The following is a 144179-nucleotide window of genomic DNA, read 5'->3' on the forward strand; positions in this document are numbered from 1 at the left end:
AAACAGAACGATCACACAGTTAATACTCGCAACACAGACACTTGGTTTGTTCCCCATTTTCGCACTGACTGTAAGTTCCAAGCATTACAGCACAATCTTCCAGTAATTTTAAATAGATATAAAAACATAAATAACCCTACTAAGAAAGCATTGCGTGAATTATTTCTTCAAAAATAATTCCTGACGTATAATTCGCGCCCAAGTACAGCTGCTCATCCCTTGTATCTTATGCAAAGATGTTTTCTGTATTTCCCTATCGTAATTTATTGATGATTTTGTGCTTTCTGGATGTCCTGTTTTTGTGAAAACTGTAACCTGACTATGTGTTCGTTTTTATTTTTTTGTGTGTATGTCAATGTTCTCAACAAAGTCTGCTCCTATGCCTTGTAACGGCTGCCTGGGCCTCGTCAAGCTGTATACCTACAGCTTTTAGTCCAGGCAGCCGCCAGAATTTTCTGGAAAATAAATGAAATTGAATTGAATTGAACGTTGGGCTTGCTTCACGAGCGTTTGGATAATTCGATGCGCAGAATTTCTTTGTAAAATGAATAAAAAATTATGTAATTCAGTTGATAGAGCGCCACCTCACTTATCAACTGTCGCTTCAAAGAGAAAACGTTCCCAAACATTTATTCTTGCAGCGTTCACCTACGCTTTACGTTCTAGTGTAGAACTATACATCGAAGGCGTAGTTTAGATCGGTTTAATATCAACGCATAAACTCAGTTTGTTTTGGACACGGACGTCAAAGGCCGCATGTGAACAAGCAGACCCACGTTTGAGCTGCTTTAATCCGGTGAATACATCTTGTAGGTATGGTAGACGCTTGCCAGTATAGAGATCTGCAAACCAGAGAGCGCATGAACATTTGAATGACACGCTTTGAAACATCGCTGCACAGACACTGGGTAAAAACGGTTATGTACAAGTAACACTGAGAACAAACTTATGTAGGCCTATACCAAATGATTATCGCGTTCTGTTGCTAAATAAGCTACTTTCACTGTAAAAGGAGCTTTGTAAGCTCCTAAAAAAATACAGCTGTAAAAAAAATACAGGGATCACCCCCTACAGCACATTTTGACAAGCATACTACGATGGCGTCGGCACATTGAAGTATAAAGCGCTCGCATCTGCCGCCCTCTGCAAAACTCAAGGCGAAAATAGTCCCAAGCTGAAGAAAAACATCGAGCAGAACCTGAAAGAAAACTTAGGGGCGATGAATTGGATTGACGCAAAGAAAATACGATAGCAATGCTCTTTCACTCTCTAATGTATTCCAACTGTGATTCTATTCCAAAGCTGATTATATTGTCTTTCACTCACCAATCTATTAAAATCCCGAGTCGGTCCCGATTCCGATTCGGTTCCAATTTTGATTCCAGGCTTATTCTATTTAAATTAGTAATCTGTTCTTTTATTCATTTCATCGAGTCATCCTTAGTTCGGCGGCTCCCTGCCCTCTTCTACAAGTGGAGACAAGTGAGGGGAGAGGGATACGAATGGTAGGTGGACAGAGGGAAAGCCGTGCAACCTGCCGTGGTTGGAAAGTAGAGGCTTCACACAGACGCAGCCGCAGTCGATGCCGGACAGTTTTTGCTCTCATGCACCTCCTAAACACAACCTGTCACCTTTCACCTGCCCACCGCGGCAAGTGAAAGGTGGCAGGGACCATGGCACGTGGAGGTTCTCGTGCTGGTGAACTAAATTAACTCCACCTACACGCAGCGCTGAGAGGGTTCGAAACCACTGCCAGCGCAAACCACGCTCTGCGAACCAGTCACACATTATCACGACACCATCGCGCTGTCAATGCCTTACCGCAATCACCTCTCTGTAACAATTTAAAACAAGATAAACGTTTTTCACCACCACCCGCACATCAACGTTCCGTCGCGCACACAAATCCATCAAGAAAGGCCAGCCAGTGAGGGGAAGCGGCCACCCCTCACTCCACGTGTTTTAAATGGCAGCCACACGAGGTGCGCGTTAAAAAGCCTCGTTTTCTTAATCTTTCGTATCTTTCATCCTGTCGCTGTGCGCTGGTAAATGCGCCTTTCCAGGCTTTTCAGGCTTCCTGCCCATCCAATTTCCGTGGCCGCGCAATCGAGCAACTTGAGTCGGAAGGTAGGAAGAATCGACTATGTCGCCTGCGTAGAGCATATGTAGGCAGAGACGAAATTAGCAACGCTGCCAAGCGCGTCTCTCAGGCCGATGAAGAGCGGGCGAGCCCTGTGGGGCGTTGAATACCGGAATCAGCGAGAGGCCCTGAGCGGCCTGCCGAGCACGGAAAACAGAAGCGGTGGGAAGCGGCAGCACGCAAAGCACCGAAAGCGGCAAAGGGAGGCAAGTGCGCTGTCCAGCTAAGAACAGCGGCTCATCGGGAGGCTCCTCAAGCCGTGAAGGCCGCCAGGGAGGCCAAGCATGCACTCTGCCTAGCTCTTAGAAGCACGTGCAGTAGCCCATAAGTGTGGTCAATACCCGAAGGCGTCTACCAGCATTTATGCGTGGTCTTAAAGTGTTCTGTGCATCTCCAGCTAGGAATAGACGATATGCGAAATTGCTTGGCGGTCTGGCAACACCGCGCCCACAACTTCCGGTTTCCATCTTGGCGCGGTCGAGCTCGTCGAGCTGGTGCATCGTTTGCTATGCGTGCTTTCTTCTTGCAAGTGGAATTTCAACTGGCAAGCTTCAGCTGCTGCGTTGTTTTCACAGCTGATCTTCGACCAAATGTAGGTGCTTTCAATAAGCGCCAGCTTACTCCTACCGCATCCTCAGCTTCGCTTGAAGTCTGGCGCTGACGATCACAATAATCCGCACTCGAAAGTGGGTTGGAAAGTCGAACCGTGACCGTGTGCTGTTGTCGTTTTAATGCTCGCATTAAAGCACCAGTTCAAGCATCACGCATTATCATGGCTATTTGATTCCCAGGTGGACGCGAATTCATCTGGTAGGGTAGCGAGCGGTTATTTTGCGGTGAGTGCGCACGTGTGTTGACAAACTTCTGTGACAGCGCGAACTTTCGTTCGCGCTGACCAGCTGCGTAATTCGATTCCTTTACTGTAATGTGCAATGCGCATCCGCGGTTTTCAACGTCACCGTTTCAGAGCCCGGCGTCGGTTGATTTTCGCCACAATTCGTTGAAACCGCATCCTGCTTAAGACGCAGTCAGTCGACATTAACAAGAGGAAAGTGGCCATGCACATATAATTCAAAATATTGTAAGCAAAGACGCAGCTTTTTTTTTTCAGATAAGCACTGAGCCACCGCGGCGGCTTGGTTAGAGAAAGATGTTACAGCTGTAGGTGTATGCACGGACTCGATCGATACGCTGGTCAAGCTGTGTGTGCAGGGGCTAAATTAGCATGTTCGGTTGCTTCCGAAACTTAATTAGCTTACTCCCAAACTTGGACAAATGGCTTTGTTGCGAAGCAAGCTGTTGGAGCTTGCCACAACGATAATAAAATCTGATGGCCTGAAGCGTTTTCAGAACACTGTTGCACGTACTTTCTAGCTTAGTTATGTTAAACCTGGAAAGCGCATAAAAACAACGGACAACAGAAAGAGACAGACACACGAGCGCTTACTTCCAACTGATTTTTATTTTCATGCGAGAGCAGAATATATGTACACTTCAGATCACCTGCGCATGCGAAGAAAACTCAAACAAGATAAAATATTATCTGGCTGCACATGCAAAAGAAGAAAGATATGCAATCTCTTTCTCAGACAGCAAAATCGACGCACCACTTACACATTCATCGCCAGATCGTGCTATCTCACTTGCCTCAACAATTTCACGCGTTGTTTTACACTTACTTACTTGTCCGTTGTTTTTATGCGCTTTCCAGGTTTAACATGTCTAACCAACTCGCCCAAATGCAGCCATTATTGTATTATTCTAGCTTAGACATGCGTCCCTCCTTCATAATAAAGTAGCTATATTATTCGATTCTTTTTTTTTTAGATTTTCGTCGCCGCAGATATCGAAGGTATAGGAATCCTCAAGAAATAAACCATTCGCACCTCAGTTTTTATACGTAGGGTGTATTGCTTCACAAAGACTCCTTAACGCGCATAACATATGCGTATATGGTCCAGAGAGTTTGCTCGCCCTTCTAAAACTAATTGAACACGGGAAAAACTTAACTGAACACGTAGCAAACTAAGCAGTAATCGGCATACGGTTCTTCGAGTGAACATTCCGCCACGGCACAAGCGATTGGCCCGCTCAAAAAAATTACCTTCTCTATTACGTTGTTCAAGTATGCGTCTATATATATTCACGCCCGACCGGAGAGTTGATAAACGCACGAAATCGGCTTCTAATTTTGATCAGAGACAACAAAGGCTGTGGTCCTTATCTTAATTTAAACGCAAATCACCTCGAGAGATTTGTCAAAAATCAGCGCAGAAAGCGAAAGCTGCGCACTGATCCGCGTGCTGACACATGATACCTCGCATGGCGTTTTGTGTTACTAAAACGTTGGGACGGAGTAAAGAAAAAAGAAATAGAAAAGTGAAAAGCTTGAACGCACCTAGTTCTGTCACGCATCGTAGTGTCTTTTCACAGTGGAGAGGGTAGCGCAACACTGCATCGGCATTTTTTTTTTTTTTTTTTTACAAATACTGCTATCCCAGTTGGGACATTGCATTTTACTTTTCAAACGAAGCGCAGCCGTTTTAACCCAACGCTGGGCAGCGGTTTCGTTTTCTGTACCGTGCCAACATGGAGGACTTAGTTCTCGGAGCGCCGAGAGATGGCGCTGCGCATTTCGCATATCGTCTATTGCACGCTGGTACCTGCTCGAGACGACGAGATAAGCTGCAAATATTTGTGCAGATCACCAAGGTTATCGGGCATTGGTGGGAAACTTTCATATATACTATTGTGCAGCAATTCCAGACGTCCGCGCCAATTTCAGCCGTAGCGGTTGGAGGAAAGCTGGTTTGAACGTCGCATCGTTTCCGCGGCAAAGGTGTCCAGCTGAAAAAATTTCATCCCTGAGCAGCATTCGATCCACCGTCTGCGATAACAAGGCAGCTGCTTTTCTTGATGACTCAGACAATTCGGCGACCGCCGCACTCTGGCGCGCTGCGTGCATCTCAGCGATTTATTTTTTTTTTGAACATCGTGTCTCCTTCGGTCACCAGGTGCGCTGAAGTAGTTGAAACCGAAACTAACTAGAGTTTCCTACCTCTCGCTAGGCCACTTCGTCATTTACTTCTGGAGAGCGATGGTGGAGTTTAGTTTAAGATCTCGTCATCAGCATCTCGAGCTTGAATCAAATGGGGGGAAGAACACATTCCATACTTAACTCTAAATTTCTCAGTAATAAATACGTCCTTTGCTGCTAACAACAAAAAAGGACTGACCTGTCCTCACTGTCTATTTAAAGACGGGATTCATGATCAGGTCATTCATGCAGTTTTGCGTTAGTCTGAGATGGATGCGAGCGCTGCGCCCACACCTAACATGTTCCAGTGTTGACACCACACCCCGATTTCAGCGGAGGCTGCTGGGGCACCTCTTCGTCGAGTTCAGTTTGAGATGTTTTGTCTCCACACCGAAAAAACGCGCTCCAGGAAAGGTTTTGACCAACAAAACTTTCTTCAGCGCAGTAAAGGTGTTTCCAAATTATTTTAATAAGCGTGCGCCTGAAGAGTACACCAATAAGAAGCCCACAATTCAGAGGCGCGCGGGTACCTGCGTGAGCGGCGACCCTCAGTGTCGCGGCCTTTTGACTCCTCCTGGAGTTACCTTCGAGCATTGTTAACAGCAGTCATGCGACTATCGTGGGGGCCGCAGTCACCACTCTGGTGCCTCTGCGCCTCACTGCGTACGACTCAGCACGCGTTTCTCCGTTCCTGTGTCCATGCCATCATGCCTGGGAAGGCGATGCTAATCAAATGCAGTGAAATCAATATTCGGCATAAGATGCTGGGACATAGGTGATAGATATAGAGCAAAGTCATCACAAAACTAACGCCACTACCATAACACTTTGTATACATATATAAGCGCCCTCCTAATTGTCTCTCCTTGTACTTCGTGCACTTCCGTTGTCCAGACCGCTGGAACACTAACTTACGCATTGAACGGAAGGCTGATATATCTTTGTGCTAATACACCCTGCTGTGTGCGCGCCAGGCGGGAGCTGCTTCAGTACTCGCTCGTGTACCTTGCTAGCTATGTCAGCTTTAGACATTACTTCTTTCCTGTACGCATACTCAAGAGCTGCAGTTCGTAACGCTCGCGTACAGTGAGCTCTGCAAACTGAATTCCCATGGTTGCGACCACCTGGGAGCATGCTTATAGTGCTTTAATTATGCACTTTCTGTAAAATACTCGAGTAAAACTAAATACAGCAAGTAAAATTGTATCTAGCTGCCGGCGTGACAAAGGCAGCATTTCTTTACTAGCTGCTTTGTAGGCACTTTGCAGCTGCTTTGCAGACATGACACAAAATCAGCGGTTGCTTTTGCACCTTCTCTTCCAGAAGCTTGTGGCTAGGGTGAGAACTGAACGCGTGCTCGGAGTAAGCCGCTCATAAGCATATAGCGCACATAGCGTGACCACTGTCTTGTGCACATGCTACTAAAGCTTTGCAGCTTAGACTAGATGCTTACCATTGCGCGCACTTTACTACTCGCCAAGCTACCGCGTGTACACTTGATGGTGCTTCTTTTCCCAACTCTATATTCTGCCTGCTCTGTACGCCTGTTGAGTTTTGTGAAGTGCGATTTCGTAAGGCACGCTGACGCCTGACGTCCACCAACACGCTTGCTGTCCTAGGAAACACTCTGCTTCGCATCTATTGAACCTCCTCTCACTGCCACTTGCTTCTATTGCACCAGAGCTGAATTTAATCTCATTTTCCTGAATTGTCTGCAGAAACCCAAGCCCCCGCTGCAATACGGACCCTTAGCAAAAACTAATGCGTTTGGAATATACGGTGGGCTATTTAAATTGTATTTTGAACATATTTTGTATTCGTGAATGCACTAAAGATATGTAGGAAATACGTTCCTGAAATTTCAAGCTTGGTATTCGAAATATATTTTTAAAATGTGCCAAAAATACCTGACTTGAAGCATACTTCGAGCACTTTTCAAATACGTGAAAAAATATGTATGCAGTTTTATCATCTTGTCAGTGTATTAAAAGTGTATTTTCGGAAATATGAAATTAATTCATCCAAAGTATACTTCAATTCTAAAAAACGGGCAGTCCTTGTAAACGTATATGTATGCAGTTTTAGCATCTTGTCAATGTATTAAAAGTGTACTTTCGTAAATATGAAATTAATTCATCCGATGTATACTTCAATTCTAACAGTTTGTTTTAACGTATTTGCACCACACTTCTAGCTGCCGTTGAACAGTCGAGTTCTCTAAATCGCATTTCGGGAAATGGCATTTGCGTGCTGTCAATGTATTTGAAGTGTACTTCCGTAAATACCCAATTAATTCGTCGAAAGAATACTGAAATTCTAGCAAATTGCAGTCCGCATTAGCATGTTTGCAGCGCACTACAAGCTGTCGTTGAACAATCTAATGCTCGAAATCGAGTTTCGGGAAATCGCATTTTGGTGTTCGCCATGTATTTAAAGCGTACTTTCGTAAATACGCAATCAATCCGTCTGAAGTATACTTAAATTCTAACAAATGCGTAGCCCGCGTAAACATATTTGCATTACATTTCAAGCTACCGTGGAAGTATCTGGGGCTCGAAATGACGTTTCAGCGAAGAGTGAAAACTTTCCCTTTCTTGTCATCCTTTCGTTTATGGTAACCTCTAGCAGGAAGTTGATCACCACTTATACCTCTGCTACACGGGCGCTTCGAATGCCTTCCAACCGAATGTCATCTAACGCTGCTACACGTGTTCTGTCTAAGGGAGTGCTTGAAGATAATATTACGCCAATGAATATTAACCGCGCAAGCATGAAAATTCCCCACGAGTGCGCCGATGAGGACGACTGCACTCATACTGTTGTTTACATCGCTGCGTAAGAACAGCTAGTGCTCTTTTCATAACATAAAACGCAATCTGCGATTTACTTCTATTAAACAATCTGGTTTCTTTTTCACTGGTTGTACTCGTGCTTGTTCACGCAGTGCGACAATATGTGGGAAGCGATGATGCGATCGCACGCCTGAGAAACACTTGGCAGCCGGGTTGTTGGCATCGCGCAGGATCGGCGCTTCTCGCTTCTTGTCCCGGATTTCTCCGACGTGACCAGTACTTTTTTTAAACTACTTTATCCAGAAGTATGTTTGGCGACTGTTCGCTTTAACTGAAACGGCCTAACTTGTTATCCACAAGCTAGCGACAGCGACGACTGCTGCTGGCCGTGAAGGAAGGCTCGGCAGTCTGGGTCACACCGGCGTTTCCCGTTCATCGTACGCGTGCCCTGCGATGTAAGCAATAGTTTATTTCAGGTCACTGTTGCCAAAACTACACCCGGTGACCATTTGCATTCGCTAAAGCTTGTGATTCGCTCTTCACAACCGCCGCAATCACTGATCCAACCCTGCGGACTCGCTGGGCCTAGTCGTCGCGGAAGGGAAGAGAGCCGTCGTCGACTGAAATTGATTTGGCAAGCGCTTATCGCTCATGAGTGTTCAGGTGTGCACATGTGAAATATAGCCGTTCGTTTCGCCCATTTAGAAGCGCGAGCATATTCACACCGCCGCCTCATCACCGTGCTCTCGCTCAGCCGCCAACGGTTCGCTCAGCGCTTCCAGTCTAAAGACTGGAACCGCCTTCCCTCTTCCGTTGCAACAATTAAAAAATTTTGGTTATTTCAGTCTGCCGTGCGCAATATAGACCATGCGAGTTCTTCTTAACATTGTATAAAACCTACCTCTTTCCTGTGTGTTCATATATTATTTAATTTCACCACTGTGTACACTCAAACGATTTTCATTGTGTTATATTAAGTGTTATGGGACTTTGTTTAGATCATTTTTAACCAAACTTAACTGTCACTTACAGTATTACTTGTATGTTTTTGTTGCCGTGCATATCTTTTGTTTGTTTATTGATTAAAACCCACTCCCCTCTGTAATGTTTATACCCTGAGGGTAACAATAAACAATAAATAAAGGCTGACGGTCCGCCGACCGGATTCGTCGGGGTCGTTGGCCTGAAAAACATGTCCCTCTACAATCACATTATAGCAAACTAGATATTTCACTATAATCACATGCTGTTGTTGAGCATGATATATACTGCCGTAGTCGGACTAGTGTGACCGCCGCCGTCGTCGTCGCTGTACACTGTTATGCCGGGAAACCCGCCCGGATTCCAAATCTGCAGGCCGCCAACTTTCTGCTGCGAACGTCCCTTTGACAAGCCCTGATGCTGCGCCGTAAGTCAGCGGGGTCTCAAGGAGAAGCATCGGCGAGCAGCGTGCCTGGACACGTCGCTGGGTGCCAGACTACGAGGCGCCGGTTTCCCTTTCCCCGGGGCGTCACCGCGCGCGGCAAAATTTGAAGCGGGTGGCCGGCGCGGTCGCTGGTTGGTCCTTTCGGACTGCCGTCGAGTGCTGCCTTTGGATTGGCCAGTTCTGAGGGGCCACCGTTCCTCAGGCTATAAAAGCCCCACCGCTGCAGCTTGGGAAGTGTGTAAGAGAGTGACCGAGTGACCGACCCACCGTGAGTCGAGTGCTGCTCACGAGTGGAGTCGGATGGTGTGACGTGCTTGTGTCTCGCTGATCGTCGCTGTGCGAGAACAGTCGCGTCGTGTAGCTCTCGGCCCCCGTGCCGTTTTTGAACTATATTATGCCCTGTACATAATGTATAAAGCGTTTTCTTAGTCTCACCGACGCCTGAATCGGAGTCTTCGCTACCGCTAAGAGAGCTGGCAACGCTCAGTCACGAAACGGGTGGCGAGCGCAACGGGACCAACTCTATGGCACAACATTGGTGGCAGCGGTGGGGTGTGTTAGCAAGAAGTGGCCGGATTCTTTTCGAATTAAGAAAACAGGTTTATTTTAAAACTTAAGGATACAAGAATGAGATAACTGGATTATTGATACGTAGGAGGTTCGGCGGATCTGCAGAGTTGGGAGGGCCTCGCCGACGCGTCTCGTATCGTCGGCGCCTCTCGGTCATCTCTCCTCCCCAGGCTGCAGCGGTGGGGCTTTTATAGCCTGAGGAACGGCGGCCCCTCCGAACTGGCCAATCCAAAGGCGGCGCTCGACGGCAGTCCGAAAGGACCAACCAGCGACCGCGCGGCCAACCGCTTCAAATCTTGCCGCGCGCGCTGGCGTCCGGGGGAGGAGGAAACGGCGCCTCGCTGTCTGGCCTCTTGCGACAAGTCCAGGCGTGTTGGTTGAAGATACTTCTCCTTAGGACTCCGCTGCCGTAAGGCGCAGCATCGTGGCTTGTCAAGGGGGACGCTCGTAGGAGAAAGTTAGGATGCGGGGCGCCTCGTGGTCGCTGAGCAGGAGCGTTAAATGTCCTGTGCTGGCGTGTTGGGACCGCGTGGCTCGTAAGAAATGTGAATGCTGACAGGTGCCTAAGTCACAACATTGGATGGCAGCTATGGGATCGACCGACATCAGCTACCTCGGCGCGGTGAGTGCCTGAAGTTTTCCTCAAACGCCAGACTTTCTCTAACACAGGTTATGGTAGCTTAGAGAATTTTGGTGTAGCATTGTGTTAACCTTGTATGTTTCAAGCCTAGGAAGAGTGTTTTGAAAACCAAGGGATGCTGAAGGGGAAAATAAGGCAGTGTGTAAAATGCTTGCGCGTGGCTAACTAGTAGTGATATAGTAGTGTACGGCAAGTATTTTCTAAAAGGGCAAACAGCAAGAGGCCATTGTGAACGATGGAGGGTTACAAGGTCAAAGAAATTCTCCAAATTTGTGAGGAGTTGGGCATTGATTTGGGCCCAGCAAAAAGAAAGAAAGCGATCCTTGAGGTCATGAGAACCGAGGACGTGACGGCTGAGGAAGCCGAAGAGGCCTGGGCTGATGTCATTGAACGGCGTGAGCGGGAGGAAAAGAGGGAAAAGGAACGTCGCGAGGAGGAAAGGGAAGAAGAGGAGAGGCGGGAGCGCCAGGCGCTTAGAGAGCACGAGGTAAGAATGATGGAGCTGGACCTCCTCGAAACCTCGCCAACGCCTATTCTTGCCTCCACGACAGTTCCCTCTAACGGTCCAAGAATAAGCGACCAACTGCCGCCCATGGTTGTCGGCGAGGATATGGATAGATACCTCGAGAAAGTTGAGCTTGTGTGCGAGGGTAATCACATTGAGGCTCTAATCTGCGGCCCAGAGCCTGGCTGTGAGTCACATGACGGTGACGCTGAAGCGCCAAGCCAGAGCGCGGCGTTCGTTGTAAAGTGCGATGCTACAGAGATTACCGCTGCGATCCTGGAAGATGAAGGCGTAGCGCCAAGATGTAGACCACAGGAGAGCGAGCAGCTGTTCTCTGCGGAAATTGAGACAGGTCGCTCTGAGTTCGCGACGGGCAGTGGCGCACCGATAGCGCCAACTGAGAGTTCGATCGTCCGCTCAGCGCTGCATCGAGACAAAGATCAGCTTAGTGAAGGTCAAACTCCAGCGTCTTGTGATAGACTGCCGGAAAACGAGCTATTGTGCTCAAAGGAAATAGCACCGAACGGTTCGTCAGGTGAACCGTCGCCTGGCACTGCTAGAAAAGCGCAGGTTTTGTGGCTGCGCGAGCAAAGTCTTGCTGGGGACGAGTGCATGGATTCTTCAAGACCAGATTTTGCTGGTCAGACGAAGGCTGGTAGCTTGAAGGATGAGGGCACCGAAATAACCGGATAATCGCACAACAGATCCGCTAGGGCAGTTCCCAAAAAGCGGCGGCGTAGAAGAAAAACCAATGTGAATGGTTGCGCTAAAAAGGGAAAAGTGCGGAAGAAGTTTGTACGATCGAGGGCCGGCAATGTGCGTAAGAGCCCGAAATTGTCACTTTGGAGCCCAAGAGTTCGCAGGGGTCGCGTAAACGGAAAGCCGACTCACCAGGCGCAGCCTGGTCTAAAGCGTACTACGCCGCTGTGGAAGCACCGCAGTAGAATTCCTAGGATTCGGGACGGGTGTGATGGACTCCAGAGAAGGGTGCGCGGTCGCCACACAAAAGAGCGCCACAGTGCACGCGCTAGTCAGAAAGGGGAACGACATGACTGGGACCGAGAAAGGAGGAAGCGCCCCTCTCGCTTTCGGCCAGGGTTGCCAGGTTTGGCTACTTTGCGCCAAATTGGCTACTTTTAGAACCGCTTGGCGACAAAAATTTGAACTTGGCTACTTGGCTACTTTTTGGCTACTTTTGAAATCGAAGTTAGGCCTGTAATGGACCTCTTTTTCTGCCAATGGTCCATGCATCTTTGCTTGTCAGAATGCCATACGTGAACACCATTATTCTGCGGTGCCAGTCTTTTTGTTGAAATTTTGCCTGTAATCATGTCCCAGACTTAAAATACTTCTCGCTCCTGTGTTCTCCCAGGCGAGATTCCGCCTCTGTAGGTTTCCTTAGAACCAGCAATAAGAAATGTCCCATCCCCATTCACTAAATGCGCTTCAGCTAAATAAGGATGTGAATTACTACTTAGCTGATATACCTTGTTTGCTCAGTTGGATACTGGTTCAAAGCGCGTTGATCGGTCGCACATGCTAGCCCGACATCCAATTGGATGATGCTGAGAATTGCAGTCTAGGGTAAAATTTTTCAAGGCAAATACGGTTTCCTTTTAGCCGATTACTGGGGAACGGGGAAGAGCAAAAGGCCTTGAAACGCGATGACGAAGGCTCTTTGTATCGTACAGCGATATCCCGACAGCCATGAGTTCACCAGTATACGGCTGAAAAGGAAGCCATGTGACCTGAAAAAATTTGACCAAGACTATGGTTTCTATGCCTTTAGAACATATGAACTGCATGTGGCGATCAGTCTGTTTTTGCAATATAAAGCTGAAAAGAAGATCCCAGGACAGAAACGGAAAAAGAAATAGGCATATCAAATCAAACCCTTCTTTATGGAGCAGTGAAGAAATTTCATGCAAAAATCAATGCCAGGCATGCCATATATATATATATATATATATATATATATATATATATATATATATATATATATATATATATATATATATATATAAGGGAATTAAAATTGCCATGGCTGTGGCTTAGGAACACCAATTATTTCTCCTCTGAAAAGAAGAAAAACTTTTCTGATTACTTTTCCCACACTCTCTTTCCCTTCAGAAATTCATCGCGCGTTTCCGTGCTTCTGTCCTATGGTGTTAATGTATTTCCTTTCATTTGATTTGCGATGATTTTGTAGCTCAGAGTTATTCGTATTCACAATTACCCTGCGTCCTGCAAGAATTATATACAGGGTGTTTAACCTAAGACTTTCTGCAATTTTTAAAAATAAGCTATTTGAATTAGATGAGTGCTTTTTCTGGCATAGCATTGTCAGTGGTGTAGTACATCATAATGCAGCTAAGACGTGCTAACTAGCAGGCTTGTTAACCAATATTTAATAGTTAACTTTTAAACTATTACCGTTGGGCTCCTTAGTTATTGAGAGGCATGCAGCCCACCATAAGTAATGTCCATATCCGTTTTTAGAATTTCGAGAACGCGATTATCCTCGGCGCTGTGGCCCAACAAATTTCGCCTACATCGCGCCAAAATACATGCGGTTTGAGAAGCTTGCAGGCAAAGCAACCTCTCCAGTGCACGTAACTCGTCGAAATAGCCAAAATTTGTTGGGCCACAGCGCCGAGGATAATCGCGTTCTCGAAATTCTAAAAACGGATATGGACATCACTTACGGTGGGCTACATGCCTCTCAATAATTAAGGAGCCCAACGGTAATAGTTTAAAAGTTAACTATTAAATATTGGTTAACAAGCCTGCTAGTTAGCACGTCTTAGCTGCATTCTCATGTACTACACCACTGACAATGCTATGCCAGAAAAAGCGCGCATCTAATTCAAATAGCTTATTTTTAAAAATTGCAGAAAGTCTTAGGTGAAACACCCTGTAATTCTTGCGCCCTTTATGCTCCTGGTGACGCTTTTCTGCAACCTTGGCGCTATTTTTGGCTACTTTTGACACTTCGGCAGCTGGTTGGCTACTTTTTTGGCTACTTTTCTGCTTTTTGTGGCTCCTTTTAAAATTTCGGACCTGGCAACCCTGCTTTCGGCCTTCCAAGCGCTGCCTAGGCTTTGGACGCATGCCGCGGAGAGGCGTGACTAATCAGCCCCTCAGCTTCTGTGAAGCATCAGCTGGTCGAGCGGCCGTCCGACCCCGACCGCGCAGGGCGCGGCTGAAGTTTGTGGATTCTAAGAATACATCTTCCTTGTATTTAGTGTTTGTTATTGTGGTCATTCACTCAGCTGTAAAAAGAAAGATGGAGGCAAACCAAAATTTGAGCTTCGGACTTAGAAACGGGCCGTATTGTTTCTCTAGCCTGATGGGCAGATTGATTCATGGTTTCGGCGGGTTCGCATTGCCATACCTCGACGATGTTGCCATCTTTTCGGACACTTGGGAAGAACATCTCGAGCACTTGCGAATCGTATTGTGCAGGTTGAAAGAGACAGGCCGTAATGTGACACCAGCTAAATGTCACCTAGGTTGCGGTGAAGTGACTTATTTGGGCCATGTGGTGGGGCGCGGCCGGCGTAGAGCTTCCGACATCAAGGTAGCCGTTATTGTAAACTATCCCCAGCCAACCAGTTTAGCTGGATATTACCAACACTATGTGAGAGACTACTCTGACCTTGCCAACCCGCTGACAGACGCGCTTCGAAAATCAAAGCCCGTTAAGGTGACGTGGAACTCGAAGAAAGAGAATGCGTTCCAAATATTGAAACAAGCCTTGAGCCATAAGCCGGTTCTAACGGCACCAGACTTTCCGAAAGGTTTCATCTTTGAATGTTACGCAAGCGATCGCGGAATGGGAGCGGTGCTATGCCAAGAAGATGCTAGTGGTCATGAAAGACCAATTTTGTATTTGAGTTGCAAACTAAGTTGTAGGGAAGAGGCAGAGGAGAGATGGTGCGCCTGCCTTGTGTGGGCAGTTCAGAAGCTGGCTTGTTATGCCTCCGGTTCTGAGTTTGTTGTGGGAACGGACCATTTCCCTCTAACCTGGTTAAGTAACATGTCGTCTAAAAGCGGCCGTTTGCTGAGGTGGAGAACGATCCTCCAGCAGCGCAATCTCGTTGTCCGCTATAAGGGAAGGTTGAACGCGAACGCCGATGCTCTTAAGTCGTGCATTTTAGGCCTCGCTTCTTTCAGTGACCTCCTCGTTACTTACCTTCTCTCGCTTTGCGACAGACTATCATGTTCAAAGGAAGAAAGGGGCAAAAATGAATGACCTCATTTGCTTCCTCAGTAGTGTGTTTCGGTCCAAATGATTTCAAGGGGACCAATATGATTTTCATTATTACTGCTGATTATTAAGTTCTCCTCCTATTTTGATGTGTTGATACTTTGCAAAATGGTTGTTTGAACCTTGTGTACCAGATCGTACACATGCCTCTTGCTGCAGCGGGAGAAAAAGGGTCCACCAATTTAGTTAAGTTGATTTGGATTATGGCTTTGTCTGGTGTTTGACGGGAGACAGAGGGCACTTGCTCGTTTTGGGTGTTGCCTTTTGCCGGTCGGTTTTGTAGTCTGCCGAACAACCAACCATGACCGGTGGCGAGAAGCAAGGGGATCGGAACGAGAGCAGCGAAGCTGGTCGAGGTGCCTTGGCGACAACGAGGTGAACAGAGCTCCTGGCCTGCGAGTGGGACCTGGTGCTCGTGAAGTTACCAGGACGGGAACTTGGAAGAGCCTGAGAAGATGCGCGCCAGGCATCCGAGCCACGTGGAAGCAGCTCGTCTTCCCGGCGCCTTATCTGATGGCGGGGGTGCTGTTATGCCGGGAAACCCGCCCGGATTCCAAATCTGCAGGCCGCAAACTTTCTGCTGCGAACGTCCCTTTGACAAGCCCTGGTGCTGCGCCGCAAGGCAACGCGCCCTAACGCTCCCTTGACAAGCCACGATGCTGCGCCGTAAGTCAGCGGGGTCTCAAGGAGAAGCATCGGCGAGCAGCGTGCCTGGACACGTCGCTGGGTGCCAGACTACGAGGCGCCGGTTTCCCTTCCCCCGGGGCGTCACCGCGCGCGGCAAAATTTGAAGCGGGTGGCCGGCGCGGTCGCTGGTTGGTCCTTTCGGACTGCCGTCGAGTGCTGCCTTTGGATTGGCCAGTTCTGAGGGGCCACCGTTCCTCAGGCTATAAAAGCCCCACCGCTGCAGCTTGGGAAGTGTGTGAGAGAGTGACCGAGTGACCGACCCACCGTGAGTCGAGTGCTGCTCGCGAGTGGAGTCGGATGGTGTGACGTGCTTGTGTCTCGCTGATCGTCGCTGTGCGAGAACAGTCGCGTTGTGTAGCTCTCGGCCCCCGTGCCGTTGTTGAACTATATTATGCCCTGTACATAATGTATAAAGCGTTTTCTTAGTCTCACCGACGCCTGAATCGGAGTCTTCGCTACCGCTAAGAGAGCTGGCAACGCTCAGTCACGAAACGGGTGGCGAGCGCAACGGGACCAACTCTATGGCACAACAACACTGAAAACGAGCTGAGGCTTTCGGATGCGTTTGGTAAGTGTCGTGTAGCAACACGGGAGTCCGTCCATTCCGAATGTCATTCCAATTCTCGAATGACATTAGACTCAGATGTCATTTGAACATTTCCGTGTGAGAACGTGTTAGCATTATACCAGCAAAAGCGCCTTGTGTACTTCTGGGCCCGAATACGCCAGCGGAACGGACCCCGACTGGCAAGGCCGACCGGCTCCTTAGACGCGCATGTATCTTTTGGTTGACAGTTCGACTCCTGACCTATGCCTGACACAAGTTTCAACTAGCAATCCCGTTCCCGATTAGTCGCCGATTCGAACGCAATCATTAGGGTACTTCTGCGATAATTTGGCAGCCCACAGTCTTTGCGCAAATAAAGGCCTGATGAACTGCTTTAATTCACGGAAAATAGCATGCCAGGGTGTTGTGTTCCATTGTGTGCCGGCTCGGCGAAGAAAGGAGCGCGGTGTTTTCGTTTTCCGCGGGATGAGGGACAGAGAAAAATATGGGAGGTGAAAGTGAAGCGTGAGAACTGGAAGGCGAATGACAACGCGAAGATCTGCGAGGGAAACCACAATGTCTGTGCTGTTTTTATGCATCATTAAAACTTCTTTTTTTGGCTAGTTTGTTCATACAGATAATGTAAAAAAATTTAGCGCGAACAGACACAGACCACGAGGAAGATGAGACACACACATACACAAGCGCTTGTGTTTGTGTACCGTCTTTCTCGTGGTCGTTGTCTGCGCTAAACCTTTTAGATCTTTTTCTAAATGTCGCTCACAGTTATGTGCTTTCAGTAGGAATAACATTATACTACACCGCTTCGCCCATCCGCTTGTAAGCACTGACTTTGTGCGGTTTGAATATATGTTTTTGCCTTGTTCACCAATCTCGCACTGTGCGCAACAGGAATTTTTGTGTGCCTTCAAAGCTGCAGCTCGAAGCCTAGTTAGAAACGTGAGTACAGCACGTGTTGCATCGCACTGCCTGGCATTGGAAGTAGCGCGCTTTGTTTTTGAGGCGGAACATTTTGAATTACCAGTTATGTGAAGGCTTACAAGCTAAATATATGAATCATTGCGTCTTTTAAATTTCAGTGAGCCACACTCAACTTCCGTGTCATTCACGGAGTGCCTCACGATTATCTTTACTCTCTCGCGATGCACACTTTTTTTTTGTTCAGAGCCACGGTGAAAACACGTGAAGCAGCTGGAGCCCGGTATTTATCGAAGGAATGCGCCATTGCACTCTTTCAACAGCTGCCCTTTACACTCGATCTTGAAAGCTGGTAGCAGCCGTCGAGGCTTCCAGTTCACGCAGATTAAGGAGCATTCCCCTCTCTCCTTTTCAAAAAAGAATATAATAGAGGCTGACGGGTGAACCTCCCACGTGCTACCTACCCACTTTTGTGGCCAGAGTAGGAAGTGAAAATGCAGTCTATGAACAGGGGAGTTTTGGTTGCAAAAACCTGCCTACGAGTCAGCCGTCCTGGAATTTTGCAAGTGGTCTTTTCGCAAATGCTAAATTCTGCGCAGCACAAATAATAGGCCCCTCCACCTTCATTTTCTCAAATTATTCACGGGAATAATTTTTCGAGGTGTTTGCGATTCGCAACGAACGCAAAAGTTAGGCCCTCGCGAAAATTAAGTTGTTTACAGTATATGGCTGGCAATACGACTAGTCGCGAAGAAACTTCTATTGTGAACTGGCCGTCGCTTTAAGAAAGCGGTCGCGAGGCACCAAGGTTCCTGCGCAGTACAGAAGTTCATCCCGAATACAGCTCTTTCTTCTCCATGTAAGGACACATCGCGAGGCGAATTGCACCGTTGTCAAACGCGCAAATACCGGTCCAAAGTTAAGCCAAATTTAAGTGAAGTTAAATTTGCCTGTCCGAAACCCGAATTAGTGCTGTCGCTTGGTTGGCGTCCACAGAAATACTTCGTGATCCTGTGCTTGTAATATCGCACCGCTTCCTTAACGCTTTTTTATTATCTCATTTGTTTGCGCACACACGACCACAGGCGCGAAATGACAGTTTCATCGTCTCTCTCATTTTAGCGCCACTTCGAGGAAGATCAGTTTGAGGGCAACAGAATGGATGGACGGCAGCTCCTCAAGTCAACGGCGGTCCCGACGTTTGGGTGTTCCGACGCGGAACACCCAAATCTTGTGAACAGACTGTTAGAGCGGTTTGTGACGATGCGCCTGCGCATTTACTTGAGTTGGCTAAGCCAGCCAGAAGAATCGGATGATGGGTACGGCAGCAAAACTGTCGCTGGCACAAACCTTGAATAAACTGTTAAGAGATGTCTCCTCCTAGGCATGCAGCCAGAGGCAGCTTCAAGCGGTTGATGATTTTTTTGAAATAAAATGCTGTGTACATCATCGTGTGGCAGGAGTCAGTTTGGTCTACTCATCACGGATAATCTTTTTCTGCTGTGTCTATTTTACTGTCTACAATAGACGACTGCGATGCAAAATATTTTTGATATGCGCGGCTGACTAAAACGTCAACTAGTTGTTCATCTGCATCAACAGACGCAGTTAAAGCCTTTTGCATGTCATGCACCTTATAAACTCCGTCATGTTCTGGCAGTACAAAAGGCATTGCTCTATAAAGCAGTCACTGCAGTTAAAATAACCGCTTTGAGCATGTGAGAAGGCCAAAAAGTAAGTGCTGTCCTAGCTGCACAGTGGTCATTTGCTCTAAAAGCTGCGCTTGTAAGCAAACGCTAGCTCTTTTCTCATTTATATCACTAAGCAAAAAGTGCTCAGAACTGTGAGCATATATGCAGAAACCTTATACAGCTCAGCCTGCTAGCGAAACCGCGTTCTAAAGAAGGATACCGGCCGACGCTCCGTAGCCCCGCATTTCATCGCTTGCCCCAAGATGGCGCCCACGAAGGTCGTGTCTCCACCCTGTACGGCGCAGTGCTGGCATCGAGGCACCCTACTTCGCGATTTCGCGACTACTTAAGCTTACTAAAGGCGCGCTATCACACGCTGCTACGCCAGTCATCGCGTGCGGCATCCCGAGCATTAGCACGGGGCAGACCCGTGTCCGACCCCACCGTACTACGCCAGGTACGGGCAGGTAACCTCGATGTATCGCGGCAGGTTCGCGTCGACGAGGTGGTTTTGCCAGACGGGACCAGGAGCAGCAGCGCGTCTGTCATCCGTGACGCATTTACGCGCCACTTTTCGCTGCTCTTTGCTTCTGGGACCGAAAGGCGAGCCACCAGCCCTTTCACGGACGCCCTCCGTAGCTTTTGCTCCACTCTACCACAAGTTCCGGACGATTTAGGCGCGCAGCTTAGCGCCCCGCTCACCCCCGACGAGCTGTTCGCCACGGTGAAAGGCATGAACACCGCCTCAGCTCCAGGCCCTGACGGCATAGCCACCAGCTTCTACGCGAGGTTCTACACCGTCTTGGAGTCCCACCTTCTCCAGATGGTGAACGCCTTTGTCAGGGACGGCGAGAGGCCGGAGTCTTTTAGAGAGAGCCGTGTCGTGCTCATCCTGAAGCGTGGCGGGTGCCCATCTGACCCGCAGGCGTGGCACCCGATCACTCTGCTTAACGCAGATTACAAGATCGTGGCGTCACTGCTGGCCAAAAGGTCGAGCAAGGTTTTAGCGGTGCTTGTAACCCCTGCGCAGACCTGCAGTGTGCCCGGACGCTCGGTTTTCTCGTCTCTCGCACTAACGCGTGACTTGTTCACGTTCACCTCGAGAACGGGAATCCCGGGTTGTTTCGTCTCGTTCGATCAGGCTAAAGCCTTTGATCGTGTCTAGCACCGCTACCTATTCGGCGTCCTCGGGGCTTTCGGCTTTCCGCCAGAGTTCGTGGAGCGTTTAGAGCAGCTGTATTCGGGCCTCACAGCCCGTTTGCTTTTTAACGGCTCGTTAAGCGACCCGTTTAGTATAGAACGCGGCATTAGACAGGGCTGTCCCCTGTCGCCAATGATGTTCGTCCTATGCTTGGACCCATTCCTGCGCCGCATAGCAGCGAGTCCATCGGTGCGCGGATTCCCCCTACCAGGTCAAGGTCAGGTCAAGGTTTCCGCATACGCCGACGACGTGTCCCTGTTTCTGCGGGACGAGGACAGCTACGTAGCGTGTTTACGGCTTTTCTCGAGTTATAGCGAGCTGTCTGGTGCCCTGCTTAACAGGAGCAAGAGCAAAGCTTTGCGCTTTGGCTCCTTTTCGTCGGACCTGCTGGGCGACGTAGAGTGGGTATCGGCAGTAAAGGTGTTAGGTGTCGTGTTCCTCTCCTCAGGGGAGGTGGCCCGAGAAACGTGGTCCGAGCTGAGAGAGACCGCAGAGCGACGTCTGGCAGTGGCAGCGAATTTCCATCTCTCGCTGTCAGAGCGCGCGTTCGTGATAAGATCGTCCGTGTGCGCGTTGCTCTTTTACATCGCCCGCGTCGCTTGCCCGCCGCGCACTTTTACGCGTCGTTTGGCCACACTATGTGGCAGTTTTTTCTGGGCGGGAAAGACGGAGTCCGTCGCTCGCGCGCTCCTCCGTCTTCCCACGAGCATGGGCGGGTTTAGCCTTCCGAACCTGCGCACTATGTGCAGCGTCCTTGCTGTTCGAGGCGTCCGCGACCTAGTCAACGCCACCGACTACCCGGGGAGAGGGCTCCTCGCCTACCTTCTCGGGACTTCGCGGCGCCTCTTTTTTGGTAATTGCACAGGTCCTTCAGCCGAACAGCAGCCGGGGTTCTTCCGGTATGTCTGCCGGACGGCCGAGTCCCTCACCGCCACCCTGCCCGAGGTCGACGTCTCTGAGACGCAGGCCTCCCGCGTTTGCGAGCTCCTGGCAATTCAGGAGGCTACACCCGACCAGCTACAGCGAAGCAGGCGGGTACGGTGGCGGAACTTGACGTCACACACGTTACCACCAGACGTCCGCGACTTCGGCTGGCTGCGAGGCTGGAGTGTCCTTCCGACGGGGGTCCGCATCGCCGCGTGGGGTATCGCTCCTTCTTCGCGGTGTCCCCAGTGCGGTGCGACCGAGACCCTCAAGCACGCCATGTTCGAGTGCGTCGTGGCGCGCACTTTTTGGAGACTTTTGTCCCGCATGTGTTTTGTAACTCTCGACGCGCGCACTAGGCCGCGCGACTTTTTTGTGCGCCTGCTCCTTTGTGTGGGCGCTTTTGTGTTGTGGCGCCAGCGTGGCGTCGCGTCTCTACAGGGCCGACCGCAGCGAGCCATGTTCCCCCTGCTCCAGCGGGTTCGGGCGCGCCTCTTCCAACAGGCGTGTCTGGACCGAGTGATGCTCCCCGAGGAAGAGTTCCTTCGGCGTTGGAGCACTCGCTTCATCGCCATCGAAAGGGGCCGCGTGACCGTACGGCTCCTGCCTTATTGAGTGTGTGCAGTGCGCGGTGTTGTTGCGCGTTTCTTATTTAGTTAGGGAGCGTGCTTCCCCCGCGGCATCCGGACATTATGGACACTGTGTACATTATTACGTGCAGTGAATGACTTTTGTTTGCAGGGCGACAGGAGTCGCCGTCGTGTCTTGAGTGATCGCTTTTCCGTAATCGAGCGACACTAGTCGCGAACTGTACTCTTGTATTTTTTGAGGGACTGTGGTCCCTTATCGTGTAACCATGGGGTCCAATAAAAATTCTCTGCCTCTCCCGTAACCGAGAGTAGAGTAAGCATGAAATGTTTATGGGCCTAATGTCATCTCGGTGGACACCCGAACCGCACCGTACAGGAAGGGAGGAACGCCACCACCCGTTCAGCGCGATGCCTTGCCATTTGAACGCAAGGTTTTTTGAGGAAAGGAAATGGCGCAGTAATTCTCTGCCATCTCGGTGGACACCCGAACCGCACCGTAATGGAAGGGAGGAACGCCACCACCCGTTATTCAACACGAGCGGAGGAAGTCGCAATAGCTCTCGCTGCCGCCGATCCAAAATCGAAAACGGTTATTACAGACTCTCGCCGGGCCTGTGAACATTATCTTGCAGGCGAAATATCACCTCTGGCCTCGCAAATTCTAAGACGCGCTCTCGCCGATCCAACTCGCACAAAAGTGATCTGGGCTCCTGGCCACCAGGGTCTACGAGGCAATGAGGCCGCTGATGCGGCCGCCCGAGCGCTCACACACCGGGCTCCTCATCCTAGCTCTCATGGCTCAGAAGCTCATAAACCGCTTCTGCGGTTCCGCGAAATCCTAATTTATTATTGCGACAGCCACCGTCTCTACCCGGCACCTGCCAAGGGGCTGAGTAAGGCGGAGGAGCGAACTCTGCGGCGCCTGCAGACAGGAACCCTTCTCTGTCCTGCAATAGCAAAACACTTCGATCCGAACACAGATGGGCGCTGCCCGCACTGTGGAGAGATCTGCGATATCTTTCACATGGTGTGGGCATGTACTCAGAATCCTCACCTTCCCCCCTCCCCCACCCCCACCCGAGAGGCATGGGAGACTGCCCTCCTCAACTGCTCCACACTGGAGTCCCAAAGGGCTCTGGTCAAGCGGGCGCGAGACGGGGCCTCGTCATGCGGTGTCCCGGACTAAGGATACCGACCATGCAGCAGGGTTATTTATTTTTTTAACCCTCAAGCTCTCTTTGATTAAAGTTTTTCACCACCACCACCACCACCCGTTCGGCGCGATGCCTTGCCCTTTGAACGCAGCGCTTCTCCCCAGGATCACGTATGACAACGAAGTGTAACGTGTCATTATTTATGTGCTTTTTGCACGCGTTATTAGAAATCGATAATTATAATTCCGTGCATTATCAAACCCACAGCTCCACTGATATCTTGATAAACATTGAGAAGGCACTGGCAGCAGTTATTTTTTGTCTCGTTTGGAGACCAACCGGCGCTTGCATGCCGGTCGCGTAGGAGGGCTTAGAGAGTCTCGTTAAATCTCGTTAAGTCTCGTACGGTGCCCGGATGTTCTCGTTTCAGAGCCCGGATGACTGGAATTCAGTGCCCGGATGAGTGGATTTCAGTGCCCGGATAACTGGAATTCAGTGCCCGGATGAGTGGATTTCAGTGCCCGGATGAGTGGATTTCAGTGCCCGGATGAGTGGATTTAGGTGCCCGGATGATGGCTCTCGGTCTCGGCGTGACGTCACCACACTGCCGACAACGGGAGCTAAAAGCATTTCATGCTTAAAATTCTCTTGGAGACAGCGACGGCGCCTCGTGAGACGCTCCACTTTCCCTCCCTTTATACCTTTCCTCTTCCCCTTTACCTATTCTCCTCCCTAACAGCACGCCGGCAGTGGTGGTGGTCACATCTCGCCAGTCACAGGCCCGTGCTAATTTCCTTTCCATTTCTTTCATCCTCTTACTACTACTACTATATGTCGTAGGATTTCTAGTTTGCCGCGTCACCGTCGTCTTGGTATGCTGTGTGTAAGTATCTGCCGTTCCACTTCAGTCACGTGACCTTATAATTTCAGACTCCTGTTAATTGATGATAAATACTCGTGTGCAATTTGTTCTCCAGTTGAAGCATTAACCCGTCTCATTCCATGAAGCCGCCCAGTGGACATTTTTTTAAGCCCGAGGAAATATATTTTTAATGTATTAAATGCATATTTTTAGTCTATTTCCAATGTATATTTTTAATGCATTCTAAATACGCTTAGCGGGCAAAAATGTATTTTTCACGTATTTTTAAGAATGTTAAAAAAATTTCTAGTATACTTAGAAAGCATTCGTATTGCAGTTTAAGCATAGGGACAAAAAAAATGTGACATAAATATGAAATAATACAATACGTTTGAAATGCATTTTTAGCACATCCTCTTTTTCGCTAAGGGGAGCACATCAGGAGCAATGTGAGGCTCCTCTGCGCAGCTCGCAACAAGAGCTAGAGCTTCGGAAAGGGGGCTAGGCCCGAGTGGTCGCTGTAGTACAAAAGTACCCGGCAAGCTAGAGGCACCTGAGTGCCCGTCGTCCTGGGCCCGAATGGTGCCGAAGTACAAAAGTACCCGGCAATTTAGAGGCGCCTGAGGGCCCGTCGTCCTGGGCCCGAGTGGTAGCCGAAGTACAAAAGTACTCGGCAATCTAGAGGCGCCTGAGGGCCTGTCCTCCTGGGCCCGTGTGGTCGCCGAAGTACAAAAGTACCCGGCAATCTAGAGGCGCCTGAGGGCCCGTAGTCCTGGGCCCCAGTGGTCGCCGAAGTACAAAAGTACCCGGCAATCTAGAGGCGCCTGAGGGCCCGTCGTCCTGGGCCCGAGTGATCGCCGAAGTACAAAAGTACCCGGCAATCTAGAGGCGCCTGAGGGCCCGTCGTCCTGGGCCCGAGTGGTAGCCGAAGAACAAAAGTACCCGGCAATCTAGAGGGGCCTGAGGGCCCATCGTCCTGGGCCCGAGTGGTCGCCGAAGTAAAAAGTACTCGGCAGTCTCGAGGCGCCTGAGGGCCCGTCGTCCTGGGCACGAGTGGTCGCCGAAGTAGAGAAGTACCCGGCAATGTAGAGGCGCCTGAGGGCCCGTCGTCTTGGGCCCGAGTGGTCACCGAAGTGCAAAAGTACTCGGCAATCAAGAGGCGCCTGAGGGCCCGTCGTCCTGGGCCCGAGTGGTCGCCGAAGTACAAAAGTACCCGGCAATCTAGAGGCGCCTGAGGGCCCGTCGTCCTGGGCCCGAGTGGTCGCCGAAGTACAAAAGTACCCGGTGTTACGGACGAGGTAGCAGCATCTCACCGCTGCCGCCAGTTTGTTACATACGAGGTAGCATGGTCGTGTGCGGGAGAGAGAATTGAGGGACGTCTGTGACGAGGCTGCTGGTGTGACGAGGCTGCTGGAAAAAGACAATGAAAGAGGACTTTATGCAGGAATATTTACAAGTGAGCTGCAGGAACGCTGCATCACGACAGCTCATCAGGAGATCATTTTAAGACAAAGAGCTCTTCGGCCGTGCCGCTGCCGGCTTTTTAAGAGTTCCCTTCCCTAGGGTCCCTAGATGGGGTCCGGGTTTCACTGGCACCAATCATAGACACACACGCACTCACTCACTCCCGAGAGATCACGCCGTCGTCACGCGCTGGGAGAGGGGAACGATGCCATCCACGTAGCGCAGACGCCGGAATGTCCATGAGCGGCGTTCGCGCGCATTTCGAACGCGCGTTCACACTCGGTGTACGGGAAACGCTCGCTCAACCGGGCAGACGGACGCGGCTTCCGTGGCAATCCAGGCGCTCACCCAACGCGCGTCTCGGGGTTTGTCGGCGTTTCGCTGCTGCCATGTCGTTGTCTTCCCCACGACGAAGGCGAGACGTAACAGACTGCCCCGCCGGGGGAAGGAGATCCCGGTGGACAGGGGACAGCATCCGCTGTCCGGAGGGATGTCGCTTGAGGCTGGTCTCAACCGGAGTCGGTTCTCTCTCGGCGGTTCTGGAGCTCAGCGCACCCCGAAGTCTTCCTTTGCAGGTGCAGGTTCCCAAAGGGCACTGCAAAGTGACTCGTGCTCCGCTAGCGTTAGAACCACGCCGAAAACCCAACCGCTCAGTCCGCAAGCACGACACAATCCCCACTAAGCAATGCCAGGCTCTTTCCCTCTTACAAAGCCAATTAGTCCCTGGGAGTGGTCCAGCAGCACTCAGAAAACTCCCACAGATCGGCACATTACACCACAAAGCGCATCTCAATTTAAAACAATAAACAAAACCAATAGGTGCAAAATCCTACATCAGGAAGAAAAACCACCAGCAAACTGCAACTATGATGCTGATTCTCGCGCCAGGGACCTCAATTTAAGCTATCGGCATTAACTTTGAGACTCCCATTTTTGTGATGTATCCCGATTCGTAATGACCACAACATTTCATTCTGCATAGCAGCATACTGCCATCACCTTGCATATCCCTGCAAAGATTCGCTCAACATCGGAGCCAAAGTCACCTTAATTTCCCAAATTCCAAAAAAATCAAGCGACTCCAGGCGCTTATGCTAGTGGCCTAAATGGCCCGTCTGGCTAGCACTTCGCGTGTTAACGGACGCTGCTACACATGGACACCACTAGTGCATTTTTCGAAACAATCTTTGTCAAAAGAAACGATTTCAATGCAAACAACGCGTCCGAAACCTATTCCTGCTCAAAACTTTTTTTTCTGCAAAACTTTTTGTCTGCAAGAATGGTTTAAAAAAGAAAAAGCAAACAGCAGAGACATCCTCGGAATCCGCTGCTGACGAGCCGCGCCGCGGCTCAAAGGGGTCGCTTATTCTTCAACCGCGCCCTGCGCGGTCGCACACCAACAGTGGCTTTAGCAGCCGACAATTCACAAAAATCGAAGGGCTTAACTCCGCTTCGACACCTGCGAGCCCCAGACGCCACGCGACATTGATTTGTTCCGCACCCCGGCCGCGCGTCTCCAACACCTGAGCAGCGTTTGAACATTTGAATGCGAGGGGATGACGGTCGTGTATGAAAGAAACGCCTACTAGAACTCCTTTCTCGATTCAACAGTGTCCTTCGACTGGAACGCATTCTGCGGCGTTCTTTCATGCGGTAGCTGGGTGTCCTCTGCGGCCCGCTGCGAGTTTTACGCGTCCTGCTACCGTAGCGTTCCCACAATGAGTCAGGTGGCTTTCGCGCTGTCTGTACACGCCGAGCTAGTCTGGCCTTAGCGCGGTGCCTGACGCATATGGAGTGCCGTGATGATAGCCTCGGACGATTACGCTGCTGGCCGGCCTTTAACTTTACAATGTCCTCGGCCCGTACTTCGTCCGTTCTCTCGAGAGCACCCCTCGTCTTGGCTCTCCTTGCGCGTGGTCGCCTCCCTAAAACTGCCTTCGCAGAACGGCCCTGCGCGCCTCCCTTTCTCGCGGTGCACTCAACCTCCGCATCTTCTCTCTGACGCAGCACCGAGCTGTATTTCACCCTTAAGTTCGAATTATCGGCTCTTGCTTTCGGTGAGTCACCGCAGATCGCAGTAGCCAGCTGTCCCGACAGCACTTTACCTCCTGCTGAGCATAACTTGCTCTCCTGAGGCTTTCTAATCGATCTTACTACCCTAACGCTCTTGCCCGGAACTTGAACTATGAGACGCTGTTCGGCTAACGTAGCGTTATTGTCCTGGGTACTACCTTCTCGATCGCAGCAATCAGCCTCCTTCCCGGAAAGTGCATGCTTCTATGGGCTCAAAACCAACGCATTGCCCCTTTCCTTATTTTGAGCAGTGCCTACATTACCCTCCGAGCCCTCATGGCTGGCGGATCTGCACTCTTCCTCATTGCTAGCCTTAGTGCCTATATTATCCCCCGAGCCCTCACGGCTTATGGATCTGCACTCTTCGCTAGCTTTCCGACCGAACTCATCGGTCCTCGCTGCCGAAGTGGCCTTTCTTTCCTGGACCAAACCTGTCCTATGCCGCCACTTCTGCACAACACTCGTGTCATCCGGCGACAGAGCGGAGCTTCTAACTCTGTCCCTGACACTATCGCGGTGTAGCTTACCACCGTCAATTTGGCCTTCCAAATCTGCCTCCGCGGGAATACGAAAGTATCGGAGGAGCGCACTTTTAGTTATTGCATAGTTGTGGGCATCCTCGTCAGACAACCTCGCCCAGACATTACAAGGTTCACATGGGAGAAATCCCGTCAACACAGTTGGCCAATAACTCTGGTCAAGCTGCTCCTCCATGCAAATTCTCTCAAAATTTTCCAGAAAAGTTCTGAAATTTTCCCCTTTTCTTAAAGCTCTTAAGCGAGATCGCGTTCTCATACTTCTGAGCGCGTTAAGTTCACGCGTGAGTTCCCGCATCTCTCTTTCGTATTCCTGTTGCCGCTGCTCTTTCGCGATCCTGTTCCCGCAGCTGTCTTTCTCGTTCCTGTCGCCGCTGCTCTCTTTCGCGTTCCTGTTCCTTTTTCGTTGCCAATTCCCTCTCCTCAATGGTCTCAAGGCATTCCGCTAGCTCATCATCTTCAGCCTCTAACGCATGGATAGCCTTCAGCAGTTCTGGTTTTCTGAGTTTGTCTGATACCTCCAGACCCAACTCTTTCGCAAGCTCCAGTAACTTTGGTTTGCGCAGCGTCTTCAAATCCATGGCTGCTCCGAGTGCTGCCTTCTCTACTGCCCACTATTGTCTTGCTGCAACTAACCCAGCAGCAACGACAACCCAATTACCAGCTCTGTTTCTGACACTAACAAAAGCCTGGCAAAGCTCAGCAGAAGAAAGTTCCGCACTCACCAAACCTCGCAGCCAAGAATCCAGCGCAGTCGTTCCGCTGCAGGCAACCAGTCATCACAAAGGGCTGTTGCACTGCCCCCGACTCGCCGATCTCCTGCTCAGCGTCCCGTTGTCCGCAACTCTCCGCTGGCGTCCGATGTTTCGCGTCCCACCGCAGCCAACCAGTTTGTTACGGACGAGGTAGCAGCATCCGACCGCTGCCACCAGTTTGTTACATACGAGGTAGCATGGTCGTGTGCGGGAGAGAGAATTGAGGGACGTCTGTGACGAGGCTGCTGGAAAAAGACAATGAAAGAGGACTTTATACAGGAATATTTACAAGTGAGCTGCAGGAACGCTGCGTCACGACAGCTCATCAGGAGATCATTTTAAGACAAAGAGCTCTTCGGCCGTGCCGCTGCCGGCTTTTTAAGAGTTCCCTTCCCAAGGGTCCCTAGATGGGGGCCGGGTTTCACTGGCACCAATCACAGACACACACGCACTCACTCACTCCCGAGAGATCACGCCGTCGTCACGCGCTGGGAGAGGGGAACGATGCCATCCACGTAGCGCAGACGCCGGAATGTCCATGAGCGGCATTCGCGCGCATTTCGAACGCGCGTTCACACTCGGTGTACGGGAAACGCTCGCTCAACCGGGCAGACGGACGCGGCTTCTGTGGCAATCCAGGCGCTCACCCAACGCGCCTCTCGGGGTTTGTCGGCGTTTCCCTGCTGCCATGTCGTTGTCTTCCCCACGACGAAGGCGAGACGTAACACCGGCAATCTAGAGGCGCCTGAGGGCCCGTAGTCCTGGGCCCCAGTGGTCGCCGAAGTACAAAAGTACCCGGCAATCTAGAGGCGCCTGAGGGCCCGTAGTCCTGGGCTCGAGTGGTTGCCGAAGTACAAAAGTACCCGGCCATCTAGAGGCGCCTGAGGGCCCATCGTCCTGGGCCCGAGTGGTCGCCGAAGTACAAAAGTACCCAGCAGTCTAGAGGTGCCTGAGGGCCCGTAGTCCTGGGCCCCAGTGGTAGCCGAAGTACAAAAGTACCCTGCAATCTAGAGGCGCCTGAGGGCCCGTCGTCCTGGGCCCGAGTGGTCGCCGAAGTACAAAAGTACCCGGCAATCTAGAGGCGCTTGAGGGCCCGTCATCCTGGGCCCGAGTGGTCACCGAAGTACAAAGTACTCGGCAATCTAGAGGCGCCTAAGGGCCCGTCTTCCTGTGCCCGAGTGGTCGCCGAAGTACAAAAGTACCCGGATATCTAGAGGCGCCTGAGGGCCCGTCGTCCTGTGTCCGAGTGGTCGCCGAAGTACAAAAGTACCCGGCAATCTAGAAGCGCCTGAGGGCCCGTAGTCCTGGGCTCCAGTGATCGCCGAAGTACAAAAGTACCCGGCAATCTAGAGGCGCCTGAGGGCCCGTCGTCCTGGGAGCGAGTGGTCTCCGAAGTACAAAAGTACCCGGCAATCTAGAGGCGCCTGAGGGGTCGTCGTCCTGGGCCCGAGTGGTCGCCGAAGTACAAAACTACCCGGTCATCTAGAGGCGCCTGAGGGCCCGTCCTCCTGTGCACGAGTGGTCTCCAAAGTACAAAAGTACCCGGCAATCTAGAGGCGCCTGAGGGCTCGCCGTCCTGGGCCCGAGTGGTCGCCGAAGTACAAAAGTACCCGGCAATCTAGAGGCGCCTGAGGGCCCGTCGTCCTGGGCCCGAGTGGTCGCCGAAGTACAAAAGTACCCGGCAATCTAGAGGCGCCTGAGGGCCCGTCGTCCTGGGCCCGAGTGGTCGCCGAAGTACAAAAGTACCCGGCAATCTAGAGGCGCCTGAGGGCCCGTAGTCCTGGGCCCCAGTGGTCGCCGAAGTAAAAAGTACCCGGCAATCTCGAGGCGCCTGAGGGCCCGTCGTCCTGGGCACGAGTGGTCGCCGAAGTAGAGAAGTATCCGGCAATCTAGAGGCGCCTGAGGGCCCGTCGTCCTGGGCCCGAGTGGTCACCGAAGTGCGAAAGTACCCGGCAATCTAGAGGTGCCTGAGGGCCCGTAGTCCTGGGCCCCAGTGGTCGCCGAAGTACAAAAGTACGCGGCAATCTAGAGGCGCCTGAGGGCCCGTCATCCTGGGCCCGAGTGGTCGCCGCAGTACTAAAGTACCCGGCCATCTAGAGGCGCCTGAGGGCCCATCGTCCTGGGCCCGTGTGGTCGCCGAAGTACAAAAGTACCCGGCAATCTAGAGGCGCCTGAGGACCCGTAGTCCTGGGCCCCAGTGGTCGCCGAAGTAAAAAAGTACCCGGCAATCTCGAGGCGCCAGAGGGCTCGTCGTCCTGGGCAAGAGTGGTTGCCGAAGTAGAGAAGTACCCGGCAATCTAGAGGCGCCTGAGGGCCCGTCGTCCTGGGCCCGAGTGGTCGCCTTAGTACTAAAGTACCCGGCAATCTAGAGGCGCCTGAGGACCCGTCGTCCTGGGCCCGAGTGGTAGCCGAAGTACAAAAGTACTCGGCAATCTAGAGGCGCCTGAGGGCCTGTCATCCTGGGCCCGAGTGGTCGCCGAAGTACAAAAGTACCCGGCAATCTAGAGGCGCCTGAGGGCCCGTAGTCCTGGGCACCAGTGGTCGCCGAAGTACAAAAGTACCCGGCAATCTAGAGGCGCCTGAGGGCCCGGCGTCCTGGGCCCGAGTGGTCGCCGAAGTATAAACGTACCCGGCAATCTAGAGGCGCCTGAGGGCCCGTCGTCCTGGGCCCGAGTGGTCGCCGAAGCACAAAAGTACCCGGCAATCTAGAGGCGCCTGAGGGCCCGTAGTCCTGGGCACCAGTGGTCGCCGAAGTACAAAAGTACCCGGCAATCTAGAGGCGCCTGAGGGCCCGGCGTCCTGGGCCCGAGTGGTCGCCGAAGTATAAACGTACCCGGCAATGTAGAGGCGCCTGAGGGCCCGTCGTCCTGGGCCCGAGTGGTCGCCGAAGCACAAAAGTACCCGGCAATCTAGAGGCGCCTGAGGGCCCGTCGTCCTGGGCCCGAGTGGTCGCCGAAGTACAAAAGTACCCGGCAATCTAGATGCGCTTGAGGGCCCGCCGTCCTGGGCCCGAGTGGTCACCGAAGTACAAAGTACTCGGCAATCTAGAGGCGCCTAAGGGCCCGTCTTCCTGTGCCCGAGTGGTCGCCGAAGTACAAAAGTACCCGGATATCTAGAGGCGCCTGAGGGCCCGTCGTCCTGTGTCCGAGTGGTCGCCGAAGTACAAAAGTACCCGGCAATCTAGAAGCGCCTGAGGGCCCGTAGTCCTGGGCTCCAGTGATCGCCGAAGTACAAAAGTACCCGGCAATCTAGAGGCGCCTGAGGGCCCGTCGTCCTGGGAGCGAGTGGTCTCCGAAGTACAAAAGTACCCGGCAATCTAGAGGCGCCTGAGGGGTCGTCGTCCTGGGCCCGAGTGGTCGCCGAAGTACAAAACTACCCGGTCATCTAGAGGCGCCTGAGGGCCCGTCCTCCTGTGCACGAGTGGTCTCCAAAGTACAAAAGTACCCGGCAATCTAGAGGCGCCTGAGGGCTCGCCGTCCTGGGCCCGAGTGGTCGCCGAAGTACAAAAGTACCCGGCAATCTAGAGGCGCCTGAGGGCCCGTCGTCCTGGGCCCGAGTGGTCGCCGAAGTACAAAAGTACCCGGCAATCTAGAGGCGCCTGAGGGCCCGTCGTCCTGGGCCCGAGTGGTCGCCGAAGTACAAAAGTACCCGGCAATCTAGAGGCGCCTGAGGGCCCGTAGTCCTGGGCCCCAGTGGTCGCCGAAGTAAAAAGTACCCGGCAATCTCGAGGCGCCTGAGGGCCCGTCGTCCTGGGCACGAGTGGTCGCCGAAGTAGAGAAGTATCCGGCAATCTAGAGGCGCCTGAGGGCCCGTCGTCCTGGGCCCGAGTGGTCACCGAAGTGCGAAAGTACCCGGCAATCTAGAGGTGCCTGAGGGCCCGTAGTCCTGGGCCCCAGTGGTCGCCGAAGTACAAAAGTACGCGGCAATCTAGAGGCGCCTGAGGGCCCGTCATCCTGGGCCCGAGTGGTCGCCGCAGTACTAAAGTACCCGGCCATCTAGAGGCGCCTGAGGGCCCATCGTCCTGGGCCCGTGTGGTCGCCGAAGTACAAAAGTACCCGGCAATCTAGAGGCGCCTGAGGACCCGTAGTCCTGGGCCCCAGTGGTCGCCGAAGTAAAAAAGTACCCGGCAATCTCGAGGCGCCAGAGGGCTCGTCGTCCTGGGCAAGAGTGGTTGCCGAAGTAGAGAAGTACCCGGCAATCTAGAGGCGCCTGAGGGCCCGTCGTCCTGGGCCCGAGTGGTCGCCGAAGTACTAAAGTACCCGGCAATCTAGAGGCGCCTGAGGACCCGTCGTCCTGGGCCCGAGTGGTAGCCGAAGTACAAAAGTACTCGGCAATCTAGAGGCGCCTGAGGGCCTGTCATCCTGGGCCCGAGTGGTCGCCGAAGTACAAAAGTACCCGGCAATCTAGAGGCGCCTGAGGGCCCGTAGTCCTGGGCACCAGTGGTCGCCGAAGTACAAAAGTACCCGGCAATCTAGAGGCGCCTGAGGGCCCGGCGTCCTGGGCCCGAGTGGTCGCCGAAGTATAAACGTACCCGGCAATCTAGAGGCGCCTGAGGGCCCGTCGTCCTGGGCCCGAGTGGTCGCCGAAGCACAAAAGTACCCGGCAATCTAGAGGCGCCTGAGGGCCCGTAGTCCTGGGCACCAGTGGTCGCCGAAGTACAAAAGTACCCGGCAATCTAGAGGCGCCTGAGGGCCCGGCGTCCTGGGCCCGAGTGGTCGCCGAAGTATAAACGTACCCGGCAATGTAGAGGCGCCTGAGGGCCCGTCGTCCTGGGCCCGAGTGGTCGCCGAAGCACAAAAGTACCCGGCAATCTAGAGGCGCCTGAGGGCCCGTCGTCCTGGGCCCGAGTGGTCGCCGAAGTACAAAAGTACCCGGCAATCTAGATGCGCTTGAGGGCCCGCCGTCCTGGGCCCGAGTGGTCACCGAAGTACAAAGTACTCGGCAATCTAGAGGCGCCTAAGGGCCCGTCTTCCTGTGCCCGAGTGGTCGCCGAAGTACAAAAGTACCCGGATATCTAGAGGCGCCTGAGGGCCCGTCGTCCTGTGTCCGAGTGGTCGCCGAAGTACAAAAGTACCCGGCAATCTAGAAGCGCCTGAGGGCCCGTCGTCCTTGGCCCGAGTGGTCGCCGAAGTACAACAGTACCCGGCAATCTAGAGGCGCCTGAGGGCCCGTAGTCCTGGGCCCCAGTGGTCGCCGAAGTACAAAAGTACTCGGCAATCTAGAGGCGCCTGAGGGCCCGTAGTCCTGGGCCCCAGTGGTAGCCGAAGTACAAAAGTACCCGGCAATCTAGAGGCGCCTGAGGGCCTGTCGTCCTGAGCCCGAGTTGTCGTCGAAGTACAAAAGTACTCGGCAATCTAGAGGCGCCTGAGGGTCTGTCTTCCTGGGCCCGAGTGGTCGCCGAAGTACAAAAGTACCCGGCCATCTAGAGTCGCCTGAGGGCCCGTCGTCCTGGGCCCGAGTGGTCGCCGAAGTACAAAAGTACCTGGCAATCTAGAGGCGCCTGAGGGCTCGTCGTCCTGGGCCCGAGTGGTCGCCGAAGTACAAAAGCACCTTTCAATCTAGAGGCGCCTGAGGGCCCGTAGTCCTGGGCCCGAGTTGTCACCGAAGAACAAATGTACCCGGCAATCTAGAGGCGCCTGAGGGCACGTCTTCCTGGGCTCGAGTGGTCGCCGAAGTACAAAAGTACCCAGCAATCTAGAGGCACCTGAGGGCTCGTCGTTCTGGGCCCGAGTGGTTGCCGAAGTACAAAATTACCCGGCAATCTAGAGGCGCCTGAGCGCCCGTCGTAATCCTACTTTTTGCCCCTCTCCTTCCGTCACTTGATTATCTTATGAATCAATAAAGTTGTTTACCTATCAGAATCGTGCTGGAGATGATGCGCTCCCACATAGTGCGATTATGTATCCTGCTAATGTGTAAAATGAAACGCCTATTTCTTTTGTCTTTCTCCACTGCAGTCGCTCGACCCAGTTTTTGTAGGTACGCAGCAATAAAGATAGGCGTGTCTGCGATGCTCAACTTAGATGGCCACACCAGAAGCGCTCATCAGGGCTACGCACAGCGTATAGAATGCACCTCTTTCGCACGCAAGTTCAAAAGCGCTTGGAAAGGACCACACTCACTCGCAGGGCTGTCGCCACGAACATAAAGGGTGGGGAGGCTCGAACGGCTTCGTTTGCGTCATACTGTAAAAGGAGTATAGATAAAGATTCAAATTACTCGTCGAGGTATGCAGCAGCAGAATAGTAATATCGCCTATAGCAGGATACAAATTACAAAAAAAAAACAGCAGTTGCTAACATTGGGACACGGTCCGCGGCGTACTGTATTACTTCGGTCGCCAATTACAGTCGTAGACGAAAACAATGTTCTAATGTTTGACTAATTAAACAACCCAATTATCAAAATTCTAGACCTTCTAATCACTTTTCTTGTGTCTATTGCTTCTTTTTAAGGTAACAAGAACAGTTTTTACAACGGACTACTTGTCTTGTAGGAATTCCGTGTGGTGGTCCTGAATGTGAGCGGAGCGTCACTCCAGACTTAGGTTGTATCTGACTAGTATATAGATTTGCATGCAAGTTATAAATTAGTCAACAAAGCACAAGACATGTTGTAATATTTCAGTTAAAAGCGCTGAAAGCAGGTGGTTAGCGACGGCTACGCTCCTCCTCCACCGCCCCTCATCCGCTTTTGTATTACGGGTAGAAATACTTCGAAGGCACATCAAACCACTGGAAATGTTAGGCTATATGACATTGAGGTTGCTTTGTGTGTGTGTGGGGGGGGGGGGGCGAAGAATCTAATGGCACAATATGAAAGTAAACAAGTGCATACGACAACTACTAACCTTTTTCTTAGTCGACAACTCGTGCACAGATCTTTTTCAGACAATAGCCCTTTTAGGTGTGCCTTAGTGAGATGGGCTCATCCTGTAGCGCTGAAGGTGTAAGGGGAGCAAATTGTGGCCCATCCCACTGTTTACAACAAAGCACGTTACCCTCTTGCAGGCTACAGACACATCGTGCTGTTTTATTTCCGCTCACCGAAAGGGATACTTAAAACCGCGCGCCAACGCAAGCTGCGTGCAGCCGAACGCGCCATCTTTAGTGGTCTCGGCAACACGTGCCTCTTGCTCGTCTTCTTGGGCGACCAGGTGCGTATCACTTTCATGAGCACGTTTACGCGCAATATGCGGCAGCCCCTTACGGTCAAAACAGTCAAAATAGTCAAAGCCCAAAACGTCCACAATGCTCCACTGACAGCGATCGCGAAAAGCCTTGAAGACAGCACGCTGAGCGAGACACTACATTGGCCAAACTCCGTAAGGTGGGGGACCAGGTGGGCCGCATGGTCCGCCGGGTTTCCAACAAACGCGGAGGGTTACGAAGTAAGGATGCCTTGCGGCTGGCAAACGCCTTCGTAACTAGTCGAATTCTCTATTCGACTCCTTATCTCCACCTACGGAAACAAGAGGAGGATGCCCTTGAGGTCATCCTTCGCAAAATTGTTAAACGTGCCCTTGACCTCCCCATCACTACTTCGAACAGCCGGCTTATGGCCCTTGGGGTGGTGAATACTTTCCGGGAGCTCCGGGAGGCGCACCTTACAAACCAGTACACGCGTTTGTCGCTAACGGAGTCGGGTCGCCGCCTTCTTGCTCGACTCCATATACAACACACCCCTCCAATGGAAGACAGGTTTCGCATCCCGGAACTGTGGAGACGTGCCCTCCACGTGCGGCCTCTTCCAGCAAACATGTCACATGAAGACCATAATGGTCGGCGCCTGGCACGAGCGGAAGCGCTAGCCCGATATTATGGCAACAAAACAGGTGTATACTACGTGGACGCCTCCGGCCCTCACCACGGGGGATGGTACACGGCCGCGGTAGTTCACAACAGCAACACAGTTAACGGCCTCACTTTCAGAGCCCGCAGTGCAACACAAGCAGAAGAGGTCGCGATTGCTCTCGCGGCCTCACATTCCAATTCAAAATACATAATTACCGACTCGCGAGGGGCCTGTCGGAACGTCGAACAAGGCAGCACTCCCTTCCTAGCCTATCGAATATACCAAAATTGCATACGGGATACGGACCCCGCACACCGTCACCTCATATGGGCCCCTGCTCATCAGGGGTTGGCAGGAAACGAGGCAGCAGACGCAGCCGCCCGCGCGCTCTCTCACCGGGCTGTTTTCTCCTCCCCACCTGATCAGGAACCCGATTTTAATCCGGTTTATACGTTCAAAAATATCGCAACCTACTTTCAAGATAGCCATCGCCTTTACCCTAGCCCATGTAAAGGCCTCAAGAAGGCGGATGAGCGGCTTCTTCTCCGCCTCTTCACCAATACATTGCTGTGCCCGGCAGCACTAAAACATTTTGACCCCTCCTTTAGCGGCAGCTGCCCGCACTGTGGTGCGGTGTCTTCGGACACCTATCACATGGTGTGGGCCTGCCCCTCCAACCCGGCCATTCCCCCTATCCCCAACCCAACCCGGGAGGACTGGGAGGCGACCCTGCTCGGCTGCCACGACTTACAGGCCCAACAAGCCTTGGTCGGGCGCGCCCGGGCGGCGGCTACCGCCACTGGGGTCCCAAACTAGGGACCTCCACCTAGTGTTTGTGAGGATCGGTCCCTTACGGGCCGATCCAAACACCTCCTGTTCTGAATAAATGTTTTCACCACCACCACCCAGCGAGAACCGCAGCCTCCTTTCCAGCCTATCTAGACCGCCTCTGGAAACTTCCGCTCGGTCTGATATCTTTAGGAAAGTTTGATTTCATGAATCCGAACGTTGGTACCATGCATCTGGTTTGCATTCGCATTGTGTCATGACGCATTCGCACACGTTGTTCATCGCGTTCCGGCAGCCACTCTTACAGACATATTTTCCTTTCTGCCTACAGAACTTCAGCTCTCAACAAAGGCTACCTGATTTTTGTTTTTGTGTCGCTGTTGCCTATTTTATATTTGAATAAAAATCACCTCAGTTTGCTCCGCTACTCACTTACGTGCAGCTTACATACACGAGTACAACTGCGATTTGGTTCGTGAATGCATAACAGAAAGAACACCCTTCTATAAACGATCACGGACTGAAATACACAGAGATGCTTACCTTCGTGAGCACGGCGATGAAGAAAACTCCCATTATGACGAAGTCGGCTGCGAAGTGAAATATGTTCCAGTACACGAATGTGCGAAGTGCCTTGTAAGGATTCTGGAAATTGAAAAGGCCACAAACCGTGAAATTCAATGGCCACGGGAAACCACAACAACAAAAAAGGCACCAGCCAGCATGCCATGTTATACGAGAAATCGGCGTTAGTATTGGTTAGGCCAATCGGCGTTAGTATTGGTTAGGCCATTCTTCTGGCGTTAGTATTGGTTGTACATTTCGCGTTTCCATTGATCGCTTTTCCATTGCGTACTAGAATTTGATTTTGCCGTCGGTTTTTTGTTCTGCTGCTGCATGAGCTTCGCGGGGTATTAGCAAAGATGCTTCAAGTGGAACTGACAGTGCTCCGTGGTATTGCTCGGTGATGGAAGACTATCCAGACCTAGTTCCCTTTGCACGTGTATCGTCATATGCCCTCTACTATGGCGCTATGAAAGCAAGCTTTAAACCCCGAAAGGTTTAACTTGTCGGACAACCACTCATGTATTCCCTAGATTCCGCGTGATGTGTCACTCTGCAACAAATTGTTTTAAAACATTCTAGTTGCCTTAGAACGTTGGCCTTTACTGAAGCTGCTGCGAATCGAGGAGGTGTGCTGTGAACATGGAACCTGTACTAACAAGTGCTATGATTTGGAATGAAGTGGCGCGTACAGTGCTATTCCAATAGTTCCTGAGTGCATATTGCATTCTATTTATGGGCTTCAGTCTCAAGCCTGGTTTTCTTAAATGTTTTTCTAGTTAAAAGTGTGGTTGGAGCGCGGCATGAAATTGGTTGGTTGGTTTTTTGAGGAAAGGAAATGGCGCAGTATCTGTCTCACATATCTCGGCGGACACCTGAACTGCGCCGTAAGGGAAGGGAGGAAGGTGGGAGTGAAAGAAGAAAGAGAGAAAGAGGTGCCGTAGTGGAGGTCTCCGGAATAATTTCGACCACCTGGGGATCTTTAACGTGCACTGACATCGCACAGCATACGGGCGCCTCTTGTGTTTCGCCTCCATCGAAACGCGGCCGCCGCGGTCGGGTTCGAACCCGGGTACTCCGGCTCGGTAGACGAGCGCCTTACCACTGAGCCACCGCGGCGGGTGCGCGGCATGAACCCTTTCGCTGCTTTTGCTCACGGGTGTGAACAAAGCACACACAACCTATCGCGACTAAACAGCCCACCACTACGTGTATTCTGGACTGATGGCACTCGATTTTCTTTAAAACTGGTATGCGTTTAACACCTGTCATGCTATGAAAGAGAACTAACTATTTTTCTCTACAGTGGCAAGCAGTGTTAAGAAGAACACGAGAGCGTGTGGCACTGCGGGACATTAGGGCGCCCGCGGCTTTTGTAAAAGTTGCGCCCAGTCACGTTTGCTTCGCGTAGTTTCTTCCAGTATGCGCCGAAGTACTGTCAGGCGCTGCTGCCAATTTGAAAACCATAGCTTTCGTCTTATCATTTGCTGCTGTTCTTAAAATTGGAGGCACTCCGTGTCGCGAGTTCCGCACTAAGGCAGCAGGCGCGCTACCAGCCGGCCTGCATGTCTAGCATTCTCGGAAATTTGAATATTGGAATATTGCAATTGAAGGTAAAGGCCCGTCCATTCTTCCGATGCGTAGCAAAATCTGTATTTTAAAATTTTTCCATCGCTCGCATCGAGCAGTTACGTCTGCCATAGAAAACCAATAGGGAACGTTTTTGATCATCGCAAAAGCGTTAATAACAAGAAAATGCAAGCTTGTCGAAGGGACATCTGCAGATATGTTAGTTGTTGCAGTGAAGTCTTACAATACATTTTAAAAATGCGCTCATAACCTCTTTCCTGTTGAAAAATGTATTTGTCCATATTGCTGGATATGGGGAACAGGCGCTCGCCTGTTCTCTTTTATATTTCTGTCGACCTAATACTATACAGAAGCTTTATGGGTTGCGACATGCGGCCTGCGCTCGATATCGAATGAGAGCTCTACGCATTAGTGTTTTAGTGCAACAGAGACATTCAACCAGAGTCTTACGACGATCTTGACGACTGTGCTCACCGACTCTGAGTGAAGGCGAATGCACGTGCCAAAGTTATAATGCACAGTCCACTCTCACTTCTGTCCAGATTTAGCTCAAGCGGTGAACAAATATGGCCGCTCGTAACGCCGCTGTCTTGAGGTACAGAACGTACCGACTTCACGGTCAGCAAAAGGACCAAGTCCGCTCCAACAGCCAGCGCAGAAATCACGATGTAAGCAACGGTGAACGCCCGAGTGGTGGTGACATCTGCGAGAAAACGTCGCTGACAAACCTAAAGAAGGTTGACTCGCGCATTTGCGCCACTGAACCTTCCTTTATAAAGCGCCCTCCGTGCAATGACAGCTTCGATTATTCGCCGCGGCATTAAATGAGAGGGAGCGAAGGCCAAGTCAGCTTTCATTGCACTGTTTGCAGGTGGTGAACGACTCGTTAATTTTCCATTGTCGACAGCAAGGAACGAGTGTCGCCTCTACAATCACTAACGATTAGGCGGAAAGTCGACTATGCGGCAAATTATTTCCCTCCGGTGTTATTGTCGGTCCCTTTCCAAGGTAACGTAATTTCAGGCCGATCTACGCTACGGAGCGGACAGCGTACAAAAAATTGGAGGGGTACTTATGCTCTACCTTAAGTGTAAGACGCAATAGCCTTAATTGGTTAAGGCCCATATATGCGGAATTGGTCATTCTCTACTTGACGTTCATTGTTCCCTGCTTGTCCTCGTACCCCTCCTGGACTGGCACTGAACTAACGACTGAAATTTTATTCAAAACGGCTGAGCTTTAAAAACAGACAGGCCACACATGGCCAAGTAATAATGAATCGGCATAAGATTTTCTAATCAGTATCAAAACCACTCAAACGGCTATCACAGAGGGCGTGAATAACATACATACAGCCCGAAAATCACGGGAAGGCATGTGCTAATTCATTATCTACTTGACAATCTTATGCCGATTCACTATCTACTTGGCCATGTGATAGCCTGTCTGTATTTGAAGCTATGCTATTTTAAATAAAATTTCAGTCGTTAGTTCAGCGCCAGTCCTGTTTGTGTCTTCTCTTCTCTGCCTGTTTTTTTTTTTGTGCTACGTATAGTTTTACTTAAGATTTCCCTCCAGTTATATGAACAAACTCTATGGCCAGCACTGCGGGAAAGGTGATCTTTGTTCTTTGCCTCGGGTGACTCCAGGCTTCTCCGCTCATCTCACCACAGCTGATCTCACAATCTCGCTCGGAACATCGCTGTCGCTTAGTCCAAGCCTGAGCGAACGTTCAATCGTAACTTTACGTGCCGAGTCGGACAACCTTGACTCTGTGGTGAAGCCCTTTCGAGGACCATCTCCTCGTTTGTCGCTAGCCGGATTTCATTGTCTCAGCAGTAAATACCCCGTTTGTGTGTCCGCATTTCATCGCATTCCTTTGTTCCCGACTCACGGCTCTCCGTGGCCGGCCTGCCCGCTGTTGCGCCCACGATAACAGGGCGGGGTGGCAGTCGGAATGTCAGCCTCGGATGAGCGGATAATTAACGAATTTATTACTTCTCTCGCATTTAACAACACCACAATTGACAAAGGCAGCGATCGCATTTGGAGGAAGCCCGCTGTTCGCGATATCGGGGGGTATTGCTACAAATGCGCTGTAGAGCTCGCCTAGTGCACAGAAATAAAAGCTTCGTCGGGCGTCCCTATTTCAGAAAAAATCAGGGGGGCACTTTGTTGGCCTAAAGTGCGGTGAGGCGAAAGCCTTAAGCTCGGTGCTGCTGCTTGTGTCACTGATGTGTGGTTAAGATGTTAAGCTTCGCCTCTAGGAGTGGTACGCGACAGCGTCTTGCAACGCTGCCCGGGAGTCCACAGAACGCCATCGCCCGTTCGGCTCTACGCCTTGCTCGTTGGTAAATTGGTTTTTGAGGAGAGGAAATGTATCTGTCTCGCATATCTGGGTGGACAACTGAACCTCGCCGTAACGGGAAGGGAGGAAGATGGGAGTGAACGAAGACACCGTATTCACTAGACGCGCCTTTGTTCATTCCAAGCCATCGAGCTGGCATGGCGGAGCGATGCGATGCTCCGCCATGCCGCCATGCCATACCGGGACGTTACCAGTTAAAAAGTTTCTAGAGGGAAAGGATTTCTTTTTACCGTGGGGATCGAACTGCTTAATTTGTAAACAGCCTGAAACAATAGACCATGTTTTTTTGCACTGCTGGGAAGGGGTTTATTTTTGGGACGTGTTACAAAGGACCATAAAGAAAGAGCTACCACTTGACGCGCACGGAATTCGCTATTTAAGCACTGATAATGAGGATGGGGTACCTTTTGATCTCATAATGCTCTTGGGCCTCCACTGTATATGGCGCTCCAGAATGGCAGGCTACCATTGTGACAAAGACGCACGACCGGCCCGAATTTATTTTCGGGAAAGCATGGACTGGTTTCTTGCAATCCAAAAAGCAGCTGCGGAGCCTCCCGAGTGGCTCTCAAGACTAGAGCCGTTGTGTATGCTGCGGGAATTTTAAGCTGACGAAGCCAGTCTCGTGCTGGCTGACCACGACAGTGTCGTATGTATATAGCGTTATGTGTATTTTTGTTGCGCAATGTCATGAGCCAAAGACAGGCAATAAAGAAAAAAAAAAAAAGAGCTGGCATGGCGGAGTGGTCAGAGTGCTCGTCTCGCGCTCCGCAAACCCTGGTTCGATTCCCCAACCAGGGGCGCTATGCCGGAAGGCCCGAGTTTGGCGCTCGCCCGAGTTTCATCCGAGTTTGCGATGACGGCAGTCAGTGAACGAAGATAGCGCGGAACGTGCGCAGGCAGCGGACAATAAAATGTAGATATAAAGCCACGTAAAGGCGATACAAGCGCACCCTGCGCGCCTGTTTCACACTTCAAACACAATACACTGCGCAATACCAGGCCGCAGCGCTACCTGAAGTTATCAGCGCCATATCAGCAATCGCGAAATCGTGACTTCTCTGCTATCTATCTGCACACTCGCCGCTAGCTGTTTGACACGCCTTTTCGGGCGCGTCAAAGGCGAGTATTCTCTTTCAGGCTCTATCTGTCTCTCCATTTCCGAAGACGAACAGTGCGCACTAGGTGCACTCTTGTATCAACCCTTTCTCTTCTCTCGAATACGTTAAAAGACAACAGATAATATTATGAACATTTTGTTCATTTCCAAATGTATTTTAAAATCTGAATCCAATGAAGCGTTGTCGAAAAGCATAGCTTTAGGAAATTAACAAAGATTTGACACTTTCTGCCGCTAGAGGCGATAGTGAGTCCATAGCTTGCAGCGTGGCCTGCATACGAACTAGAGCGGCAGCCCACCGTGTCGAAAACGAGAGAGCTCCTGCGCTGACACGCCGCCGGTAGCGCTGCCTTCGACTGGAAAGACTGGGCAACTACTACACGCTGAATTTGTCTTTTTTTTCGGCCATTGCGATAATATATTTTATTGTGTCGTATATCAAAATATAACAGTCATGCATCTTTTGGCTTGCATAATAAACAAAAGCAAAAAACTGAACTTCACTGCACCCCCGCGTCACTGCTGCTCTCTGCAGTGACCTCAGGTGGAGCTCTCCGCTGCTACGGCCGTTGCCGCACCCCGCTATGGCCAACCATTGCTTTTAGCACGCTCTTGGCGAATCTCAGCGGTAGAAATTGGCCGTGCGGGCGGCTGTGATGCGGTGTGAGAAAAAAAAATTGCTGTTCGGCTGTATTCAATGATTCATTACGTATGCCTGTTGTGTGTGACGCCTCTTTAGTTCACTGCGGATGCGAAGAGCGTGCTACCCAGCGACACAACTCATCCTATGTCGTCAGACGCTGACTAAAAGCTGTGAAGGGGGTGGCGCGCGTATCTGCGTAGTATTTGTTAACGTCGCGCACTTCATCGTTTTGCGGACTGGTTTGGTCACTAACGTCGATCGCCGTTGTATACAGCAGGGACATCGCATTAATATCATTCGGGCAGCTGAGGGATCCTGTTTGTAATAATGGAATCGGACTTATAACAGAGAAAGGTGTTACGGTTGTGAAGTACGCAGTGCTTGCGTGCTGTAAATTACAAACACTTTATTGCACTGGGTCTGGAGCAGCGATCGTTTGTCGATCCCAGATGTGTTTGACACATTGATGCTGAGCTTTATCACCGATGAAAGGACGGCCAAGCCAAACACCTGTGATACGATGTTGTTGGAGTAGGACGTGCTCCAAGCACCGGTTCGTCGTCGTGCTCCGTGTTTGACGCCTTGCAAGCAGGTGTGACGCGCCTTCAGCGTTGTGCTGTGTCTTACGTGGTTGCAACAGGCTATAGTGTTGTGCAATCTTGGTATGCGAGCGAAGAAATCGGCGGCTTTCGCCACGTTGCGTGTCCTTCGCAGAGGTGCTTATATTTAACAGCGATGACGTCCGTTTTGCCTGTTATATTTCGGTGGTCAACATCGTCGATGTCTGTCAGCAATCAGCACAGCCGCGCAGCATACCTGTAGCCGGCAGGGATGTTGGGAGTAGCCCACCCATAGCGCGTACGCCTATAATTTATGCACGGCACGCCGGGGGCGTGACCAATGGTTTTGATTGACAGGTGAACTCGGAGCTAAACTCGTGAACGGTGAAGTGCCCCGAATTCTTCTCGGGACTGTCATGGCGGCAGCAGCAGCAGCCTGGGTAATCGCTTCCTCTGACGGCAAATGTCAGTACGGCCGGCTGGACCCGTTTACTGCCTTGGCCGCAACGAATTCCAGCGACATTTTCGCCTGTCCGAAAAATCGGTACGATGGTTGTGTAAATAGTTAGGCGACGACCCACGCCTGCGGAGAGTGCGTACCGGGCTTCATTCGCTTTCGGTCGCAGAGCAAGTCCTCTGCACCCTCCGTTTCTTCGCGACCGGGAGCTTCCAGGGGAGCGTCGGCGCAGACCGCTTTATTGGACGCCAATAAAGCACTGTGAGCCGCTGTGTGAGGGACGTCTCCGACGCGCTTATCGACGCGGCTGTGCAGAAGCGGTGGCTCGTTTTGCCCACGACTGCGGCCGAGCGTGCGTATGTTGAGGAGCGTTTCCTTCTGCGCGGCGGCATCACAGACGTCGTGGGATGCGTCCACGGGACCTACATTGGCGTAAAGGCCCCTTCGAAGTCCAGCCCTGACATTGTGAAGGCCAACTATTTCACGAGGAAGGCACATTATGCATTGAACATTGCAATCAGTAAAAAATAATTGTTCTCGCCAAGTCCTTTGGGCTACTCTACAGCACAGTGCCAAAGTCGGTCCCAGACTCTTTTGGCGAAGACTGGATCAGCCGCTAACCGGTTCCACAGAACAATTCATAACATGCCAGGTACCTTAAGAGAGGCCCACAAAAAAAAAGTGGGCTCCTCGGCAACGGCGAAATGGAAAGTTGCAGATGGCCACTTGTTAATCGGGCCACTGCAGAGCACTCACAACTGTGCTAATTAATTAAATCCGACGAATGAATGTCATCTTTCGCACAAACCTCTCACTTGCATCTAAAAAGTATAGTCACAATGCTGCAGAATCGGGAAGATAACCGCCACTGCTGACCAAAAGCCGGTGCGAGCTCATTGACAACGAATTTCGGACAGCTCACATTAACGCGGTATGCATGAAATGAACAGATGCATGCAGTTCATTTCAGAACACGGCATAATATTCAAGCAACCCTGAACAAAACGAGTTTTATCATTCAAGTCACGCGAAATTCAACTTGCGATGAAAAAAAAATGTGAGATACAAACGTTTCACCATGCGGGATTTGAACCCACGCGCTCCCATTGCCTCTCGACTCTCCAGAGCGACGCGTTAGACACAACGGCCACAGAACAGCGCGGAGTGACACACCTCTATTTTTTTTTGCGGACTACTTCCGTAGCCTTCACAGCGTTGCACATGTACCTAGTCGCCATTGGCGGTCAGCTGATGGCGGGCGTTGGTAGCGTTCCCTCGCGGTACAAAGCAAAATTTAATAATGCATAAATCACGCCAAAGCGCTTTAAATCCAAATCTTGCACACTATAAAATGCTTATAAAGGTGTATTAAGTGCATTATAAAAATCAAAAAGCCTCGTTTGTCTAATTGCACACGCAGTGCACTTGGTGGAGCGACACACAAATGAAAAGTGCACCGGCGGTTGGCTCACGTGACCCGTTCTGTTTAGACCGCCCAAGAAGCCGATGAGATGGCGCCGATGGGATGATAAAGCACGGAATATATCCAGATAACCCAATGAAGTTTGAGGCGTGACGAGGGTGGGATTTTGTCTTGCTACCATTAGTTCACTCATCTGAGGGCGTCGCCAGAGCTCGGGAAGATTCCGAGTTTCAGCAAACACGGGCCTTCCAGCATAGCGCCCCAGACCAATTTCCTACTCAGTTTTATTTATTTTTTTGGTCTGACTAGAAAGGTTAATTAGGCTTAGTTAATTAAGCAATTAACTAACTCAGTCCCACTTACTTGGAGCGTCACTATACGATCCCTTTAACTGGTTGCATGGTTACTAGCCAAAGTACAATTGGCCTCGTTTGAAATTCGCGCAGTGTGACGTCACGACCATTTCAAACTATTGAAACAAGGTAAGCGTAACTACGGTGGCCACCCGAGGTCTCGCTTTGGCTGTCGGAGAGTTGCTTTCGCAACAAAAACATCTCACACCGCAGCCTGTGCTTAATGAATATGCCACGAGAAGCACAAAAGCAACAGCTCAGACAACGCAAACTTGATACTCGAGCCCCTTTGTGCCAAGAAAAACAAATTAGTATTGGTGCCGTACCCGGGCGTCTAGAGTGTTGTAGAATAGGGTGCGCCTATGGCTTTCAGGGGTAGAATATCGAGCGCCATTGTGCTTGCGCAAAACGCAAAAGACCCTTGACTCCTCGGCGACACTAACCCAAAACCGCGACATAGTGTGGCCGCTTAACTACGCCTTAACTCCGGACAGGGTCGAGCTAGATGTCGGCGATTCTGCAGAATGAGTGTCGCCCGCTGAAATTCCGGAACTGCCGCCTTTCGCGCTGTTTGATACTCATGTTTGATACTCACAGGCGTTACTGCAGTAAAATTTTTCAAGATGGGATTTCTGCCGGCTATCTACAACATGTACAGAAAGTCGTGGCAGATAACTTTTATAAAGAAATCAGTGAAAGAATGCACACCACATACCGAACTGTCAGAAGGCCTACTGAATTCCGGTTTAAATTGGGAAAGTAAATAAAAAACACGTACAGTCTTTGCCAAAAGTAACTAGGCTCCATGGTTTGCTTCTCATTCGTATAACAGTGCCCTCACGGTTTCCCTAAAGAACAAAAAGTTCTTTGGAGGTGAGAAGAGGGGTTCTTCTTGCCATACAGAGATTTAGAGCTTGAGGGCTGGCCTAATAGCTTTAATATACGACTGAGAAGAAAAAAAACGTGTAGCCTGGTTACTTTTGACAAAGACTGTACGACAGGGGAGATTTAGCATGCAACTTGGCTTGGTCACCTTTACTTTTCATAGCCTGCACAGTTTTTCACTTTAGACGTATGAATAAATTTTAGGTAACATTCAACTGTACTATTTTAGTGCCCCGCTTGAAATACACATAAATTCTTCGATCGAAGTACATTTATATTTCCTAGAGACAATTTACAGAGTCTAATGATCAGGTCTCAATCTGCGAAGGCGCCGGCGCACACTCGAAAGTGGGCTGCGCCCGATGCCAGCCAACAAGAAGCAAAGTATAAAAAAATGGCAGAGGCTCAGCTTGGTTAAGCCTGGAAATTGCGAAAGCAACTTCATCTGTTTCTTCTGCCCGCATCCGCCGTGCCTACCGCCGCTCTGCGCCGACGTTGTTGTTGTTGCGACTGGGAGAAGAATGAAAATGGCTGAGGCTTAGCTAAGGTTAAGCCTAGTCAGATGCGAAGCATATTGATGGCTAGGCTTGGTAAAGTTCCTCGCTTTGTTCTTCAGTTGTTGTAGAACGTTGTCGCCGAGCCGCATATTGAGCACGCCGCTTAGCCAGACGTTCATCCCGCTCTTCATCGGTCTCTGTGGCACGCTGAAGCTTTCGCTTCTCGTTCAAATCAGCCCTGCTTCTAGGCGGCATCCCAACACCTGGCCGCCTCGTAAGTGCCCGGAGAGCGAGGCAAGCTCAGCTTTATACCGCTGCTGTAGCGTCACGTGGTCAGCTGCAGCGCCTCTGATGTGGAGCCTCCACCGCCGCGGCCGACCGCGCGAGCCGGCAGCTCATCTCTCCTCTGCTGTGACGTCATGTTGTCACGTGGTGTCACGTGGTCACGCTAAACGTCACGTGGTCACGTGGTCAATGGTAGCTCCACCGCCGCGCTCGACGGGCTGTAGTGTAGCTATAGTAATATGCTTCGCATAAAAAATGGAAAAAATAAAGTGCAAATTTTCAAAACAATACTTAGCGCACTGCAATGAATTTTTTACCAGGCAGGCGGATGGCACCACCCGTTCAACTGATTTTCACCTTTGTTAGCTCATCCTTTCTGTCATTTAGGTTCTTTTCTCAGCTCTCTGTTTTATTATTTTTGTTTTGGTTTATTGTTAATTGGGGTTTAACGTCACAAAGCGACTCAGGCTATGAGAGACGCCGTAGTGAAAGGCTCCGGAAATTTCGACCACATGGAGTTCTTAAACGTGTACTGAAATCGCACACTACACGAGCCTCTAGCATTTCGCCTCCATCGAAATGCGACCGTCGCGGCCAGGATCAAACCCGCGTCTTTCGGGTCAAGAGTCAAGCGCCATCACCACTGATCCACCGCGGTGAAACGTCTACACGTGCACTTGGTTTTAAAACATTCCGAAAAATAGTTCAGGCATTAATGAACTCTACAAGGAGACCTCTCCCATTATGTTGCTCACGTTCCGTATCTAGCTTTCCTGGTGTGGCTATCTGCCCACTACCCAGGCCATTAGAAAGTCCTGGTCACGCTTAATCAGATGTCTTACTGACGCGCAATCAGCCATGCTAGTAAAATACATACACGTGGCACTGTGCGGTACTGTTTTATACCGGCTTACCACTACAGGCGCATTTTGGTTCAAGGGCGGGGAGAGTGGGGGGAGGCAGGTCGTAATTCCCGCAAGCAATGAATTTGCTATTAAAAGAACCGCACTGACCCTTCCTTCTCCCATCAATAAAGCTAAAAAGAAAAAAATTGTGCGAAGGGCATCACCCGCGCTCATCTACCAAACCTCTGCCTCCCAAAACTGCCTCTAAATCCGGCCCGTACCAGTACTCTTCATTTCTTTCAAAGGACTCGACTTACCAATTGCCCTGGAGTACGTGGGAAAAGGTTTCAGGGTGATGGAAAAGTCTTTGTTTTCGACCAGACTGTACACACACTCGGCAATTGTGGCCGTGTTGAAAATCTGGACGCGGAAAAAAGGAGCGCAATCTTATGTTAGAATAAACTGAATCACGTGGCGAAGTATTCGCATACGAATACACTTCTTCCGTTTGTAGGCGGACGGCATGAAGGAACTCTATAGGCGAACTGTAGGCGAACGGAGCCATGCCGTTCGCCTTCAGACTGCACACTTCGAACAATTCTGTTTGTTTCGCCCGCCATGCACTGTTCAAGCTTCGCATGAACGTCGAATATATACTCTCACAGGAGTGAAATAAATTTCATTAGGAAGTAGCGCGAACCTTTTTTAGTTATGTGTCTTCTGTGTTAGTGTGCACGAAACTTCGTTAATTGCTGAACCACACCGACTGCCACAGAAGCACGTCGTTTTAAATAATACCAAGGCGGCAAAGCCGCCGACACATCTTTATTTGTGGGCGTCTTCCGGTGTCCATATGGTTTTTGGTCGCGAATGCGCAACATGCTTGTGTCTGTTTTAAGGCGAAAGCCTTTAATGGCTCATACTGTCGTCCGTTAACAAAGCGCGTCACATGTGTTTACCTCGGGAAATAAAAATGATAGAAGAAAACCAATGGCTGCTGCAGATAGAAGAGGGAAAAATGAACCTAGAAGCAAAGTTTGATCACTGTAGATTAATTAGTTATATAATTGTAGGCAAAAATGTCGAAATTGGGTCGAAATAGGCCGGACGTCGACACAGCCACGGGAACGGTGTGACGTCGCATCTACCGGAAGTCGTCATGGCATAGTGAAAATTGTCACAAAATGGTCGGAAAGACGTCGAATTTGTGTCAAAGTAGATGGGAAAATGTGTAATTAAGCATAATTAACACTAATGATCCCCGATATATGTATAATTTTGGTATCGATATAGCGACGGGAACTGCGTGACATCACATCCATCGGAAGGAATCACGGCATAGTGTCTTCGGCTTTCGCCTCTCACCACTTCAGTTGCCAAAGTGTCCTCGCAATTTTTTCTAAGCGTGCTTGGTAAAGTACTCTCGCCATGCTTTAGCGAAAAGTCTCTCAGGGGCACCATTTTATTTTCGGTGGCGGAAGAAATGCCGATCTGACAGAAGTGCGTCGAAGGATTCAGGGAAACCCAGGAATGGGGAACACAAGGCGTTGAACAACGTTGAGAAGTGTGGTGCTGACTATTCGTGTATGCTGCATGCGAGGTCTAGTTTCGTTCCTTCTGGACGACGAATGCTGCTGCGTTTGACTGTCAAGGGACTTTAGAGTGTTTGAGCGTTGTACCCTATTGATTCCTAGGTACCTGTACGCCCCATTTGACGTGGTAGCAAATTAAAAAATTTGGGAACAATACTGGCCAGATATGACGCGTTAGACAGAAGGAAACGAAGGATTCTTACCACGCAAAATGCGGCGATAGCAAGGAGCCACGACGTGGGTACGACGGTGAATACTACGGGTACCTGCGTGAATGTGCCACGTGTAGGAGATTCATCGCTGCGGTGAAAACATCAGTACGCACCGTTGCAAATTAGTCAAGTGAAATGACTGGGAATGTGGCTGTCAGCTCCATTGCGAGGAATTCGGAACAAACTAGTGCTTCTAGTTCAGATGGCTACCACCATGTGACGCATGGTTTTGAACATTCTAAAATAACGCGTTGACATCACTGTGACGTGAGAGAGAAAGAGAATGACTGAGTGGCTGTTGAGCAGAACGCGATAGGCCGCTAGGCTTAGGAGCACTGGCTGTCCCGAATTCCTAGTAATGCATGTAAACGCATTGGCACCGTTCAGCTGTGACGCATTCCTGGTAATTATAGAATGAAGTATTTCAGTAAACAGCACCCACAACCATTTTCCTAGTTGAAGATGGCATTTTAGGCAGGCGGCTTGCGTGCTTAATCGCTTACCAAAGATGTAAAGAACATTTAGCCGCGGAAGGTTTGCAAAAGGCACTAATACCTTTGTGATTCTGCTGGTAATTATATAATAAATAATAGACAACGACAGATGTACTCTGTCGGCGGCCGGCAGAAGAGCCCGCACTTAAAGTTGCCGGCAGTTCACCCTTTTGGCTGGCTGCGAACACATGAAAATACTGCCAGCGCATCCCACATGCGCATTCGAGTGGAGGTCTCCTGTAAGTGCGTTCACAAGACAGGATATTTCGTCTAATGAATCTCAGAATGCAACCTAAAAGGTAACACACACTAAATGCAATTTGTAAATAATTTGCAGTATTGGAATTGTTGGTTTTAACATATTACGAAAGGCAATCGATTTGGAGCGAGAGGTTTAAGCGGCATTTTCGGCGCCAAATAATCTCAAAATGCAACCTAAAATGTAGCACACACTCAGTGCAATTGATTAATGATTTGGAGGATTTGAATTGTTGGTTGTAATAAATCAGCAATGGCCATCGATTCGGAGCCAAAGGGTTCAGCGGCGTTTCCATCCCTAACGAATCTCAGAATACAACCTAAAAGGTAACACACACTTAATGCAATTAGCATGTGATTTGCAGGACTGGAAATGTTGGTTGTAAGAAATCAGGAAAGGCATTCGATTTGGAGCCAGTGGCATAAAAGGCGTTTCCTTCAAAAAAGGATCCCAGAATGCAACTTAAAAGGCGACACACACTGAATGCAAATGGTAAATGCTTTGCAGGATTGGAATTGTTGGTTTTAACAAACCAGTGAAGGCAACCGTTGGTGCGAGAGGGTTAAGCAGCGTTTTCGTCCCAAAAGAATCTCAGAATGCAACCTAAAAGGTGACACGCTCCCAAGGAAAACAAACATCTATGTGTCCTCTATTGTTTTTCCATAAAGAGTCCAACTCAGGAACGGGGATTCGGATTGCCGTATTCAGCATTCTCGAGTATGGCACTAATCCTTTTCGCCAGAAGAAGTGATTGAGGTAGGGGCTTTATTTGTGTTCCTTTCAGTGGCCGTGGGCACCACGCAACTACATCGAGCCAATGAGAAGGCAGTGCCGACTATGTTTCTCGGGATATTTTGTCGGCTACCGGCTATATATCCACTTTAATAAATAGAGTGGGCGTCGCTCATCTAACATGGTGACATATTTTCAGATTAGGATTCAGCAGCTCGCAAAGACCGCAGTGAGTCAAAGTGGGTTCAGAGTATGGACAGCAAAACAATGCGCCCGACACGGAGCTTCTTCCAGTACGGACGCTGCTGCCTTCTGATTGCATAAAGAAGCGCTGGCGCTCCTCTAAAGCAGACAATGCTTTATCTTTTGGCGTAAGGCTTAGGGAGCTTACTCACCACAATCATGCCGGCAGCGTGACTGGAATCGCGATCTTCTGTTCAAAGAAAAAGGAGGCGATTTGGCCGCGCTTCTTCTTTTCCACTTGTTCTTCTTCTTCTTCTTCTTCTTCTTCATCCTATTGATAATGGCACATACCCACGTGGGGGGATTGGCCTAGGTATAGTGGTCTAAATAAGGAAATTTCCATACGATTACGACAAAATATCGGAGCCAAACGTGAATTTTGAAAAATGTATTCATGAAAAACGACAGGAGAATATTTGAAGTGAAATAACAAAGAACATTTTGGTGAAAAAAAAGACAACTCCAAGACTTTTAAAGGATTTAGCAAATCAACCTACCAGTTGCAATTATGTAATCATGGAGATTCCCACAAATTGAACCCAATGCAAATCCTTTGGCGCTCGCACCGAACGATAACAGCACTGGCAGAGTTAATATTTTTGACAGCACAGCATAAATACTATTGATGACTACTTCAAAAGTATATTAAAGGAAAAAATATGTAGCGGATGGTTAAATACAGAGATGAAAAAGGGGGGAACATAGACCATATATCAGACTATGAGCAACGAGAACGGTAATTATGAACGGCAACGAAACGCGCAACACGAACGCACAGAAAAGCGATGTAAAAATAAAAGGAAGATGTGTACATTCCGGACGTTAAACACCACATACCACAAAACAGTTCCACGACATCCACGAAAAAGCTTCCACGACCTGCTTGCGTGACCTGGTGAAGAGCACCCCCTGGCTGCACACGTCCCGCCGTTGACTGTGTGTGAAACAGCCGCCTGCCGGGGTAGTGGCGCATCGCTTAAGCGCTGCATTCATCTTAAAGCAGCGCGATACACAGGACGAGAGAAAGAAACAAGAGACGACACGAGCGTCTCTTGTTTCTTTCTCTCGTCCTGTGTATCGCGCTGCTTTAAGATGAATCCGTTCCAACTTGCCCAGTTTTCTGTTCTCGTTAAGCGCTGCATCACTGAGTGAGGAGTGCTATGAGGGCGCACGGCGATCTACTAGTGAATTCAAGGAAAGAAGTACTTGCACTGTATCTCTAAAGCTTTCGCAGAGTAGTCTTAAGAGTATAGGTTACGCTTCGTCCAAGTTTTTTGCTCCGATCATTATTTATCTTCGTTTTATAAAGAATCCCACACCATCTCTCGCGCATACGCCCCAAGGCTGTCCTGAATTGTCAACCTACGGATGTTTTATTGTGAAAGCAATACTACTTGCACTTTCACGCCTTTGCCGTGCCGCAGCGGTGACCACCATCGTGCCGCGGCGGTGACCACCATTGACCTTCATTTGCGAAAGCAATACTACTTGCACTTTCACGCCTTTGCCGTGCCGCGGCGGTGACCACCATTTGACCGTGATTGCATTAGATTGGATTAGATTTGATTGGACTTGATTGGATAGGGGTGGACTGGATTGGAGTGGATTGAATTTGATTGGATTGGATTTGAATGGATCAGATTGGATGGGATTGGTTTGGATTGTACTGTATTGTATTGGATTGTATAACCGATGCATCCCCACAAGTCTAACCACAAGCACCACCACCAGCTACACTACCAGCTGTACCGTGGCGTAGGTACGCATATTGCTTTCGCAATTACCGGACTTAACCAAGCTAAGCCACAGCGAATTTTTTATCAAACAACTGCGTACAAAGTGCAGATAACATGTTTCCGGAACATCGCTGAAGCTGACAAGAATGACCCTTACGATGCCAAAACGCTGGTAATGACCAGGATACTTTCCAGTTTTCAAAGTAAGAATCTAAATTACGAGGCGAGGGTGCTCTTTTTTGACGGAAGCGCTCCAAGAAACACAGCCGGTGTGCAATGCCCGTACAAAGGGAAGTTTCGACATTTACTTGCAGTCAGGGCCATGGCGTGGAAAGCACCGCTAGGCGTTGTTGTGACTTTGGGGCATCCCACCGCTGCCACCAATGTTGTGACTTTGGGCATCCCACCGCTGCCACCAATGTTGTGCCATAGAGGTGGTCCCGTTGCGCTCGCCACCCGTTTCGTGACTGAGCGTTGCCAGCTCTCTTAGCGGTAGCGAAGACTCCGAGTCAGGCGTCGGTGAGACTAAGAAAACGCTTTATACACTATGTACAGGACATAATATAGTTCAACATCGGCACGGGGGCCGAGAGCTACACAACGCGACTGTTCTCGCACAGCGACGACCAGCGAGACACCAACGCGTCACACCATCCGACTCCACTCGTGAGCAGCACTCGACCACGGTGGGTCGGTCACTCCGTCACTCCGTCAGTTGTAGCTGCTATCCAAGCGGCAGCGGTGGCGCTTATATAGCCTCAGGAACGGTGGCCCCTCAGAACTGGCCAATCCAAAGGCAGCACTCGACGGCAGTCCGAAAGGACCAATCAGCGATCGCGCGGGCCAACCGCTTCAAATTTTGCCGCGCGCGGTGGCGTCCGGGAGAGAAGGAATCTGGCGCCTCGCTGTCTGGCACCCAGCGACGTGTCCAGGCACGTTGCTCGCCGATGCTTCTCCTTAGACACCGCTGACTTACGGCGCAGCATCGTGGCTTGTCAAGGGAGCGTTAGGGCGCGTTGCCTTGCGGCGCAGCACCAGGGCCTGTCAAAGGGACGTTCGCAGCAGAAAGTTTGCGACCTGCAGAATTGGAATCCGGGCGGGTTTCCCGGCATAACAGCGTCAAGCTCTGCCTGCACCAGATGATGTGAGTAAACAGAATCGGCCGTTCACTGCTGCTTTAGTTAAATATGCACATGTATATAGCATATCCCAACTAAATATTCTATCAAATCCATTATTTTATTAGTTGTGTTCGCATGTTTGCAAAGTCGAATTGAGGACTAATGTAAGCTAAACCAGAAGAAAGCGCATGATGCCATACGGAGAACTTCTTCAGATCACAAGGGAAAAGGATCCGGCTTTCGATGGTTGCTGAATGCAGGCTGCAGGAAAGGGACAGCGGGCTGCGCCTTCACAGTTGAAATTTTGCCCGTTCTGCTTTCGTTCGGGTCGTGAATCCGAACGGCGTGGCAGCGCAGTGCACGTCCGCTTTCTTGCACACACTGAAGAAGAGTACCTCCGTTTGTGGCTTCTTGTCATACCGCTCGATGACGAAAATGACAGGCGACGGGCGGGCCCGTTGCAGCTGCCTTAGAATCAAGTAGGCCTGCATAAAAAAGCATTGCTTTTCCTACCGGTCATGCTTCGCTTAATCCCCGTCTGAGCCCAGGCTAGGGGTAGGAAACTTCCATATACTCTATTGTCCAGCATATACAAACGTCAGCGCCAGTTCCCTTCATAGGGGCTGGCGGGAAGCCAACTAGAGCGTCGTATCGTATGACAACAGTATCCAGCAGAAAACAACGATGTGCGGGATTCGAACCACCACCGTCGAAAAAAGAGCAGTTTCGTATCCCGCTCACTCAGACAAGTCGCCCACGGCAGCAGCCATATCGCGCTCCGTGCGTAGTCAGGAATAATTCAACTTTAAGCATCAGTTCACCTCCAGTCGCCAGATGCGCTGAAGTAACTGAACCGTAAATAACCGGAGTTTCCTACCCGTGCACAGGCCAAGGGCCAGGCCATTTTTAAGACGCCACATATTGGCGTGTCTTGTCACAAAGCCATACACGGCACGCTCTGTTCAGTCTGATGTCTACCTTATTCTGTTATTCATGGTAGAGAGAGGGTGTGGTAGATGGTCCTTGGCGATCACAAAATGAACAAGGGAGGGGAAAACCTCAGGTTGCTTGAGCCAACGTTTCGACAAGGGGACTTGTCTTCGTCTGGGCAAAGCGTTCATCATTGGCAGGGATTAAATAGGGCCTTCGCTCCGAGGAGGAAGGCCCCGGGGGTGGGGAAGGAAAGTGGTTTGAGAGGGGATGCGTGTCAGGAATGGGAGGGAGGTGAATCTTGATTCGTTAAGCTGCAATAGTGCAAAAACTTATATCCGGGGAGTGTGTAATGAACAAAGGCTTTGAAGGGGCTGCGACGGTTGGAGGCGCTGGGTGGACCTGTAAGACTCAGATAAGAGGATTAGTCAGCGTGGTAGAGGGAAATGAGAACAAGGCAAACAAAATAGGCTGGCACTGGAAGGAGATAGAAATGGGGGGGGGGGGGGGCATTTTCAAGGAAGGACAAGGCAGGGTGTGGGGAATGGCTCGAGTTCAGAGAAAGCCAAAAGGTGGGGGCGGAGGGGGTAACAGGAATGTCATGGTTTCCGAGAACTGATAGTAGGGGATTAGGAGAAGAAAAAAAAAGTGAACAAAGGGAGAGGGTGAGAAGGCCGAAAATGTGGTGGAAAATATGACGTGGTAAGGGTGCAAAGAGCGGTAATATACTTATGCGAGGTTCTAGGAAACGGCCTGACCACCTGCAAGACATTTGTTAATTTAAAATTATGCTAACCCTGGAATGTACCTGAGAGATTCCAGGTTTCCTCTGGACATGTTAATCCCTGTTGGTTGCAGTGTTTTAAATTTGTGGATTAGGAATGCTTCTCTGTATTTTCTGTCCCTAGTCGATTTGAAGCCTGACTGAAGAATGAACAATTTGAGTTCGTCGAATTGGTGATGGCGTTGATTAAAATGGGTCGACACTGCCTTCTGTTCATTCCGTGTTGTGTCAGCCCGGTGCCTGTTTAATCTGGCACTCACTGTTTGCCCGGTTTCTCCGATATATTGTTTCTGGCAGAAGGAGCACTGTAGCATGTAGATAATATTGGACGATGTGCAGTCAAAACTGGTCTTTATATCGAAACTTAAATCGCTTGCCGTACTTTTAACCGTAGTGCCCCTTTGTAAATGTTTGCATGTCTTGCATCTAGGTCGAGAGCATGAAGTTACTGTCGGTGGTGGTTTCTTACCGAGCCTAGCATGCACCAGGATGTCCTTCAGGTTTGTGTTGCGTCTGTATGTTACCTTTGGTGCGTCGGGAAATATTTTCTTGAGACGGTCGTTACCAGTTAAAATGGGGTGGTATTTGCGCAGGATATTGTTTACGTTTGGAAGCGCGTTTGAGTATTTCGTTATAAGTGCAGGAGGTCGTTGACTGTTAGTTTTTGTTCGTTTTTTAAGAACTACATCTCGTTTCAAAGTGGTTGCTCGTTGGAACGCATTATTAAGGGTTGTCTGTGGATGGTTTCTGGTGATTAGGGTGTTTTTTAGCGAGTGGAGGTGTTTCAGGTAGTCGTCGTCGTCGCTAATATTCTTCTTAGTCTCGTTACTGGTCCTACGATTATACCTTGTTTGCAGTGTCTTGGATGATGGCTAGTGAAATCTAAGTATTGTTGTCGGTCAGGAGGCTTCCTGTAAAGTTTGGGTTTGAGCTTGCTATTTTCTAAATGGACAGTGGTGTCAAGGAAATTGACTTGCGTTTTCGAGGAGTTGAAGGTGAATTTAATGCTGGAGTGGCATGAATTGAAATGTGTGACGAATGCCTTCAGGGTCTCAGCCCCCTGCTCCCATATCATGAAAATGTCGTCTTTGTAACGCAGATAAGTGGTTTTTTTAGAAATGAATTTAGAAGTTTAGATTCTAGTAGCCCATAAAAATGTTCGCGTAGGTGGGTCCGAAGGGAGTGCCCATGCTTGTTCCAAATACTTGAAGGTAGTAAGAAGAATCGAATTCAAAGTAGTGGAGTGTTAGTACCAATTCAAGTAGCGTGAGGTACACTTCAGTTTCGTGCGGGTGCGGACTTCGAGTTAGAATTTTGGAGAGTGCGTCGATACCTTCATTTATGGGAATATTTGTGTACAAAGCGGCGACGTCAAGTGTGACAAGTATGCTATCCGCTGGGATAATGGAAGCGTCATTCAGAGACTCTATTATGCGGAGAAAGTGCTTTGTATCCTCGACGAAGGAAGGGAGGTGGGTGGGAATATCTGCAAGATAGTAGTTCAGGAAAATTGATAAGTTCCCTGTGGGCCTGTTATTGTTTGAAACGACAGGTCTGCCGGGGATATCTGCGGTAAACAAGTCTTCTGCGGAAACCTTATGGATTTTGGGAAGTAGGTAAAAGCGTCCTGCCTGTTTGTTAAGCGGATTTAAGAAGTGGTAGTCGGACTGCGTGATTAATAAGTTGCTTGATAATAACTGCTTGATAATAAGTTTGCCAGTTTGTTCAGAATCAATTTGCAGAACTCTGAAGTGGGATCTGAATCTAATTTCCTATAATGACAAGGGTTGTTGAGTTGCCTAAAGGCTTCTTTTTTGAATTTTTCGGCCGGCAGGATAACTATGCTACCTCCTTTGTCTGCAGGCTTAATGACTATATCGGTTCTAGAAGCTAAGGGGTTCAGAGTAGCCTGTTCCCTTGGGGTAACGTTTCTGCGTTTTCGAGCTTGCTTTGTTTGGTCTATAATTTCTTTCAAGACAGATGTAATGTACAAGTCTAATTCGGGACTCTGCTGCGCTTCCGGCGTCCACGTGCTTTCGGCTTTGAGAGGGAAGGAATTAAGGCTGGTTACTTCAGTAGGGTGCGAACGTGTTGACCACGTGTTACAGGAAAGAGCTAGGTTAGTAATCGGGGTGTTCGTTTTTTCGGCAAAGAATTCCTTAATTCGCAATCTTGGCGGAAATTCTGTCAGATCCTTGTGAAGTTCATACTCGTTAAAATTATTGTTAGTTGGACAAAATGTAAGGCCATGCTTCAGAATCCGTTTGTCGCTATCACTTAGGGATTTGGAAATATCGACAATGTTGCTGTCAGTGTCCTGCGGCGGAAAATGCGTATCTTTTGTCTGTATCGAAATTGGCGGGCGGTTGTTAAACTGTCCGGATGTATTCGTATCTTGCGGAAATTTATCTCTAATTTGTTTACGCTGTTGTTTATCGTGCAGCTTGCGTTCCTTTCTGGCTACAAAATCTGCTAGTGCCTGGCTTTCGTCCGAATTTAGTTCTATCTTACTAAGTTGATCATCGAGCGAATTTAACTGCTCTTGACAATGTTCTTTTAAAATAGCTATGAATGAAAGGGATGCGTCATTTGAAACCTTTTCCCATCGAGCGAGGAGTTCAGGCCTGAGCGCACCGAGGGAGCACGTAACATTAACTCGAAGTCCTTTGGGTACTGTCCTGTGCTGCGAGTAAGATTTGTAAGTGTGTAGGTGGAATCGGTAGTTAGTTTGTTTAGTGGCTAGTTTTCTGGCGACCAGGAAAATTCGTCTTTTGGGTTCGGGGCGATTGGTGCTGCCAGATGTAAGTCATCTGCGTTTATGCCGAGTGGACCTCTTGACGGGTGTTGTGTGTTTAGGGGATTTCTGTTTGGGGGTGGTATCGGTGTCGAGGTCCGCGTCGGTGACAATCTGGGTGCTAGTGTGCGTCACTAATCGCGTAGGTGTCTGTGTGAAGTGGTGGCTTTGTTGTTTAGTGGCTACTTTCGGTGGGATTCCTACGTGCTGTTCCGCTGGTGTGGGATCCACGTTTTCCGTCTGTGTGCCAGCGTCGCAAGTCTCTGGAGGGAACTGTGTGGAGGTGTCCTGGGTCCTAGCGGGGGTAGGCGGTGTTCGTTCCTGGGTGTTGTCGCTTTTGTGGGTGGTCTGTTGTTGAGTGTTGGCCAGAGTGGGAGAGGGAGCATGAGTTGGCTGTAGCGTCCGCTTAAATGTGTTTCTCAGCCGGTACTTTATGTTGTCTGCCATTATTTGGACGCCAAAAAAATTAGGGTGAAGTCCATCTCTGGCCAGGAGTGCCTCAGGGTCATGATGGATCTGAGCGTGGTGGATGATTTCAACGTCTTTTTGGTAATGTTCCATGTCCAGCAAAAAATTGTTGAGCTTAAACGAGTCCTGTGCGTGAGCTGCGAGTTGGCGGGATTTTGGCATGTGTCTGTGGTGCAAGTTCACTACCCTAGGAAGCACGGTTGTCAGGTGCAGTTTCGTGTTTGGTCTGTTGGCATGGACCTCGTGTACCAGTGTATTCATGGCCTCAATGGTCTGTTCCGCACTGCTGTGTTTCAGGTCATTAGTCCCGCAGTGAATTACGAAGTGCGTGATGTTCTGTGGTGCTGCGGCTATCAGTTTCCTTATGTCATTGGTTTTGGCGCCCCTCTGAAACCTAATGTATGGTGCATGCTCTCCGGGAGGAAAGTGATTGTGGATGTGCTTGTATTGACTATCACTTATCAACGCTACATGTGCCAATGAAAGAAGGGGGAGAGGCTTACCTTGTTCCGTCACCTTCCGTTGACTGGAGTCCATGGTAGAGAGAGGGTGTGGTAGATGGTCCTTGGTCCTTGGTCCTTGACGACGGCAAATGCGCATCTGACCGGTAGCGTGGAGTGCTGCTTCCTCTGCGCGAGGTTTCCTATATCAACTTTCATGGCGCAACAAGAGGTAAAATTCAATCGCGGCGTTCAAATTAGTGACGCCGCTTTTCTTGTACCAGAAGCTACGTACGAGGTAATGTCAACGTTGTAACAGCTCTTCTCTATATCATCTGTGGCTAGGCGGTTACAGCGCTTGGATTCTGACCCGAAAGACGCTTGTTCGATCCCGGCCGGGGGGCCGAATTTCGGTCGAGGCGAAATTCTAGAGGACCGTGTACTGTGCGATGTTAGTGCACGTCAAAGAACCCCAGGTGGTCGAAATTTCCAGACCCCTTCACTAAGGCTTCCCCCATAGCCTAGGTCGCTTTGGGACGTTAAACCCATATAAAAGAATAAACCAATCTAAAATTTCGGGGGGCACTTTGACTGTCTAAAGTGCGCAGAGGCGAAAGCGTTTTCCGCACCACTTTGCCTATGTGCCACTGGTGACGTCACCACTGAATGACGTCACACATAACTGATGACGAATTAATGTCAAAGTACTAATTAGTGGCTAATTACTTTATAATAGCTAAATACTAATTAACTCCTAATTAATGATGCTTAAGCTTCGCCTTTAGGAGTGGAATGGCACAGCATGTTGTAGCGCTGCCAGGAGGTCCACGAAACGCCACCATCCGTTCGGCGCGATGCCTTGCCTTTAGAACGCAACGCTTTTTGAGGAAAGGAAATGGAGCAGTAATTCTAATCAGAAATGAAAGAAAAGCTACAGAAGGCAGCGGATATCATTAACGAGCATGCGAAATGCGTGGGTCTCAGCTGCTCTCCGCAAAAGTCGGAGCTATTTGTAGCACTGAGCAAGCGCAGTCAAAGGATACCGGCAATCGAGGTTACACTTGAAAATAGAACGATACCAATTGTCGAGTAAATAAGAATACTAGGCATGTATATTAACAGAAAAGGGGAAAACAAAAGTACGCTAGACAAGCTCAAAGCGCAAGCTGAACTTGTCGTCAGAGCCTTCAGAAAGGTATCTAGAAGGGGGGAAGGACTCTCAGAGTCCAGCAAACTAACTCACGCAGGCCTTCATCGTTAGCAGGATATGCTACGCAACTCCATTCCTGAAAATAAACAAAACCGAAGAAAAGGCATTAGACACAATCATCAGAAAATGTGTCAAACGAGCGCTAGGGCTGCCCATTTTCACGTCCAATGATATACTGGAGAAAATGGGCCTGCATAACAATTGGAGAGAACTGACTGAAGCGGTTAGAACATCGCAAATCGAAAGGCTAACATCCACACCCGCAGGAAGGAAATACCTAGAGCTAGCGAAATGGGCAACCGTAGATAGCACAGTGAACACCAGAACAGATCTGGGAAGAGAAATAAGAGAGCATCTTATTATCGCTCCCATACCTAGAAACATGCATCCCATCCACGACAAAGGCAGAAGGAAAAGCAGGGTCGCACAGCTGGCTGCTAAGCTAGGCAAGATGCCACAGGGAACCGTGGCCTACACTGATGCCGCGGTAGGCACGCTAGGAGACACCGTCTCCGTAGCCGTCGGGGACTCAGGCAGAACGTTACGCGTTGTAAGACACCTTGACTTAAAACCCCTTGTGGCGGAGGAGGTTGCAATAGCGATCGCTCTAACTCAGCCAGGTACCAAATACGTAGTAAGCGACTGCAAAGCCGCAATTAGAAATTACAGCAAGGGACGCATCCACGAAATGGCGGCTAAATATCTAAAAGACTTTATCCCAGCCCACAATATTCTAATTATCTGGACCCCAGCCCACTCGGGTCTGGTTGGAAACGAGGCCGTTCACAGGCTCGCCCGCTCCTCTTTACCCCGGGGAGCCGTGGACACCTCATACGAATTCAGCACTAAAGAGGAAACCAATACCTTTAATAGCATCACAGACATTCAGAAAAAGAACAAAAGGATCTATCCTCCTCCGGATAGATCGCTTAGCTCGGCTGAGGCCTATGACTGGAGAAGACTCCAAGCTAGAAACTTCGCATCCCCGCTCTGGAGGAGCTGGACAGGAGGTGACACGAGGGAGGATGCGGAGGTGTGCGAGTTCTGCGGGCATACCGCTACACTCGAACACATACTATGGAGATGCCCCAGTGCCCCAGGATATGGCAGAATCAATAATGCAGAGGAATGGGAGACCATACTCAGAAGTGCCGACCTTAGCATACAACGATACGCTACCCGCCTGGCAGCAGAAGCTGCGCGACTATACCGTTGCTAGTCTTCCAGCTGCGACGCTGCCCCTCCCCGGACGCCTGCGTGCGGACCCGGATGGGCACGGGTCTTCTTCTGGCGGAAATAAAGTTTCTTCACTCACTCACTCACTCTCTGTCACATCTGTGGAGACTCGAACCGTACCGAACAGGAAAGGAGGAACGCCACCACCCGTTCGGCGCGATGCCTTCCCCTTTGAACGAACTCTTTTTGAGGAAAGAAAACGGCGCAGTAAATCTCTGTTATCTCGGTTGACACCCGAACCGCAAGGTACAGGAAGGGAGGAACGCCACCACCCATTCGGCGCGATGCCTTGCTCTTTGAACGCAACGCTTTTTGAGGAAAGGAAATGGCGCAGTAATTCTCTGTCATCTTGACTGGTACACTTGACTGTTTGGGGCCCACCGAGGCTTTGTATATGGCAAAGTGCTTAGTGAGGAGCGAGATGAGGATGGCTGCTCTCTGCTCGTTGACGCGACTGGTGCAGGAGGAGGCTCCTCGTCGTCCGAGAGAACGCCGGGCATCCTTCGCGGTCGCACGTGGTCCGCCAGCCTGTTTCACAGCGTTCAGTCTTCGAGCTTTATTTGAAGTGACGGACAACTTGTGGGACGGCGAACCGTTTAGGCAATGCAAGCAGGGTCTCATCGGTAGTTTCGAACAAAGACGGGCTCGCCGGACGAAGTCAAAGAGCCTTTGCGTGCGTTACTGTCTAAGCTCATGTTTTGCTTCAGGTGCTTGAGTTCCACATGCGGCTTCATGTCGGGCTGCATTCTTTGAATGTCTGCCCATGTGGAGCTCAGCGGAAGAGGACCCAGTAACCGTCTGTGGCATTGTCTGTAGGAAGCAGGAACCCTGTCAATATTTGGAAGTCTCCAGGCGCTGCCTTAAGCTCCTCAGTTCTTGAGTTATTTGCCTGCACGATGCGTTGCGCTGCTTCGTTCGATGCTGGATGGTGTGATGGGATCAGGATTCGCCGGATGCCGTTCTTGTTCAAAAAGTCAGCGTATTTCTCGTTGATGAATGTGGTGCCGTTCTCGGAGATAATGATTTCTCTAATGCCGTGTGTAGAAAATATGCTTCGCAAGCGCCGAATCGTGGCGTCCGCTGTAGGTGCATGAACGAGAACCACCTCTCCCTCTTTAGAGTAGACATCGACTAGGGCAAAGAAGTAGTGTCCTTGGAATGGACTACCAAAGTCAACATGTAGTCTACACCATGGTTTCGTTGGCAATGGCCTCGGATTTGGCTGTGATTTCCGTCCCATTCTCTGCCGTTCTTGACAAACTTTTCAAAGTTGTATTTTCTGTGCAATGCTGCTGTCGAGTCCTTCCCATCAGACATGGCTCCATGCAACTGCTTTCATCTTTTCCACGGCTGGGTGACTTTCATCATTCCGATCAAGAACTCCTGCTTGTAGTTCTTTAGGAACGACGACTCACAGGACGCACTTCTCAGGAAAACTGAACATTTTATGGTTCTTCTGAAATAGTGTCCAATCACTTCATCTTCGCAGCTCATCAACAGCAAGGAGCGTACGGCGTATACGCGTGACATGACAGGATCACGATCTGTAGATACGGCGACGGGGACTGGCGAAAGAAGTCGTAGATACGAATTTTCAAGCATGACGATATAAGCAGGCTTGGCTATTGTGCCAGGCTCTGTAGGAAGTGGTGGCCGCCTCAGCGCGTCGGCGTTGCAGATGTTTGTGCCAGAGCTGTGCACAAGCGTGTATTTTTACGCTGACAGGGTAATTGTCCAGCGTATCATTCTGGGCAACGATCTGTCGGGAATAGGCTTGTCTTGACCGAGAAGTCCTAGAAGTGTTTTATGATCCATTACCACTTCAAAATCTTGACCGTGCAGATACGGATGAAAATTTGAGATGTCAAAAATTAAGGCAAGAGCTTCTTTGTCTTTTGTGCTCGAAAGAAGGCTTCTCGATGCGAAGGCAACAGGAGCCCTTCACTACCGCGTCCATCATAGCCTGAATCGCTTTGGGACGTTAAAGCCCCATAAACCATAAACCGTGATGCACCTGCGTAACGCCATCAGGAAGCTTGTACACTGTCCAGCGTACAGACGTGCGTCGTTCAGGAAATATAGTCTTCAATTAAGCATGAAATACTTTTAGCTTCCAGTCTCAGCAAATTAAGGCGGACATCGTCTGAACCTGAAGCCGAACATCAGGGAGAACCTCGCGCTTTGCATGAGAGACAACTTATCTGAAATACTGTTGCGAAAGCACTGCTGCGATGGATAAATCCAGAGAAAGATCTTGCGATGCTTGTCGGTTTGTGTCAAGTGAATGTGGGTACGCAATGATTGTGGGTTCGTGGGAAGTGAATTGAGTAAATAAGAAATAAAATAAATATCCGCGCTGGGATTCGAACCCGCGGCAGGGCGAACAAATCAGCTTCGCTGGCAACTGCATGCAAGCACTATAGGGTATCACCGAAACGGAAACGTCTCATGTTAAACTGCTACACTATCTCACGCTGTGCGTTCCACATTGTATTCCTCAGCAAATAATACCACTACTAAACTAATATTTGCGCTCTGAACTACGTGCAGGTTGTGATACAAAGGTGTGCGCTGCATACGTTGGCGTGGACAATGCTGTGGCAGAAACACGGCACAAGAACAATACACGTTGCCGTTGACAACATTGCTGCAGAAACGCGGCACGCGGCCTAGGCCGCCGGCGTGCATTCGGTAAATTGGTATTGACGATGACAAAATGGAGAGAGAGAGAGAGAGAGAAACAACTTTATTGCCATAGATTGGAGGGATTTAGGGCAGGTGGGCTTGGTGTGGCCCCCAGGTGGGGGCGACTTCCTAGGCCCACGAAATGAGTGCCAGTTGGATGCTCTTGTCTGGCCTTTTGAGGAGTTGGTTCCATCCTTCTTCGGAGGGAGCTGGCAGTAAGGTTCGAGGGGGCGGATTTCCCGCGCAACCCCAGAGGATGTGTGCCTGGGTGGCGATTTCTCCCTGGTAACAATTTTGGCAGACGGGGTCATATTCCCCGTCTGTGATGAGTGAAAGTCTAGAATGGCTAAGGATGGAGTGCGTCTGCAACCTGCGGAGCAAGCTGGCTTGCGCTCGATTCAAGTCGGGGTGTGGAGGCGGGAATTGGCGTCTCATCTCTCTGTAGAGGTTGGTAATTTCGGCAAAGGTCTGGGGAACCTCGGCAAGAGCGTCTGGATCCGTGGGGCCGGCCGACGCGCATAACTGGCACTCTGGTTCAGTGGACACTTCAATCACGCTTCCAGGAACGCGGCGGTGGTGTCTACCTGTGAAAAACTGTACTTTCGCACAATACCTCGTGCTTAGCAGTGCTAAACCACCAGCCATTTTTTCTGAAACATTTCGTCAAAATGGCATCGAATAGAAAAAAACTCTTCCGTCCTGACCGCGATTCGAACCGAAGACGGCGCAAACAAGCTATACTCCGTTTCCTACATCAGGAGCAACGCTGTGAAACGTACTGAAGCAGTCTGCGTGAAAAAATAAAGGGAGGCCTTTAACTCCGCACTTGGTTTCTCGCCGAGTGGTCTAAGGCGGGAGAAAGGGACAGTATGTCGTCAGCAATAAGAGCGCATTTATTCCAGCTCATGATAAATGTATCACGTAAAAATCCCTCATGCAAAGAGAGCATTTACTGTTCTCGCAAGCACCACTTTTTCATCGTGGTTGTAGGCAGCGCAAACAGGAGCGCTAACTTGACAGCTTTGCACTCGATGTATAAAATGCAGCAGAGCTTCGCTCCGTAGATGGCGGCGGGAGAGGGGCGAAGGGTTTAAAAGCTTAACCTAGCACGGGTGACTGGGAGACCGGTCCTTGGGGGTGGGGTCCTCAATCCAGGACTCCCGATAGCGTCTGCTATCCAGCGGGCCCGCGCGATCAGCTTGTTCTGACTCCCCTGGCTACAGCTGACAGAGAAGCTTCCCATGAAGAGGTATCGGGGTGACGTATATGTAGTTCCCGGGGGTGTTCTGGGCACCCCCATGCGGAGTGGTATAGAGTGGGTTTGGGCGCTGTTGCATGGCCGCGTTGCGTGCATAACTGGTAGCCTCTCGCGCTGTGCTCTGAATATCGTCATTATCTACAATTCGTTTCTTCTGAAGCAAGAAGGTAGCCAACTCGCTATTAGAACAAAGAAAAGAGGCTGACGACGAAGGCTCCATGACTCAAGGGCGGCTACCGCCATTTATGGGAAGTCCTAAAATGCGCTATGCATTTCTGTAATGCATTTCATGGCTCTTGACGAACAGGCAGTCTGAATTTTTTTAATGAGAAAGGCTCCGTGCAACACGCACAGGCCTACGAGATGTACAGATTTTGTTGTACTGCAGAACACGCGCAAAAGCCCCGCGAAAGCGTAGATTCTATCCAACTTACGCTTTTGTTAATCTTTTTTGTGTGAGAAAAAGTATTGGCTGTATGGGTGGAACGAGTATTTCTTAGTTGCGCTTCCTTAATTTTGTTACCCAAACGGCGTCTTTATGAAAGTACTCGGACAGCAATCATGCGTCATGTGAAAGGGTTCTGTCATTAGATCAGCTGCCACGATGCCCACGGTCACGACGCAGCTATGGTACGTCGTGGGAAAGCGTGAAGAGTGCCGCCGAAGGGGAGCAGTGAAATGCGCCGACAAGGGTGGGGGCTCTCACAAAGGCGCTGCACGCTAGTTACGTGTTCCTCGGCCGAATCGAGTGGGCAATGGTTTGTTTTTCGAAGTCGGTCTGAAACACGAGACGACGACTGGAACGCGCGGGTTGACCGGCGCTGTGCATTTTTTCTGATGCTCCACGGCTAGCTAGCAAACAGCTAACAGCGACGCCTGTGTTTGAAAATGTTTTTTTTCTTTTCGTTATAGTATCTTCTGGCTGGCCACAGCGGCTTGGAGCGAGGCGTGTGTTGGATGTTGTATACTTTTCTTTTTCGTTGTGACATCTTGAGTCTGAAAGATGGCGGGAGAGTCAACTATTGGCGAAAAAGAAAATATTGGCGGAAGAATCGTCTATTGTCTGAGGATGGAGTTTTGGCGGGGATGCAACGGGATGGGTTCTCGGGAAGGAGAGCGCAGGAGGTTAGTGGTGTGGCAGCCGGAAAGATCGGTCGCGTGCGGCCGGTAGAGGTCCCGGGGCCGTGGAGTTGGAGACGCGAGTTCCTTGAGCGGAGGCCGGACAGGTTGGCCGTTTGGTTGCCGGCGGTGGTCCGGAGTTGTAAAAGTTTGAGGTTTTATTTTTAGTTAAAGTGAAGAGACCGAAATCTTTCAGGATATGTAAGCCAGTTGTGCACATATTGCTACAAATAACTTCTTAAGGAAAGCCATCCAAGTGTCTCACCGTCAGAAGACCTGCAAACCTGTCTGAACTCACCAGTCACGAAGTACGTCCCCAGGGTGACTCACGAGACCCGCCCCTACCACTCCACGTCAAGATCAGGATCCAAGAACACCGACGAGAGATAGGGAAAAGAATTCGTGACTGGCACTTGCGGTCCCCTCATGGGCTCTGGTACATCTTGCAGTTGCCGTTTCTGTCCGGATATCAAATTTATAGCAAACCTTTCTGGCTAGTCCGGAAGTTATGAAAGCAGATGGCAATATCTATGTTCACAGACAGCAAGATTTGGCTGTTAAAAGTCCTGAAGAACAGACGGTGTGTTAACGATAGGGTACGTGAACACGTACGAAAGCAGATGGCAAAATCTATGTTCACAGATATTCTACCATTTCTATTAAACAAGATTAAAACAGAATTTTCTGGTTCCATTGCCCTAACGCGCACAGCATTTCGCAGCATGCTTGTTTCTTGGGCAATTTTCTAAGACTGCGTTATGATTTTGAGTGGTAATTGTGAAATTGGGCATACAGAGTGAGTGTGTTTGCCTTCTCATCGGGATTTCACGTGTAAAACGCTTTATGGTACTAATTTTATTCGTTTGTTGCGTAGTTTTATTGTAGTGCACATTGTTCTTTTTTGGCGTAGTTAAGTTGATGAATGAAGTCCGTGTATTCCATTACAATATTCACTTGCATTTTAACTATTGTACTCAGTAAGTAGCACACTGTATGTATTCTGTTGCACATTTCATTTGTATTTGAATTATTGTAGTGTATATGATGTATGTATTTTGTTGCACATTTCATTTGTATTTGACATATTGTAGTGTATATGAAGTCGCTGCTGCCAAAATGGTTCCCTGACCTAGTCAAGCTGTCCTTACAGCTTTTTGTCACGGAAGCCATCAACATTGTATCAATGTTGAAAATAAATTTGATCTGATTTGATTTGATTTGAAATGGCGGTAAAAAAACAGTACACCTCCCTCATTAGAACCTTATGTCTGCAATTGGGCATGACACTATCAGGCGGAAATCAATTTACCAACGCGAGCTTTTACAGCTATAGCTCGGCCAAATGCACCACCTGCTACGAGGTGTACGAGGTGCCGTAGTGTCATTTGGCAGGACTCGCGCCCGAGTGCGCGAGTCCTGCGAGGCGTTCAGTCCTGTTTTGAATACATTTTTCGACATTACGTACAGACTATTGTTTAATTAGCGATCGTCCATTCTTCTAACTTGCTTGTTCTGCTCTGTTGTGCTAAGCTTACATACTGGAAACAAGCAGAAGTCTGCAGGACTGTACGCTGCTAAGATGGATTTACAATCTTACGTTCTAGCCGCAGTATATAGAAGCACTTTTATTGCATGACCGTGATGTAAAAGTCATAAATGAACGTATTTTCAAGCACTATATGACCCCCAGGCCTATTAATCTCGCGATGTATTGAAAATTATGGACTAATTTAAACCTTTTAAGCTTCGTCAGCGACTCCCGTGGTCAGAGCATCCGGTCGTTTCCACCTTCGCCTATCGCGAGTTCAGAGCGAGCGCGGAGAAACACGACTCTCTACTTCCAGACAGCTGGCTGTGAACAGAAAGCGTGTATTCGAGAGAGTTTAGGGCGTGCTTGCGCTTGGCCTTGACCTGTTCCCGGGGCTCTCGTGTGGTATCGGCTTGATGTAGTGCTTCCCTCTCGCAGTCGAAGATTTATAACCCGCTCTCGGGTCTTGGGTGCAAGGATGCGCAGAGCTTTCAAAGGGTGTCGACGGTTAAAATTTAGCCTTTCTCGCTCTACGGCTTCGCGGTTCTTTGGAGTTGCCTTCTTCATCTCGACGTCGTGCGGTGAAAGGAGAACGGGGATCGCCGTAACGTGTGGACGCAGCCGTCGTCCAATGAGCAGTTCCAATGGGCTGAAGCCTGTCGGTTCCGGCCTGTCTCTTTAGGCCAATAGAGTTCTTCAGCCTTCTTCAGCGGCGGTTTAGTTGCCTGCAGCACGGCTAGACCTCCTTACGGTTGTCTTGAGGATATAAAGGGCTGCTAGTGGTGGGGGTAGAGCCGTACACTTTGCAAATTTCGCGAATTCCGAGAATAAAAACTTAGTGCCGTTGTCCGACACCACAGTCATGGGAATGCCATGACGAGCTGAAAAGACCTTGAAGTGATTTAGGACTGCGTCTTCTGTTGTGGAAGCTAGAAGCGCTATCTCAGGGTACCGAGAGTGGTATTTCACGCAGATGAGATGATGCTTGCTACGAATCTGGAAGGCACCGATGCCCACCATGTTCTATGGAAGTTCAGGCGTGGAAGCTGGCAGGAGCGCTTCGGCGTTTTGCTGGCGGATTTCAGTGTAGATTTCACAGTTCCAGATGACTTGACAAAGTTCGGTGGATAACCCCGGCCACCACACAGACGCAACCCGTCAGTCTCACTTTATCACCAAAAGAAAATCGCTCATCGCATCTGCGCCACTATTCAATTTGACAATAACAGCACTCACAGTATTCTAATCTCCAGGCAGCTCAACTTAAAAAAGCCTGTATTGAAATCCTATAGCTGAGCGACAAAAAATATTTCTTAAACCAAGCAAAAAACCAGATATTCAAATCGGTTATCTTAGGTTCTCATGCTGGAACTTTTCATCGCAGTCCACAGCAACAAGGAGAGCAAGGAACAACCCACCAAGAGCATAAATCCTCAGGGCAGTCTTTCCAATGATCTCCTATATAGAAATAATTTAATTTCAATATCCATCCCAGCAAGAAAGCAGTTATTACTCACTACTTTTTTTTTACCTATTCCTTTCGAGTCCCGTCCCCCTTACGATCCTTATCTTTAATTACATTGTGTGTGTTTTGAGCATCCTCGCAAAAATAGAAAAAGCTGTGACATAAAATGCCGCCATCGTATTCTCTGAGTGCTCAAAAACCTCCCGTGAAAAGTACATTCGCAGTAGACACTCTTGGCCACACCGGATCAAAAAGGTTCGCAGGCCTGTAGAGTAAAGCGCAGTGTGCGGACGAGCAGGTAGTCATAGCCTGTGCTTCGACCAGGCATTGCAAATTGATAAAAAGGTCACTTGCTCAAGATCGCATCTTGCGTTTAAATTAGCGTTTCTATTATGCGTTTCGTTAGAAGAGAATCAAAGTGCCACCTAAGCACCTTCGCTGGACAGGTTCGGCACTACTTGGGTTTTTCCTCTTCCTTGTTGCCAATAAAACGGCGGCGCTGCACTGAAGCACCCCTCGACTGCTGCTGCGATGGTTGCTCCGCGGCGTCGAGCTTATTGGAGCAAGCGGAGTTTAGCGAGGACTTGTTGGGCACGGAGGCAGGGTCGGCAGTAGACTTGCCCCCAAGGCCTTCGGTGCGCGGCGATTTGCTGGCCAAGCTGGCCTTCCGTTTCGAACGCGGGACCGCTGCCGAAGCGTCCGCATCAGCTGGCTTCCCGCCGGAGCCTTCGCTAGCCGACTTTGAGCTTGCGCTGCCCCTTCGCTTGGAAGCCGGCTGCGAAGCCTTTTCCGAAGGCTGCGGTGGTGCCTCGGCTCCTTTCGAAGCCGAATCCCTATCTGGAATCGGTGCTGGCTCGCTCGATCCAGGGACGGCAGTCGATGCACCGGCGTCCGCTGATCCTCGCGATCCCCGACTTCCGGTGTTCGCACGTCTGTCGGTGGTTACGCTGTCAGAGCCAGACGGCAGCTCTGCCTGCGCCGCCCCCGTTTCAGGAACATCATGTCCTGGTCCCGGCACAGGATTGGTCAAGCTGGCCCTGCGAGCGCCAGTGGCGGGAGGAATCCCGCTGCTCATGCTCGCTCTGTGGACCTTCTGGGACAAGTCTTCTCCCAGCTTCCGAGAAGCACTGTGGCCCTTCCGACTGGCAGAAGCCGCTCCTGCAAGGGCAAAGAAGAGACGGCGAAGGTTTCCTGCGGAAGGCCAGAACTCTATAGAGCGTAAGATTCACCATCCATGAAATCGCCTCCGGATACGGAGCTACAAAATGGCCGCCTCAAGGGGAGAAATATTTTCCATGCTACACGAAAGGAGTAAAAGACCATAAACTGTGTTCCAGCGCTCTCCCTTTACCGGGCAGGGTCTGCTGCCCAAGACCTGGTGTAGATTTTCACCACTGAAAATACGGAATACTTACGGTTGGTAACGGAAACAAATTCCCCCTTAGAATCATGCGAGGTTCTAGCAGTTACGAAGTTTTTAACCAAGGTTTCAAGCTCCTCTGTTTCTATACCTCCAGACTAGCAGTGCCACGTTTAACAGCCTCCTCTCATTGCTAAATGCATCACGTTACTATACTTTGCAGTGGGAATACAGCTCTGTTGTCAAAGGTAAGCATTTTGTATGTTTAGCGGTCGAAATCTACGCCGGAATTTGGTCAGCATACCCTGGCCCCAAATGGTTGTGCTCTAGACGACAGCTTACTCTCTTTTTTCTCGCATATAGGCCTATTCGTGTTTGAAGTGTATGAACTGCATCAGAAGTCTGTGGTCTCTAGTAACCTAGTTTCTCTGCAGAACAAAGGCCTCCTCCACTCACCTTTAAATAGGTTTGCCCAATGATGGCTGGCGCTAACTTGGTCCAATATTTGCGGGAAAAACCAAGATGCACTTGTTTTCTAATAAATGAGCAAGTACTCAATAGAATTTACCCATGCGCAGCCATATATGGCTACAAAGGTACGTTATACAGCTTGAACAGAAACTTCGTAGTTGAAGAAAAATTTGTCCTAGTCCGCGGTTTGAACCCAGGCCACTGCCTTCCCGGCTAGCTGATCCCCGCAAACTTTTTAATCCCATCCGCTCCTCTGGCTTTCAACCGCCCCATGACACGTTTTTCTCTCGGAATTGCACTCCGTGACCCTTAGGGACCACCAGTTATCATCCATTCATTTTAAGTCTTGCATATCATATGCCCTGTTCTTCATTTACGCTACAATATCTCCAGTTTGCTTACCCACTCAGCTTTCTTCCCGTCTTTAAACGTTAGCCCTACCATTTTCTGTTCAGCAACCAGCTGTGTTCTCGTCATTTAAGTCAGGCAACTTCATTAGCCTTCAAGCTTCTGCCCCATCTTAGAGTTCGCGTTACTTCGACTGTCTGTGCAGGAGTAGCTGCAGGCTTGTTTTTGAGTGCTGCTGTATTTATATTTCAAAACAAAACGCATTTGCAATGATGTTGCACGAATTAGATAAAAGACAGTTTTGCGTTATGAACCTGTCTGCGACCTTCCAAATACGCAAAGCAGGTAAAAGGTTTTAAGACGTACAGCTACCGTGAGCATCATGATTTGTACATTGCTTTGCAGTAGGGCAAGCAGCTTGCCCGTTCACTATCTGACTGTTTCTTTTTTTCATAAATCTGCGAGAACCTGGAATACGTAATGAATGGAATGAAACAGTGGCTTCGTTCTACTTTAACGTACTCCGCTTGGAAGCTCAATGACCTGACTCATCTTCCTGTTTTCTGTAGATGGTCTGCTACCGAATTTTCACTCTTTTTTATTTCAAAGAGGCAGTCCTAAGTTATCTGACAGCCAAATAATGTAAACGTAAATTAAATTAGCATAGAGAGCATTTTCTGTTCCGAAAGAGCGATGTCGAGCGTGACGTCCCATTTTGCAAAATATCCCGACACCAGCCACAGTGAAAGGGCATGCGCGTTGTTCTGGTTGAGGTGAGTTGTCAGAGTGTTCAACCTCTGGTTGCCTCATGCCTAAAGCCTGCGAGAAATTTTCACAAACTCTAGTAAGTAGAATACCGAGCTCGTCTCGTAGTTCTCCTATTGCCAATCGGTCATTTTTGTAGATGGCGTCGCTAATCAGTTCCGGAATCCCGGTCAAAATAAAGATTTCCCACAAGGTGCATGAACTCAGCTGAGACCAACCGTGAAACAAAATTTTATCTACCTAGTAACGCGCGATTGTTTCCGACCATTTCGTGAATAATTTCAATAATTTCGTGAATAGCTTCATTTTCTAGTTGAAAATGAAGTTCCTTCATTAATAGAAAATGGGACAATCATAAAACATTTCTTTAACAGTCACTGGGCGTTTCTTTCGAAAAAGATGAACGTACAAGCCAACAGAACTTGTGTACGATGCTATGCCAAGCAGCCTCTGACCAAGCTTTGCTGACGCTGAACTTGCGTAGGCGGTGATGGATTCGCTACGCCATCATGAATACACTCCCGAAATTGCACATAACATCATCGCATATCTAGTTGACAAAAAAAAACATTCGCACAGATACTTAAGATTGCTTACGTGTGGGAATGCGAAAACATTACCGCACCTGGGTGAATGACACCCGTAACGCTATACGTCAAACGGTTGCATCATAATTTTGATATGAAAATTGGTTTTTGAGGAAAGGAACTGGCGAGTAACCGTCTCACATCTCGGTGAACACCTCAAACGCACCTTAAGGGAAGGGGTAAAGAGTCTGAGAAGGCACACAATTGAAGGTGTATATGTCGTCGGTATGAACCCCTATCGCAAGCTAACCTCCGACTTGACTACCACATGTAAGCTATATATGTCACGAGAAGTCCTATGAGGCCACCCGACGGTTGCGTAATACTTTTGGTACGAATATTGTAGGGGAAACTGGCGCCAAATGAAGGGAGGGTAGTGGCGAGTATGTATAGAAGAACTACATGTATAGGATTGTCTGAAGTGGCGGTGCTCGGATTGCTGCGTGCGTCATAAGGCCGCTTGATGACGCCACACTATTTTTCTTGCAGTCGCTGGAATCTGCGATTACACAGACACACATACAAGACACACACACGCTGCTGGATTTTCTCGTAATGGGACTAGTAATGTTTTCACATTAAAACAAGAACGGTGTCTCATGCATGCGCACAAGAGGTCCGTCAAGAAAACTTCCAAAGCAGGATTTAACCGCGCCTCCAGCTGGCACTATTCAGTCGGAACGAATATTTTCCGGATAGCTCTCTTAATATTTTGCTACGTGCTGTGCAACACCATGACATTACGTAATATGGTTTTTTGGCTTCGAAGTATTTTTGTGACAGCGTTAAATGTCCAGTTGGGCGAAAAATCTGGCTTGACGCCGTGGCTCAGAGATAGTCATTGGTCGAGAAATTCGTGACATCGGAGGCATTTCAATTTCACTTAAAAGAAAAATGGCTGCTGAAGTGCAGCAACTGGACCTATGTTCATTGGGTAGCGAGCCAGGCACGCTACCTATATGTCACCAAAGAACGTTCGTTCAGTACGCATAAACGGAGGTCTTGTACAAGCTTTTCGCCTCGCATAATGTGTAGATTACAGTACAGCAATCCGTAGTTAATTAGTGTCGCTAATTCGTGACACTAATTAATGCCCCTCTATAAAGCTGTCGCGCAGCACTCTTAAGGTGAACTTAAAGCGAACTTTTTTTTTTACTGTGGTGCGTGCAGTCGTGCTGTTTCAAAGCAACAGGGCCACCTCCAGGACTGAACGCCCAGCTCTCGATTCAGAACGCCTTAAATGAAAAATACCACTGAGCTAATGGCAACTGACAATTTCCAGCAGGTTCAAATTAACTGCTCTCAATAATTCGATGTCCACGGCCATGAACAGCATTTGTCAAAACTTCACTGCCCAAGAGCTTTGCTGACACTGTCAGCAAATATTCCTCACTGCTCCATCCGCTAGGACTTGCAGAAATCCTACTGGTGCCTCGCAAACAAGGATCAGATGCAAACCCATTGGGCTCGTATCGTTTGAAAAAGGCTGTACATGGACATTCTTGGTGAGAGGCCGGTGTTACGTGTTACACTGCGATCGCTGTCATCTCCTCACCCAGGAAGTTTTGCCAAGTGGCTATTTCGTTCGCACGGTTCACCTCCTGCGGATGTCGACGCTGTTCTTTCCGCGACGAGCTCAGGGCCAGTCTTGGCTACAGCCCCGGCGGTGCTCTGCTCCCTGGCGGTCGCCGCCTGGGTGCCAGCGCCGCCCGCTCGCATCGCCACGTTTGCTAAGGACATCGTGGCCACCTTGTAGCTGTCGGCGGCGGCCGACGACTTGCACGCCTGCTTCGCCTGTTCGTACCCGGCCGTCGTGACGCTCATGAAGAACTTCGGCGAGGAGAGAAGACCTCCATATGAACGAAACATTATAACAACAACCAAATCGACCACACATCTTGATCCTCCGCACTTAAAATGGCGAACGCTCCTCTCACACGATCATTCTACTTACTAAGAAAATCAAGGCGGTGCTACAAATGCTCCGACACATTACAGGTCGGAGAAGATGGCGTCGTGCAAGTGGTATCCTACCGGAGTCATGGACAGGGTACCCTACCCATGGCGGGACTCCAGCATTTCTCACCGCTTCATATACAGTGGCTGGCTTGTTGGTTACACCTCTTGACAACAGCGCGGTCGGAAAAAGGACAAGAAAATTGACACAGCGCCTGTGTTTGTGTCAATCTTTCTTGTCCGTGTTCCGACCGCGCTGTTGTTGCCAAGATTTCGCAGTGAATAATGTTTCTTAATCACCCACCACGACGGACTCGAGCACATTTTGGTCGTTACATTTAGTTAGTGAATTCGCATTTTAGAGCGATAGCTCTGTTAGATGCAAAGGTCGATCTCCCAGTCGGTGCGATCCTTGTCTTTGACTGACCTTGATATGCCAGCGCGGCCACAGCCTCACTTTGTCAAACTACGCATAACAGGGGACATACCACGGCCACCACGATTCACCATGGTAGCCATGTACACTATAGTGGCATGGCCTTTGATCTTGGTCTTGGCCCGGGTCATCTCCAAATTCGGCTCAGGCCAGGATCGAATTTTGGCCCTGGCCTATTTGGACCAAAATCGATGTCCAACCATAACTGAGCGTGCCCGAGATGATGATGAGCTCCAAATTTGTTCCGGGTCATTACCAAAATTTGGCCCGGACCACATTCGAAACTTGACCTTGCTTGATTTGGACAAAATCGATTTCCAACCGTAACTGAGCATGCCAGAAAAAATGGCGACCACCAAATTTGGCCAGGGCTATTGCCAAAATATCACCTAGGTGATTTGAGAATGCTTTCGAACCACAATAGATTTAACCAAGTTAAAACGCCATGGTGTGCCATGTCTACGAAAGGTGCACCGTGGTGCCTCATTCATGTCCACCACGGTGGCTTGCCCTTTGAAACTTGACCTTTGTCTTTCAAAATTTCATCTTAAATGAGTTTAGTGAGGCGGCCCTCCTGTCAGGTCATGCGACGTGATGTCAACGTATCGTTCGCATACAAACGCCGCGTAGCCGCGCTTGACTCATTAGCCATGGAAGAAGAGCAGTTGGGACCGTCTGTCTAGCCATGCCGGAGCTATCACTCGACCATTGGGTATAACCATTGTTAAACCCTGCCTAACTTTTTGCCGCCACTCTTGCTACTTCCCGCTAGTTTTTCCGGTTATGAAGCCTGCCTGTACTAGACAGCAGACAGCAGCTGAAACTTTTAAAGCAGCGCTAAATGTCTTACTACTGATCAGGCAAATATTTAAACGAAAGTCTTGGAAAGCATTCTTCTCCGCGCTTTACAACACAATATGCAAACTTTCTGGCTCACTAACTCTTTACGGCTGAGTAGTACAACCAAATAGGGGCCACAGTGGATAGAGGCAGTTGCAAAAATATTTCCGTGCACAAGGAAGCTTGTAAAACTCATCACTTCTTATCGTGACACACACAACCACGACGTGGCACTGCAAGCCTGCGCTCGCTAGGGGCCCTAGTTTTCCTTGCAGTTCCTGAATATGTTACCGAAGGATATCCTGGGGTAGTGTATGTAAAAAACAGTAGTTTGTCTTCGCTTCAGTGCCTCGATACAGCTAGGGTCCCAGTTTTCATTGTATCCGTTTTTGTATCCTTAGCACGAGATGTCATTGCAAGTCTGCTTAGCCAGCCTTAAATCTGAAGTCCCTTGATGATTTAAAAGTGCCGCCACTCTTTAAACTCGGCCACCACCGACGGGCTGGATTCCCGCTCGCTTTCCTGGACGATGATTGATTCTCCCCACCATTGTGCTTGGTACACGCGTAACTTTACTTTTGCTGAGATTTCTTTTTTCGCTGAGGCTATTTCTCTCCTATGCTCGGCATAGCGAGCGTTGAAAGCTGTGCTTTCTTTCCAGTAGGCTATAGTGTCCTGCGACGCTTTTAACTTTAAGAGGCTTTTTCACACAGAGTTTTTGAATATCACCAAGAAAAGCATGACGACTTACGCAGGCAGTAGTGGCTCCACAACTTTGGAAGAAGGAACTTTGTTTTGACGAAGAACAACGTTTGTTAGGAGGTAATGCGCCGTTCTCATTGCTCGTCTTTAAGAAGTGCAGTGATTATAAATTTTTATCCTTGCTCCTCATTGGTCATGCCTTTACGTGTTAGCATTAAAGCACATCTTAGCCAAAAAACATGTTGGTGTAGGGACGAAACTCCCATTGGTCGATGACTCTGTTACGTCACAACCACGTGAACTAGCATGAGTAATTCAAACACTCCCCAACGATAATAAATTACAACAGCGATAGCGTCACTGCGCAATTCTTCACTGGTCCACAGGGTAGTCACGTCATTTCACCCCCGTAGCTCCTCTGAAGAAATAAAAGCAATTGTGCTGAGAAGAAAAGCCTGGACTCAAACCACTGCCCTTGGGTGGCGAGCCGAGCGCGCTATCCTTCACCCACTGAGGAACGTTCGTTCAATGCGATAGATAAGGGGCTTAAGGCTACTTAACCGTTCATAGAATTTTGCTGTCACATTTGTACAGTATATAAATAATTTAAAGGCCACTTAAGACAGCTTGCTTGCTGTGAAAGCTAAAGGATTAGTGTCATCGAGTGCATTGGACCCAGACACAGGTTCCGCACTGAGAAATGAAACGAAGACACGGCTCCGGACGTTCATTCCACAAACGCTCAACCCACGGAGGTCCGGATGAAACACTCGGACACTCGATTCGAATAACTGTCGCAAGCTAGACTCAAACTTGACTAGCAGATGTATGTCATGTGCAACTACAAGTTGAATGACGCCACACGGAGCGCTGTACGACTCACGGTTGAGGAACAATTTTGAAACGAAAGCCGGGGAAAGGCATGCAGTTGGAGGTACATATGTCGCAGGTTCGAATCCCTGTGGCAAGGTAGCCTACTAAGAAACTTACGCTATATGCGACGAGAATTGTACGACGCCAAGTGTACGACTAAAGGTTACGTCACAATTCTGATACGATAGTCGGAAAAATTCAGGGGGCACTTTGACTGTCTAAAGTGCGTAGAGGCGAAAGCGTTTTCCGCACCACTTTCAGTGCTTCTGTGGCACTGGTGGCGTCACATGTAATTGAGTACTAATTACTAAGTGATGACAAATCACTAATTAATGGTTAATTACTGATTAATGCCTTAATACTGATTAACTGCTAATTAAGCTTAAGCTTAAGCTTCGCCTTTAGGAGTGGAACGCGACAGCGTGTTGTAGCGCTGCCAGGGAGTCCACGGAACGCCACCACCCGTTCGGCGCGATGCCTTGCCGTTTCAACGCAACGGTTTTTGAGGAAAGGAAATGGCGCAGTAAATCTCTGTCATCTCGGTGGACACCTGAACCGCACCGTAGAGGAACGGAGGAAGTGGGAGTGAAAGAAGAAAGACGAAGATGGCCCGTAATGAAGAAAATGAAAATTTGTATTTGAGGAAAGAAAATTACGCAGTAACTGTCTCACATATCTGGGTGGACACCCGTCAAAATTAAGTGGGGGGGGGGGGTGCACTTTTCTGACCTAAAGTGTGGTCACTGATGTGTGGTTAAGATGTTAAGCTTCGCCTCTAAGAGTGGAACGCGAGAGCGTCTTGCAACGCTGCCAGGAAGTCCATAGAACGCCATCGCCCATTCGGTTCTACGCCTCGCTCGTCGGTAAATTGGTTTTTGAGGAAAGGAAATGTATTTCTCTCTCATATCTCGGTGGACACCTAAACCTCGCCGGAAGGGAAGGGAGGAGGATGGCAGTGAGCGAAGACACCGTATTCACTAGACGTGCCTTTGTTCATTCCAAACCATCGAGCTGGCATGGCGGAGTGGATAGCATGCTCGTCTCGCACTCCGAAGACCGGGGTTCGATTCCCGAGCTCGACCAATTTCTTACTAGGTTTTATTTACTTATATGGCCTGACTAGAGAAGTTAATTAGGCTAATTGGGTGATTAAGCAATTAACTAAGCTCAGTCCCACTTACTTGGAGCATCACTATATGGTCCCTTCAATTGGTTGCATGGTTACTAGCCAAAGTACAATTGGCCCCGTTTGAAATTGGCGCACAGTGACGTCACGACCGTTTCGACCAACTGAAAAGCGTGACATTCTCGTCGACAACTGCTGCTTACAACGATGAGACATTAAAGGCTTTCGCCTTAAAAATTACCGCCACATGGACGACCACCAGTGTTAGGCTGCCAACCCACGCCCTCCTGCTCACGGGTATGGCGCTCCCTATGCGTACTGTGCGCGCCGTTTCGGGTTGCGATGCTATCACACGCCAGCTGGCGCTCCTCCCTGCGGCGTGGTTCCCCTCTTCTTTGCACCATGCATTCCCGCACACACACAGATGCCGACGGCTTTTCGCATAATGGGGCTAGTAAGGATACGGAAACAACCAGCGGAAAAGACAAGTTCACAAGAGGAAGGAGTAGACAGGAGGACGCAGGAAACAACTGGATTTTACTCGGTGAAAGTTGTCTGACCACAGCCGGGTGCACATGAGCGTAAGCAACAGCGCCGACACATTTTAACCAACAGTGAATTGCACAAGCAAAGCATATCACCCAAGTACGTAAGCAAGCTCATTTGGCAAATGCACACCAGAAGGGCTACTTACAGAGTCCATTTGCAAAAGTGAAATCCATTCAGCCTCAATGATTTCATGCGTTAGCCAGTTTTTGTGCACTTTTAAAACCACACTTTTTTTTTTTTAGAAGGAGTGTGCATTGACAAACGCGGCAGTGCGCTGACAGTACAATTCCCACTTATGTTCTTCCCGTCACGCGCATGCTCCCGAAGCCTATTATACAAGCATCTGCCTGTGTGTTTTACATGTTGCTTGCCGCAGGAAAGAGGTATCTGATATACGAGGTCTGTTAGAAAAGTATCCGACCTTTGGCCGTTGAAAAAAAGCTTGCATAACTGGAGCGTTGCAAACCTAGTCATCTTTAAAGTAGTCTACTTGGGACTCCACACACTTCTCCCAGCGGTGCTGCCATTGTGGGAAGTATTCCGAAAAGGCCCTTTTCGGAATGGAGTTTAGCTCAGCTGTCGTTGCAGCCATAATGTTCTTCCTTGTCTGAAATCGCGCTCCTTTCAATGGCCTTTTGATTTTGGGAACCAGCCAGAAATCGCAGGGGCCATATCAGGACAGTAAGGTGTCTGTTGAACTACAGGAGTCTGGTTTTTCACCAAAAAATCTGATTCGAGTGCGAGGAATGTGCAGGAGCATTGGCGCGATGGGTGCGCCAATTTCCTGTTGACCTCAGCTCCGGGTTCTTGCGCCGCACAGCATCACGTAGGCAACGGAGGACATCCCTGTAGTACTCTTTGGTCATTGTTTGACCCTGTAGAGTGCGTACTCGTGGTCTGCCACACAGAGGGTGTCAAAGAAAGCAGTCAGCATCACTTTCACATTGCTGCGCAATTGGCGGGCCTTCTTAAGTCTTGGTGACGTGGAATGCTTCCACTCTGACGACTGGGATCTGGTTTCCGGGTCGTACCTGTACATCCAAGACTCGTCACTAGTGATTATGATGTTGATGAAGTCGGGGTCACTGTTTGCGGAATCCAGCATGTCCTGTGAGACTTCAACACGAAGCTGCTTTTGCTCCACCGTGAGCAGCTTCGGCACGAATTTCGCCGAAACTCTCTCCATGGCCATATCTTCGGTGATAATGGAATGTGCGGAGAAATTGCTCATGTCCACCTCTTCCTCAATTTCTCGGATAGTCACGCGACAGTCCCGCATCACCATAGCGTTCAGTTCGGCAATGACCTTGTCATTTTGGCATGTTGATGGCCGATTGGAGCGTGGCTCGTTCTCCACCGATGTGCGGCCATCTTTAAAACAATTGTAACACTGCTTAAACTGTGTGCTGCTCATAGCATCTTCACCGAAAGCCGTCTGAATATTTCGAATGGTTTCCACTCGGCTGTCGCCAAGTTTATGGCAAAATTTGTTGCAGTAGCGCTGCTCCTTTCACTCTGGCATTTTCCTTGCAATAAAAAACCGACGAGAGCACTGCACACTGCCTCACTCAAACGCTGCTTCCCAGCGACTGACGCTATCGGCAGGCGGGAAAAAATTCATGCATGCGCATGAAGGTTCAAGGTCGCCTGATGCAAGCGCGCTTGTCTCATATCCATCAGGTGTTCGCAAAAAAAAATAAAGTCGGATATTTTTCTAACAGACCTCGTACAACGCTGTTAACTAATTGTTCGCCAGGTTTCTTTGCACATGCTGCCGCCTTTTTGACTTCTGTCACATTTTTGGTGACAGAAGTCTCAGTCGTTTTCAGTCCTTGTCTTTTTTTGTGCTGCATTTTTTCCCGGATTCATGAACGAACAAGGCCAAGCCTCTTTCCTTCTGAGTAAAAAACCTGCTTTGCATGTGCGCAGACAGACTAAACAAAGCCAAACACAGATGGGCATGAGCCGAAGACAGTAATAGATCCGACGTACATGATGAAACAGCTTATCTTCCGGCAAGGGAAGTGCCTAAATTACGAAACCAACTTGCCCAAACGCCTGCATTACTAGAGCGCGTCCTGTTCACACAGCTTAAAACAATAAAATACAACCATACACATTACTTTCAGCATTCTCGATGTTGTTATCGCCCGTTTTTCAAAGTTCCTCACTGCGGCGCTGAACTGGCTCCAAAAGACGCGCGGTTTTGACTCTTGCGATCGGCCAGCGGGAGCTTAGGAAAAAACCAAGCCGTGTGCGCCGCAGGCAGCTGGCAGGATAAGCGAATCGAGTAAGAAAGCGCCACGAGGAAGAGAGTGTCGCTGCTTTCAAATCATTAAGAGACTTCAGCTTAACCAGAGACGATTCTTGTGCATTCTTCGTCCCCTTGACCCAAGATTGTTGCGTTCGCGTAACACGCGAGGATTCTTTTTCAGCAGTGCATAGCCACGATGTGGCGCTGTTAAACCGTTATGCAACCGTGGCGGTATCCATCCTGATGTCGATGCAGGCACAGTCACTCTCCCTGAGGCACTAAAATTTAGACTGTGGGGACTACCCCGCTCGTCCCCTGAGGTTTGCTTTCCCGCTATGCAACCTCCCTACTCAGTTACCTTTAAAGGGTCCCTGAAAAGGGAATCTGAGATTGGCTTTAATATGCTTGCATTATGTAGATTAAGCCGCCGAGCGTTCATGCCGCGTACAAGACCTCCAAAGCGAGTCGATTATTTACAACATTTTTTTTTTAATTCGCGCTTCTACGCCTCGGGACAACCAGTGGCGCCGGGCTTTTGCCGGAATCCGCGCGCAATGCGTCATGCGGTACTCCTTACGTCAGCAGAGGAGGGCTATCATTGGATCGCCGCGCCAACTCTTTCTGACGTCACGCAGCTACCATGCACGCTGCAGGAATCTCCGCCCCCAGGTACAGCTATTCCAGTTCTTTAACAGCACGCTGTATTCGGCGAGTTGGAAATGGCTCTTCTTGAAGACCTGCACTAAACATACAAAGGACCAACTAAAGAGAAGACGACACGGGCGCTGGTGTCGTCGTCTCTTTCGGTGTCGTCGTTTCCTTCGTTTCTTGAAGTGCTGGTCTTCAAGAAAAAATATTACCGCGCACTGCACCCCGTGACCCCGGGGAATTCCCCCACGCGTCAGTAGCCGGCGGAGGGGCAGAGCGGGTGGGGCCAGCGGAGGATCGCCGACATTTCAGAGTGTGAAAGTGACGAGAGGAGAGAGGAGAGAGAAAGGCGCAAAAACGCAGAAATTCAAATTTTAACGGCAGATAACTCAGCTTCCACAAAACGCTTTAAAAAGTTCTTGCAGGAGGATAATTGTGCAGCGCCGTCCTTTATCATCCTAGCCATACCGCAACATTATTAGAGCCCCTTTCAGGGCCCCTTTAACAAACAAGGGAGGGCGCCGGCGTCCCAGCGACACGGGCGCCAAGGACGGCGTGATTGCTGCGCGCACACGGGATAGGACTCGCTCTTCGATTGGGGAACTCGACTCGTGCTGACGTCTCACCGTAGCGCTCCGCTCTCCGCCTGCGGGGCGAGACCTCACTTGGAGGGGGGGGGGGGGGGAGGGGGGCATGCTCTCCCGCATCACTAGAAGCCTCTCCCGGAGCTCCTCCCCTGCCCTAGCATGGGCGAACGTTCACTCGTTACCTTGCTCGTGAGTAGGGCAAAATCTATTCCTTAGCGTATTTTGTTGCTAGCTGGCGTTATTGTCGCAAAAACACTTAAGAGCAGTTCGGCGACCCCCACTAGAGATATGCGAAATCACGTGCTGCTGCAGTGAGGGGGATCGCAGCATTCAACACATATGCAGCGAACGTGCGCACTCGTCTGCGGCAAAGGAACGACTGACTTGGCCCGGAAGTCGCCTCCTATATACACTATGCAACCACGTCACTTGATATGACGTCAACCGAACCTCCTAGAATTCTGTGGTGCAAAACTCAAATCTCGCAAATCACTGCTATTAGCGTTGTAACACGCAGTTTTTTTTAAAAATTAAACTCATGCAACCTACTTTCTCATAATTCCTTTCTGCAAATCATCTTGTCACGTGACTTTGATATGACGTCATCGCTTCTCACGTGACTGCGACAATTTTTCGCCAAGTTGTGAAGAGACTTTTATATGACGTCATCACCTTCATCATCAATTTTCATAATCATTATCATCTTAAATCTCATTTGCCTTATTTCATTTTTCTTAGATGGCACTGCTTATTTTAATTACAATTAACTAATTAACGACATGACGTAATCAAACTTCATCACGACATATTAGATCACTAATTTATTGCTCAATTGCATCACACTCACAATCACAAATTCAAGTTGCGACGTCATAGTGCAGACACATTTTGCCGACACGTTTTGCGGGCATGACCTTGAGATTGAGCCATATCCAATGCCTTCGCATTAATAAATGCCTGTTTGTGTCGGTCAGAGTGTCGTTCCTTTTTTTCCGTGAGAGGAAGACCCGCTAAGGTCGGCGGACCCACGGTAGCGTACGCGATGACAGGTTGGGGTCTGTGGTTTTGAACGCTGTCAGCCGCGGTAAATCTTGGAGGACGTAATTATCCCCCTCTTACAACTCCACAAGACATAACAATGGTCATGTGAATAAATCTGCGGTATAAATTATCAGAAAGCGATTGAAATATCGATAGCTCAAAAGCAGACAGGTGACATAAATTTAGAAACGCAGGATTCATAAATGTATTTATATAAAATAGGAAATTCATAGACAGATTTATTGTACCGATAACAGTGTTAACGAAACATGAAGAAAAAAAATCCGAACATGGTAGCAGTTGCCACCACCCCGTTTCGAAGGGGACGCTCTTTTCTTTCTTCCGTCAGTCCATCCATCCAGCAATCAGTTGCCAGTGCGCGGCGATATCGTTCTAGACTTTTTAACGATAGGTCATTAGTAGGGGTGTGCGAATATTCGGAATTTTCGAATATAATTCGAATATTAGATTTTTGCTATTCGTATTCGATTCGAAATCTAAGTATTCGTGTTGTTTCGATTATTCGATCCCGTGCGGATATTCGTATTTAGCCGAATATTTTATTGCGAGCGCCGGCGTACATTTCGGTGCGCAAGTCCAATTGACATAGACATAACTTGGCGACGTCCAGAGCCATGCGTAATGTTGGGACATGCCATAGCTGACTGTGCTTGTGAGCTTCTTTGTGGCTATACCTGCGAAGCTGATATAGTCAAAGCTGTGCACGAAGTACCTCACAGTATCTGCCACTTCAGTGCCAAGTGAGAGGGAATTACCTGTCTCTGGAGAAGTCGTTTCAGCTAGAAGGGAACGACTCCTGCCTGACCATGTGGAGCAGCCGGTTTTTCTTCACAACAACCTTTAATGTTCATCCCAGCAACGCACTTTTGCGCTGATGGCATGCTAGATTCAATCAGTGCTGTGTACTAGCCATTTTCTCTGAAAATTTCACTCTTCTAAGAATAATGTTCTAGACTTCGATACTTTCTGTGCAGCCACACACACCTTTTGTGTTCATTTACTTATTGATAGTTGAGCTCTGATGTTCTTGGATGCTCAAATAAATGTTTTGAAGTGGTTAAATGCGTCTTTCCTTCACTATTCGATATTCGATTCGATATTCGGAACTAAGTATTCGTATTCGATTCGTATTCGAAAAATTTGATATTCGCACACCCCTAGTCATTAGTCATCAGACTGAGCTCCCACTTAGTTTTCCGTCTTTCCCTGTAAGGATAAGCATTTGTGCTTTTTCTTTCTTTGACAACTGGTTGGTGTAGGGATATGGGAGACGCTTTTGTCCTGCAGTGAACGTGGTCAGGCTCATGATTATGGCGTATATACGGCGGGTGGCTGCACAAAAATAAAGTTGAGTGTGTTCTGTGTCGTCGTGTTCCCTTGCGCTAGCGCCATAGTTGACTCTCCTGACTGGCTAGAAGAATATAACTCTTTAGTCACATACCGTGATTCGACAAATGACGTTTGCGTACCTCGAAAAACTTCCTCCAGGCGAGCTCGGTGGGCGGCTTCATGAGGTCCTCATGGTTGGCGATCAGCACGTCCATGAAGACCTGACAGAAGTTGGTGAAGTGCGTCGGCATGACCCCGCGTATGCGCTGGTGGAAGTGGGCGTTCCTATTCAGCCGCTCGATCAGCTCGGGCACATTTTCCAGCGACTCGATGATGCCCGCCATCTCGTTGCCCACCATGGTGCAGTGGGACCTGCCTCAACAGACGGCCGCGTAGGGAAGAAAAAGTGTTCAGAGCAGCGCAATGAAGATTCAGGCCTCGTATCTTGGAGTATTCACAGCTTAGCACGTGCGGAATGAAGATGTATCTATAAGGAAATGAAAAATTTCACGGCAACAAGGAAAAAGAAGCTTGTTTGATCCCACTGAGGCACGAATGAACATTCCTACAGCACACTTTCTTACTTTACTTGCAACCTGAAAGTTAACCTACTGCAGCAGTGAGATTTGAAGCTCGCATAGTTACCATATTTAGCTTCCGTGAACAGTAAGCACAGCGCCGTGGCTGTTGTCGGTGCTGTGCGAGACATTGGATTACATATCGTTCAACAGCATGCTACGTTACAAAAGCATGACACGAAACGTCTGTGCTGCAGCAGAGCAGAAAAATAATGAGATGCAAAGACAAGACCTAGAAGGCACATATCGGCTTATAAAACTACAGCTAGGTAAAATACCCGAACGACACACAGTTGTTGATCCGATGCAGCCTGTTGAAATTGACGTGCTACGCAATCATTAGGGGCATCGCCACGCCTATTTTATCTCGGGGCGAGAGGTTTCGCAGAAGGCGATTTTCAGAAATTCATCCAGCAGATCTCAGATCGCGCATTTCGCAGACAAAAAAACACAATGACAGTAGGCACCTGAACTCGTCGTCGGATACGAGTGTCCTGACGGGTTTGTCCTTGAAAGACTTGAAGAGGTTCAGGTGGTCGGGGAACGTGAGGAAGAACGCATTGAACAGCAGTATGCCGAAGTCCTCGTGTTCCTTGCAGAAGGACCGCCACACGCAGAGTACCGCCTTCTTCTCGCGCTCCGTCAACCCCGTCGCGTCCACAGGCTCCTTCTTGCGTGAAAACCATTTGCCCATTGATGAAGCGCTAGAGACTTCGAGCGTGGGTGCGTCTCCACACCTACTGTTCTCTTCTTTTTCTTCCTTGGTGGCGTGTTGTTGTTGTTGTTGGTTGGTTGGTTGGCCTCAAGTAGAATGGCACATACCCACTATGGGGGAGTGGCCAAGACACAGGCGGTGAATTGCTGGAATTATTAGCAGTTTTAGAGGAAAAGGAGTATTAATAGGGCATAGGCTGACAGATTGGACGACGCAACGAAAGGGGTCCTGTTAGCTGGGAGGTCGAAGATGGGACGACGGCTTTATGAGCAAATTTGAATGCAAAATATGGAATGGTTCAATTTTGTATTGGCTGAAAGAGAGACAGAAAAAAAATAATAATAAATGACCTCTTTGATAATCAGAAAAATGAAAACAAATAGAAAAATAAATAAATAAAATTAATATTAGCATGGGAGTCGCTGTGTTTCTAGAAGAATTTTTTTAACTGCACAGCGCGCACTCCTGTTGCTTCGTCCAAGCGAAGTAGCGCCAAAGGAAAGAACAACCTCAGTGGACACAGGCAGACCCAGCCGGTGAAACGGAATTTCTAATAGGCGCCTCCTCAAAGAAGAGAATCGACGGCAGAACAGCAGGTAGTGATCCACTGTCTCAGGCTCGGCACAAAATGGGCACAGTGGAGAAACCGCCAAACCAGATCTGTGAAGGTAGAAATTTAGCAGAGAAACTCGGCATCGCAAACGCGTGAAAGAGACCTCCAGTCTGCGCGAACTCCAGTCTTTGCTACTCCAAGAGTGCAGAAGGTGCTGATATTCGGGAGATGAAGTAAGCGCTGAGGCTGAAAATTCCTGAAATATTGTGTAACTGCGAAACCTTACCGCAGCTGTATATGCGCAGGTTGGCAGGACAGCAATTATTGGGCCACAGAGAGAGGCCTTTGCTAATGAATCAGCAACCTCATTTAACTGAATGCCCACGTGACCCGGAACCCAAAGCAACCTCACCGAATTTAGTTGGAGCGGGATCAGCTGCTTAAAGAGGCGCAATGCCCGAGACTCAGAGGGTGATGATAATGAAAAGCAAATAGATAGAGTGTCCGTCATAACCATGACTTGGGAAACGGCAGGATCTAATTTACGTAAGGCTAGAATGACAGCTAATAATTCGGCCAGATAAATTGGAGTGAAGTCAGGGAGACGGAGAGAAAAGGACCATCCCAATGCAGGTGAAAAAATTCCCACACCTGCCTTTTCACGATCCTGCGAGGCATCGGTAGCAATGAGAATATGAAAAGGAAAGGACCTAGGTGGTCCAGTAAAAAACCGTGAAGGAGAGGAAAGGGCTGGAGCTTGGCATTCGATGGGAAAATGTTATCAAATGCAATCTCGACTGAAGGTGAGATGTTATGCAGTGGATGGATATCTGTGAGCTTAATGTTTAAGGGATCGAGGAGAGACTGCACGAAACATATCTGAGGAGTATGCAAACGAGAACAGGTGGCATTTAAAAAGACTGTGGGTTGACTAAGAAATAGTACATTGGATGTGTGGAGAGGAGAGTCGCACAAATTTAAAAAGGTTTGGACTGTGAAAAGGCGAAATCTGGCTAAAAAAAATGGTATTCGTGCCTCAAGGTGCAGGACAACATTAGCTACATACTTTGGAAGTCCCAAACAGAGGCGCAACGCCTCACGCTCCAAGAGCACAAGCGGTCGAAGTTTATATAGGCAGGAGCTCCTTAGAATAAAACACATCCGAACTCCAAAATTGGGCGGACATATATTTTATAGATCAGCAGAAGTGTGTGCCTTCTCATCCCTGACCTAGCGCTGCAAAGCCGACGCAGGATGCCAATGGCCCGAACTCCTTTTACAGAAACTTGCTCAACGTGAGCCCGCCAGAAAAGAGTAGAGTCATATATCACTCCAAGATACTTCACTGTTTGAACCTGAGGAATTATATGATTTCTATAAGCAACGCAGATATTTACAGGATGAGAAACCGGGACGACCAACGAGGCGCATTTGTTCACATTGAGGGACAGATCAATACTTCCTAACCAGTTGTCAAGAATATTGAGGTAATCCTGCAAGATCTGATACAGAGAGTGAATACCTTTTGCAGAAGCAAAAAATGCGATGTCGTCAGCGTACACGTAAGTTGTCACATTATGGATGCATGGAATGGAGCTTAGAAAGATGTTAAAAAGAACAGGGGAAAGAACTGAGCCTTGTGGTACACCTCTTGTCTCTCGAAATTTCCTTGAAGAAACACCATTTCGGCCGTAATAAATTTCTCTGTTTTCCAGGAAAGCAAAGATCCAGGCTACGAAATAGTTTGCGAAATTAAGGACCTGTAATCTGAGTAACAGCATCGAGAACTCGACGCTGTCGTAGGCTTTACTGATATCCAGAGTGACAAGCGCGGCAAACTGTTTAGTGCTGCGAGCTAATTTAATACGGCTCTCAAGGTCAGTATGAGCACACCAAATCGAACAGCCCGGCCTGAAACCAATTTGACAAGGATTGAAGATATCATTTGCAGAAATGAAATACATGATACGACGAAGCAGGACCCGTTCCACCAATTTCACTAAATTCGATGTTAATGAAATCGGGCGTATGTTGTCAGAAGTGAAACTCTCCCCTTGTTTTTTTAAGTAGTGGAACTATTTCCGCAAGACGCAACTCATGGGTATCCATGGACCTCTAAGGGAATGGTTAACCAGAGGCAATAGATCTTCAGGAGATTCGGTAAACAAAATTTTAACCATAGATGTAGTGACCTTATCGAGGCCAGGAGCCGCTGGTGATAGGCGCAGAACAATTTGCGAAAGCTCAGGCATAGTGACCTCAATGAAATCACTCGAGATGCATGAGAATGTAGGTGGAGAATGAAGTGCAGATGTGAATCGACGTTCTAGGCCACCCGCAATTCCCTCTAAGGCCTTAGCGATGTCAGCAGGGGATTGAACGAGGGATTCAATATTGACAGCCGATGGAATCACTTTCCTTCTCCTCATAAAATTAAACAAGGCCTGTTTATTTCCTGACTGAGAAAGAAAATCATAATGACTTGTAATATACTCCTCCTTCGCGCGGGAGATACTGCGGTTAAATGTTGCTGCGACATACTTATAATCCAACCAATTTTTGGGCATTGATTTAGGAGGAGTTTCTTCCAGGCTGCTTTCCGCCGTCTACAGGCACGCGTGCACTCTGCATTCCACTAATTATTGGTAACTGCATCCTTGGATCCTGTGACAATGAATTGAGACTTTTGCCTTGCGCGTTCCAACATTGTGCATATATGTGTAGCTTTACATTCGGGACTTGTAGTGGTGTTTCGGTCCGAATCGATTGTGAGAGCTGATTTGAGAGTGTCTTTAAAGCGACCGTAATTTATCAAGGTGCGCTGTTGTCGTTCGGGAAGAGTTAAGTTACACGCAACCCTGAAAATAATCGGTAGATGATCACTGTTTGTCGCGCAGTCAACAGGCGCCCAAGACGTGACAGAGACTATTGGGGAGGAAAAAGTTAAGTCTAACACAGAGCGGCATAGACCACGTACAAATGTAGGCATTCCTGAATTGTTGCAGACTATGTTGTTGTCGCAAACCCAATCAAATAGTCTAGAGCCGAAACAATCTGTTTTAAACCCCCACGTCACGTGGTGCGAATTAAAATCCCCAACTAATAAAACCTGAGATCTGCTGCTAGACATCGATGAGTCAAGGGGCCGAGTGTCACGCACACCTGAAGGGAAATATGCGTTAGCTACAGTAAAGGGCTGTTGACCTGGGATATTGAGATCAACCGCAAGTATTTCGCACTGACTGTCCGCATACTGAAAAGAAATGAAGGCCCTGTGACAAAACTTTAAGGAAATCAGCAACAACAACCCTCCCCCTAGTGAAGACCTGTCTAGCCGGAACGAACGGTAATGTTTGAGATGATAATTAATATTTGTAGTAAGCCATGTTTCCTGTAACGCAATTAAATCCGGTTGAAGTTGATTGCATAGGCATATTAAAGCTGTTGAAGCTGAGAATATAGATCGGCAATTCCACTGGAGAACACTTAACGACCCTATCTTGGCGGGAGTGCTGCAGCGGCAACTGCCGCTTCGAGAATCCTGGTCTTAGGATTTTGATTTGCATGACTTTTCTTGGACTTGGACTGGTGACAAGATGGACCCGGAATACTCAAAGGAGACCCACTTCGTTTTTGGGCACGGGTATCAAATTCCATCTCAACACATTCATCAGAGGATGCGTCCTTAACGCTGTTCGGGAGAGATTTTTCAGGAGTCGTTTGTCGCTCATGCTGACTTTGGCCCTGTAGAGCGCTATTGATGTCCACAGATGGTGGAGGAGCAGCCGAAACCATAGAGGACAAGAGCGGAGCGGCGTGCGCTTGCAGCAGATTAGTCATCTGGGTAGCTACTACCTGTGAAATGCACGTGGATACAGTTTCCATAATACGTTCCATTGCATTTGCCACTGCTTTTTCAACCGCAGCGGTAATTGCTTGTGTCCACGAGGCGTCCATTGCAGGTGGACATTTGGCAGCCGCACTAGAATAACATGAGGCTATTTCTATGACTGCGGCAAAGGCCTCTCGTCGCGTGCATCGACGTTTATCTATTATCTCTAGAACTTGCACTTCTTGAGCTCGTGCAGGACAATCAGGACAGTTGGCAGAGTGGGCACCACCACACAGGCAACATTTTTCTTGCTGTTCAGGGCATTCTTCTCTAGCATGGCTTTCGCCGCATGCACAGCACCGTGAGCCCGATTTCCAGGCTTTGGCGCTGTGGCCAAATCTCCAACAGTTCTGACACTGAAGGGGACGAGAGTTAAATGAGTCAACTCGAAACACTAGTGGCCACACTTTGATCTCTGAAGGGCACACTACTCCTGCGAATGTGGCTATGACGGACTCTGTAGGTATTTTCACCCCCTCTACCATTCTGCTGCAACGATGGATAGCAATGACGCCCGCGGAAATCACTGTAAACAGCGAGCAGCTCCAACCCGGTGAATTGTTTTTAGAGTACAGTTTATTTATCATGCCTCTGCAGCCATCCACAAGGAGATATTACAGGAGCCTGGTGGTAGTGTGCTGCGAGGACAATTGCCTAACCATGCTAGGCGATGGTGGCATACGTCGCCTGGTATTGGCGACAAAATGCTTGCTCCTTATTCGGACGTCTGATGTTGGCTGCAACGTTTCGCCGTCTGGTCTCCACAGAGAGCACATAACAAATTCCTTTACATACGTTACGGCTGGAGAAAGAGCTTTCACGGGCAAATAAGGAACAGATCAGCCGCCTGAATCCATCTCTGCACCCGCGCTTTTGTTTCCATGGCATTTAGGTTGCCGTCACGGAAAATATTTCCGGCTTATCTGCCCTGAAATTCCCTGACTGGTCGAGAGAGGTCACCTTGCCTAGTGGAGTCTTCACAGCTGTAACAGAGCGCTGCGTGTCTCCGGAGGACTGCCATCTGTGGTGATATCGTCCGTTTCCGGGACCCAGGAGGCGCTCAGCAAGAAACTGCACGGTGCGAGGAATCGTCAGGTGTCCAGGGTCAAAGTTTTTTTGTCATTTATGTGATTCTCTTTTCTATTTCCCCTTTTTTATGTACCCCTTCGGCTTTCTTAGGCCCATTATCTCCTCTTTGTTTTTTCTCCTTGCTTTCTTTTCTTGTCTCTTCTTCCTTCCTACAGATCCCCGCACCTTCCCTCCTCCTGGCCGCCTGCGAGCCTGTCTGAAGAATTTGGACATGCTGGACCCATCCATGTTTCATTTTCATTTCGTCCTTCTTCTGAATCCTTCAGGGGCGTCTCACCCTAAAAATCCCTTTTGCCCGGCCATCATTTCTGCCTCTTTTTTTTTCTCTTGTAATTGGTTTTTCTTGAATTTTCTCTTGGGCGTTGGCCCCTTTTCTTTTATTTGCAATTGGTTCGCCTGCGATAACCTGTGGTCGGGTGCGGGCTTTCCCTCGAATTTTTTTTCGTTTATTTCATTTCTTGAGAGTTTTACAATGAAAGCGGATAGCTTGGCCGTCATCGTTATTCCAACGCCAACAAGTATTCAACTGGTCAAGCACACCCCGCAAGAGGGACAATGGAGCCGGCCAGAGGAGAAAAGGCCCAAGTCGGTCGCGAAATGTGGGGGAAGATGGGGAATGCCGCAGGCGCCGGCGCTGAAAGGAGACGCTCCAGCCTGGAAAGAAGGATCGCCTGAATGGGTGGGGAAAAAAACAAGAAAAAGCTGGTCAATGGGGATGACGAGCAATACCCGAGGCGACTCTGCTGGCAATCCATCCTCCGAGGCCCCAAGCGACCAAGCCCTTGGAGGGAGAAGCTGAGCCTCGGCGAACAAACACGGTCAACGCCGCATTCCCTCGGCGAACAAACACGGTCAACACCGCATTCCCTCCGTTCCCTGTGACGAAGACTCCGCAGTTCGCAGCGGCATGTAAGGTTGGGCACCCCAACCTCTGCATCATGTTCTCAGTAATATGTAATTCTTGTATATACCTATTTTCTATATGCCTCTCCGGCCCGTGTGGACCCGCCCAGTATGTGGGGTCGACATACGTGGTGTCAGAAGTGGGGCCTCAAAAATAATGTTCCTTAGAATGTTGCCACATTCATTACTTTGAAATTTGTGATACAAGGAAAATCACGGGGCTTATTCTGGGACTTTTACCTCCATTTAAGAGGCTTGAGACACCAAAGGGCTACAGCGAGCAAAATGTCTGTACCTGAGGGAGCTGCCACTCCAGAGCTATCGCTCGGTGCAAGCATGTTGGCATCAGGAAGCGTTATTCCGGCATTTTCGGGTGACAAGACGGGAGTTAACCTCAGCGACTTTTGTTACATGCCAGAAGAAATTCGGAAATGATGGATGGTCCGATGCTCAACTGCTGTGACTGGTGCGGTACAAGATGGCAAGAGCTGCTCATGATTTTGCATGGTGAGAAAAAAAGTTCAGCCCAAAAAATCATTTCCGGAATTGAAGAAGCTCGCGTTCTAGCACTTCGATACTGAACCCCGTCATGTGCGTATACGGAAGTTCTGCGAGGCCAGACCTATGGTAGCGGAACACGTGCGAACGGTTACGTCACGACTTCACCGCCTAGCACGTGATACGCTAAGGAGGAAAGAGGCCCGCTAAATAATAAATACGCGGATGACCGACTGAAAGACGACACTTTCTTTGTGGCCGGTCTGCGAGACCCTGTGCGCCGGTTCATGCTGTCAGGTAAGCCGAGCGATTTTGACCGAGCTGTGGAGGCCGCATTGGATTAAGGGTGAAATGAGGAGCTTACGGCGACCATTGTTAAAGATGACGTAGCATGGTCGGGCGCCGGAGAGGGAATGAAGGAGGTCGGAGACGAGGATGCGGGAAAAGACAAAGAGAGAAAACTTTATACAGCAAAATTTACATTATTTACAGGTGAGCTCGGTGACGAGACGCTCGCTGCTGGAACGCTGCATGAGGACAGCACATGATGAGACCATCAGATGAAAAAGCCCCTCGGCCGTACCGCTGCCGAGGTTTTAAAGAGTTCCCTTTCCCTAGGTTCCCTAGATGGGGGCCGGGCCTACCGAGGAAGGAAGTTCTCTGTGGCACCAATCACAAACACACACACACTCCCGAGGGATCACACCGCCGTCACGCGCTGGGAGAGGGAGAACGATGCCATCCACGTAGCGCAGACGCCGGAATGTCCATGAGCGCCGTTCCCGCGCATTTCATGCGTTCGAACGTGCGTTCGCACTCGGTGTAGGGGAAACGCTCGCTCAAACCTTCATCCGGGCAGACGGACGCGGCTTCCGTGGGCAATCCAGGCGCTCACCCAACGCGCGTCTCGGGGCCAGTCGGCGTTCCGCTGCAGGCATGCCGTTTTCTTCCCCACGAGGAAGGCGAAACGTAACACCACAGACAGAGTAACGTCGTCGAAAGAACAGATCCAAATCTCGAAGTTGATCTTTTGAGAGAGCAGTTAGACCGCTTAAAGCAACTACTAGCGCAGCAGATGGAAGACGAGGATGAACCGTGGACTCAGCAGCGCCCATTCGTTGGAAACTGGAGACCGCCAGAAAGCTTCAGGCGTGGCATGAGATATATTGAGGAAATCGTGTGCTTCGCTTGCCAGATTCGCGGGCACATGGCTAGGTTCTGCCCAAACGTGCGCCGAAGGGAGTCACAAAGTGAAGACATCCGTCCCAAAGAACAGTATGGAGAGGCTCCACGTGCTGTGACAAAAATCTAGGAAGCCCTCCCCAGCCTGAAGAGCGTGGGGAGAGAACAGGGTATAAGGAAGTGGTGATGGTTTGTGTTGCCGACGAGGCTTGCCCTGTAGTGCTCAGCAAGATAAACGGTTGCTGTCTGGAATGGCTGACAGACAAAGGGTCAAAGGTGGCCAAGCTTAAGGACAGCGGTTTTAACACACTTCGAAGGAAAGCGGATCGCGAGGTGTTGGAAGCGTCTGGCAGTTTGGCGACCAGGTTTGTAGGAACAGCGGGGGATCCTCTTGACGTAAGCGGTCTCTACCAGATACACTTCTCTTTCACAGGGAAACATCTCAGAAGGAAAGATTATAATAAAACACTCAAAATCACCCATAGCTTACTAACATATTCAGTATTATTCTAAATTGATCAACACCACAAAATAAATAAATTCATTAAAAAAAATCCCCTGTGCCCTTTGGTTTCTGTGGCTGTTGGCTTCTGTCATATTTATAACGAGCCCCTCATTCCCCTTCCCTTGTTTGCTTAATTGCTTAGCGAGGGCCTCGGTTCTGGCAGCCTTGACGCCATAGGAAGCATAAGAGGGTTCTCACGCAGCTTCCACCCGCTCCGTTCGATGACGTTCTACGTCACACCTGCGGTAACTCGGGACGTTCTACGTCCGCCGCTTATGAACGTGGATGGCGCTGATGAACACTCTCAAGGTTAGGTTACTTGTAAACATAAATACCCCCGAAAACGCGTGATTCGGAGGTCGTGGGTTCGGATCCCACCGGCGGCATGTGGTTGTTTTTTCTCCTGCTTTTCTAATCAATTAGCTTTAAGCGATAACATATTCAGTATTATTCTAAATTGATCAACACCACAAAAAAAATAAATTCATTAAAAAAATCCCCTGTGCCCTTTGGTTTCTGTGGCTGTTGGCTTCTGTCATAACTTCATGAAAGGCAGAGTACACCTCCTAGCCACAAAGATAATTAGCAAGTGCCGCCCAGAAACTCGAATGAAACTAATATGAACCCCACATACTCAAAGCTCTTCGATGAGACGATCGTCCTTCTCTGATACTAAGGAGCGGGCACGTACTGCTCTATCGTCGATTAGCGGAGAGACAAGAGCTAGGTATGGGATTCCTCATCAATCAGGATATAGCTAGAGGCTAACGAAAATGATTCAGCTTAAGTTAAAGACAACGCAGCGAGATATGGGAAGAAATATGATAGCTGTAGCATTAAGAGACCAGACGCAGGCAGAGCGGGTGAGTGGACAAACGCGGGTTAATGACATCCTTGTCAAAATGAGGAAGAAATTGGCTCGGGCAGGGTGTGTAATGCGAAGGCAAGATAACCGCTGGTCCTTAATGGCAATGGGGTGGATACCAAGAGAAGGCAAGCGCAGCAGGGGTTGGCAGAAAGTTGGGTGGGCGGATGAGATTAAGAAGATTGAGAGGATGGGTTGGCCCAGCTGGCAAAGAACAGGGTTCATGAAGAGACATGGGAGAGGCCTCTGCCCTGAAGTGAGTGTAGTCAGAATGAAGATGATGATGCTAATATTAACGAGAGGATGGCAGCTATTGTAATTAGGCTTAATAACAGACACAAGCTAAATATGGTGCAGGCCTACGCGCCTACATCCAGCCATAATGACCAGATCATTGAAAGTTTCTATGAAGACGTGGAATCGGCAATGAACGAAGTAAAATCACAGTGCATTGTACTGAAGGGCGACTTCAATGCTAAAGTTGGCAAGAAGCAGGCCGGAGACCAGGCAGTAGACGACTATGGCACAGACTCCAGGAAATAGCAGGGGGAAGTTACTAGTGGAGTTCGCAGAGAGAAATAATTTAAGGATCATGGATACCTTCTTCCGGAAACGAAAGAACAGGAAGTTAACGTGGAAGAGCCCCAAAGGTGAGACAAAGCATGAAATAGACATCATATTATGCGCTCACTTTAGTATCGTGCAGGATGTGGAGGTTCTTGGAGGGGTGCGTTCAAGCGAAAACAGAATAGCAAGGTGTCGAATTAGCTTAGGCTTGAAGGGGAAACAGAAAGAATTAGTGAAACGGAAACCCATTAACGAGTTAGCGGTAAGAGGGGACGTAAAGGAATTCAGGATATTTCTGGAGAACTGATATTCGGCTCTAACTTAGAAGAACGATCTTAATGTTCAGAAAATGAACGACAATGTTACAACTATCGCTACGGAGTACGCAATAAAATTGAGCGGTAGGATGGTTTCGACAGGACACCGGCAAGCTATCACAGGAAACGAAAGGTGTGATTAAGAAACGCCAAATCATGAAAGTTTCTAACCCTACAGACAGAATAGAACTGGCAGAGCTATCAAATTTAGGAAATCAGCGCAAGGTAGCCGACGTCAAGAAGTCTAATATGGAGAGAATAGAGCAGGCTCTAAAGAACGGAGGTAGCCTAAAAGCAGTGAATAGCAAACTAGGCATAGGCAAAAACCAGATATACGCTCTAGAGACAAATAGAGCAACGCCGTGAGGAATACCGATAAGACAGGTAAAGTAACCGAAGAGTTGTACATAAAACCACACAGTGACCAATGTAATCACAATGATAATGAGTCGCCCACAGCAATACGACATCCCGCCATTAACGAAAGAGATAGTAAAGAAAGCCATAGGAGCAATGCAAAATAGGAAAGCAGCTGGTGAGGATAAGGCAAAATACCTCTTGAAGGACGTGAGGGGATTGTGGTGGGTCTCAAAAAAAGAGGTGGCCACGAGCTCGTAGTTGAGCTACAACTTTTGCTAGCTGACAACAAAGGAGCTGTCATTCTTGCAAGAAAGAGACGTCAGAGCGTAGCAAACATACTGATCTGTTTCGTTTCTTCTTAAGTGTGAAGACTGAAGAAGGAAGGATCAGGTTAAAATATGTTCACGCTTGGGTTCAGTCACAGGCCTGTTTGTGGTGCTGTTCAACATTTCTTGCTGGAATCTCATCGACTGCCTTGCGAAAGCTTACAGTATTTTCTTTTCGACGCTTTATTACATTTTGAACTAACCACTTCATTTTTTTTCTCTTTCTATCTGCCCTCCTTTGCCTCCCGATTCTTGGCCGATCCCCCAGTGTGCGTATGTGCCATCTTTTCAAAGGCTAACAACAACAACAACAACATGTTTATGGCGCTTGGCTGCTGACCCGACGGATGCGGGTTCCATCCCGGCCGCGGCGGTCGAATATCTATGGAGGCAAAATCCTAGAGGCCCGTATACTGTGCTATGTCAGTGCACGTTCAAGAACCTCAGGTGGTCGAAATTTCCTGAGCCCTTCACTACGGCTTCCCTCATAGCCTGAGTCCCTTTGGGACGTTAAACCCCCATAGACCATAAATCATTACAATATGTGAATTCATCAGAAAAATACGACGACGCCCTGAGCAAGGCACTCATTGGACGAAGTACCTGAGAGCTTTGTGAACGATGAGGTCTTGAGGCGTGCAATGGGTGTAGTGTCACATGAAGAGGCGTTCACCAGTCTCATGCACCACAGTCACATTGTACGACCAGATGGCTTGTGTGCGTTGGGCAGTGTGTTGTCTTATCAATGGATGGATGGACGGACAGACGGACGGACGGACGGACGAACAGATGTCTGTCGCGGTGTGATTTCTGTTCACACCCTAGAAACCAGTGAGTCCCTGAAACAGAGTGCAGTGGCGCGGTGGTGAACTAGTTCATGTGCGCAAGCTGGGCCAATCAAACGTAGCTATGCTGACTTTCAATAGACGCAACGTTCCGCGTTATTTCCACTATAACGCAGAACTGACTCCCGTCAAGGTGTACAAAAAAACAGTGCCAGCGTGCTACCGTTGTGGCACACTTGGGCACAGGGTGGACAACTGCCCCAACCCGGTCAAAGAAAGATGCGGCCTTTGTGGCCAAAACGTGGGGGATGGTACTGAGGGAATGGCCCCCACGATTGCAATCTCATGTGCATAATCTGCGGGGGCCCGCACCTCACCAGCTCCAGCGAATGCACCAGCAAAATGGGCACGGCAGCGCTACCAGGATGCGGTTCACCGACAATCCGTTCTTGTTTCTTCTGCAGCTTTTCTTGGCCCTGCTAGATCATGCCGGTGACAGAAGCATGAAGCTGCCTTCAAGAATGACTCACGGATCAGACACTGCCGACGTACGCCCACCAGACCAGCTACACGCGCCCACATGGGATCACCGATGGATTCTACAATCAGCGACCACATGCGCAGACCACTACATGCATCCGGGACAAGTGGCGACACCACCAGACTGGACTATATATTTCCACCCCACGCGCGCGGCGGCCACTGGGCACGGCAGCGCTACCAGGATGCGGTTCACCGACAATCCGTTCTTGTTTCTTCTGCAGGTGAGAAAACGCTACGGCGTTTGTATTCACTCTAACAACCCATTCTTGTTGGGGCTGCCGTGCCCGCGGCTGTTGTTTGATGTTACTGTAAGCTTGCGCAAACTGCTATTGTTGGGGGGTGATATCGAAGCCAATCCTGGACCGAACGCAGCTCAGATACTTACGCAGCTTCAAGAAATTGCCTCAGACATAAAAGAAATAAAGGAGAAGCGGCTGGCGGACATAGACAATAAACTCGATGCTCTTGCTAGACTAGAGAAACAGGTCACTTCCTGCCAGGAGCAGGTCGCTCAGATGAGCGAAGTCATAGAAAGGTTAGAGGAAAGAATAGACGACTTGGATAACCGAAGCAGAAGATGTAATTTAATTGTCTATGGCCTATCGGAGAGAGAGGAAGAGACCAAGGAAACACTTAGAGAAAGGGTAAATAAAGATATTGTTCAGGATAAACTGGATCTCGACGCAGTGGCCATCGAGTGTATCCACCGTTTGGGCGCAGCCTGCTGAAAACAAAACTAGACCTGTTATTATGAAGCTTTTAGACTACAGAGAGAAAGAATCAATACTGAAACGAGGGTTCAAGCTTAAAAATTCCGATCTGTCCATTGGCGAAGATTTCTCGCGGAAAATTAGAGATATTCGGAAAAAGTTGTGGGACAGCGCGAAGCCTAACTGGGACAATGGCGACAAAGTGTCCCTTTCCTTTAATAAATTGTACATTAATGGTCAAGCATTTGTCTGGGACAGTGAAAATGCAGTGAAAGTGCCATTTGGGAAAAAAAACGACAAAGCAACTACCCCAGAAAGCCAAAACGACAACGTCTCCAGCCCCCGAATGACACGTCAAAGAGCAGAATCAAAAAAATAAAATTATTGAACATAAATGCCAGAAGTGTAGTGAATAAAGTAGAGCAGCTCGAAATTGTCCTCATTGACCAAGATCCAGATATTGTGGCTGTCACAGAAACGTGGCTCTCGAGTGATATTGGTAGTCAAGAAATCTTCCCTCCGAACTACTCAGTGATGCGCAAATATCGTCTTTCCCGGGGTGGCGGCGTTGCATTATTGATAAAGAACCACTTTTCCTTTATCCCTCTGCCGGACATCCCGGGAGCAGAGGCAGTGTTTTGCAAGATTCTGTGTGGTGGCGTCAGCATTGTCGTGGGATGTGTTTATCGGAGCCCCTCTTCTGGACATGATTGCTTGAGTGCTGTGCACGATTATATGCAGGTGCACGTACGGAACTCTAGACTAATCATCATGGGCGATTTTAACCTTCCGGATATTGACTGGGATACCTTGCACCATACTGATCCGGCCTCAGATGCACTCATTGATTTAATGCTGAATTTTAATCTACATCAAACAGTCTCCCGTCCAACTCGCATACTAGGCACAGCAAAAAGCATTCTCGACCTAATACTTGTAAGCGAGTACTTCCCAACACACCAGACTAAGCTTGGCATAATCGACGGAATTTCTGATCACAGTATACCAGTCTGCGAGCTACCACTCAATATTCTAATAACAACCCGCTCCTCCCAATCGACTGTAAGTAATTTTAATAGAGCCGACGACGCTAGTATATCAACCCATCTTGCACACGAGTTTCAGATGTTTGCCGAAGCAGCATCTGAAGCAAGCTCAGATGTAAACTCCCTCTGGCTTCAGTTGAAGGAAATCATTTTTTTCTGTATATGCAGATATGTCCCCTCAAAAAACAAGCGCGTTAAAACCAAGAACCTGTGGATCACGCGAGAGGTCATTCATGCAAAACGCAAGGTGAAAAAGCTGCGTCGCTCTATTAAGTCCAAAGGTACTAACCCCGACAGAACACAAAAATTAGCCAGTGCAGTTGAAATCTTCAAGGATAAAATGATGAAATCAAAGGAATACTACTTTAGTGTTACGCTGCCTGACTTCGTTACTTGTAGCCCACACAGGTTCTGGAACCACTTCCGCAATAGAAACACAGCAGGACACGAACAGACACCAGAGGAAAACAGTGCGAAGGCTAACTACTTTAATGACTTTTTTCAGTCCGTATTTACCACCGATAATGGCGTTATTCCCCAGATGGCAACAACCCGAACTTCAGATATAAGAGAAATAAACATAACTGATGACGGAATTTTCTATCTTCTCTTGAACATCGACCCGAAGAAAGCCAGCGGGCCAGATAACATACCCAATGCATTTTTGAAAAGATACGCCGAATGGTGCAGCAAATATCTCGGCATAATATTCCGCAAATCACTTGCTGTGTCAAAACTGCCGGATGACTGGAAGCTGGCGAAAATCATTCCGATCCATAAAGGAGGAGATATCAGTAGTGCATCAAACTTCAGGCCCATTTCACTGACTAGCACAGCATGTAAAGTTTTCGAACACATAATCTCAAAACATCTAACAGATTTTCTAGAGCATAATAAGTTGATATCACCTGACCAGCATGGTTTCCGCCGAGGGCTGTCGACTATCACTCAGTTAATCGAAGTCGTTCATGACTTGGCCCTCAGCATCGATACCTGCAGTCAAACTGATATATTACTACTAGATTTTTCCAAAGCGTTTGATTGCGTGTGCCATAACAAACTAATCGCAAAGCTGCAATGCATGATCGGGCGGGGGGAAGTTCTGGGTTGGATCAAAGAGTTTCTATCTAACCGTTCTCAATTTGTAATCTTTCAAAATATGTCTTCTAAAATAACCGCGGTCACTTCGGGAGTTCCGCAAGGCTCCGTTCTTGGCCCACTTCTCTTCCTTATCTATATAAACGATATAACCGCTCAGATTAAGTGTAACATTAAGCTATTTGCAGACGACTGCATCATCTACAGGAAAATAGAAAGTCCGGAAGACCACATTGCGCTTTCCCAGTCACTTGACGCTGTGGTGGATTGGTGTGACAGATGGCAGATGACCGTTAATTCTAAAAAATCAGTGTGCATGTCAGTAACCAGGAAAAAAATATCCTCATCTTTCCCTTACAGCATTCACGGTACGCCACTCATGAAAGTCTCCCAGCATAAGTATCTTGGTATTACACTAACCGCTGACTTTAGATGGGACGTACACATAGCTAGTGTAACATCGGCAGCATTACGAAACCTGTTTTTTTTTTAGAAGATGTATCCGACTCGCGCCAGCATCTACTAAACTCCTAGCATACAAAACTTTCATAAGACCTATTTTAGAGTACGCCCACACTGTTTGGTTTCCGGAATCAACCACTAACAAAGCAAAACTAGAAAAAATACAAAGAAAGGCACTACGGTTCATCCATAATAAATATAAGCGTACTGACTCCCCATCGAACCTTGCAGCTATTTCAGGACTCCCGACGCTATCAATGAGAGCAAAGCACGCGCGTTTAAAATTTTTATACCAACTGTTGCATAACGATTATAACATCAATGTGTCAAAATATATTTGCCCGTCCCAGACTCGACCGACACGACACAAACATGCACTCACTCTAACTGATTATTCCTATCGCACAGATGCACTTAAACATTCATTTTTTCCTGTAGCCATCCGAGAATGGAACAAACTGGATGCCTCGATTACTCATGCGCCGACCTTAACAACGTTCGCTACAAGGCTCGAGGCCAGTATTGCCGCAGAGTAACGCTGTCAGTGATGCACATGGGCCTCTGGGTATTGATAATCCGTTTCACTTCCGTTCCTTCTTGTCGTCTTAATCAGTGCATCACCCCTTGCGTAGTCATAGTTTGTCTTCCTGGGTTCGATTGTCCGCTATCATTCAGCATTATTATTGTTTCCATCATATACGTATCTTGTATTGAGCGCAAAGGTTTTTTCTTTCATTTTTTGTTTTCGCTTCTACGTGCATGTTGTTCACTGTTAGCCGTGTTTGATCACTTCATATGGTAACCTTGTCTGGAGCTGATTGTACATAGTTTGTCCGCAGGTAGACAAATGAACCACTGTTCTACCAGATTTATCTTTGCATGTGTTCTTGCCGCATTTTGAAATTTCCTTGTGTTGTGTGATGTAGTTCTTGCCTCAGTGTAACTGTTGTGTATGCCCACCTGCTAGGGCCCCGTAAAGGGGTCTGCAGTATTGAAAATAAAAATAAATAAAATAAATAAAAAATCATCAGGCTTCTGCAGCCAGGGCTCGGACGCCAATCACGCCACCCAAGGGAGCCAATTCCGGCGCGACACAGGGAAGTCACGCCACCTGGCGGCAGCAAATCAACCAGAAGACGCCACGCCGTGGCTTGATGCCTCCCCCTGGTAAGACAGCAGCAGTAATGCCACCACATAGAGAAGCGAGTTCCAAGCACTCAGCGCTCCATCTGACGGCGCCGCCTTCAAACAAACCAAGGTAGGCAGCTGGCGAGGGTCGCCTCCTCTCTTTCTCCTCCTCTCCCCCCCCCCCCCCCCCCATACACACCAGCACCGCCGAGACAGAGGATCTCAAGCGCGAGCTCGCCCTCTGGCGAGCTCAAAACAACAATCTAGCCAGCGAGCTTAACTCGCTCAAAGCCCAATTCCCTACTCCGCCTGCATCGAGCGACGAGGAAGAAAACATAAAGACAGAGATACTCCTAATCCTGTGGAGAGTCGCGCCGCGGCCTTGGTGGTGGTGGTGAAAACATTTATTACGAATGAACAGGAGGTATGTTTGGATCAGCCCGTAAGGGACCGATCCTTACAAACACTAGGTGGAGGTCCCTAGTATGGGACCCCAATGGCGGTTGCCGCCGCCCGGGCGCGCCCGACTAAGGTTTGTTGGGCCTGTAAGTCGTGGCAGCCGAACAGGGTCGCCTCCCAGTCCTCCCGGGTTGGGTTGGGGATGGGGGGAATAGCGGGGTTGGAGGGGCAGGCCCACACCATGTGATAGGTGTCAGAAGACACTGCACTACAGTGTGGGCAGCTGCCGCTAAAGGAGGGGTCAAAATGTTTTAGCGCTGCCGGGCACAGCAATGTAAAATGTATTCGTGAGAAGGCGGAGAAGGAGCCGCTCATCCGCCTTCTTCAGGCCTTTACATGGGCCAGGGTAAAGGCGATGACAATTTTGATCATATGTTGTGGCCCTGGAGACCCGGGTGACCGAGACTGAAACACAATTCGCTGACCTCCCCAAAATTATGCACGATACCATCGCGCGTCAGATGGAGAGTGTCATCGCACAGGTGACACGAGCCGTAACTCACATTATCCAAAAATGGATAAAAGACAATCGGCGCGTCCTTAAACGCGTAGGGCCCATCAGGGACGCTAACCGCCCCTCTAAAGTTTGATGAGTTTGACTTCTCGGAAGACTCCTGCACGTCTGCGCCAGGTACTAGCGGACTGGGGAGTCTTAACAACGTAACCCCACCCTCCGCCCTCGACCCTAAGTCGCGAGCAAGAACAACTCAGCCGCTTACACTAACGCTGTGTAACTGCCGAGGTCTCAAGAACCGCAAAAAGCGGACTCATCTCCGCCTGTCTTGAGACCCTTGAGTTCCTCGTCGCCGTGGTTGCCCTTCACGAATGCAGCGCCAATGCCAAGCTCGCAAACTACCCTACATTTCTACACAACCCGCAGACATGTATACTTCTTCACAAGCAATATACTGCGCAGGAGGTCGCGCTCCCCACAACACCGCATTTCCCATACACGATGGTGTCAGTGCTGCCCCTCAAGCGGTCGGATCCACCTGTACACATTCTAAACATTTACTGCCCAACGAAACTTAAGAACGTCACGTTCAATGAAATTTTCATCCAAGCTATGCAGGTGGCGGCAAGGGATAACCTCCTGATCGTCGGCGACTTCAACGTCCCGAGCAGGCTATCGGGGTGCACCAAGGCGGACCGGCGTGGGAGGAAGCTTGCGGAACTTCTTTTCTCACTTGGACTGACCCTTCACACTGACCCCGTCAACCCAACACCTGTCGGCAATTCGACTCAACGAGATACTTGCCCGGACCTCGCTTTTACACGCAACATACGCCATGCCGACTGGCTGGATACAGAGGACACTCTTGGTATTGATCGCTGTATAATCAACACAACCATTTGCATGCGTACCCTGAAACGCCCACTAGCACAAGCTCGTGTCCAGGACTGGACGACTTTCCGCACCTCTCTGCCTCTAGTAGACCCTCTCCAATCGGGATACGACGCCTGATCCAAATCGCTCACGTCTACAATCACACAACACGGAAAGCAGATACAGTTCACAGAAACACAAACGGACGTGGACAAACACTTTTTCTACCTTTGGGACGCCCGCTGCAGCCTCACCAAAGGCGGAAACAACAGAAACATAACAGACGCCTAAAGAAAAGCATCCTCTAACTCACACAACAGGCAGCGGAATATGCCACTCAGCTAGCCGACACTAACTGGGTGGAGCTGTGCAACGCGGCTGCGCGCCAGATGTCTGGCCGCAACTCGTGGCGCCTGTTCTGCGCTCTCATCGATCCAATACAAACACGCACAGAAATCTAACGCCACTTACAAAGGTCCTTGCACAACTTTACAGCAACGAAAACGCAGCGTGCGCGCGCGCTCAGGGATCGATACCTGTGCACAACTAAGCACCCCTGGCCGGCGGAGTACTCGTTACAGGCGAAGAGAACACGGAGCTGGACGCCCCGTTCCAGCTCCACGACCTCCGGGCGGCCTTAAGCAAGATGAAGCGTGGCACTGCACCCGGGCGCGACAAGGTTACGGTCAAGCTCTTGGCCAACCTTCCCAACGCAGCCTATACGCCGCGCTCCTCAAATACGTCAATAGCACTTAGGACGGACAGACTCCTCTCCCTCTCGATTGGGATTCGGCTCTCGTGACCTTCATCCTAAAGACCGGCAAACCTATTGATGCGGAGAACCCTCGACCGATCTCCCTTACGTCTTGTGTCGGGAAGCTGACGGAGACGATGGTGCGCGACAGACTCTCCGATTTTCTCGAAACAGCGCATTTTCGCGGACACCGTGTTCGGTTTTCGCCCTCACAACCCAGCACAGGATATACTTTTGCAGCTGCACCACGACGTCTTAGATCCTGTTGAATGTCCCCACAACGATAAGGTGGTCCTGGCCTTGTATCTGAAAGGCGCATTTGACATCGTCAATCACGAAGTAATCCTGGACCGACTCAGCAACACCAACTGTGGCCACAAAACATACCATTACATGAGACAATTTCCTCCAGACCGCCAAGCCTATATACACATAAAGGATGAGGAAAACGGGCCATGCGCCATTGGCTCGAGGGGAACACCTCAAGACGCGGTCCTGTCTCCCCTGCTATTTCGATTTGGCAATGCTTCGTCTTCCCTCCAAATTGTCTTCTTTGCCCGGGATGCATCACGCTCTTTATGCGGATGACATTACAATCTGGGCCACGCAAGGTAACATAGCCCACATGGAATCCTGCCTGCAAGCAGCGGCGACCCTAGTCGACGACTGCGCGGCCTAGTGCGGACTCCAGTGTACCACAGCTAAATAAGAATTTGGGCACGTACGTCCCTTCCCTCTGTGCACAACTCCGCTTCGCATCAGTCTCCCCTCAGGACCAATCCTGGAGGCCACGGACATCCGCGTCCTTGGCCTCTACATACACCACCAATGCAGGGTCGGCACCACCCTAGCCAAACTTCGCACGGTATGAGACCAGGTGGGCCGCATGGTCCGCCGGGTATCCAACAAGCAAGGCGGATTACGAAGCAAGGATGCACTGCGGTTTGCTCATGCTTTCGTAACGGGTAGAATCCTCTACTCAACCCCTACTTGCGCCTGCGCAAACACGGTGATGACGCACTGGAGGTCATTCAACGGAAAGTCATCAAGCGAGCTCTCGACCTCTCGGTCGCCGCATCCAACCAGAGACTTCTGGCCTTGGGTGTGGTGAACACATTCAGGGAGCTTCTAGAAGCCCACTTCGTCAACCAATACAAGCGTCTTGCACAGACCACGTCCGGTCACCGCCTTTTGGACCAGCTACACATAAAACCCGACTACCACATTGAGAAAAGAGAGAGAGTGCCAGAACTTTGGAGACGCGCACTCCGGGTCCGACGCCTTCCCCGCAGCATGTCCAGAGAAGACCATAGCGGTCGTCGTCAGGCGCAAGCGGTAGCGTTGGCGCGATAGTATGGTAACCAACAACACGTGTATTACGTGGACGTTGCCGGCCGAAACCACGGGGGGTATTACACGACCGCAGTCGTACACAACACAAACACAGATAACGGGTTCACTTTCAAAGCCTAGAGCGCAACACACGCGGAGGAGATTGTCATTGCTCTGGCTCTCACTAACCCCAAGTCAAAGCACATCATCACCGACTCGCGAGGGGCCTGTCGAAACTATGAGCTGGGCTTGGCTCCCCCGCTTGCCTGGCGCATGCTATAATATAGCTGCCGATGCGAAGATCCAACTCCACGTAACATGATTTCGGCCCCCGGCCACCAGGGACTCCAGGGAAGCGGACAGGCCGATCAGGCCGCCCGCGCACTCTCACCCCGGGCTATCTCCCTGTCCTCAGAAGCCTACTCAAAATCAGACAGTCTGGCCCTCACAATCAAACACATCACCGATTACTACAAGGAAGAGCACCGGCGCTACCCGGGCCCTTCTAAGGGACTCGATCACGCTGACGAGCGCCTCCTCATCAAAGTTCTCACTAACACCGTACTGTGCCAGGCGGTGCTTAAACATTTCAACAAATCCTTTGATAGCGCGTGCCAGTTCTGTGGGGAGGTGGCTGACACCTTAAACTTGGTTTGGGCGTGTCAATCAAACCGTTCTATTCCCCTCCAACCCCACCAGAGAGGACTGGGAGACGACCCTCCTCGACAGTCAAGACCTAAACACCCAAAAGGCCTTAGTTCAACGGACGCGGGCGGCGTTCCTTGCCAATAGAGCCCCGAAATAGGCGCTCCACCTAGTATTGTGAGGGGAAAGGGCCAGTAAGGCCCTACCCCAATCACCTCTCTGTAAAAATTTAATAGAAGATAAATGCATTTCAGCACCACTACCGCCACCACCTGCCCATGGCATACGATGCTAAGGACGCTGCGGAAAATCGCCCCACCACGGCAAGCCCTAGTCTAATGCAGCTAAGTGCAAAATTATGAACACAAGCACAAGATGCAGAGCGAAAACGCTGTAAGGAAAAAGTAATGCATATATTCCGTGTATTCGCTTAACAGATGCATATGCTCCGAAGCGCGCCAACGCGAGAGTTCCCTACTCTAAAACATTGTCTGCTAGAAGATTCATCGTTAGTATAGGCGCGACGATACGAGTGGTGCACTGCCTTGTGTGCGAAATTATAAAGGAACACGGAAAGATGGTGTTAGCAACGGCATGGCTACAGTGCATTGTTACATCAATGCATTGTTAACACTAAAGACGCGTCTGTAAAAATCAATCAAAGCTCGCCTTCTACTCCGTACCAGTGGCCCGATAAGTCCATTTGCTAGGAGCCCCCAATCGTATAACGCGGAATTTCAGTCACTGTACTCTGACCGTCCCACGTATCAGCAGAGAACTCAATAATCAATGAACACATCAATTCAAAAAAAGAAATACCTGCGATCATCAGCACAGACAGATCTGCAGGGATATCGAGCACAAAGCAAAAAATCAGCGACAAAACCAATGGCTGACATTGAGACAAAGAAATAAAAGAAAGGAGGCATGGTCGGTAAAAAAACACTTCGTAAATTAATAATAGGTTGAGTTCACAGTTTATCCCAACGAAATGGTCAGCGACTTCGTTATTGAGTGCGACGAGTACTGCTCGGCAGGCAGCGAGACCCTGTCGGGCTCAGTTGGGATTCGACGCTTCACGGGTTGCTTGGGCAGCGGCACCAGTGTGCTCTGCATGGCGCGCTTGCTGTCTTCAGCGGAGGCGGTGATGCATTGGACGCCGCATATGGAGCTCCCTTGCAGCACCCAATCGTACTCGTACGGCAAAACCTGGGCACCGACGGCAAACAGCGACATCACAGCAGCCGCGACAGCCAGCCGCAGGTCAGTGTGCCGGCCACCGAGAAGCGCTGTAATCGCTTGGCCCACGTTGTCACCGATGCGACTGAATGCGATGTTCCAAGCTGCGCCGCTGCAGTGAGTTAGAATGGGGTAGGCACCCAGGGACTGGGGAATGAAGAACGTGAAGCAGATGCTTCCCGCGACGCGCATAAAGATGACGAGGAAGTCCAGCATCAGGGTCTCGTTTTGGCTGTAGGTGACGGCGAGAATAGCAGTCGACGTACCGAAGGCGAGTCCCGAGGTAGCCACGATGCTTCGGAAGCCGAACCGAATTATGCAGCGTACAGCCAGCAAGCACGTGATGACGGATAGTACGTGCCCAACAGCAGTGACGGTATCGCTGACGGGCACTCCGTCGTTGATAACGAAGGTGTCGTAGGCATAGCTGAGTGCTGCCCACATATACGCCAGAAGAATAGTGCGTGCCCGGAGATGCGAGCCGCACAGACCGCCACTTTCGGCAGCGCCCTGGTTGTTAGCATTGGCGTCCAGCTGTTGCTGCGCGAGCATGTCTCGGCAGAGTTGCAGGGGCACTCTGTTCAGACTTGCTGCGCGCAAAGCGACGCGCTCGGCTTCTTTCACCTGGCCGGTTCTCGAAAGCCAAGCAGGCGACTCGTCGACGCTGTAGTTCAGGAGCAATGCAGGAATCATCAGTATTAGCTGTAGTGCCGCCCAGCCGGTCCTGTAGAGCTGTGCAAAGAAGAGCATGATAGAGGTCATGACTATCGACAGCAGGGATGCCACCGCGGCGTACGCAGGAATTTTTGAAGAGGGCGTCACCTCGTACAGGATGGGTGGTGGCACCAGGACGCTTGTCGCAGCTGAGACGATGGCACGCACGGCAACGAAGAACTGAAAATCCTTGGGCACGCTGCTGCCAGTGCCCGCTATGAATACCACGGCTATGGCGATGAAAATAACCGTCTTGTGGCCCACGCGGTCTGCCAGGGCTCCGACTACTGGAAAATAAGCCACGCAGGTTACTGAGCAGACTAGCCTAGCGACTTCGATGAGCCAGCGCCTGTCGCACACCAGCTTCCACTCGCTCACGATGTTGTTGCCGAACTGGTCCAGGTCAAACTCCCACGAGGTGCAGGGGACCACGGTGGCCGTGTCGCCAGCGTCCGGTGGATCGCGCACCGAGCATCGGCTGAACTCGCCTCGCTCGTCGACCGGGATGGCCAGCTGCTTCCATTCGGGGACGCTGAGGTTCGCGAAGGAATCGGGTCGCTTGCACCAGTGGTCCATGACGCCGGCCGTTAGCTTGAAGCTATCGTAGTGCAGACCGAAGGTACCCATTGCGGTGGTCGTGCTGAACAGAACAAGGAGCTGGAACATGCCGCTGCCGTAGGGGAGCTGCCTCTCCGTGTTTTTTGGTGCTTCTCTAGGATCAGCCTTCGTGGAAACAGGGGCTGAGCGCAGAGGTTCCAAGACCGATCGTCCCTGGCGGTCAGTCTTCTTCTTCTTCACCATAAGAAAATGGCACATACCCACGCGGGGGGATTGGCCAAGGTGCGGTGGTGAATGCCAAGGAGGTATGAGTGCGGGAAAAAAGCTAAGTAAAATAGTAGAATGTTTGAAATCAGAAAATATGTATGAATTGTTAGAAATGTTAATAATAAGCAAATTAGATACATCAGGAAACAAACTAAAATACGCTCTTGGACATTCAGTGGAATTTTATATGGATTTAACAGGGTAAGCGCCCAGTTGCAATGATGTAATCATGAAGGTAGCCGCAAATAGTGCTTAACGAAAATCCCGTGGCGCTCGCACCAAACGAGAGCAGAACTGGTAAAGACAAAGGGAGTCCTAACCTCGAAAGAGGGTCTTCCAAATACTGTTTTCTCTGAAAAGCGAACCGCCGGCAAGAGAGGAGATAATGGTCAATTGATTCAACTTCTCCGCATGTGTTACAAAGGTTACTCGTAGCGAACCCGCATCTGCATAAGTACAAGTTGAGGTGGGGGATTCTGCATCGCAGAAGCGTCATGGACACCTCACACCGCCTTGTCTTACATGATCGAACATTCCATGGGAACTTTAAATGTTGAAAGTCCACGGTATTCAGCAACGGATCACCCAAGCTGGCTGAGATATGTTGGAACCGCTGGAAACGGGAGGTCTCCAACATAATAAGGTGCGGTACGGGATATATTACAGGGGCAGTTAGAGCTGACCTTGCCAAAAAATCGGCCACCTCGTTGAAATAGATTCCCGAATGACCAGGTACCCAGACAAAGCGGACCTCCCTTACTGTGCGCGGAACAAAAAACCTAAGGGAACGCATCAATAGAGAGGAGCCGGAAGTTTGGAGAGCGACTAAAACTGAAAGGCAGTCTGCAAGGATAAGTACCTGTGCTACATGCGTCGGAATTTTAAGAAGAGCCAAACCGAGTGCCAAAAACTCTGCAAAGAATACAGAAGTGTAATCCGGGATACGAACGGAATAGCTGAAAGCCAGATCCTGTGAGTATATCCCAATTGCCGCCTTCTCACAGCACCCGGAAGCATCGGTGGAGAGAACAGCATGATCAGGAAAATGCTGTAAGTGCTCAGCCAGAAGACCATTTAGGATATTTGCGGGCATGTGTTTTGCATGGGATGGAAAGATATGGTCGTAACAGAAGACGGGATCAGCCAGCGTGTCAGCAACTCGTTGCAAGGAGGTCAGATCGACCTGAAGCGTGGCCAACAGGTTCTGCGTAAACCGAACTTGCGGGAGCTGATAACGTGGCCAATGAGCAGAGAAAAACAGGTGAGGGTGGGATAGAAAAATGGGAGCATTGACACCGGGGGCCGGGTCAAAGGACCTGAGGAAAGTGCGCACCGTGAGTAGTTGGAAGCGGGAATATAGATCGGGAATACGGGCTTCCAGATAAAGGAGAGCATTGGAAGCCGATCTTGGGAGCCCTAGGCATAACCGTAGGGCACGCCTTTCCAGTAAGGCTAAAGGCTGCAGCTTATAGTTTGCGCTGCCAGAGAATAAGACGCAGCCGAATTCCAGAATTGGTCTCATATAAGCCTTATAGAGTAACAGTAAAGTGTCGCGACGCATGCCAAAATTTTTATTGCCTATCCGTGTCAGCCGGCCTAGAGCACGTTCGCCTTTAATAACATTATTCTTAATATGCTGGGGCCAGTACAAACTTGGGTCGTAAGTGACACCTAGGTATTTAACCGGCTCCACTTGCGGAATTGGGGCGGAACGGTAGACTAGCGAGATGTACAAAGGGGTGTCTGGAGGAAATACCAGCACGCCGCACTTGCTCACATTAAGTGATAAACTAATTTGGTCCAACCAATCTTCAAGAGCAGTCAGGTATGCCTGCAAAGACTGGTAAAGCGCATGAATATCCTTTTCTGAGGCGAAAAAAGCTATATCGTCTGCGTATACAAATACTGTAATGTTGGGATGAATGGGGATGTCTCGAACCAATATGTTAAATAGCAGCGGTGACAGAACAGATCCTTGCGGCACACCTCTGGATTGGACATAAGTATTAGAACAGAAAGATCCGTCTGTACAGAAGAACATTCTGTCTTTTAGAAATTCACAAATCCAGGCATAAATGTAGTGCGGTGGATGTAGCTGTGCAAGTTTGTTAAGAAGGACCGTGTGTTCCACGCTGTCATAAGCCTTAGCAACATCAAGTGTCACCAAGGCCGAAACTTCCCTCTTGCGCATCGAAAGTCTGATTCGGCTTTCTAGATCAACATGCGCGGTCCAAATGGAACATCCCCGACGAAAGCCAATCTGCGCAGAGCTAAGGCCATTTACGGCTTTAACGTGCTTTGATAGACGACTATGCACTACTCTTTCGATCAACTTGACTAAATTTGAGGTTAAAGCAATTGGCCGTATATTGTCTAATTGGAATCCATTCTCTGCATTCTTCAAAAGCAAAATTATTTTCGCAATCTTCCATCTCTGAGGAATCCACGTGTTTTCTAATGACGCGTTGATGATATCTAGAAGATGAGTGGTGAAGTCTTCCGCTAAAATCTTCAACATACCCACAGTAACCCCATCAGATCCAGGGGCAGCAGAATGCATCGAAGAAACAATTGGTAGGAGCTCCGACAGAGCAACCTCAGTATAGTCCGAGCTTAGGGCGAGTGTGAGTAATGGTTCTGTTTTCTGCATCTGAAAACGCAAAGCCAGCCCCTGAGCGATTTGTTCAAGGTTTTTCTTAGCCTCCTGAGGAGACAACACTATTGACTTAGTGCAGTTGGCGGCCAGAGAGTTCTTATTGCGCGCCATGAACCTATACAGAGCCTTCTTATTTTGGGCTTCTTCCTTCTTCTGCAAAAACGCGTGCCCTCTAGGATCGCGTGATGCGGCAGGCAGTAGTACTGCTCGCGCAGAAAGCAGAGAGCGACTCAAGCGTGTCAGCAGTGTACAGTCTTTGTCAGAAGTTTAGAGCCCAGGGGGTTCATTTCCAAGCTTTATACTGGGACTCCAGGAGCATTCATGGAAGTCCTACCTATTGCAGGAGGCAGTACCAGAAATCTTCTCATGTCCAGGAAATTTAGACCGCTAGAGATCCATTAAGAATGACATAGTGTGGCTCAAAAGAAAATCCCCTGGGCTCCAAATTTTTGACAAAGGCTGCACCTGACGGCAACGACTGCATTACAGGTGTATAATTAAATTCCACTTGCGTTCTGTTGCTACACTGAGTAGCTCGTTGCATGCTGCTGCGGACTGAATATGGGTGAAAGACAGCTTACTACAATCGCAGAGATTGTTAAGGTAATAAATGAGGTCATGGCTAATGTTGGACACCTAAGCGTTGACGTTAAAGAAGTGAAAACATGGATTCAGTTGGTGAGTCACAAATCTGATAGAATTGAAGCTAGTCTTACTCAGGTCTGTGCCGATCTATAAAATCTGCGGAAAGATCATCTTGCCGTCTAAAAAGAAATTGAAGAACTAAAGAAGAAATTGGCGTATACTAGAGCAGAACTGATAGAGATTAAACGGTACAGCAGACACAACATTGAAATTAAATAATTGCCACACGATCCTTCAAACCGTCTTGTGGCCACTGTGACTTCTTGGCGAGAAAATAGGAACCAAGATTGATACCTCTGAATTTGATTTCGTACACCGAGTGCCAACAAAATATTAAGGGAAAACATGTTATCGCCAGGTTTTTCAGTCGCTCTTCGCGAAACAGGATTCTTCAGGCAGTAAAAAAGAAAAGGCTAACAGCAACACACCTTGGCTTCGAAGACGCAAGCGCAGTGCACGTAAATGAACACCTTTGCCCAGATAACAAAATACTGCTTAAAATGGCCACTCAACTGCGCAAAGAAAAACAGTGGAAATTCTTATGGCTCTCGCAGAGCAATGGTTTTGTGCCCTAACAGAAACGTCGTCTGTCATTGACTTTTCACGAAGAGCTTATCTGGCAAAAATTGCATAAATTTTAAATCTGTGAATGACCCCTCAAATATATTCAGTCAAAGAACTAAACAACTCTCATACACGGAGCAATAACTTCAGCTTTGTGCATTGCAATATGCATATCATTAATAACACGCAAATAGTCTCTTTATTATTGGTTGAGCACATATTTCAATACAATGTGTTCGCTTTGACAGAAACGTTGCTAAAGCCAGATGAACACATAAACATAACTGGATATAACATGATTTCTCCCCCTACTCCTGGTAAATCCAGAGGGATGTGTTCATATACATAAAATAAGAGCATGAATATGAAATACGTTCATTTTCAGCTGATCAGACACGGCAGGAACACACAAGCTATTCATTAAACTAGCAAATCAAATAAATGTAGTAATATATCGACCCCCTAGCTCTAGTGTAAGCGCATTTGATGATTGCCTCCAAGCCGTTTTTGAACAGCTACCGCTAAAGAATAAGAAATGTATTGTGTGTGCTAAAATCAACATACAGATTGGCTTGGAAGCTCTGAGGAGGCCATAACGCACTGTTTGAGTCTTACGGTTTTACTAAAATCATATTCCACCAAACACGCATTAGTGATACTTCTTCCGCGCTTATTGACCACATTTTATGCAATTTCATCTAGAACGACACGGTTGCCGTAGTATAATTGACACAGACATCAGAGAACATATTCCTACGTGTCTGCGTGTCTCTTTTTAGACTAATGTACCGAAACCAGCGTGTTACTTGGTCAGTCATTTTCATAGCAACCTTCTGCGCGAAAACCTCACTGGAGTTGCAGGTAAGATTCTTCTTGTCAGTGACGTTAGCAATACGCACGCATCCTCGGATAATGCACTTTCATGACTTATAGCAACCACTCCTCTCGAAAATAAACGTTATGAGCATCCGATTCAGCCATGGGTAACAAGCGCGCCACTTCACCAAAAAGATCGGAAGATGGGCGCACCACGATGAAGGCTGAAGCTATACTTTATGTGCACAGTGTCGCACAATCTAAAGAAAGTTGCGAACAGGCACAAGGTTCCGCTGGTGTTTTCAGCCCCAAATAAGCTGTCGAGATTGACACCTCGAATCTGCGGCGTGGAAGTGCCCGGCTGCAGACAAAACATGAGACAGCCTACGTCAGCTGCGTGGTAGGAGTGGTGTATGAGATCCCCTTGATTTGTGGAATGTCCTATATTGGACAAACAAGGCGATGCATTAATGACCGCCGCCTTAGGAATCAGGGCAAAAATTAGAAAATGGGGAAAAATACGCTGATTTGGTTCAACACATTGGCACGTGCAAGTGCGAGGCACGACTCAGGGAAGTGAGGATACTAGGCAGGAGCAAGAACAAAAAGGCGAGGGTTTTGCTTAGGCGTTTGACATCAAGGAAAACCCTGATATGTGGGTAAGCGATCCCTCAGCTAACCTGTATTTAGCGGAATTTGATTTTCTGCGCAAACACGCTAGTGCGGGACGATAAGTGGCGGCTTCTAATAAGCACCGAAAGAAATGAATTTGGGAAGTTCTGAGTTGTATAAATGCATGTACCTAGTTCTCCGAATAAAAAGCTGCAAGTTGGCGCCTGTAAGTTGGCGCCTGTATCGTCGTCCTCTCTCGCCTCGTGTGTTTTGTGTTTTGTAGCGCCTTATTTCTTGAAGGGTAACAAGCAATACTTTGGAACTTTCTAGCAGAAAAGATTGCTGGTACAAAAAGAGCAATAGAATAGAAAAATAGATCAATATAATCGAGTCGATACCTTGGCATTGCCCTGGACTCGTCATTACATTTCAAGAAACACATTAGCAGCATCTGCAAGAAACTGCCACGCATGGTTTCTACTTTATCAAGCACGTCAGCACTTTCGTCTAACGACATTGAAAATGACATACTTCGCAATTTTTCACTGCCATTTTACACAGTGTGTTGAATTATGAGGCTATACTTATTCTTCTTATCTGGAACAACTCATCATTTTGGAGAAACGGGCTATGCGCATTTTACCCTTTTAAACCTACAGAGAAAATACATTAAAACTTCCTGTTGTGCGAGTTGGTAGTTCATATTGAATTAGAAATATTATAGCGCAAACAAAGACACGGACAAAAAAGGGAGGAAACACACACACAAGCGCTAACTGTCAACTGAATTTATTCGGTGAAAGCCACACCTTTTATAGGCCGAAGGATCGTGAGAGAAAAAAAATGACAAAAAAACAAAACAAGGGTTGAGTCAGAGCCATCAAATCGCGAGCGCATGCGCGGGTAGACAAGGGCATCACACTTCGGTTTATCTTCCATCTAAGTAGCTGCATTAAAATAGTCAATCTCAGCCTGGAACAGAGATAAAGAAGGTTCGCTGATGCACTCGCTGCCAAGTTTCTGTATGTGGTAGGCTTCTAGGCTTATCCGTGCTGTCCTGTCTTTACTTTTGCCAAGAACCTTTGTCTCCTCAAACCGGGCCACGCATGCTCCACACTTACTTACATGTGCAACAAGATGCTTGTATTTATCGCTTTTATTTTCTAAATTTAGGGCGTGTTCCCCTAGACGGTCGTTGACACAACGTCCAGTTTGGCCTACATAAAACTTTCTACAAGACAGGGGAATGGAATAAACCACTCCAGTGGAACACCTTACAAACGGCTTCTGATGCTTTTTCAGGCACTCGCGCTTTTTTGCACTGCAAATGCGCGGACAGAGCTTTCCCAACTTGTTGGGAGCCGAGAAAAAAACTGGTACTCCATGCCTGCCAGCAACTTTTTTGAGGTTGTGCGAGATTTTGTGGAGGTAGGGCACAACTTCTGGCCTAGGGGCTTTTTGAAGAGCATCAGCCGTTTTTTGTCTCGTTCCACGTTTGAACTTCTGAAGGATGGCCTCAGAGACTGCTGTCAGAACCGACCAGGGAAACCCTGCAGCCACAAGCCGGCTTATCTGATAATTAAAGCTCTGGAACATCTGATGTGGGCACGATTTTTGGAGAGAAGATTCCAAGCATAGCGACGCTATTCCTCTCTTGATAGTCTTGGAGTGCGCCGAGTCATACGGCAACAACTCCTTCTTTGCTCGTGGGTAATAGCCCCAGCACACGTGTCCTTCACAGAACGTTAATTTAAGGTCTAAAAACTGTAAAACCGAAACTTCGGGCAGTTCATGGGTAAAAGACAAACCAAGACCGTGTTTATTAAAAGTATCTAAAACATCACCTACTGTAGAGGGGTAGGTGATGGTCTCCTGCTTTGTTAAAAGTACTAAAAAATCATCTACATATCTAAAAACTTTTCAAACTGCCCCCCCCCCCCCCCCGCCTTGAAATGCTCATCCAGCCGCTTATCTACCTTAGCTAAAAAAATGTCGCAGAGAATAGGGGCTACACATGACCCTATACAAATGCCGTTTCGCTGCAAAAAAGGCTGGTCGTTAAAAACAATAAAAGTAGCATTCAAGTAAAACTGCAATAAGGCTAAAAAATTATCTACAGACAATCCTGCTAAGTTCTGGAATGACACGTCGCCGTTTTCCTCAATGCATTCCTTAACAGAAAGTAAAATCTGATCTTTGGGCAAGGAATAAAAAAGGTCTTGAATATCTATAGAAAAACCGAAGCCAATGTCTTCATTAGACTTAATAAACTGTGCGACATCGATTGACTTTTTGGTCAATGGTGCGACATCGATTGGCATCGATTGGCTTTGGTTTTTCTATAGATATTCAAGACCTTTTTATTCCGTGCCCAAAGATCAGATTTTACTTTCTGTTAAGGAATGCATTGAGGAAAACGGCGACGTGTCATTCCAGAACTTAGCAGGATTGTCTGTAGATAATTTTTTAGCCTTATTGCAGTTTTACTTGAATGCTACTTTTATTGTTTTTAACGACCAGCCTTTTTTGCAGCGAAACGGCATTTGCATAGGGTCATGTGTAGCCCCTATTCTCTGCGACATTTTTTTAGCTAAGGTAGATAAGCGGCTGGATGAGCATTTCAAGGCGGGGGGGACAGTTTTAAAAGTTTTTAGATATGTAGATGATTTTTTAGTACTTTTAACAAAGCAGGAGACCATCACCTACCCCTCTACAGTAGGTGATGTGTTAGATACTTTTAATAAACACGGTCTTGGTTTGTCTTTTACCCATGAACTGCCCGAAGTTAAGGTTTTATAGTTTTTAGACCTTAAATTAACGTTCTGTGAAGGACACGTCTGCTGGGGCTATTACCCACAAGCAAAGAAGGAGTTGTTGCCGTATGACTCGGCGCACTCCAAGACTATCAAGAGAGGAATAGCGTCGCTATGCTTGGAGTCTTCTCTCCAAAAATCGTGCCCACATCAGATGTTCCAGAGCTTTAATTATCAGATAAGCCGGCTTGTGGCTGCAGGGTTTCCCTGGTCGGTTCTGACAGCAGTCTCTGAGGCTATCCTTCAGAAGTTCAAACGTGGAACGAGACAAAAAACGGCTGATGCTCTTCAAAAAGCCCCTAAGCCAGAAGTTGTGCCCTACCTCCACAAAATCTCGCACAACCTCAAAAAAGTTGCTGGCAGGCATGGAGTACCAGTTTTGTTCTCGGCTCCCAACAAGTTGGGAAAGCTCTGTCCGCGCATTTGTAGTGCAAAAAAGCGCGAGTGCCTGAAAAAGCATCAGAAGCCGTTTGTAAGGTGTTCCACTGGAGTGGTTTATTCCATTCCCCTGTCTTGTGGAAAGTTTTATGTAGGCCAAACTGGACGTTGTGTCAACGACCGTCTAGGGGAACACGCCCTAAATTTAGAAAATAAAAGCGATAAATACAAGCATCTTGTTGCACATGTAAGTAAGTGTGGAGCATGCGTGGCCTGGTTTGAGGAGAAAAAGGTTCTTGGCAAAAGTAAAGACAGGACAGCACGGATAAGCCTAGAAGCCTACCACATACAGAAACTTGGCAGCGAGTGCATCAGCGAACCTTCTTTATCTCTGTTCCAGGCTGAGATTGACTATTTTAATGCAGCTACTTAGATGGAAGATAAACCGAAGTGTGATGCCCTTGTCTACCCGCGCATGCGCTCGCGATTTGATGGCTCTGACTCAACCCTTGTTTTGTTTTTTTGTCATTTTTTTTTCTCTCACGATCCTTCGGCCTATAAAAGGTGTGGCTTTCACCGAATAAATTCAGTTGACAGTTAGCGCTTGTGTGTGTGTTTCCTCCCTTTTTTGTCCGTGTCTTTGTTTGCGCTATAATATTTCTAATTCAATAAGAGAAAATACAGCACCACTTTTCACGAACTTCAGAATATGCTATTCATAATCGCACGCAATTACAGAACAGCATGTGCTGTGCATGCAATTTTATCAGATAACAACCCTCTTCCCTCCACCATCTTTACACTCCCAAAAAGGCACACACGCACCAAACGAGGATAAATCTAATTTTAACATTCCGGCCATTCACATTTTATACAGCGGGCGATTGTTAGCGTATACTGGCGAAAAAATATGGAACATTTCCACCAGCAGTAAAAAGAAGCCGCAACTTTTCTCGCTTACTGAAGGATGCCATTAAAAAAAAATTACTTTCTATTTCTCTAATGTAGTCTATGCTGCATCTGTGCGTTTTTGTTGTATAATTCTGTAAAAAAGAAACTGTTCCTCTTGGCACGGCATTTATGTATAATGTAATGTTTGTAAACATTGTCCCAGTTTGTTATTTTGTTTCTTTCATTGGTCAAATATCACGCGATGCATACTTCAATTAATTGCAAAAGCTCCGCCGCGGTTGCTCACTGGTTATGGCGCTCGTTTGCGGGCCCGAAAGACGAGGGTTCGATCCCTGCCGCGGTGGCTGAATTTCGGCGGAGGCGAAATGCTAGAGGCCCGTGTACTGTCCAATGTCAGTGCACATTAAAGAACCCCAGGTGGTCGAAATTTCTGGAACCCATCACTACGGCGTCCCTCATAGCCTGAGTCGCTTTGGAACGTTGGACGTACCCCCATAAACCAAATTAATTGCAACATTTGTGAGACATATACAAGGTCTGTTCTGAAAGTAGTAGGACGCATTTTTTTAAACAAAATTTATTCAAGAGAATAGTACAAACGATTACAGTTTTTCAAAGTGGCACCCTTCAGCACCTACAAGCTGCTGCCAATGAGTTTTCCACTTTTCGTACGCCTCCAAGAACGCCTGGACCGGAATGCTGTTTAGCTCCCTCGTCATGGCCTGTTGAACCACCTCTACCGATCCGTGATTTCTCCCCTTGAGCGTCGATTTTATTCTCGGGAATAGAAAAAAGTCTGGCGGGGCCAAGTCGGGGTTATAGGGGGGCTGAGGCAGCGTTTCCGCCTTGTGCTGGGCAGAAAATCGGTGTTCTCATTCACATGATGAAGAAGACCCTGGCGGATCGCTTTCCGGTTGGCTTTTTGCTCCTGACGCACACTCCCGGCACCAACTTCGCGCACACTTTCCTCATGGCTATGTTTTCTGTCACGATCTCAAAAACTTGGGTTTGAGGAATGCTGAAGTCCTCAGCAATCATTCTTATGCTCATCCTACGATCAGTGTTCAGTAAATGTTTCACTCGCTACACATTTTCGTTGGTGTTGCTGGTCGAAGGGCGTCCGGAGCGGTCGTTGTCTTCCACTCTTTTTTTACCTTCCCGGAACAGCTTGTGTCACTCAAGGAACACCTGATCTACCCATGGCAGTTTCACCGTATGCCTCCTTAATCATGTCGTGAGTCTCTTTGCCCGTTTTACTAACATTTACACAAAATTCTATCACGTATCCCTGATCCAGTAAACGCTCCGTGATTCTGCATGACGAGACGTTTCGACAAGGGTTCACAGTACAAGCGACCTGCTCTCTTCAACGGCCGAGAGCCGACGGCCTATTTTCCCCAGCATTCCCAATATCCCCCTTCAACGATCCTGCACGCGCAGACCGCCTCTCGTCCGCCCGTTCGCCCAGGAAAAAACCAGTCCTACTACTTTCAGAACAGACCCTATATATGCTTGCAAAATAGTACACGTTTTACAAATATTTTTCACTAGCGCCTGGGTACGCTATTTTGCTCACTTTTTACATGGCCCAAACTATCAACTTGCTAAGGGCCCGGATGCTTTTGTCACGCGCTTTTGATTATATGCATCTTCCAAAGTAAATAAAATTGAAAACTGAAAAAAAAATGCTTTGGACGAGCCCCACTCACCTTAACCGAGAGACAGTGTGCCATGGAACATATGACGAACATAACTAGTCATGCGTTCCGCCTTGTATGCACTGTTTAAATGATGACCAACTGCCAACCTGCCTATACGATGAACAAATTAAACGATGAACAAATAGCGCTAATATCAGTCGAAATAGAAGAAGTAATCGAGAAAAGCCCCATGGAAAAGTGGGATTATAATCAGTTAGAACTGCTCATCGCTACAAAAATTAAACAAGTGAAAGGAGTAAACTGCTGGAGAGGAAAGAGGAAGCCACGAAGCTGGTGGAATATGGAAATTAAGGAGGCCATCAAACAACGACTGGTGGCTTCAAGGGAAGCAAAGAAGGCGCAGTTATCTGAAGAGAAAATAGGCGAAAAATGGGAATCTTATGGACAAAAGAAACAGCAACTTCAGGTCCTAGTCCAGGCTAAAATGAAGCAGTCCTCTGATAAATGGCTGCCTGAAGTTCGCGAGGCAAATAAAGGGGTGCCAAGAAAATTCTGGAACCCTATAAGCTGGTTGGGAAAAACAAATAAAAGAACGCAGGAACAGATTATAGATGCTGATGGAAAATGTTTAGAGGAAGACGATGCTGTGAACTACATTACATCATTTATAGCTGCGTCTTTTAGCAACGCCAATGGGGTAACCTCCCCAAGTGAGACGGCAACACAGGACAGCACAATAGAGAACAGCTTAGAACTGACTAGTCTTAACTGGGAAAGGGCGGAAGCGAATATTCCTAAAATCACATCCGCAGGGATAGACGAAATTCCAATTAAGCTGATTAATGAACTTGGCCCAAGAAGCAAGGAAGCGCTGATAAAAGCATTGGAGACAGTCATAACAAATCAACAAATTCCGCACAGCTGGAGACAGAGTAAAATGAATTTGATTTATAAAGGGAAAGGAGATACGATGAACATCAAATCCTACCGTCCGATTACGATAACATCTGTTATGTACAGGCTGGCAATGCAGGCGGTGAAATTAAAAATGCAGGCATGGGTAGAAGGTAATCACATACTCGGAGAACTTCAGAATGGGTTCAGAAGGGGTAGGCGCTTAGATGATAGCCTGTTCGTGCTTACCGAATGCATAGAAATAGCTAAGGCGGAAAACAGACCTCTGTTTTTAGCCTTTCTGGACATAAGCGGTGCATACGATAACGTGAACAGGGAACTCATGTCGAGCATATTGAAAGATTTAGGTATCGGTCATGAGGTAATTGATTTTCTACAGGAAATCTACCGAGATAATGAAGCTGAAATTACATGGGAAGGGAAAAAAAAGTACCACAACTGTGGGGGTGCACAAAGGATTAAGGCAAGGTTGTCCTCTATCACCGCTGCTGTTCATGCTTTACGTGATAAATATGGAAAGAAGGCTAGAAGAAAGTAATCTAGGTTATAATCTGTCGTACAGATTAGGCGGAAATGTAGTTGAGCGGCGACTCCCGGGTTTAATGCATGCGGACGATCTTGTACTGCTAGCAGATAGCCAGGAATATTTACAAACTTTGGTTAATTGCTGTGGAGACGAAGGAGACGCTCTAGGATTCCGTTTTAGCGCAACTAACTCAGGTGTGATGATTTTTAACGATACAACTGACCAGGTGCTTACAATACAGGGCCACGAAATACCCAAAGTGGCCGAATACAAATACCTCGGGATATGGCTAAACGAAGGGCAGATATACACGGAAAAGCACGAACAGGCTCTTAGGGCAAAAGGACGAAGAGACGTCGGGATAATGAAACATAGGGCATTATGGGGGTACAACAAATATGAAGTACTAAGAGGTATTTGGAAAGGAATAATGGTGCCGGGACTTACTTTCGGCAATGCGGTTCTGTTCTTAAGGGCAGAAGTTCAGTCGAGATTAGACGTAAATCAGAGAGCTGTTGGAAGATTAGCACTAGGTGCCCACGGCAAAACCACGAACGAGGCAGTACAAGGGGATATGGGCTGGGCATCGTTCGAAGCACGGGAAGCTAAGAGTAAAATACTATATGAAGAACGCCTGAGGAAATTGGACGATAACAGGTGGGCAGCTAAGGTATTTAAATGTTTATACAGAAAGTGCGTTGACTCACAGTGGCGGAAAAGAGCTAGAAAACTAGCCAGTAAGTATGCAGGTCATGAGGACGGAGAAAGAAAGAGCATTAAACGACAGGTTAAAAACGCGGAAGTTAAAAATTGGATGAATTCAATGGAAAAGAAACATAGTGTAGAACTATATCGATACTGGAAAAGGCAGATCAGGAAAGAATTTTTCTATGATAACTGAAGAGGCAGTGCCCTACTTTTTGAAGCTAGGTCAGGGTGTCTTAGAACGCGCAGCTACAAAAAGAAATTTAACGAAGAAGATGACACATGTGCAGTGTGTGGTAGATCTGTGGTATAGTGCCTGGCTAGTGTGACGACCGCCCGCGCTGCGCTATGGGAGAGGGTGGCGCCGTTTGCAATGAATGCCCACCGATGGCGACAGAGGGCGCTGCTTGTCGGGAGGGTCCTAGACAGTGATGCCAACCCTAGGGATTTATCCCTAGATCTAGGGGTTTTTTCGTTGCTTCAGGGATCTAGTGTCTTTTTTGTGAAATCTAGGTATTTTCACAGGCCTTAGAATTGCTACTCTAAGCGGCTTAATGGCAGGTGTATCTGATTATTTTGCGCTTGGAACAGAAAAAAAACTATGAAAAATGCTGATTACTACTCCTTTACTTTTAATGTTCTCCCTAGCCCAGAGAGGGCGAAAGCAGTTCAGCAACGCGAAATTATCGACCGCTGCACAGGGAGGAAAAACGAAACCATGTGACTTTGAAACTTTGTAAGGAATCACATTCTGAGTTTGTAATTACCAATCCTACGTCTGTATCATTGCTGTAAAACTATAAAAAGATTACATTTTTGGTTATGTCAGTTTCTCGTGATGTCAATCCTTAGTAGCTCCAAAACTATTTGACGGTCTATGATTGCGACTATGATTAATAACTGTGAGGTAAGATAAGCCATTTCACCGCTTCTGAATGTTCTCTATGAGGCGAGAAGGGGTCTTTCGTGAATTCAAACATTTTCGTCTTTCTGTGTGCCTCTTAATACAATCTTTAAAACAACCCTTAATGGTGTCTGAATAAAATACTTTCATGTGTTGACAGGGCTTAGCGGAAAATGCCAGCTCTGTCAACTTGCAGATCAACTGCATTTATTTTTTCAAAGGGCTGCATAGGTTCTTTGCGCGTAATGATAAGCCGGCTCTAAGGAGCAGCTGGCGCCATCTGTGGGCCCTTTATGTAAGTTAAAACTACAAAAAAAAACAAAGAAAAAAGGCTGCAATGGTGGCTAACACGCTTTTATTTATCTCTGACAAAACGCATAACCAATGGACAAAACAGTGAACTGCGCTGAGACTTTGTTAAAGCTGAAATGGTCGCATTAAGAATTAAACAATTATAGGCTAGAGATTTTTCTTCAATCTAGGGATTTTTTGGGGTAGAATCTAGGGAGAAAACGTTCACCTGAGTTGGCATCACTGGTCCTAGAGGCGTGGAGGGCTGCCATGGAGGGGAAGTCGACGCTGGAAGTGTACCGGGCAGCCAAGCAGGACATCTGCGTCGAGAGCTTCTACGACAACAGTGTAGGCAGCCGCCTGTTGTTTGAGGCACGCGCGGGTGCCATGCCAACGCTTGTGTATCGCAAGCGCTTCGACAATACAGTCGAATGCACCCAGTGCAGAGCCTGCGGAGAGCACGACGAAACAACTGAGCACATCGTCCTACTCTGCGAGAAGCTACCAACTCCACCGCACGAGGGCGCTACGCTTCCGCAGGCGCTGGGTTTCCGTTCTGCGAACGAGGGCTGCACTACAGAGGCTAGCCTCTGTAGCTGCACGGCGGATGCGGCAAACCAGGCGGCGGTTGCAGCGACGAAGCGCCGATTGACTGAGCGGTGGACGCTGGTGCGACACTAGAACAGTACTGTTTCGTCGGTATTTGCGTGTGTGTTTGCCGCTTCGCGTTTGATAGTGGTGTTTTTATGTGTGTGTATATCCAGCCAGAGCACCTTTGGTAGGCGCCCACCCGTTACAAAGGGAAGGCTACATCATCATCATCATCCCGCTGCAGCAGACGACGCGGCCAGCGCGGCTTTCTTTCTTCGGAAGGCAGCAGGGGTTGGTCTACACGTGCGTGATTTAACTCGCTTGTGCACGTCTTTACTGTTCAGCGAGGTACAGTGTTTGTTGTTCTGCGTAGGTCCTCGCACATGCGAGCCGTTCCGTACTCCTAGCAGTTTCGTTCGGATTGCATCAGGGTTCTGTGCGAGCGTTGTGTGCGATCGTGTATTCGTGCGTGTGTGTTCACCGTGTCGTTCAGCATGTCGTTCACCGTGTCGTTTACAGAACTGTTGTCAATACATGGAGTGAGTCCCGGATTGTTGTTTTCCATTGCCTGTCTATAAACGGCACAGAAAGATGTCGAAGCCAAATCGACAGGGCAATTGCTTTGTGCCGCTGTGAAAAAGCGGTTACCGCTCGAACAAAGAGCGCCTTTCTATGTTTACTGCACCATCTGCTGCTATACGGCTTGCAGAATGGGAGAGAAACATCAAAAGGAAAGACAGAAGATTAACGCCAACTGCTGTGGTTTGAGAGAAACATTTTGCGAGCACTTGTATAGAGCGCACGTTCAGTGTCATCGTAAACGGCGTTACCAGTGAGCTCCACCGCGATAAACCGCGTTTGAAACCCTACGCCGTGCCTACAATATTTACGGATTATCCGAAACACCTTGTGCCTTAAGTGCCAGCGAAGAGAAAAAATAGAAATTTGTGCGAGCAAGAGCCTCCAGCAAAGCGCCAGAGGCGGGCCCCGTCGGAAGCCTCCAAGTTGTGCTTAGCTGTTGAGAGTGCCGGATCGGTGGACCCGGAAGGATCTGGTGCCGACAACGGAGTTCCTATGATTTAAAAGTGCTCCACACGTTTTGATCGTGAAGCAGCAAACGCCGGTGGATCGCAAAATGATGGTGCACAGAGACCGTCAATTACCAAAAGTTGCTTAAACTGCAAAAGTTGCTTAAACTGCACCGCTGCCAGTAAATGCTCCTAGTCTCCATGCAATTCTGCCATTTCCCTGCGTTTGTTGTCCACTGTAAACAAAACCGAGTGTTGCGCAACTTTGTGGCCTGCGTTGTTCACATACACAAGGTATGAATAAAACGTAATGTGTTTACTTGTCAGCAAATATAGCGTACATAGAGAGAACGCATAAATGCAAGCCAATATAACTGCAGCATTTCAAGTTGTTTTTGTATCAAAAAGAGACCATTATGCAATCGTCGCTAGAATACAAATCCCGTGTTTCCTTTTGAGCACGGATGTATGAAACTCGGTTGCGCGCCGAACTTCGTACAAGCTTTCGCAAGATACAACCGTTAAATAGGCCGCCTCTTGTCAAATACTCAAAACAAACATTGAAACTTGTAGTCAGATGCATCCGTGACAGCTGAAAGCTGTGGTCTGTTACTGCATAATGAAAGCGAAAATTTGAGCAGTCCCCGTCAGCAGCGCGGTAGGAGCGCGGCCCGCACCCACCCGCTCTGCAGCGCTCCTCGCGGCGGCCGCCGGCATTCATTGCTCCCGGTGCCACCCGGGAGGCCGCGGTCGACACACTAGCCAGTATATTCTAGGCACTATATCTGTGGTATAGTGTATTCTAGGCACTATAATCTGTGGAAACAATTGAACACCTCATAATCAAATGTGATGGTATCCATCCTGAGGCCCTAGGGTTTAAAGATAACAAACAATGGTCATGTAAATAAATCTGCAGTGGAAGTTATAGCAAAAAGCGATTGGAGGATTGGTGTCTGAAAAGCAGAGATGTGGCATAAGGCTAGAATTGTAGGAAGCCGTAGGTAAAGATGATGGCGATTCTTAATGAGAATTGCCAACACAGTAAACAAAAAAAAAGCTGAGTATGGTGGCAATTGCCACCACCCCGTTTCAAAGGGGGCGCTCCTATCCATCAATCCATCCATCCATCCATCCATCCATCCATCCATACTCCAGGCTACTGAAAACCAAAAATGACTGCCGGCATGGCATAAGCGTGGCTTCTCATAATCCGTAAGTTTCTTAACCCGACGTTCACACTTGTGATAGTGTTGCTGTAGGCCTATCGGAGTCACTGTTTATGATGGGATTCAACTGAAGACGACAGGGGTGATGATGGTACCGCCTACTGTGGCGAAGAGGGCATCTGAGATGAGGAAGACGTTTTTGCTCCTCAAGTAGCGTAGACCATCAATTGTGCCTAGTCTCTTAGGAAAAAACAACAAACAAAAGTCAAGGCGCTGAGAGGGGCTGGCAGCGAAGAGGCACCTTCCGAAAGCCTCTCGTTACTGTTGTGTGACGTGACAAAGGTCGTCAAACAGTGGAAGAACCCCACTAAATGCCTGATGGAGAGGAATGCAGAAAAGTCATGCAAGATGTGATAGGCAACTTGAAGAAGAATGACACATGGTAATAATTATTTCCATTTTATTCTTCCTTAAAGTCCCCGTCTATAGGGCATTACATGAGGGATGATCATGACTGTTACGAGATGATGACCTCGGTCTTTTTTTTTAATTAGATGGGGTTGATAATGTGTACAGATCATGTCATTCCCGAGATAATTTGACAAGAGATCGGATATGAGCTGTAGTTCTTGCAGGGGGCCTGTAGACGATGGTATGTCGGTAAATTCGTCTTCAGAGACGGGTGTCCTGGTGATATGACCTGCTCCTAAAGATGAGTGAAAAAACTTATCGAAAGGCACAATCGAAAAGTTTTTTTCGCGTTTCAAGACTAGGTAAAGAAGCTCTGGATATTAAAGGAGACACACTAGTATAATATGAGTAATGCAATAAATAAAGCGGACAGCGCGTTTTTGCATATTTCTGGGCTTATAGAGAGGTAAGCTTGATCAAAGACTGATCATGATCAAAGAACCCACAATTCATGAAATGCAAGTGGGCATTTAAGATAACAAGTTCCGTCAAAATGGCGAACTAGAGCGTTACAAGGCTCTACTTGTTGCCTAAGTTTATCATCAAATAGAAGGAGTTCACTTCAAGAAGACTTTTCGCCGGTAGGGAAGCTCAAGTATATCCGAACGCAGTTGACAATAGCAATTGAAAGAGACTGACAGATTCACCAGGCTGACATCACTGCTGCATGTTTAAATCGAACCTTGAAGAATAGCGTGCACGTGGAACAATCTACAAAGTACGAACACCGCAGGAGCGTCGTATCTTTCTTGGAGAAGCGCATCTATGAACTGCGTCAATCTGAACGGGTATGAAACCTTCAAATCAAATCAAATCAATTTATTTAGCATTTTTTTCAATACAGAAATAAATGCAAGGATAAGAACAAAAAGCTGCTTCTCGAGCAGCTTGACAACGGTTCTTACCCCTTGTTTTCTCTTGGCAACGGATAACAGCAGAAATAATACAAAGCTGCGATTGAAATTGTACGAAGATAAGAGCATGTAGTATACATAGAAACTGTAAACACAAAATATATAGTAAACACAAAATACATAATATACATAGTAATTCCAAACGAAAATGCTGCATATTAGTAAAAAGTAATAATACTGGTTCAATGTAACTGATAGACATGGATTCAATAAGACGAATACTAATACTTAATCACCAATATTTTGCACACTGAAGAACATCTAACGGCGAAATTGATATATGGCTATACAGGATTAAAAACATTTCCTGCTACATTTGCAGGCATAGAAGCACAGACCACAGTTTTACCACAGACAGTGTAATGCAGCCACCATTAAAAATACGTGCACAAAAGGCTGCAATAATAAAACAAGATTTCAAAACATTGACGTTACCTCCCTAAATTGTGAGTGAACAAACACTTAAGGTGTTGTTTCGATAGTGTGTGGATGTCCGTGTTTGAATTATGATAGTTGTTAAGTAAAGTAGGCATAATGTATTGTAGTCTGTTGTGACCATGATTCGTGCGGGAAAACGGCACCAACCATACTTCTCTTGTTCTTATATTGTACGGCACCTCGGGTGGTTTTGTTAAATTGCATAATCGTTGAAAAGGCATCCGATTAAATTTCAGGGAATATTTGTATTTTAATAGGGCATTCAGCTCGTACATATGTGTCACAGGAACAACACCAAGTAAGGGGAACAGGTCACTTGTGTGAGCGTCGTATGGAACATCTGCTATGTGACGGAGACCTCTTTTTTGTAAAAGAAGGAGTTTGTTGATGTTCGTTAGTGATGTATTTCCCCATACAAGATTACAATAGTTTAGGGGAGGATTGAAAATAGCATTATAAAGTAGCAGCTTTATTTTGAGTGGAAGAACTTGTCTAAATCGGCAAAGTATCCCGCAAGCCCTGGCCAGACATTTAATCACACAGCCTACATGGATATCCCAGATCAAGTTCTCGTGAAAGGTGACACCGAGCGTTTTCACTTCCTTTGTTATTTCTATCTTCTCAGATCCTAAATAGAGATTAAGATTACGGTCAACAAATTTTTGTGATGGCGAGAAAATGACAGCCTTTGTTTTTTTATTGTTTATTGCTAAAGAATTAATTTTGCTCCATTCTGACAATTTATTCAGGGTAATATTTCCAAATTTCTCGAGTTCCGTCGTATCGTCACATTGAATGAAAAAGCTCGTGTCATCTGCATAAATTACCAAAGAGGCTTCTGGGGATACCCGTGTTATATCATTAATGTATATATTGAAGAGTACCGGTCCGAGGACACTGCCCTGTGGTACTCCGCATGCTATGCTTCGTAATGTGGACTGCTCTTCTCCGATAGAAACGCATTGTTTTCTGTTTTCTAAATAAGATCTTAGGAGAGCAAGGACAATGCCACGAAAACCGTAGTGCTCTAATTTAGCGAAAAGAGTTTGATGATTAATTCTGTCGAAAGCCTTTGAAAAGTCAACGTAAACACCTAATGTTATTTTTCTTTCTTCGAATCCTTTGATAATGAAATCTTTTTGGGTTAGAAGAGCCAGTTCCGTAGACATATTTTGGCGGAAACCAAACTGGCGCTCCGACAAAACATTATGCTTATTACAAAATGACATAATCCTTTTACAGATGACTTTTTCAAATCCCTTTGAGATAACTGGCAGCACCGAAACTGGGCGGTAGTTCGAAAGCTCATTTTTGTTTCCAGATTTGTACAGGACAGTCACTTTAGCCCTCTGCATGTTCAATGGAAAGACACCAGTGGCTAGACACACATTGAAAATATGGGCAATAACGTCTACCAGGAGGTCGACAACAAACTTAATAGGCCTGATTTCCAGCCCGTCTATATCTCGTGCTTTGCTGTTTTTGCAGGACATAAAAACTGAGTGAATTTCCTGTGGTGTAATAGGTTCAAAAAAAGCAGAGTTTGCATTAGGTGCACCTAAAAAGAGTTTTGCATGTTCATTATAGTTGCTATTTGCAAGAGTTGTGAAGTATTCGTTAAAATGAGATGCTAATTGCGTACCAGTTAATTGCTGATCGTTGATTGTGATTTTCAGACTATCATTCTGTTTTGTGCCTGGTTTCAATAAATGATTTATTTCACGCCATATGAGGTCACTGCGGCCAGATGCCTCATTAAAAACATGTTCGTAGTAATCTTTCTTAGATTTCCGCAAGAACTTCGTCACTTTATTTCTGTATTTTTTAAAAGCAGAAAAGTCTGCAGGATTTCGAGTTTTCACGAAATGAAAGTACATTTCATCTTTTTCGCTTATCATTTCGAGGCACTCATCTGTGAGCCATGGCTTGCGAATTTTTTTTGAACTCTTTACTCTTTTCACATGAAAACAACTATCGTAAACATTCTTAAGGACAGTCATAAACGTGTCATATGCTAGATTTCCATCTGTGCATTCATATACAGAGGTCCAGTTTGTGCATTCCACCCGACTTCGAAAAAGATTGAGAGTTTTCAGGTTAATATTTCGTGTAAGAAAAGACATTGGGGGATTGGCACAGTTTTTCAAAACACCATTTTGTTTGCAGATCAGATAAATTGGCAAATGATCACTTAGCTGTGTAGCAACGACACCTGATTTGGCGCACTCCGTTGTTTTGTTTGTGATAAGCAAGTCAAGAAGACTTTCAGAACAGGAGGTGATGCGTGTGGGTTCTGTTATGACGTTACTGCAGTGAAAGGAATCTAGAAGTGTTTGAAACTCATGGGAGCTGGAAGTATCTTCAAGAAAATTTATGTTACAGTCGCCACCAATAATGAGATTCAATTGATTGGAACATGTAAAGCTTAATAACTTATCTAGAAACGTGAAAAAGAGGTCAGGTTTACCGTCCGGTGGGCGGTATATAACGGAAAAAACTGTGTTTTGGCTTTGTAGTGTTAACACTTCATAATCAGCTGTCATAGCAGAGAATTCGGAGAGCATATTGCAAGTAAGGCGGTTGGAGACAAGTTGCAGTACGCCGCCACCTCGGCGTCGGCATCTGTTTAAGTAGAAGCTGTTGAAGCCATCCATGCTAAGTACGTCTTCTTGTGAAGTGTACCAGGTTTCTGTTACCATGATGACGTCAAATTTGAAACTAAAGCTGTCAAAGAAAGCTGTCAGTTCGTCATTCTTATTTTTTGCAGACTGCGCATTGCAGTGCAAAAAACTAAGATAGCCATTTTTGTTTGGGAGTGTGACATCGCGTGTTGCGGTCATCGCGAAAATCGGTAAGATAAGCTAGCACATTTGAGGGTGGCACTTCAAGATATCTTTGCTAAGTCAGCTTTGCATGCGATTGGGACGACAGTGGAAGTTTCTGTTTTCCGCGCAAAAATCTTTCCGCCCTTCGACCAGGCAAATTTCCAGCCCATTTCCTTTTTCTTTCTGATAGTTTCTCCGAGCAGTTTTTTCAGTTGCGGGCACAGGTGCTCATTTACAAACACTGATTGGGTGGGGGAAAATCCCAAGTCTTCAGTCGTGAACCTCGTCTTTTTTGCCTTCTCGACAACCGCATCCCGTTTTGCTCTGCGGTTGAAAGCCACAACAATGTTTTGGCCCTCAGATGGATTCCATGCACGTACGCGATGGCATGCCTCAACATCCTCCTGCGTTATTGGCTCACCAAGAGTGTTGCCAACTTTGCCAATTATATCAATCAAGTTTTCATTTTTGTTTAGTGGTATTCCCTTGATTTCTATATTTCTGTTCCTTGAATACTGGTCTTGGGCAGTGATCTTCAAAGCATTTTCTTGCACTTGTTTTTTCAGAGCTTCAATTTCTTGCATCAGTAACTTGTTAGACGCTTGTAGCTCAGAGTTTTCCCTCTTCACATCACTACACTCGGTCTTGAGGGTTTCAAACTCGTCGTTTATAAATTCCAGGCTACTTTTCAGCTCCCTAATTTCTTTCCGAAGTTCGCGCTTGAAACTTTCTATCTCGGTCCCCATACCCAAAATCGGAAACTGATTGCAAAAAGGTATTAAAAAAAATCAAATGAAAGCAGCACCATACAACATAAAGATCAGTAGGCAGCAGTAGGCAGTGGTGGCAGAAGTAAAAACAAAAATCGGCAAGTCAACAGCAAAAAGTAAAAACACACTGGCAGCGGATTTGCAGCAGAGGGGATAAAAAGAAAAGCGACAACTCCTCGCAATGTGCCAAAAACAATACTACCAACCTGTAAAAAGGTAGAAACAGACGAGGAATCAGGCCACGTCCCTCCGTCGCTGCCACCGCTGCCAGAAATGAAATGTTCCGCGGCACGACACCAGTCGAAAAGTTCGCTTTCAGGTGATTCCGTCGATAACACCAAGGGGCGGTGGATTTCGGTGCAGTCGTACGGATAAACTTGATACGCCTATCGGTGCGTCAGGCTGAAGACCGCAAAAGGTAGCAGAAATCCAGGCTGGAGGCTACGCAGGGCCGAAGAAAATCAGCGGCTGGTGTAAACTGTAAAAAGGTAGAAACAGACGAGGAATCAGGCCACGTCCCTCCGTCGCTGCCACCGCTGCCAGAAATGAAATGTTCCGCGGCACGACACCAGTCGAAAAGTTCGCTTTCAGGTGATTCCGTCGATAACACCAAAGGGCGGTGGATTTCGGTGCAGTCGTACGGATAAACTTGATACGCCTATCGGTGCGTCAGGCTGAAGACCGCAAAAGGTAGCAGAAATCCAGGCTGGAGGCTACGCAGGGCCGAAGAAAATCAGCGGCTGGTGTAAACTGTAAAAAGGTAGAAACAGACGAGGAATCAGGCCACGTCCCTCCGTCGCTGCCACCGCTGCCAGAACTGGACAAGTTTCTGAAGAGAGAAGGGTTTTCTCGATTCAAGGTGGACCCATGCTTGCGCTTTAAGCAAAGTGGGGTACATCGTCGTAGGTGTCCACGTGGAGGACCTCTTGATTCTTGCAAAGGAAGGTTAAATTAAGAACTTTAAAGGGCCACTGACCAGGGTCCGGACATTTTTGAAAAACAAGCCCATTGCATAGATGAGGCATCGAAGATAACCTCTGCAAAATACTAGAGCCATGCGCGCCCCGAAAAGCTGCAAAAAATCAAATCAAAGCCCGCTCGTTCTTTCCTTCAACAAAAACGTCCCCGCCCCACTTCTCTGAACCCCCTTGACGTCATGGGGGTTACTTTCGCTAAAGGCGCTCCATTGGTGCGTCGTTCTGACTGACAGGAGAAGGTTGGGCGTAGCCTTGGCGTCGCGTCGTCTGCACAGCGCTTTCCGCAGCGCCTTCTGTTTTGGCACATGCCTACAAACCTGCGTGCAGGAACACTAACAACAAAAAAAACTTCGGAGGGAGCGTACGGCGACAGCCTTGAACCCTAGCCATAAAAAGTAAAAAATAGTAAAACTCAATGAGTTGGTTCGCCCCTCCGCTGTGATCACGTCACGAGACGCTCTGCGTGCGCGCTCCCTCCTCAGTTTTTTTTCTCCTATGCAAGCCCCAAAACAAGGTTTTAATTACTAGTGCAGCATAGCCTTTCCCTCGCTCGCCCACTTGACCGCTCCGCACACACACCGCTTATCCTTCGTGCATCTTGCGTACGCCTTGACTCCAATGAATGACATGGGCTTTCGAGCGGAGAAAAGAAACAAACACACAGAACACAAACACGCATGGAGAAAAGCAAACGGACGGTTGCCGGGTTCGCGCTTCGCCGTGTGTTTCGAACACAACCGACTTCCGCCCCTCCGCTCGTGAAACGGTGGGAAGGCCTAGAAAAAGGAAAAGGTGGCTCGCAAACTGGGAATGACAAATGGATGTATGAAAGGATGCGCTCGCTAACAAGTCTAGCGGCGAAGAGCAAAACAGAGAGGGTGTTAGGAAACCCGCAGCGCCCTCCCCCCCTCCCCTCGAATAGACCCAGTAGCAAAAACCAAGAAAATAATTTTATTGAAGGCGGGGCCATGACGTAGACATGTGACGCACTCCACAGACACCACGCCTCCGGCTAACATCGGAGAAGGAAGGGGTGATTTTGCCTTGCCGAGCCTACTCGACGAGGAGCGGGAGAGAAAAATCTCGAGGAGGGAACGGAAGAGAGGAGGCTCGCTCCAAGAGAGGTAGAGAGCGTTTTCGACCAGAGGGTGGTCACGGGCCCTTTAAGAGAAGCAGTGAACGCAATTCTATAACACGGACCTCGGAGAGGTTATGCACATTTTTTCAATCAGAATTGTGCTACATGAAGGTGCAGACTGAAATTAGACCAAACAGCATACGCCAAAGGCATTTTGGAGCCATTACGGGCAACAAGTCCAAAGGGGTAGCACAACCCGTTGATCCTGGAATGAAGTTGAAGTTTCAGAGATCAACTACTACCAATGAAGACAGGGAGTGGATGCGCTAGTGCAGACAAGCGTTCGGAGCGCTTCTGTACTAAGCGAAAGGCACAAGGACCGAGATGGCATTCAGTAACACTTGTATAATCCAATTCAGTTAAGATCCCACCTTAGAGACGTGGAACGGCAAAAAGGGCATTTTCACATAGGCGCAATATACAAAATGCTATGCGCTCATGTACTTGAAGACAGGAGGTTGTGTTGTGTGCAAGGTCTCTGCGAAATGTATGCGGTAAACGATACAAATGACAGGCGGTCTATTGCTGGATACATTTTTTTTTTTGCTCATTGGAGCTGCCATTTTGTGGAGCAGCAAGAAGCAGAAGTATTATGAAACACACAAGCCGAATATCTTTCCGGTGTGCCAAGCAGCAAAAGAAAAGCTGTGGCTTCATAGCTACCTCAAAAAATAGGCGGCCACGAGTTGGTCGTTGAGCCACAACTTTTGCTAGCTGACAACAAAGGAGCTATTGTTATTGCAAGCAAGCGGCAACAGAGCGTATCAAACATATTGACCTGCCTCATTTCTTCTTAAGAGTGACGATTGCAGAAGTATCAAATTAGAATATGTGAAGTCTTCAGAACTACAGCGACACCCTGAGCAAGGCACTGTTATGCCCGAGCACGCATTCCGCTGGCCACCGTGAAAACCCAGTTCCGCGCGCCTGCCACTGAGCGAAGCAAGCCCGGGCTCTCAAACATGAGGCGGCCTGCAGCATAATTCATCCTGGCTCCCCCGGCGCAGTCCCTTCACCCTCTCCTAGCCAGCGTCAGCTCGAGACTCAACCGATGCTTCGCCAGCTGGCATTTCCAAGCTGCAAACTTTCAACGGCCGAGCCCTTCTCGTCAATTCGTCCAACTCAAACGGTGGCCAGTGGCGTGACCGGATTGGATGGTTCAAACGTACGGCTGCTGCAACCGACACCGGAGGCTATAAAATGGAGCCGCGCTGAACCGGAGCAGCAGACGTTAGCAGACGGTATATATAGTCTCATATATCACTTGAGCACCTATGGGGTAATATTTTGTATTTCTGCACGTAGGCGGTTCCGTTTGTTTATCTTCCAATTCTCAATACGCGATATAACCTCAGAGGCGTGTCTGGCACCTGGCCGACCAGAATGAGTGAATCCTTCTTGAATTTTTTTTTTGCTTCTCTGCAGTTTCGGTCAATATGCGCCTGCGCGCTTATCCTGTTTCTTTTGGTTTTATAGTTATTTGCCTTGATTTGCGCATGGGCCCTACAATCACTGGCTTCTGGGTGCTGTATCAAACGTGCGGATCGCCCTCCTTCGAAATTAAAGTTGTTAGTTCAGCGCCCTGTGTGTCTCGTCTGTCCTTCGTCCCTCGTCTGTCAGAGCTGCATGTTCAGGATAACCACGGAAACAGGGAAAAATCCTTTTCGAGTGGGCGAAAACATGAGGAGAGAAACCTGTACCGTAAAGAGAGTCCATAAACTTTTGGATCGATGGACGGACGGACGGATGGCGCTGGTTTCCACGGTGGCCAGCGGAATGCGTGCTTGGGCATAACAGTGCCTTGCTCAGGGCGCCGCCGTAGTTTTCTGATGACTTCACATATTCTAATTTGATCCTTTCTTCTTCAGTCGTCACTTCTAACAAGGAATGAAGAACGTCAATTTGTTTGCTACGCACTGGTATCGCTCGCTTGCAAGAACAATAGCTCTTTTGTTGTCAGCTAGGAAAAGTTGTGGCTCAACGACGAAATCATGGCCGCCTTTTTTTGGGGTAGTTATGAAGCCACAGCGAGCGAGACAGGCCAAGCCTACGAACACAAACACACACATGCGACACTGCGCGCGCGCAGATAGCTCCACACAGATTAACAGACACACACACACACACACACACGGAGACATGCGCACTTAAAAACATGTCTCATAGCAAGGCCAGGTCATATCTCAAACCATAACAACAAAGAAAAAAAAGCAACTAAAGCAGATAAAAACTGCTTGTGTCACTTTATTTGAGGCCAACCAATCATAAAAACAGCTGAAAGCCTACACAGATGAAATGGTTTTCCTAGGCAAAAACCGCGACAGTCGTAAAAGCAAAGACGTTAAGGCCTCGAACCTGACTTCATAGCGATCACAGAAACTTGGCTTACTAACGATATCAATGACAAAGAAATTGCCCCGCCAAACTATGCTATCGTCCGAAAAGACAGGTTAACACGTGGAGGAGGTGTGGCTATACTAATAAACAAAAAAATTCCCTTCGCAATGTTACCAGAAGTTGAGGGTGCCGAGGCACTCTTTTGTAAGTTGATATTTGGAACGAACACTGTCACTGTAGGTTGTGTTTACCACAGTCCTTCGGCAGATCAGCCTGCATTGGTCTCACTATATGAATATATGCATCAACATGTTCAAAAATCCAGACTGATCCTTCTTGGGGACTTCAACCTACCAGATATAGATTGGCAAAGCATGTCGTATCGCTCCCCGTGTTCTGAAACCCTTTTTGATATTATGCTTAGTTTTGACCTGTTCCAAGTTATCAACGAGCCCACACGTGTTCAAGGTAGTGCATCTAACATTCTTGACCTCATCTTCCTCAGCAATCACTTTGCGATCGATCAAACCAACGTAGCAGTCCTCGATGGCATATCAGATCATAAGCTAACATTGTGCACCACACCCATTCAAGCAACAGCAGCTCGTACTATCTCGAAAACTACTTACCCAGACTTCACAAACACTGATTATTCAAGCATACTTAATTACCTAATTTCGGAGTACGAATCATTTGAAGAACTCGCTAATTATCAAGGTACAAATATAGATACGCTGTGGGAAAGCTTCAAGGCCATTGTATCGCACTGCATCAAAAACTTTGTACCATTGAAGACCAAACGAACAAATACACGTAATCCCTGGATAACACGTGATATCATTCATGGGAAACGCAAAGTAAAACGACTAAGGAAATCACTAAAATCAAAAAATGACTATCAGGTAAAACATAAGCTCACGAACGCCAACCGTGAAATGAAAGCAAAAATTAAGGCAGCGAAAACAAACTACTTCTCAGTTACGCTTCCTAATTTTTTAAAACACTCCCCTGGAAAATTTTGGAAATACCTCAGCCCCAAAACACAAAAAGACACCTTCAGCTGCCAAGGACAAAATCAAAACTTCGCAAATTCCTTAAATACATACTTCCAATCTGTGTTCACAGATGACGATGGCCGCACACCGGAGAGTATTCACCGCAATCAAACACCGCTAGACATGCCAACAATAACCGAAACAGGCGTTCTGAACCTACTTTTATCAATAGATACAAAAAAAGCAAATGGTCCTGATAATATTCCAAACACTTTTTTGCAAAGATATGCCGAAGTCAACGCGAAATATTTACATTTAATGTTCAATAAATCTTTATCAACCTGTAGTCTAGCTAATGAATGGAAAATCGCGAAAGTTATTCCTATACACAAAACAGGAAGCAAAGATGACGTTTCAAATTACAGACCAATATCACTAACGTGCACGGTAGGAAAATTATTGGAACACATTATACTAAAGCATATCACCAGTTATGTTGAGCAACATAACATTTTATCGCCTGTTCAACATGGATTTCGAAGGGGACTTTCAACTATCACCCAATTACTCGAACTAACACATGATTTATTCCAGAGCATTGATAACCAAAAGCAAGTTGACTTGATTGCACTTGATTTCTCTAAGGCATTTGACAGAGTAAGCCATAAAAAACTAATTAGCAAACTTACATCAACTTTAGGTGACGGCCCTATTATCAACTGGATCGAGGACTACTTAACTAACCGATCTCAGTATGTTGTAGTTAACAATGACATTTCTTCTATTGCGCTCGTTACGTCGGGAGTACCCCAAGGGTGCGTCCTTGCTCCACTTTTATTTCTCATCTTCATTAATGATCTGCCCTCTAACATACATGTTAAAATTAAACTTTTTGCCGATGACTGCATCCTTTACAACGAAATTAACTCTATAAATGACCACGATGATTTAAACAGCGCCCTTCAAGAAGTGGTAATATGGTGTCACAAATGGCAAAGGGAACTGAACATTAAAAAAACAGCCTTCTTATCTGTAACCCGTAAAAAACAAAGGTCCGAATATGTGTACAGCATCAATAACATACCGCTCACCCGAGTTCACGAACACAAATACCTTGGATTAATCATTTCACATGATCTAAGGTGGGAATCACATATTAACAGCATAGTATCATCTGCTTTAAAACGATTGTTCTTCCTTAGAAGACGGCTTCGAGAAGCGCCACCGGAGACCAAACTGTTAGCATATAACACATTTATACGATCAGTTCTCGAATATGGAAATACGATTTGGTTTCCCTACACACAACAACTCATTAACAAACTAGAAGGAGTGCAGAGAAAGGCAATTAGATTTATCTTTAACAAATACAGGAGCAGTGATTCACCATCCCAACTACTAAATCAAGCATGTATTCTTACTTTACAGAAAAGCGCCAGACTAGCACGACTAAAATTATTGTTCCAATTAGTTCATAACACATTAAACATAGATACTTCGTTATATATATCTGTAGATGAATCCAGACCATCCCGGCATAAGCACCCATTAACCCTTAAAGAGTAGGCATTCCGAACCGACTGTATCAGATATTCATTTTTCCCGCTTGCCATAAAAGAATGGAATAGTTTGAACCCCTCTATTACTACTAATACATCTTTGCAGAAATTTGTAACTTTGGTAGAAGAACAGTTGAGCGATAATTAAATAGATAATTAAATCATAATTATTCAAGTACAACAGACCACTCGTATCACTGCATGTAACAGCATCTTTATGAACATATTACTTACAATGTATAAAATTGCACCCTTTTCTGTGAAAAATATTCTCTCGTTATGTGTTTTATTTTCTGTTATCTGTGTTTTTTTTCCCATGCTCATGTAATTACTTGAAAATAACAGTGTTTTTAATGTATACCATTCCATTTGTATTCGCTTTGTACCTTCTTACTATATGCCCATCCTGTAAAAATCCCAATGGGATTGACAGTATGTGAAATAAATAAAATAAATAAATATTTAACAGGCAATGGGGCAAGTGACACAAGTCCTAGAAAGGCTATTTCTTTACTTAGGAGTGTCAACAAGGTTTAGTTAGGAGTGCCAACGAGGTTTAACTAGCACATTTTTCACCGGATTTCTCTATTTGAAAGGCCTCTACTGCATTTTGGTTTTGGCACGTGCAAGAATAGTAGCGCCCCCGTACACCGTTTTGCATTTGTGAGACACTATATGCTCATACAGGTTGTCGCTCTTGTGGTTTTCCACATTCGGCCTGTGTTCAGTGATTCGATCATTGATACATCTACCCGTCTGTCCAATGTATGTGAACCCACAAGTGAGAGGCAGGCTGTACACCATGTTGGTGGAGCATACGATGAGCCTAGTTTCATGCTTGTTTTCACAATCTCCCCGTTTTTTGATTAGCACTGTGCAGATGCTTGAGAGCTTGGTGGGCGCGGAGAAGAGCACCTTACGTCATTCCTGTTGCCAATCTTCTTCAGGTTATGCGAGATTTTGTGCAGATCACTTGAATCTGCTCTCTTGGCCGAGGCACACTTGAGTTTTTCAAATGGCATTCTTTTTTGCCTTCTGCAGTAAACTTGCTGTAACACTGTTGTGACAGTGGAGGGATACTCTGGTTTTTGGAGAGTATTAAACTGGTACAAACAGCTGTTCTTGATGTGTGAACAGCTTGTGGTGAGTTCGCGAGACCGCTAATTATTCCACCTTTGATGAGCTTCGAATGGGTGCTTCGATAATCCAAAAGGCTTTTCTTGCTGCATGGATTTTATTTGTAGCAAGGGCAGCAAATGGATTCACTGAAGGTGATTAATAAGTCCAGGAAGTGGATCCCTTGTTTCTGTGGCATCTTCCAGGTAAACTTAGGGCATTTTGCTTCGGCAGTGAACATATCTACAATACTGGATACGAGAGCATCAAAGTCGCAGCCAGGCACCACTTGCAGTATGAGAAAGTAGTCATCGACATACCTCAGGACTTTCAGAACACCCATCCCTGTAAGGCGGTCGGAGAATCGCTTGTCTATGGTGGACAGGTAGATGTCATAGCACAGGTGCCACAGAGGATCCTATGCAAATCCCTTCTTTTTGGACACAGTAGTTCTTGTTAAAAAAAAACAGCTGTGGAGTTCAGGGAGAACTCCAGGAGGGTGATGAAGATATTGGTGCTTACACCTGAGGAGCTTTGAAAACTTATTTCGTTGGTGTGTTCAGCCTTCTGCCGTACAGTTTCTAAGAGGTGTCCTTGCGGAACAGAGTGATGAAGATCTACCGCGTCTACAGAAAATGCTGTATTAACTTAACTGAGCCTTTTGATAGTTTCTAGTGTTTCATTAGAAGACACCAAGAAGAGATCCTCTAGTGACAGGCACCTGAGCTTCTGCTGCAGAAAATTGCTCACTGCGGCCTACCATGTATCCTTCTCCGACACAATTGTCCTCGGTGGACATTCCGGCTTGTGCGTTTTGCCTGAAAAGAACACTTCTAAGAAATTCTTCGATTTTTCGACGGC

The 144179-nt window shown here is 48.3% G+C and overlaps 2 protein-coding genes and 2 pseudogenes across 2 annotated transcripts; 1 reads left to right on the forward strand and 3 right to left on the reverse strand.

The window, feature by feature from the left end:
* Positions 1-722: 722 nt before the first annotated feature.
* LOC149344319 (uncharacterized) lies at positions 723-52669 on the reverse strand (annotated as a pseudogene).
* A 17227-nt stretch (positions 52670-69896) lies between these two features.
* Positions 69897-88077, reverse strand: LOC149344320 (uncharacterized). The gene is made up of 3 exons (XM_089542598.1): positions 87316-88077; positions 76412-76643; positions 69897-72440 (listed from the first exon to the last, which is right to left on the reverse strand). Exons 1-3 carry the CDS (start codon positions 87532-87534, stop codon positions 71737-71739), a joined length of 1155 nt encoding a protein of 384 aa, XP_089398724.1. The 5' UTR covers positions 87535-88077; the 3' UTR covers positions 69897-71736.
* A 12643-nt stretch (positions 88078-100720) lies between these two features.
* On the forward strand, positions 100721-101978 carry LOC149344321 (uncharacterized; annotated as a pseudogene).
* An 8814-nt stretch (positions 101979-110792) lies between these two features.
* On the reverse strand, positions 110793-112568 carry LOC149344322 (solute carrier family 22 member 7-like). Its single transcript, XM_089547209.1, has one exon. The coding sequence runs from the start codon at positions 112566-112568 to the stop codon at positions 110793-110795; it is 1776 nt and encodes a 591-aa protein (XP_089403335.1).
* Between the last annotated feature and the right edge of the window lie 31611 nt (positions 112569-144179).

The sequence above is a fragment of the Amblyomma mixtum genome, chromosome 5 (genome assembly GCF_055824585.1).
Source record: "Amblyomma mixtum isolate Tamu chromosome 5, ASM5582458v1, whole genome shotgun sequence".
NCBI lineage: Eukaryota > Metazoa > Arthropoda > Arachnida > Ixodida > Ixodidae > Amblyomma > Amblyomma mixtum.

Excerpts from the sequence above, each read along its gene's own strand:
- LOC149344320 (XM_089542598.1), bottom strand. The coding sequence starts at position 87,534 with ATGGTGGGCAACGAGATGGCGGGCATCATCGAGTCGCTGGAAAATGTG. Across the intron at positions 76,644-87,315 it reads CCTGGAGGAAGTTTTTCGAG|TTCTTCATGAGCGTCACGAC; the intron begins GTACGCAAACGT and ends TCCTCGCCGAAG. Across the intron at positions 72,441-76,411 it reads AGCGTCGACATCCGCAGGAG|GAGCGGCTTCTGCCAGTCGG; the intron begins GTGAACCGTGCG and ends TTGCCCTTGCAG.
- LOC149344322 (XM_089547209.1), bottom strand. The coding sequence starts at position 112,568 with ATGGTGAAGAAGAAGAAGACTGACCGCCAGGGACGATCGGTCTTGGAA.